Raw genomic sequence first — 108,504 nt, 5'->3', positions numbered from 1 at the left:
TAAGAGCGAAAAGAGAGTGTTCATATATTATAATAATAGCCTATATAGTTTCTTTACTGGCTAATAAAGTTCAGTTCCAGCTACCCGTATAACTTTTCAGAATTCAAATCCGACATCCGGCTCTCTCACTTTTCAATAAAAATGTACCATGCAAGTTTTACGTGTGAATCGAACTACAGTCTGATTGAACGATAAAACTGAATGTTTTTATTTAGGGGGGCAAATCCACTTGCAATTCATGATCTGACTAAATTGTTCTGGGTCTTTAAATACTAAATCAATATAATGCTCGTTTCAATAAATAAATTCTGGAAATTTCATTTATTTTGAACTTATCGACTTTCATTGGCTTATCATTTCTGTGTTTCTGGTCGGTAAGCATAAATAATTACAACTTTTATTGTATTGACAGAAATTCAACAGAAAGCGATTTAAAGGGAAATCATCATGTATGGGTCATCAAGTATGAATGTTATTGATATGTATTTTATTTATTTTTTACGATAATTCAGTTACGATAACTCACCTACTAAAATTAATTCTAACACTTGTTTACTTGTAGTGTCAAGTTTTAAGGCAGTTGTCCTGATGACAACTGAGTATACGTGTATCATTTCGCTGGATCGTTTCAATTCACTAATTAGTCACCTCCGTCACACCGGACTGCGACCATTTGCAATTTTACGGCCAGTTGGAAATGTACTAGAAGAACTCCAAAAAGCGTAGACGACATCGTGTCGTGATTAGGACGCCGTGAATTCGCCGCTGGAAATGAAATCGCTTTTGCAGCGTCTTTGCCACGCGTTTACTGCACTTTTATTGCGTTTAAATGTGAATTTTACGACGCTTGTCTTACAACTTTCTCGTGCGTATTATATAATATTTTAATGGCGTTTCAACAATTATTAATTGTTTTTAATAATCGAATGTCTGTGGTTCATACAATTCCATTAAAACTAAGTGTTTCATAACGTCACCAATTGCAAAATATTATGCTTTATAACAGAAGTTACTTCGCGATAAGGGACGTCATAAAACGCTTAGTATTTGTGGAATTCCAGGAACCACAGTTGTCTGATTGAAATTTGGAATGCTGTAAATGAATGCTATCAGTGTCCCCGATAAATATGAAAATTTAGAAAACCTCTTTACAATACCTTTAATCTCTGATTGAAACACATCAAAATTTTATATTTCTATTTAACTGATTACTTTTATTCCAGATATTATGCTTCTTTTTGTGTATATATTTAACAGTGCTTCTCAATAGGGGAGGAAATTGTAGAGAATGGTGAGGAATTGTTGCCACGGGGGAATTGGGGAAAATTCTACTGCTGCCATTTCCTAACATGTATTTGGTGGAGTACGGGTCATCACAGATGATGAAAAATTAAAAATAACAGAAACGTGGTTCGTTGAAGATAACTGAGCGAGGTGATCTATAACTAAAATTATCGTCATTCACTTTGAATATAAAGAAAATCGTGAACGAACATTCGGCCCAAGGGTCAAATTGAACTATCACAATATATGAAGTATTATTATATATATATTCATGGTTAATCGTTGAATACAGTTTTCGAGTGAAATACGTTTCAAAATGACTGATTTATTTTTGGGAGGAATAAATTTGGAAGAACTTTCCCGGGATGAATGATCTCAATGAAGCTGGGAGGCACTTCATTCAACTGTATTTTGTTCATCGTTAAATTAAAATAAAACAAGGTAGTATTACTATTAACTATATAAGCTCTACATAATCCAAAACTTTTGTTTTCTGCTTATTACTTTTAAACATCACTTCAAGTTATTAAGTAAAATATTGTATATTGTCTTTATCAATGTTAAAAACAAGTAAACATTTAAATAAATGTGTATTTATCGATTAAGCTGCAATACAAAGACATTCCTGTATCGTCTGGGGTCTTGAACAAGCCAAATAAATTATAATTATCTTACCTTTTCAATATGGTAAGTACCATGGGGGATAAAAACTATAGGGTTGAATAAATTCAATACAAATTAAACAATCAAACTGTATACAAAATAAAACCTTCGTCATACACAAAATAGAATAAATTCCACACAAATTAAACAACCAAACTGTATACAAAATAAAACCTTCGTCATACACAAAATAGAATAAATTCCACACAAATTAAACAACCAAACTGTATACAAAATAAAACCTTCGTCATACACAAAATAGAATAAATTCCACACAAATTAAACAACCAAACTGTATACAAAATAAAACCTTCGTCATACACAAAATAGAGAAGAATTTCCTTTAGCATCCAGTAATTAAGATATTAATAATAAATCAACCTTGATGGGTATATTAATTAAGTCGTCATTAAATATCCTGTTGTGTTACCCCTCCAGTTACAAGTAATCGCAATTTTAAGCTATTGCAAAACTTCCTTCAATCGTATGACCAAAAATAAGTGGTCGATCAAATCGTTACCAATATATACAGTCAGAGCATCAAGAAACTCACCACGAATAATTTTGCATCAAATCAAAGCTATTTTTACCAACTGGGATTCCTTCGCCTATATCGCATCTACGGCGCTGTCGCATTTTAATTTAAAATTCATGTTTTTTTTTTTTAAATTCAGGAATTTTTATCTGGCTGAATATCAATTTTCACCCGGATGAAAATTTTAAATTATATTCCAGTTTTTTAATTCAAAATTGAAAAAATAAATGATGTCGTATACGAACCACCGTATATGTATGGACTTAAAATCCATATCTTCTCATTAGAGGACGTCAGCATTTGATATAGGTCTATATTTTATAATGTGAGAAAACTTCAACAGTATCTATCATATGCATGATTATGTAAATTTTAAGTATACTAGTATATAAGTATACTTATCTGGCTAGTTCCGCAAACTGGGGGTTCAAAATCTGGAAGACTCAGTGGAGGTATTTGGTTACATTCTGACATTCTTGGGGACAAAAACGTATAAAATTTATTTGTTTAGAAAGAAGCGTATTGGGTACAATAAGAGGTACAAACCATTGCACAAATATGGCCACTTTGATATGCGGTTTGTAAAACGAAAAACTTCAAAAATTTCATGAAAATTGATTAAAACAGAAAGAATTGAAATGGTTTTTACACTTTCTATAGTAAGATTTGAACGACATATAGAAGCGAAGGGCACATATAACAAAACACAAGACAATATTATGGAATATAACACACTTCGATAATAAGGTTAGGTACATAACGTTTTAACACATCTGATGACGACACGTGTATATTGTGCTGAAACGTTATGTGCCTAACCTTATCAAAGAAGTGTGTTATATTCCATAACTTACATTGACATTGACTTACAACTCGAAATTAGTGGGATATCAGTACAGCTTACTTTTAGATAATGGTGGCTCACGGTTATCGTGTCACAGTCTGCTAAATAACAGTTCTACTTTGTCACGATTGTTTCGTGTTTTTTATTGACAATTATGTACAATTTCAAACATCAATTATTTCATAATTCTGTAAATTCACATTTCAATGTTCAATTCCATTCTTCAAAAAAGGGCAGATCTGTCAGTGTCATGACGTCATAATTTATCCATGGGCCTATAAATTATGTAGTCGGTTAATTTGCTGTTCTGTAAAATTAAGTAGGCCTATGAGTCCAGTTGATTCGACGCAGACATCTCAACCTATACTTTGTAGTTAAATATTAAATATTAATATTAAATGATGTCGTATACGAACCACCGTATTTATGGACTTAAAATCCATATCTTCTCTCTAGAGGACGTCAGCATTTGATATAGGTCTATATTTTATAATTTGAAAAAACTTCAACAGTATCTATCATATGCATGATTATGTAAATTTTAAGTATACTAGTATATAAGTATACTTATCTGGCCAGTTCCGCAAACTGGGGGTTTAAAATCGGGGAAGACTCAGTGGAGGTATTTGGTTACATTCTGACATAATTCTTGGGGACAAAAACGTATAAAATTTATTTGTTTAGAAAGAAGCGTATTGGGTACAATAAGAGGTACAAACCATTGCACAAATATGGCCACTTTGATATGCGGTTTGTAAAACGAAAAACTTCAAAAATTTCATGAAAATTGATTAAAACAGTAAGACTTGTCCTATTTTCAAAGATACAATTAATCAAAATTATTTGAAATGGTTTTTTACACTTTCTGTAGTAAGATTTGAATGACATATAGAAGCGAAGGGCACATATAACAAAACACAAGACAATATTATGGAATATAACACACTTCGATAATAAGGTTAGGTACATAACGTTTCAACACATCTGATGACGACACGTGTATATTGTGTTGAAACGTTATGTGCCTAACCTTATCAAAGAAGTGTGTTATATTCCATAATATCGTCTTGCGTTTTGTTATATACACTTTCTGTAGCCTACTGAAATAATTTTGAGAGTCGATAAAAAGTTCAAATTTGTCAAATTCAAATTTGTTTAAAAAAAAATCGAATGATGCACACCAAAGTGTAACCATTTTACACGAATTTTGAACAAATTCCTTATTACAATAAAGTTTTAACCCGATCTCTTGTTTTAAAACTAAACCTTAAGTAAAAAATAAAAAATACCCACTATGAAAAAGAATTGCAGTATTTGTTCACCTATAATAAAATCTCGCTTCTTGATCGTACCGACGTATTTAATTATATCATTTAGGCTATATAATCATACAAATCAAATAGAATCATAGAAACATTTTACTTCCATAAGGTCGTCATACATGAAAGAGTTTAAACTTTAAAGGGGTATCATGATTTTTCGTAGGTTGTAAAAAACAATTTACCAAAATTTATGAAAACTATACACCAATTTCCTGAAAGTTTTACATACAAAAAATCCTGCCGTTATTTTATAACGACCAAACTGTTTAATAAGTTAGTATAACATTCACAAAAAATATCATTAATATCAAAACTCAAAAGACAAGGTTCGGAATAGCCTACAATTTCCAGAATCATTCACTTAGTGATAGAAGATTTAAATAAATAAAACATTCGACATTGACTTACAACTCGAAATTAGTGGGATATCAGTACAGCCTACTTTTAGATAATGGTGGCTCACGGTTATCGTGTCACAGTCTGCTAAATAACAGTTCTACTTTGTCACGATTGTTTCGTGTTTTTTATTGACAATTATGTACAATTTCAAACATCAATTATTTCATAATTCTGTAAATTCACATTTCAATGTTCAATTCCATTCTTCAAAAAGGGCAGCTCTGTCAGTGGCATGCCGTGATAATTTATCCATGGACCTATAAATTATGTAGTCGGTTGAATTGCTGTTCTGTAAAATGAAGTAGGCCTATGAGTCCAGTTTGTTCGACGCAGACGTCACAACCTATACTTTGTAGTCAAATATTAAATGTTAAACAGGTTGAACACAAGGCTCTAAGTCTTATACGACCCTCGTCTTATACCTTGACTCCAAAAGCCAGCTTCTTGTAACACGTAAGTTTATCAATGCAGTGATTTGGTTAAAACTAAGCTAACAAATACAGCCAATCAGAGGCCTCGACATAAAAGTCTGTAAACTCCAAGTTATAATGTTAAAATAAGGTTGTATTCGCCGGCCTACAATCTAATCAAATCACTGCATTCCTTGAAACAAGAAAGGCGGCTATTGGAGTCAAGGTATAAGCCGAAGGTTCTAAGACTTTGAGCGTTGCGTTCAATCTGCATAACATTTAACGTTTAACCAGGGAGATGATGGCGAAAAGTTGTCTTACCTTCTCAAGAGCTATTCACAGTGTAATGCATTAGTCACCTATCTTTACATGTTGAAGATTTATGGCCTAAACATATCATAAACTAATAATATTGGAAGGTAGGCCTACTATTTTTTCCAAACATTTTAAACGCTATTAAATATAGTAATTGTGGTCATAATAATATCTATATCTTATCAATTATGACCTCTATTTAAAATGGCCCTAAATTGATAAACGACATCTATCTTTTTCTTATGGGATGTAATATGAGCTCAGAGGCGTATTGGGGGTGCCATATCCCCGTCCCATATCCGGGTCATAAAAATGAATAAAAATATTCTATTTTCGTTTCCAAAATTGCATTAGATCTAGGCTATTCTCCGCCTTTCTATATATTCGAAAATGGCAAGATTTCCAATCAATCGGTGCGCTTAACTTGACGAGATCTTGTTGCTCTAATGTCGTTCTTTCTTGTCGTTCTGCAGAAAGAACACTTAACCTCGATTACAGGATATGAATTTAAAAGGACGCCTTGAATAAAAAGCATTCCCTATTCAAACAGTGCCTTTAACTCAAATAATGTGCTATAAGTAGCAATAGTAGGCCTATTGTTTTTGTGTGCTGAGACGTTAACAACCAGCATTGTCTTTGCATTGATTTTTTCTTCTATTGTTTTGCAAAAGTTAAATTGAAACACTAATTCTTCCTTATTAAATGTTAGAGTTCGTGCCATAAAAACTGTTTTCTGATAATGTCATTCTACCCAATATACTCGAAATTGATTTCTATTTCAAATCCAGCACAATTTTTGTCAACCTTATGATTACCGTCAAAGAAATGGTTACCGAATAGTTATAAGAACTTTTCGGATTATCTTCGGTAGTGAAAAGTTTTCCTCTTAAAATCCCGGACATGCGCATTAAACTGTAAACAAACTTGTCTCTTGTTGCGAAGGTACCCATTGTTCTTTCTAAACTATTTCTTTTTTGTGGCGTTGGACGTTTAAAATTACGTTCAAATATACATTGAAATATGGCTGTTCAACCTATGTATGAAAATGAATTTCATCGACTAATAAACATGTTGAATCAGGTAAGTTTAGCAACTTATATATCGTACGTTTCCAAGGTAAACATTCTCTACTTTTGTTTTTGGTCTAGCCCTGCCCATTGAAACCGCTGTTCTGGTGATCTACTCTCTGTCTACATTATTGGTCGAACTTTGAATTTTTTCTCTCATTAGAATATTCAAAAAAAATTTTCAACTGTATGCCATTGCATTAGAATGTCTTCATTTTCATCAACCCAAACACAATAGCCTATCTTACTACATGACTCTTTCAGTAGTATTTTGTAATTGATATTTCAATTCAAACAGAAACGATATCCAATATTCAACTAATAAAACATTGTAGTCAGAGAGTAGTAGGTGCTGCCAGCAGAGATGGCCTGAGAATGAGATTAATTTTGAGGTTTTGGAAGACTTATTTTCACTTCACTGGTTACTGATAAAATGACACTTTTTAAAGGGACAGGTGTGCTATTTTGGAAGGTTGATTTTAGTGTTGAATATAATATGTAGATAGTCTTCAGAAGTACTAGAAATGTACGAAAGTCACATAATCTTTTCAAAAATACTTCAAATAAGGAATTTTACTCACTATTTCTATAATATCTTTTATCATAGAATACAGGGTATCTTAAATTTACGAGTCTTCATTTTAACATTCAAACACAGATAATTCTGGCCACACATGGATGTGAAGGCTCAAATTTTAACAGTGAGCTTTGAACACTATTACTGATTAGCTCAGCTCAAAAATCCCAGTTTCTAAGACTAAAGTATGATTGGGAAAAAAAATTGCTTACATGTCTGGACACTCATAGATTTGAAGGCTCAAATTTCGACGGTGAGCTGTGAACACTAGAACTGAAATTCCAGTTTCTACGACTAAAGTATGGTTGGTCAAAAAAATGGCCTACCTGTCACTTTAAATGCTGACACTAACATATTGAGTTTATACCAGACTGTTTTAATTACAAGTAGGCTACTGTAAAGATAACAATTGATGATTTTTGATATTTTTTTGTAGGAAACTGATTCTTCAAGAAGAAAGTTAGAAATTTTATTTGAATCAAATGGTACAGTATGTGCTGCACAGGTAAAAAGTCATTTAGTTTTTGATATGAAATCCACCACAATCTTAAACTTTATGCCTACTAAAAGTTTTAATTGAGAAGTGTTGTCTTTTAGATAGGAAAACTAGAATCAGAGGTTTAGAGAATTCTAAAATTTTAGTGGGTATTGGAGACACTGGTAACATCAATTTGCACTATTTCAATTTTCAATCAGATATCTGTGGGTTCTGCAATTCCAATTCAACATAATATTTTATGTTGACTCTGTTGCAAAGGGACATTATATAAGCAGACTTTGTGATAGTCATGTCATCAAACGCTTAGATTTAGTGGAATTGCAGGAACTACAGACATCTGACTGAAAATTGAAATGGTAAAAATTGATGCTAACAGTGATTCACATCAAAGGTTTAGAAAATCTCCATTTAAAAATGAAAGGTTTATGCGCAGGATTCAAGTCGTTTTGTAATTTGAGATGTTGATGAAAAGCTGTATGAACACAGGATTTGAATATTTTACGCAACTGAATGAAAAATTATAACATATCTGTTTCTAGGCAGCTGAAATATTAAAATGTATAGGATGTGCTCCACATAAGATTCAAGCTATTAAAATTTTAGAATCTGTAAGTATTATTAAATAACCATTATGAGCCATATTTTATTCTGGAAAGGTTAAAAAACTCATCAGGTGTAAGCACAATATCTTTTAGTGGAAATTCAAATTTAAACTTGAACTCAAAAGCCTTTCGAAAGCTATCAGTTACTATTTTATACGCATATCCCAGAATTCCTAACACATCATTGTTAATTATTTATGTTTCGGAGCATTTGATTGGTTGAATATTTTTAATGGACATTAAAGTTGTATCACCCACAGGAAAAATAATAAAGGAAGCACTTAAACAGATTGTCAGAAGCATTACTTATTAGATGCAGTTCTTTTATGTATATATTTATAGAGATTAGAGTCTATGACATGTAAAGAAGCCAAAGAAGTTATTGGTGCAGTCAGTATCCATAAAGATAAGATAGACATTTTAGAATGTATCAAAAGGTAGGTATTGGTTTTTTTAACACCACAGGTATAAAATATTTTTGCAAAGTTTTGTATTCACAGTTGGAAAAATTAAAGTTAATTTGGAAAGCTCAGAAGGATACAGCCTAGCGTGCACCTCAATTTTATGTTAAATGCAGTAAACTCCTATTTCTATAGATGTCTTTTCTATATATGGTAGTGTCTCACGAAAAAGTTTCAAATGCACATAATTCTGGACGCACATATATCAATTGTCATGTCAACAGTGAACTTTGAACGCTATTACTGATTGGCTTAGAGAAAACATTCCCGTTTCTGAGACAAAGATTTTGATTGTTAAAAGGAATGGCGCACTTGTCCCTTTAAATTAGATAATAAAAAATTCTAACATTTTTTTTTATTTTTTCAGAGTTTTAACTGACAATGAAACTAAATTAGGTGAAGAATATATTTTAAGTGCTTTCCCGTATGAACATGATAAAAATCAAGCTCTGAATGTCTTGAACACTGTAAGTCTTGTTTCATATCATGATATTAATATTTCAAAATACAGCCTGTTCACATATATCTACAGGTTCTGTGTTCATTGAAAATTTATGTATTGCTGTTGTTTTCCAGGTCCGAACTGATAGATCTGTCAAACTAGCAGCTGGTGGTCACCAAGGTTACGCTGCTCTTGGTGGTTTATTTACACAAGCTAGACCATTACATCCACATCTTTATGGTCCAATTGAAATTCAAGCTAGGATGATGGAGGTATGTGAACATGTGAGCTAGAGTTGAAATTTTCAGGAGCAAATACCCCTTTGAACACTGAGTGTCGAAGAATAAGATGTCATACAGGCCTACCCCAAAATTCCACATCATATTACTAGTGCCTGCTGTGGGGGCTTTAAAATCACGGAAAACAGGCTGCTTTTGTATATACCCTGTAAACATGTGGTCAATAGAGTGACTGCTAATGTTAATTGGGTTCAATTGAGTAGCAGTATTCTGTGAAATCTGGGGTGGCGCTCGATTGAAAAGTTCTGAACAGGTTTTGTCATTTCTAATCCTGTCCCCAATTAAACTGTACGGAAGTGGATATGTCACATTCAAAATTTTTCCTTCTATCTCCTCCGCCATTTTGAATTCTGTCTGCACCAACTATTTTTTCGGCACACATGGAACACCGAACTCTGTTCCAACTTGTTTTATTGAAAGTTCTGTTGATTCCATAAATCCCTAACGTGCAGAATTCTCCAGTTGAGCGCCACCTTGCATTTTATGTTTGAAATGTGAGACCATATTTCAGTTACAGAATAGAGGTATCAGGGGAGATAACTGTAAATTATAATTGGTTAATTTTCCAAACCTGCCTGTCAAAATCATATTTGCAGTTCAAGCAAATCCATTTCATTGTAATGCTTTCTGCATGGAAAAATTGAAAATTGAAAAATCCTCAATTTTTTTATTTCTTAAAGATTTTGTGAAATTTAAAGTACAAAGTTTACCTCATAATTAGCTCTCTCTCTCTGTTTGAATTTGTATAAACTTTATTGCCTGTCAAAACTTGCTTTTGAAGAAAAATTGGGTTAAAAATGTAAAATGTTTTAAAAATCGTTTTTCAGGACAAAAGTAAAGGACTGATTCCTGCTAGAGCAAGGTCAGACTACATGAATTCAACCTATGCCACAAGCCATCCACCTATGCCATATATCAGAGATAAAACATACCAAGAGGAGCGTGGTTACCCAGGTAGCTCAGGTTACCCAGCCAACATAAATAATAGTTCTCATAACTACCCTTCTGGTGCACCTCCATTACATATGAGTGGTGGATCACCAGCCCCAACTGGCTATTACACTCTAGAACGATCTGCTTACGTTCAAAACTATAGTTAAGCATACATTCTTACCAGAAGCAGACTCATGCATGTTTGCAAAGAAACCAAGAATGTTGTCTGCAGAATTTTGATAATGATATTCAAGAATTTTTGCCAAATATCAGGAATGACCAAAGTCTTGTCCATCTTGTATCAGCATTAATGACATTGATGTTAATAATTTATTAAAATTTTACTAAAAATTAGGATAACAATTATTTCAGAATAAGTTTTAAGCTGTCTCATGATAAATATATTTCTCAACAAGGAACTATATATACTGTATAATTGGGAATATAATGTGCACCCATTCTAACCAATGAGTAATTAAGTTAATCATATCAATGTCTCATGAATAACTATTTAGTCAATATAAGTTTGTCTCAATTTGATTTGTGTTTGAAATGCACAGTTGATTTTTTAATGTGAGAATTTTGCACCTTTATAGATTTTTAAATCTTATTCAAATAATCTTATAAATAATATTCAAAAAATACTTAAGAATATAATGTTCCTAATCCTGGCATGAAGTGCTTTAATGTTGTGAATCTTTTTAGTTAAAGCTGACATGAAATTTCAAAAAGGTTGATGATATACTGAAACTAGAAAGCTTGAGGCAGTTGAGCGTATTTTTTCGCCTGATCACAACGATTAAAATCGCAGCGAATTTTTCAACGACATAAGCAGCGAATGTTTTGAGCAATTTTAAGATTCGCCACGATCGGGTGATAAAACATGCTTGCAGCCCCAGCAATAGAGTTGAGCATTTTTTTAACATAAATACCATCAGTGACGGTACCTTAGATTCTTATGGTATCCAACGTGTTATAATTTTATTCAAGACACATTTTTGTACGAGCGTGTCAGCTTTCATTATGTAATTGATCTTAATACTGTGATATTTTAGAAATATATATATTAGATATACATGTACCTATTTATTGGTTACCTATTAGAATAAATATATTCAGCTTTATGGCAATCTGATCTTTTTGTGGCCAGAAAGACAGAAACAACTATTTTTTACAAGGATAATAACTTTGGTTCACAGTTAAGGATACTTTCTACCAGCTGGCTCTTGACCAAACCTCTTGGCATTGATCTTTCTGGATTATCCATGCTCATTTACAGCTGGGTTGACTGGAATTATGAGTGGAGATTATCATGCCTTGCGTTATTCAAGGTCATTAGACTTCCACACGCCGATTGAGATAAAAATCCACAGCCATTTGCTCGACATAGCAAATGACGTCATGTAAAGTAAGTACTGTGTTGTCATAATATTCAAATAGAACTATCCTTGGACGTAGATATTTTAACTAATGTAAATGTATATAACTCATATTTCATGTTTTTACAATGGATATTCCACTTGTCATCTATGATCTTACAGAATTCTTCCAGATGTCATGTTCAAGCTAATTTGGACCTCACTTGTTCATAGTAAATCTTGTTTTAACCTCAGTATTTGATTGGTTTAATATATTAAGAACCTAGAACAGATAAACTTAAACAAGACATTCAGATCTACATCAGATCGACTCAAGGGAAGCAATTTCTACACCAATGAGTTTTATCAATAATTAGAAAACTGTATTCCTTGATCACTCATCTCTGCAGTCTTTTATGAGCAAATGGCTTTAAGGGCCCCAGTTTTTCATCATTTAAATATGGATTTCAGGGCAATTGCAAAAAGGCTCTCATTGCACATAAGATTTGAACGACATCTGATGACAAAACGTGTAAATTGTGTTGAAACGTTATGTGCTTTGTTATAAAAGAAGTGAGTTATACCATAATATACCCCTTGTGTTTTTTTATTTTCCACATTAAAAATACATATAATAGTGCCTTGATTTTTTAGTACAGATTGCTTTATGCGCAAATGCCGGTATGACTAATGTTGCAGAAGAAACTAAATAAAAACAAAGTTCTATAATTTATATTTTATTATAAATATTTTACATTCAATATTTACACTGGAAAAAACACAGTAAAAAATAAAATTGATCACAATCAAATTTAAGAATCACTGTAGGCATTTTGATAAAATTCACTGAAGTGGTTGCAAAATTTAAGCAGGTATACACATAAAATTAAAAAACATGATAAAATTACATTTTTTTTCACTTGTCATTCAGCCCTCTTAGAATTGTTTTGAGACGAGTCTCCATGAAAGCACTGGTTCTTTTACAAAAAGATTTCACAGGTCCTTGAAAAATGTCCAGTTGACAAAAAAATAAATGAACAGCCCTGAAGAATATTCATTTAATAATTCAAATAATACAGGTGAACACTCCAAAACCGAGTTTTACAAGGATGCAATCATATGATGCAAAATGTTAAGAGTTGTAAGAGTGGTTTGTCCTACCAATTGTCCTACTCAAGACATAGATATGTTCTATTTTTAGTATATCACGGCTAAGCTGATTTCTCCTATTCCAGAAAAACTTGACCACGATATGACAATGATATCACAAATACCTTTCAATTCATGTAATATTTGTCACAGTAGCATTATGATCTGGTTGAGTTTTATGTTTCTCAATACACAGATGTCTGTATAGAGATAAGAAATCCACTGATAAAAACTTTACCCAAATGAATATAATAGGCTAGAAACCTTAGTTAATGCGCTAAACAATGGTATATATTTTGCTATTCATAAAAACTAAGTCTTTGGTGATAACTTAAAGTAATGCATAAAACTGGAAGACAACTCTTGTGATAGTGTATGTACGTAAATTTAAAAATTTATAATGATAATGTTATAATTATATATAATTTAATTTATGTACATTATAACCACAGATAATGTATCTACGTTGATGGTTTAGAAAATTTATATTTTTAATGTTATAATAATATAATAATGTACATAAATAAACATAATTCACACATGTTATAACTAAACTGATCATTTTCAATAACCCTTCTCATAATGATACAGAAAATTGCACACTCAAGTCCTATAATTTAGAAATAGAGGCATGATGACACGAAATGTAATGTTTGCTAATTCATAGTGTCATTGAATAAATGATCATACTGTGCCCAAATGATGACATATTTCTGTGGGTTTGTTTGGATAAATTTTAAAGGAAACTTGAAGGGATTATAAAGAGGTTTCCTAAATTGTGTATGTGTATTGGGAATTGATATCCATGGTTTCTGTAATTCCACAAATTATTTTTTATAAATGGCAGTGTCTCATAAAAAGACGAACGTGGATAATTCTGGACACACATGGATTTGAAGACTTAAAATGGTGCATCTGTCCCTTTAATGAACTTCCAATATTATTGCATTTGATATAAGTATGAATAACAAGTAATGCTTAATAAATTATAACCATTGATCCAATAAGATAAATAACCTAATCAAAAAAAAATTATTCTGAACAAAATATTTACAAAAATCTTGGTGAATATTCAAAAATATTTGATCTTCAAATTAAAATCACTAAAAATAAATGACGCAATTCATTACATCTGAAATAAAATTCAAGCACTATCATGAAAATTAATGATAATAATGGAAATGATTGTGTGTCATGGATGATATGATTGTATTCAATGACATAAGTTAGCATGATTTCATATCCAAAATATTTGTAATGACCCTGTTTCTAATTTTTTGCTTTAAATCTTTTTTTAAATCAGTACCATAAAAAAGATCACAACCTTGGCTGTCACATAATGTGATATTTCAATTTATTTATATAAAAATGTCATGACTAAAGAAATCATTACAAAATTGACCCTTAACTATCAATCATAAACACACATTTTGTAACTCCAGCAAGACATGATTGGTGAATATAACTGAACAGAAACCCTGTTATTTTAACCTTTGTATGTTTTTTTTACTTTGATTAAACATGATTTGTAATTGATCATGCTATATTAATTGAATACTGTGAATAAGGCACTTTGGTTCAATCTTATGTGAAAATTGTAATGAACCATCACAAACATTGTGTTGAAATATAATGTTCTGCACCCAGCTAACACTTGAACTCTTCAATAAAGAAAACCAAACAAGGTCAAGTCAGCACAATTCAAAATGGCTGCCTGAAATTTCTGTTTCTGTTTCATCATGGATGCTTGTAATTTTCTTTTTTGCCCATTGAACAAAACTATACTTAGATACCTTTTATCATTTTTATTTACAAAGAACTTTGCGCTCTGATTTATTTAGGACCGTCTTTAGCATAATGTCCTAGCTACCGGTAAACATGACTGACAATAGAGGCATATCAAAGGTATACTACCTCTTATGATGACCAAAAATTGAAATTTGGCACTTGGTGTCATAATTATACAACAGAATCTCTCTACAACTCGATAAATCCATAAAATTAAGTAATAATTCATTAAACTAAGTAATTTTGAAACACATTTTGAAATTCGAGACTTTAAGTTTTATGTAGATTCTTAGAGGTAGTATCCTTTTAACAACCCTGTTTCTATAGTAAATCATTCAAAATTCGTTGTAAGAACTAGATATAAACTACACATTCAAATTACGCATTAATAATATTAATACTAATACCAAATGTGGACAGATTTACATGCTCTGTATTCCAATATAGTGGACTAATCCGTTACATTTTGATCAAGGCAAAACTATTGCATAATGCATGAAAATAGCAACATTTCAATAAAAATAGTTGCAAAATACTACTTGCAACAGATATGACTCAGTAAATGAAAATGTTAAAAGCTTCGCAATGCATCAAGGCTGTCATGTAGCCTACTTCAGGTCTAAATATGATTTTTCAGAGACATATTTTGACAAACTTTAAGGGAATGTAAAGATGTACAATCTATATTTGTATGTGTTTCGGGGACACTGATACCATCAATTTGAACAATCAGTTTTAGTGGAATTGCAGGAACCACAGATGTCTGATTGAAAATAAGAATGGTTCAAATTCATGCTATCAGTGTCAGGGATACACATAAAAAAATTAGGAAACCTCTTTACATTGTCTTTAATGTCTGATTTGATTACTGAAATGTCTGAATATAAAACATTTCCTTCACTCACTTGACAAATGTGGCATGAACATTTTGATGACATCATAATAGATAACATAACATTGACTTTGCACAAGATTGATAATTTGTATGTCACATAATATGAATAAATGAACTTTGACCTCCTTGATTATATTATCTCACCTAAATGAACAATGAAAATATTGATGTTAATAAATCTGATCTTTTTATAAGTATTACATAAGTTTAAAATTGCAAAGCAAACTGTAAGCTAAAAAGCTTGCAAAATAAATATAAAAGATGACATGGGTGACTGCTTGAAACCACATGTATGCCATATTTGGTCATTTTGACTTGTGATCAAAACCTCTTATTCTTATCTTGATTGTAAATAACACGCATATAAACAGTCAGATTTAAAACCTCATAAAACATAATATTTTACGAGGTTCAATGTTCCTTTTTCTGCGGATGAAAACGAAAAACCTCGTATACTATACTATTATACAAGTTATTGGTTGAATAGGTCGGAGTACTCAAATTATTTTTTTGCGTTTTTCTTGAAAAGTAATTTCCCGTCATATTTCAACCCGTCACCCATGATATATGGCATAAAACCATGTTTGATAAAAACATAAAATGATACATAGCATTTTGCAACAAGTTTGAGATCAAAGTTAAACAATGATGCTCCTAAAAAAAAGTCAAAGCAATTAGCTAAAACTTAGCCATAGTAAATAGCATTTTTTTGTCTTTTATATTCTTAATGTAACAAATATAAATTCTTGAAAGAATCATTTTTAATAAATTCCTAAATTCTATTAATTTTGATCATAGATGGCTAGTTTCGATATCTGAATCATATTGATCATCATTGTCAATATCATTATCACATGGTTCAACATCCTCCATTTTCTGATCTCCAGGATCAACATCACTGTTGCTATTTTCTAGCCACTTTTGCACTCGTGATGAAACCTCATGTTGAAATGCTATTTCATCCATTAATGCTTCAGCATCCACCATAGAACGCTTCTTAGGCAGTGTCTGCATTTCTATTGGTTGCCAGTGTTTAGGTAGAACGGAATCAGAAGCACTTCCTGGAAGTCCTGAACTTTTGGGCAGTTCATCACCATATTCACTTGGAATGATCACAGAATGAGTTGACGGAATACATTTGTTGTCATGATGACATGATTGCAAATCATTATTAGCTTTATCGGACATTGCATTGGAAACATGGGCTGTGATTGGTTCATTTTCATCATTATTTTGTTTCCAAGGAGGAGGAGGTAATGTGTCGTTTTCCTTCTCATGATTATCACTAATGGAGGATTGAAATACTTCAAACACTGAAGAGTGGTTAGTTGGTGGTGGTGTTGCTATAATGGTGGTTTAGTTTATTCCTTTATCACCCCCAATTTATTCCCATTTCACCACTTTCCTTCCCGTTTCGTCCCATTTCATTTTACCACATGGTGAAACGTGGATTATTTCCTCCATTGAAATTATTGGAAAACAACATTACAAGATCAATTCTCTCTCAAATTTTCATAGAAATCAATAAAATTCATGTTTTTTTAAACTTAGCATAATCCTATCAAGACTATCGAAATAAAGAAATAGATCCAAATCCATTCACAGCTTCCATAAGTAGAACATTCTTGAGGGTCAAAAATTTGACATCAAAAGTGAAACAAGAGAGTCCATTCAAAGGTATCCCTTAATTAATCCATCTCCATTCCAAATAATATCTAGAATCTCAAAAAAGCACAAGCACATGTGAAAATTAGAACTTTACCAAGAATCATCCTGAAATATGTGTCTTATAGCCAGTAGTTGAATATGCATTTGTGTTCACATTCCTCTAATAAAATCTTCATAGACATTAAAATAAAATAATGTCTATTTTATGATATGCTAAACCCAACAACAATAAATTGTCTTGCGTTTTTTATCTTATTCATTTGTCAAATGGATGTAGAAATAAGGCAGTCATCTTATAATTTATTGTCACTGTGGGACATAAAAGTTATTACATTATTTAAATCAAATTACACTATTTAAAGGTAGCCTATAAGACCTCTTAGTATGACCTGGCCAAAATGAGCCTTTGTTCATCAGTAGACTTGGTGTCAACAGAATCCTTCTATAATCCAATAAATCTATAACACTAAGTAATAATTCATTACACTAAGTAATTTTGAAACATGCTTAGAAGCGTGTTTCAATAATTATACAGGTTAATGGATAGATTGTCTTATATAGAGATGCTATTTTTTAATCATGGCACCTGGTAAGTTCAACTGATGAATATATCCACTTGTTGATCAAGTTCAAGATAATAATTTTTATGTCCGTTCTAAGAGGTTCCTTTAAAGCAGTTCTAACTTCTAAGTTCTGTAACTAATGACCCAATTGTCTTTGTTACTTTTACCGATGTGTACTGGAGATCTAAAACATAGCCAGAACTAGTTTGGCTTTATCAGTATCAAAATTGTATGAAATATGATGAACAATCATAATTATCTGAAAAAAAGGCAACTACACCTACAAAGTTTTCAATCCTAAAGGGATTCTAATTTCTTAATTGTATTACAGACACTGATAGCATTGATTTGCAACTTGCTAATATTCAGTTGTCTCTGGTTATTGCAATTCCACTAGATCTAAGCATTTTATGAGGTCACTATGACAGTGGTTATTATATATTATGAGCTGTCTTTTATAAGTACATCATAGAATTTCTATAATTACAGGAACCACACAGACATCTGACAGCAAATTGGAATGGTACAAATTGATGCCCCAAATACACATAAAAAAAGCTAGAAAACCTCTTTACTATTTCTGAAGTAATCCAAATGAAATGAGTCCTACTTTTCTGCACCTTTTTGTGTAGTGTGGTGTACAGGGTGAGCAGGGTAATTATGCCAGGGCAGCAGCATTAGCTTACTCTTTTTCAATTTCCAACTGTTGATTGATCTTGAACGTGCACAGCCTGTAGGACAAGGGGCCTCGATTTATTGTCCCATACAAACGACTATAGGATTTTCCCATGTCAGCCCTAGACCTGCATAACTGACAAGGTGAAACTGGCCAAACTGAGTTGAAAAATCAGATGGTATCATTGCGACCTATGCCAGGATTGAATCCTGGACTATATTAAATCAAGAGATTCTTTCAGTGTATAAGGCTGATCAATAAACTAGATAATGGTAGGCTACACTACAGTAGGCAACACTAAACCAAACCAGTTTATTCTAGAAGACCTCCTAGATTATATGGATTTAAATAGGCCTTAATTTGTGTACATAAAAATATGATTAAATTTAATTTCAAAACAGTAGGCCCATCCTCAATATAACTGTCTTTCGGTCTTTTGCTATTATATAAGTAGCCTACATTTATGAAGTTAAATATCCTCATCATATCAATATATGGGTGTGTCCCCCTAATAAAACTCTGTGTCAGTAAGAATATCACTCACAAGTCAGTTTTTTCATAAAGAACATGTTTGACAATACAACCAATCCTAATACAAAACTGGTTGAATCAATAAAGGTCAATAAACTTTTGTTAAGTGATAAATAAACAGGTTACTCACTTTGAAGTACTTCAGTTGATTTTAATTCAGATGGCCCCAGAGTAAATTTGACTGGTGAATTCTCACAATCTGGTGAATTAGGGGCTGAATTTACACCTTCTTCATCAGTTTCTGAAACAAACATACCCACACTTTTAACAATACTTCCTTCTTTTTCTAAATTAGGAATGATCTTCATTGTGAAACAGTTCAACTATAAGGAAAATCAATTTTCTACCTCCACTCATTCATAAACATAGAAGAGTTTGAGAGAAGAAGGGGAACAACTCTTCATGTAGCTTCCAGTGTTCTATTGAACTTTATAATGTAAAATATGGATTTATTGATTTGTGTGCACTAAACAGAATCATTCAGATGTAATCTACCATTACATGAGTTGCTAAACTCAATCATATTTTGAAATCAAGGCATTTAAAATCATCAAAATATTAATTTACCAAAAATTTGAAGACTAATGGGAGATAACTCATGAAAGCCAAAGATTCATCTGCAACAAAGTGCACCTTTAGACATGCATTCTTAACTTCTTGAAGAAAAACTGGTTTAAGCTATCCTTTCTCACCTTTAATAGGTTCTCCAATGGGAAATTTATTAAAACTGACAGCCTTTGTAGGTTTCTGATCATCAAATGAATTGTGAACTATGACGCCATTTTGATTTGGTTTGGTTCTGCAGGATTGACTGATGAGTCTGCGAAGCTGTAATCTTTCTTTATGTTTAAATGGTGGGTGATTGTTAACTTCTGATACTTGGTACTGACTTTCTTTCACAAACTACAAACAGAAAAATTATAGTAGTCCTACACAGGAAACAATAAAAAATATTGCATTTAAAGGAACAGGTTTGCATTTTTGTAGGTTGATTTGGGTCTTGAATATATGTAAATAGTCTTCAGAAGTACTACAAATGTAAAGAAATCTTATAATTCTTTAAAAAATACCGAAAAGTGGATAATTCTGGATACCCATGGATTTTAGAGCACAAAATATAGACAATGAGCTGTGGAAACTACTATTACTTAGTTTTTCTCGGAATAGCAGGAACCATGTGTCTTCAAAAGCTTGAAAACCTCCTTAGACTTCCTAAATGTTTTAAAACAGCATCAGAATGTAACTTACAGTTTTTCTAGGTTTAAACATAGCATCTTCTAGAATATGATGTATTCGACTATCGTCAGCCATCTTTTTACTATAATATACATCTACAGCCTGCATATCTAACACTGTTTTATGATCTACAATAGTTCCTGCATCACCTTGAGAAGATCTGAAATTAAATCAGAAAAAATGAGAAAAGTCGATTAAAATTGTGACATTTCAAGACAATTAATTAGAAACTTTACAAAGTTCACAGTTTAGGATCCTTTCTTTCTTTTCAACACCAGCTGGCATTGATCTTTCCTGGATTATCCGTACCCATTTATAGCTGGGTTGACTGGAATAATGAAGATGACTTATTTAAGGTCATCAGACTTTCACACACTACTCGAGATCGGAACCCACAGTCGCCATATGCTCGATGTAACCAAGCAAATGACATCTTATAAAGAACCAGGATTCATTTGGACTGAGATCTGCCTGTTATTGTAATATCATTAATTTTCATGATGGCTTCATTCTTGTGGATTTTGTGGTCCAATCAATTCACTATTTTACTAAACACTAATACTAATAAAATGAAATCAAAAACATTATATCTCAGAGTGATATTAATTGATTTAAGAGTAATTAACAATGATATTAATGATTATAATTATATATGAAAATAATTAGTTCAGATAATTTATGTAGAATAATAATACAATAATATCAAAATAAAGATCTGTCGATAAACTTTTGATGAAATGAAATGAAATGAATGGAGTTTTACGTTCTACTTTTAGCTCCTTCTGGGCTAATGAAGTAGGCAACACCAAGTAGTACAATGAGGGATAATTTGCCAGGACAGTGGCATTTGCCTGCTCTTTTTGTCTTTCCAACTATTGAAGGGATCTTTCATGTGCATTGTCTGTAGCACACAGCTCAGCTATTTCCAATAGGTTTTAATTGAGCCCTATATCATTATGAAGTCATGGCAGTCTAGATTTACCACATCACTAAATCACTAACCCTGCTTTTAAAAGTCATAATGACTTGATGATAAACTTAGTGGATGAAAGCATAATATGCTTGATCAAATCAGTATTGGTTAGTTCAAACCCTAGCATAATCAGATGATCAAATCAGATGATCAAATCAGATGATCAAATCACTGGATGAAATTAAGGATCACTACACAGATGACTGAATCAGTGATTCAAATCAGATAATCACATCGGAAACACAAAGAAGACAATCAGATCAGTGGATCAAATCCGATGATCAACTCAGTGGTTAACAAATCAAGGATCACTACCCACATGGTTGAATCAGTGGATCAAATCAGATCATTCAATCAGTAGATTATGTCAGATCATTCAATCATTGGATCAAATCAGATGATTGAATCAGTGGATCACATCAGATATTTCAATCAGTAGATTATGTCAGATCATTCAATCATTGGATCAAATCAGATCATTCAATCAGTGGATCAAATCAGATCATTCAATCAGTTGATCAAGTCAGATGATTGAATCATTGAATCAAATCCGATGATCAAATCAGTGGTTTAATTGAAAAGGATGAACTGATTATCTTTTACTTTTATTGTGAGTCTAAGAATGAATTACACAAACCTTAAACAGTTTACTAACTTAAAATTTACTTACTTAAAATTTACTTACTTACTAAATAATCAAATATTACTAATTGTTCAAAAATAATAATAAAACTTACTTTGGAATCATTGGAAAGCGTTTTTAAATTAAAAATTTGATGTAGACAACAAAAAACCACAATCTGTACTATTTACAATGTCATCATCAGTTAGTTTAACTAATACACGAAAGACTGAGTTGTGAATACGTAATACAATGAAGAATACTGAAGTCACACATGTGTCATAGTTAAGTCAGTTATAGTAGTTATACGTAGTTTAGCCCACTCCTTTAATCCACATTGTATCCAATAATCAATATTAAATACTACACTGAACTGTAGGTGGGAACATCAGGTATTAATGGATATTCTTTCTATTGATATTTTCAACTTATTTGTCTATCTAATACTGGATGTCAAAAATAAAAAGATACTTGACGATCTCACTTATTGTTATTATCCAGTCTTGTTTGAATACTAAATACAAAACCGAACTGTAGGTGGGAACATCAGGTATTAATGGATATTCTATCTATTGGTATTTATGGTAAATTTTAATCAACTTATTTGTCTCTGTAATACTGGATGTCAAAAATAAAAAAATACTTGACAATCTCACTTATTGAATTGTCATTATCCAGTCTTGTTTGAAGGAAGGGGATTAGAAAAGGGGATACAGTTATTGTTGACACCATTTAACTCCATTCTAAATGGACTTTTACGTTTCAATCCATTCATTGTGTCGGCTTTTGGACCATGACGTTTGTATTTTGGATAGGTAGATAGATTTTTACATTGTGATTACTTACTTAGTTCTTATTAATTTAGTACTAAGAAATGCTTATTATCATGGGCACCAAATTTCATGGTTATAAACCCCAGAGTCATAAATTTCATAGATATTGGGTGTCAAAACACCCTATACATGAATCTTGATGATATTAAAATGAGTGGGCATGATATCACAAGTAAGTTGATTGTTTATAGGATTCTTCACCTCTTATACTACATAATTCCAATCATTATCTTATTTATAAGAATACAGTGGGAAAGTTGTCACACATATCTGTGACCTGTGGTCTGAGAAGCTGTTGACTTCTATCAACATCACTTAAAGTATATCTTTACATGCCACTTATACTAATAAGTTAGTTAGGTTTACAAGTGAGTACCTAGTGTTAGTGAGTAGGTGCTATTAGTACTTATTGCCTACTTATTATCATATATACTAATTAATGTATTAGAAATTTCAGGATCAAAATAAAAGTTCTTCTATGAACATATATGAAAAGAGCAATGGAAATTTTCACGAGACAAACAAGTATCTCTTTTCCTTCTTTAACCCTTCAACCCTACTGGACGGTCTACTGGCCACTTAATTATAGACAATATATACCCAAGCCCGTAAAGCCACTGTTACCATACACTTTCAGTGATATTACTTAGATTTTAGAGTATATGATGTTTTATTTCATTTACACTCAGTATTCAAAGAGTCAACTCTATTTAGGTTTAAAAAAGAGTCAACTCTATTTAGGTTTAAAAGAAAATTTTAGAATAGTAATAGTTTAAAAGTGTTTCAAAAGAATAGATGAAAAGAGCAATTGACATTTCCACCATGATGACATAAAAGTACAGTAAATTAAAGTTCGTGAACTCTATCAAACAAATAGGTTTCTAAGTGAATTTAAGAATTATGATGGTTTTTATATGTGTCTTTTTTTCTATTAATATGTTTCAAGAAAATTCCCAATTGCCATTTACGTCATAAACAGTCATCATGATATTCTAGATTAAAAAAAAATATGTGTTAAATATTGATCTTAGTTTTTATACATATAATATCTCTGAAAACTTAAAATATATTTTTGTATATACCAGTAGTAATATATTCAAACATTTAATCCTTACTTATCATTAATAACATCTTATACACTTAAGCTTGGGTTAAATCTAACTCTTTCAAAATCGGGAGCTCATTCATGATGCTTTTTTCAAGTTAAGAGGATCATTTCAAAAGGAAAATCAGATGATCAAATCAGATGATCAAATCAAATGATCAAATCAGATGATCAAAGAGAACGTTGAAATCAGCGGATCAAAGAAACAATGAAATCGGTGGATCAAATCAGACGATCAGTTCTGTGGTTCAAATAAAGTTTCAATATAGTGAATCAGTGGATCAAATTAGATACCGTTAATCAAACGAGTGGATCAAATCAGATGATCAAATCAGATGATCAAATCAAATGATCAAATCAGATGATCAAAGAGAACGTTGAAATCAGTGGATTAAAGAAACAATGAAATCGGTGGATCAAATCAGACGATCAGTTCTGTGGTTCAAATAAAGTTTCAATATTGAGAATCAGTGGATCAAATCAGATACCGTTAATCAAATGAGTGGATCAAATCAGATGATCAAATCAGATGATCCAATCAGATAATCCAATCAGATTATCAAATCAGATGATCAAACAGAATTTCCAGATTTGATAATTTGATTTGAAAAATTAATGTAATTTTTGTGTTATATGATTGCAAACAGTTTCCCTTTAAATCCTTTAATGGCTACATGACATAGAAATTAGTGAAACATGAACTGTGTCTTCTTCCTGACATTAGGCTTAGAGCAGATTAAAATCAAAGTCAATTCTAATCCTTTTGTTTTGTTTGAATGTGATTTATAACATTTACATTATAACAGAATAATGTATCTAAGTGTTCAGTATCCTTTTTTTTAAATTGAGTTTTTAGTACACTAACCATCCATGATCTTATGAAATTTTTCTAAAAATCATGTTCATTATGAACTAGACCCAATATCATTAGTTCTTGTCAATTGTTGCAAATTTCAACTATGGCAAAAATATATGTAAATAAATAACTTACGGACAAAGTGATGTTGTTGAATAAGATCGTATAACTTGAGCTAATGATGGCTCTCTAGACACTGAAGGTGATTTTTTAAAATGGCCGTGCTGAGCAATATGGTCTAAAGCGTCCTGCATGTTAATTTCTGTAAAAACTTTAAATATCTTAGTTTCTCTTGTCATGGGCTTCTCTCTCAATAAAAATGGTTTGATATATTTCGTATTGTAATGCTCAAATCTGAAAAATAAAATAAAAAAAAAAGGTTGACATTTTGTTGAAAAATCAAAATCATAAATAGTCATAAATAACAATGTGTGTGGAATTTTTCAGAAATATTCATTCCTGGCCTGAATTGTGAATTGGAATATCAGCTATCAAAAATATAGTATAACTACAAAAAAATTCTGTAATCTAAAATCACATGAATATACCATAGCATTAGGCTGAAAATTGCTCTCTTATTTTATTAACACCAAGAAAACTATCCATTTTATTTCATTTCAAATTAGAAAAAAATTGACCACTCTTGTTTATGTTTTAAAGTTAAACAATAGTTAAATGCTATCAGGTATTTATACCAACTTCAGTAGGGAAGCAGGCTAAAATAGGCAAGTTGTCTGAAGATCAAATAGTGTGAAACTCTGAGTAACAACAACATGTTTCAGGTTCTGTTTAAATATTTCTATATCACTCTAAAATTGATGTATTGAGCACTATTTTAACAATGGTATTTCTATATCACTCTACAATTGAAGTATTGAGCACTATTTTAACAATGGTATTTCTATATCACTCTACAATTGAAGTATTGAGCACTATTTTAACAATGGTATTTCTATATCACACTGCAATTGAAGAATTGAGCACTATTTTAACAATGATATTTCTATATCACTCTACAATTGAAGTATTGAGCACTATCTTTTTTAACAGTGAAAATATTTTATTATTATATTAGAATTATATCCAGTTAGTTAATAACATAAAAAAATTCCAATCTCTATGGTAAAAATTCTTTACATTTTTGACTCCAATGAAATTTTTAAATAACTCTTGAAGAAAATTCCATAATTCCTGATAGTTCCATCACAATAAAATGTTATCTGTTATCGTAACAGCATGTATTATTGTCAATATCCAATCATATATTTATTCCTTGCCTACTCAAATGTAACTTGAACATTTATCATTTTATCCAAATGAAAAACTGTTAATTGAGAATGTTGCCTAGCAACAGTTTTAATTAATCACAATTGACTAATCCAGGGGTCTTAAGAATCGGAATTAGAGATTTTTACGTAGCAACATTCGTGTTTCAAGATTAAAAGTGAGCAACCAAATTTCAAAAGATAAATTTATGAGAATTCTTTTTATGTCCTAGTAACCAAATTCACAGCCAAACACTTCAGAGTAGCTAATCAGCCATGACTGGTGTCAAACCATGGCAATTATAAGCTTTAAAAAAATATAAAAAATTCAAAATTTCATGACAACATATTACTTCAAACAGCATGAAATGATGAAGAAAAAAAAAATTCAGGTTGGAAATGAAAATATCTGGTCAAAAAATCTCATAGGTATATAATAAGACCTTACTAGAGTCTGCACCCAATTTTCCCACTTGGCCATAACCTCATTCAGGCAAATAAGGCCTGCTTCACAGCGAATTTGACAAAAAAACAAAATCAGTCTAATAAAAATTAGACCAAACTATTGCTACTTTTATTATTAGCTGTTCAGTTAGGGTCTAACGTCGACCCTCTTAATTAATCTTTTCACTAACTTGATGACATCTGCCTTAACCAATCAGATTTCTATTCTCTGGTGCTTTGTGACGCTATGTTTAACAGATTAGGTCAAAAGGTTAATTAGATGAATGTTCAAGAAGGCCGTCGTTAGACCCTAACAGAAATAAAAGCTAAAAAAAATAAAGGAACGAAACTCTGGTTTTTCCTAATTTTAATTAGACTGAAACAAAACAGGCTAAATAAATAAAAAATTATTCTCCTCTCTACGCTTGCCGAAAAGGATTTTGGTCTCATAGAAAAAAAGATCGTATTTACAGCCCTGGCAGCATGTCCAAACAACTTACACTTAGAATGCATGATTTTCTACAAATAGAAGAATAATAAAAAAAAAACTGATATTGAAACTCCACAATGGAGAAAGAATTTTCTTGCTTTTTTTCTACAGAAGAAATCTACTTACTTGTCTCTTAAAGAATTATGTCCAGATCTGCCAACAATATCTTCTATACCAGCCATTAGATGATCAATAAACTAAAATAACACAGAAATTTATTTATATTTATCTTAAAGCCATTCAAAAATGGTTTTCATGTATTTTCATGTATATCATAGTACACTCAGCTTTTATAGGCACCGTTTTCTGTCATAATTGATTCCTGCAAGTGTAATTCCAGAATTGACTAAATCATAACATATCAATTACTGATACCAGTGAAGTCATAATCCTGTCAAGTTTTTCTGGAATTACAGGAACCACAGCTGTCTTGAGACCAGGATGGTGCTGATAAAACTTATGTAAGTGTCTACGCCATACAAGAAATTCTATTACATTAAGCATAACATTTATTCAGTACCTTAGTTTGAAACACTTTCTACTGTTAATCTCTCACATTTCATATAGTATACTATTAATAGACTGATCTATTTTTAACAAAGATGAGTTCTACCAGAATTGATTTAAATAAATAAATAAATAAATAGATTATTGTTATTGTTAAAGTGATACAGTCAATTAATTTTTCATGCTTAAAAATCTCCTTAAATATCTATTTTCAGAAGCAAGTTTGAAAAATTAGCCTAAAAAAAACCCCAGTCATTAGCTGAGTTTATTGCAGTGGCAGTTTAAATTCTTTGAGGGCGTTAACATTCTCATTTACAGTTTTGATAACATGATCTTCATTGGCAATAACTGCATATGAAAATGTTAATAATGCACTGGAAATGACTACATTTTAGACAATCACTGTTTAAAACTATTTAATTGTAAGTGTACCTGATATCAGATTTACTTCTCGAAAGTGATATTTATAGCTGAAATCATTTTCAACATACAATTTTGATAATTACCTCCCTTTTAAAGAGGAGTTGATTTGGGTCTTGAATATATGTAAAAAGTACTAGAACTGCATGTAATTCATTCAAATATATCTCACAATAAAAAGTTCACTTTCTATTTCTATATGTCTTTTCTTTATATGACATAGTTTCAAGAAAAGAAGATTTGTTACTTAAACTCATAATTCTGGACACACATCGAATTAAAGGCTCAAACTTTGACAGTGATCGCTTAACACTATTACTGATAATCTTAGCTAAAAAAAATTCCCATTTCTGAGATTAAGATAGGATTTGTGTAGCAGATAGTGAATATATCCCTTAAGCTTTAGTATGTAACAGAGTCAAGTCAATATCATATATAAACAACAGTGTACAGTACAGTTAAGTAACAGTTCATTTTATTTAGTTTTTACCCAATATTCTCTGAATTACTCAATTTTACTTCATGCCACTATATGAGTGACTTTCAAATAGCAGTTTTGTGAATTTCTCTGGTTTTTGTATCAAAACTGTTTTATTTTTAGCATTTTGAGAGAACAGTTATTCTAAAGATAACTTTGGTGTGACTGCATTAAGATTTATCTATGATCTCCCCAGCAACAAATACCTTCAAAATTGATAGTAGCTATAGCCTTTAGCATGCTATCAAAATTGATAGTAGCTATAGCTTTTAGCATGCTATCAAAATTGATAGTAGCTATAGCCTTTACCATGCTATCAAAATTGATAGTAGCTATAGCCTTTAGCATGCTATCAAAATTGATAGTAGCTATAGCTTTTAGCATGCTATCAAAATTGATAGTAGCTATAGCCTTTACCATGCTATCAAAATTGATAGTAGCTATAGCCTTTAGCATGATATCAAAATTGATAGTAGCTATAGCCTTTACCATGCTATCAAAATTGATAGTTGCTATAGCCTTTATCATGCTATCAAACTTGATATTAACTACAGCATTTACCATGCTATCAAATTCTAAGTCATTTTATCAGCCAGTTATCAGTCTGCGCTCACTTGATAAATGAAAAAGCAGACTTATGTAAAAGAAATCATTAAATTGTGAAATTAAAGTTGAAGTGCTCCTTCCCATAACACTTCAAGGTTTCTCAAAGACAATGACAATTAAGGCAAAAAAAGTCAAAAGTTTTACAGCTTGAAATTAAAACAGATTTGAAACTTACCCTTCTGTGAAATCTTTCGTTCATAGTAGGATTATCATCTATAGAAGCTTTTTCTACCTTTAAAGCATTTACAACTGGCTTTATAGTTATACCCTGAAAGAGAAATAAGTTTATGAGCTAATGATGACAGGCAAAGCCATGCAGGGTACAATGAGGGAATGAAACAGGGTGATTCTCTCTGGAAATACCAAAATTCATGTCACAATATTGACAAAAAACTATAATTTGTTGAACAGTGGGAGACAGGACTTAATCACAATTCCTGCTTTTTTTTTAAAGCTCCCACGCAAACCCCATTTAAATAATAAAATGAATTCTAGTCTAGCAAGAAAACCAGCATTAATTTTCTGTCCAATTATTAATCAAAATATCTGTATTGCACAATAAAGATTGTGATATCATAAAAAAAAAATTTAATTGTAATATCTTTACTAATGATACTTATTTAAACTAGTTATTTTATACTTGACATTTCATTACAATAACAAATCATGAACATTAGTTTCATAATATGTCTGGAAAGCTTATCGGTAAACATAATAAGCTGTTTCAAAGATGTAAACAGATTCCATTTTTAGTAAAAAAAAAAATCAAAGTAGGTCTGAACATGAAAACATGTTATTTATTTGATTGTATTCAAGGGAGTAGATAAGCAATAACGCATAATGTCAAATTAAAGGGACATGTGCGTAATTTTTTTTTTCGAGGGGGGTGGGGTGATTTGAGTCTTGAAAATATGTCCATAGTCCATAAAAATGTACAAAAACTGCATAATTCCCTCAAAAATATCTCAAACTAGTCATTTCTCTCTCTATTTTAATAATATTTCTATATATGGCAGTGTCACTAAAAAGTCGAGTTATCATTGTAACATGAATAATTCTAGACACACATGGATTTGAAGGCTCAAATTTCGAACACAATTATTACTGATTAGCTTAGCTAAAAGATTAAAGTACAATTGGTCAAACGTATGGCAAACCTGTCCCTTTAAAAACTGTGTCTCAAAGTATTCCTTAATTTGTCACGTATCCTAAATTTCAAATTCATTTTCTATCAGTGTTAAATCGTTATAGACCTACATCTTATTCAATGGTACTTTCTTGTTTCTGAGAAATTCCAAGACAAATTCAGCCTTCAGGAATAATGTTAAAGTTAATTGAATCTATCAGTTAGAGTTCTTCAAGAACACAATACTGGAGGGCATGTGTCATAACCTGATGTCTTCCTAGTAAGAAATGACAATGAAGGTTATCTAATATTTGTGAAACAGCCTTGGAAAGTGCTAATTTGACCGATAATACGTATACTGCTTCTATCAAAATATAGTGTTTTGTTTTTTCTACAGCAAATTATGACATTTGACCAAGTACCAATCTGACAGACTCTTATTTTTATCTGTATCAGAAAAAATGTTTTGAAAGGAACATCAAATTTTTGAGGGAAAATATCATTGATGCTTAAAGAAATCTATTCAGTTTAATTTAGGACAATGGTTTTGCATTCCAAAGAATATAGTTTTTAAAGAGTTGCATTCTTATATCTATTGTCTTAACAAAACATTTTCAGTAGAAAAAACCTACATAACATTTTGCCAAGTGAAACAGTGCAGGTCTTCAACTTGATTAACCAAAGGCCAGGGGATCAATTCAGGTATAGATTGAATGGATACCTTAAGATATTTAACTCTGTCTCTCACTTTCAGTGATGCAGGTCAGAAGGGCTTTCATTGAAAAGTATCCAATCGTCAGAATGGAACAATAAACCAAACCCTGTGTACTACAGATGAAAATCACAAAGTGTCATCAGGAATGGTCTTGGTCTGTGTTGTTTTGTCACCGACTCAAATCTTGGGTTAAATCTGGCATTTGCTCGTGCCTCCACGTCTGTGCCAGAAGGATTTATAATATCAAACAAGTTTGATAATCGTCTCCAACAATTTTATCGTCTGCAAGACAGAGCGTCATCATCCAATCAGATTCATTTCAATTTCAATTGCATGCTCCACACGTGATTATCGACATGGTGGAAAACAACTGATCGGCAACAAAAATCGCTGACCAAGACCGTCTGTGTGCCTGCACCTTTTGTCAAATTTTCATTATCTGAAACTAGAAAATATCAGCAGGGTGTATAACTAAATTTCTTTCAAACATAAATAATAATAGTTACCTGTAAAAACACTGTGAAGAAAACAACCACAATGGTCGTAGATACAAACATTCGTTTCTCAGGTATAAACTCTTCATTTAACAACAAAGCCAAGCAGAAAGCAATTCCACCACGTAATCCACCATAGGACATAATAAATTGGTCAAATTTAGATAATTGAATCAATCGAGTTCTGTTAACTATAAATGCTATAGAGACAATACCTGAAAAAAACAAATTGATATTTTCTGATTTAAAGGTCTGGGAAATATATGGTACAAAAATCCAAATCTTTTGTAGCTGCAGTTGTATATTGATAGACACATGATGTAATAGACTGGTTTTTGGTTTTTGGTTTTTTTCGTACCAACGCTTCAATGAATTCAGGGGAATGGAATCTAAAGTTATATTTGTAATCGCTTCCTGCATTAATATGGCTAGCCCAATCTCCAAAATCACAATTCTTACAGATGTTTTTAAAAGGGAACAGTCAATATATTCGGGGATTGATTTGGGTCTGGAATGTGCTTTTTATAGTCTTAAGAAGTACTAAAAGACTTAAAAATTGTATAATCCCTTCAACCTCAAACTAGAAATTTCACTGTCTATTCCTATATATGTGTTTTCTATATATGGCATAGTCTCACTAAAATCCGAGTCAAATATTCAACTTTCAAACGTGAATAATTATGAATACACATGGATTTGAAGGCCGAAATTTCGACGCTGTGAACACTATTACTGATTATGTAAGCTAAAAATATTCCTGTTTCTGAAATTATGATTGGTCGAACGGATGGTGAAGGTGCTGCTTTAAACTGTGGAATGTTTAGAACACAACAAAATAATCAATAAATATGAATGGTTTTGCAAGACAGACTTAATGATTGAGCTCTACTGATTGATATAACTGAGGCAGGGCATGCTCATGCTTTTAGACCATCAGATGTTTCTCTATTAATGGTATTGGCATCTCAATTGGAGAGTCCACAAAGACAATAAGTAATCAGTCACTAGTTCCAAGAAGTAATCAGTCACTAGTTAGTTACAAGAAAAAATCAGACATTAGTTACAAGAAATAATCAGTCACTAGTAACAAGAAGTAATTAGTCACTAGAAACAAGAAGTAATCAGTCACTAGTTAGTTACAAGAAATAATCAGTCACTAGTTACAAGAAATAATCAGTCACTAGTAACAAGAAGTAAACAGTCACTAGTTACAAGAAATAATCAGTCACTAGTAACAAGAAGTAATCAGTCACTAGTAACAAGAAATAATCAGTCACTAGTAACAAGAAATAATCAGTCACTAGTAACAAGAAGAGAAGTAATCAGTCACTAGTAACAAGAAGAGAAGTAATCAGTCATTAACAAGAAGTAATCAGTCACTAGTAACAAGAAATAACCAGTTTAATGGCTTTGAAGATTAGAAGATCCATTTTTTTCAGCCATTACAAAGAATCAAATATCAGGTCCATAAAAATGGATTCTAAAGACCAATATCATAATTGAATATTATGGAGTTAAATCTACAGAACAAAAGCAACCAAGGTTCCTTCTGTAAGTAAAATAGAAAATACTATATGATGGAATCTAATATTTACCTAAAGTTAGCCTACTTTGTGTGGGCATTTTGTTTTGCATATTTGTTTACTCCATTCTAATTTAAGCAGAAACAGAAATCATATACAGATTACATATTACAAAACCATGTATTTTTCAACAAACATCTTTTTTGAGCAATAGTATTTAAATATATAGATCATTTTATTGCATGTATCTGAACAACAAGTATAGTAAATAACATGACAAGTTTAAAAACTTTTCTTTATTTATTTCAACTTAATTCTTTTTTGATTTTAAAGGAATACTAACTTTTAGAATGGTCATTCATCGGTTTGACTTTCAGGTGCAGTAACTAAAGAATAGAATCCTTATAAATGACGATATATCCATTAAAATAAGAAATTATTGAAATAAGCTTCAAGCGTGTTTAATGAATCACTTAATTTAATGACTTATTACTTAGTTTTGTAAGTTAGTTTACCTGCTTAAGGGAAACACGGTAGAAATTTTTAACTTTCATTATCATTTTCTGTTATGGTTTTTATCATCATTATTATTCAGAATAAATCAGTATTTCCAGTTGGTTTTTAGTTTTTAGTTTCGTTTCGTTTCGTTTCGTTTCGTTTCGTTTCGTTTCGTTTCATTTCATTTCATTTCATTTCCTGTTGGTTTATTTCTAGAGAGATTTTGGTATATCCAATCTATTGTTTATTTTAAATAAAAGGAATTGCAAACTCAATATGGAATGGTTTTCACATAAATTAATTAACTTTCTAATTAATCAGTCACTGTAGAATCCAGACTTTAAGATTTATAGAATTTTGTCACAAGATATCTGAGAAGATTTATTTCAGAGTGTTTATTTCTATAATGTGGTTGTGGTTATACTCGGATACAAACTGAGAATGAGTTTTACTAAGTTTAGATAGCTAGGGTTTCACAATCTCCAAATACTTTTTCTTCAAGAAGTCTTAAAGTAAGAGCTAAAGGAAAACAATTGAAAAGGTGCAGAATACCCAAAGGCTTTCTTTCACAATGGGCTTTTAAAGGGGTATTCTGATTTTTTTTCAAAAAATTTTCACGATCAAAAACGTTAAAATGTTTCTAAAGTATGCTATTTATATCTACGTATCTACTTGATCAAACTGTTTTAAAAACAGAAGAGTATTAAATGATAATTAAGCAGTTCAACATAGTTTTGGGGTTTGGCTTTATAATGGCTTGGAATTATTATTTGAAATCTTAAGAATATATACATATAGCATACATATTTCTCTACAATTTGGCTTTTCAGATACGTTAAAGGGCACATTTCTCTAGATTTTGGTGTATAGTTTTCGCAAATTTGAGCACAAAAATTATTTTGACCAACAAAACAAAGTGGAATGCCCCTTTAAAAAGATTACAGCAGGGAAAATTTGCCAGTAACAGAATAATAAATTTCTTTGACGCCTTATCAACATTGAAATAAGATACGAAGTATTTGAAGTCTGAAGTCAATATTTTTCAATAGGTGTTATTACATTGTCTGTTTAAAGTGACAACCTTAAATGTCAAAGACACACTTTACTTTGTTAAAACTTGTGAAGGAAATTCCTTTGAGACTCACTGATGAAAATTCATCAAGTTAAAGTAAAATCTTAAATAAAATATTAAAAACTGCACAGACAGTTGTATTCTGAAAATGAGTCACTTGACATTCAAGACTACAAATCTGATCTGAAATATGAACAGATATCAAACAGATTTGAACTATTTTGCATGGTAAAAATGTATTACACATGTACCCATCTCTGTTAGAGCAGCAATCAGCAAAGTCGATCAAAAATATTAATGTCCATCAGGAAATGAAATAAAAAACTAACACAACCAGTCCATTTTATTTATAGATCTTTTATGATAAGCCAGATATTGTCAAATAAGTGAAGCCAAGGCTCAAAACGACCATGAGTCTGTCAGAATCTACGAGCAACAGGATTTTCAAAGACTGTTGACAAACAGCTGCATCTTATCAGCTGCTGCCACAGTTGCCACTGATGGCTTATGTTCTACCAGTAGCAACTAATTCTGCTTGTCCACCTGAGCAGGATGACTTTCAGACTGGGAACCTCAGCCATCTTGCAAAGCTTTAAGCTGACTCTGTTGAATATAGGTCATTATCGTCAACAATGTTGCAAAAGAGACACAGCAGCAAAAGTACATGAAATGTAACAAAACAAATTGAGAATGATGCTTACCTATAACTCTGAAGACTATACAGAAGAGTAGAGTGAAAAATACAAAATCTAGCTGCCAATCATGTGTTTCAATAATAGTAGATAACCCCAGGAACATAAATATAACAGTTTCACTAATATTGGCTAATAATTTCATAAAATATCGGCAAGTAGTCACAGAGGTTTTAGACATATTTAATTCCACGTAATGTCTCATTGTAATACCACCAAATGTCAACCTGAAATCAGAACAAAAATTCAAGACAATGATGATGTGTAAAAAATCAGACAAAAGAAATTTGTGTAACAGTGCGGGCACACGAACAGTCTTGGTGACAAAAATTCTGATCTATGTAAAATAATGAGTGTATTATTATCATTATTATTATTATTTTTAGTATTAGTATAATTATTATAAATATTATTATCATTAATATCATTATTACAAATGTACTTACGCTAATATACTGGACATGTGCACCATTTCAGCAGTAAGATAGGCTAAATATCCCAACACAAATACAAATAATGGTTCAATAACTTTTATAGACTCAGTATATTTAGTAATAAATCCACCAATTAAACCATATATTATACCAATCAGGGTACCACCAAGAGCAATAATAAAGAAAGAGAAGAAACCAGTTGCAATGTCGATGGGTAGAATGTTCATTTCACCAATTTCAGAATAAGATTCCAACATATGATACAGCACCTGAAATAGCAACAGAATTATTTTAGTTGTATGATTTTATCATTGCTTTTGACATAGAGTATCATCAAATTGTAAAAAATAGTATATATGTCTTTACTGAACTCTGGTCACTCAGCAAATATAAAAATATAAAAATATAAAAATATCTAAGAACATGTTTTTCAACTAAAAGCGACATTGAAGCTACAATTGCAAAGGTTGACTTTGATAGGAGTTAACATTTTCTACAGTTAAGACTCTGTGACACAAATTTTGACCCATTTAGAAGCTCGAATCTGACCTTGCTATTTAGAGAGATGGAATACAAGGAAACATGGCTAATCCTAACATTGTGGATGGTTAGAAGTGCTGCCATATAGCCTAAACTTGATCAAAATCGACAATGACCTTGAGCTGACATGCACTCTGATGATAAAATGTTATTTCACTATTAACTCTAGCTCAACCAAAGAGGTTCTATCAAAGTCAACAAAAAGATATTAATGCTTCCAAATTTGGTACCAAACAGAACTTCCTTTTGTCTTAAACTGTTGGTATTTCTAAATAATTAACACATACAAATATTTCAAGAAGGATTACTTCATTAAGAAGCAATAAGTTTGTTTAAAGATCTCCAATTTTGACGTCATATTTATGAAAATAAACAGGAGTATATGAATGATTCTCTAACAGTTTTAATATGTATATGTCAATTTCTATGATTAATTGTGGTTTATTTGTGTATTTAGCATCATTATATACAAATTTAGCATCTTTTATCTATTTTAGACCTAACTGATTATTTCATTGAAATGATGTTGGCATTAATTTAACAAAAGACTGGTAAACAATGATACATAGAGTAGTAAAAAACGACAATTAGAAAAGCAGAAGTGAACCACCCACATTAAAGTCTCTGTACCCTACAGATATTACTTTTATTAAAGGAACATTACCTCTTAGAATGGTCATAAAATTTAAAGTTTCACACTTGGTCAACAAGTGTATATATTCATCAATTGGACTTAACAGGTGTCAAGACTAAATAATAGAATCTCTATATAAGACGATATATCCATTATGCTTCTATGCATGTTTGAAAATTACTTAATTTAATGAATTATTACTTAGTTGTATAGATATATTGGATTATAGAGAGATTCTGTTGTATAGTTATGACTTCAGGTTAGTCTACTGATAAACAAGATTTATTTTAAGTTTCATATTCTGGTCATACTAAGAGGTAGCATACCTTTAATAACTACTAATATATACATTTTCTAATGCTTCTTATCTACACCAATGTTATCATTGTATTGAAGGCTTTAACAGCTATGACTGAACCAAATTTAAAAAAATATTATCTTCCAAAGGAAAGTTATCGCCATTGTCCAAAATATTTACATTTATCAAGATATTAAAATTTTCATAATAAAAAACATTGTAAATTATACCTGAAAATAATTCTTAAGTACAGTAATCTATTCATTATCAAACTGCATTTATTTTAAAAGCACCTTCAACTAGTTCTGGTGTTGGGCCTCATAAAGATTTCATAATATTAGTTGAAACCTTTAGAATACGTAGGAGACATATTTCTCTATAATTAGGCATTGTTTAAATCCATACAGTATAAAAAGCATAACAAACTTTAAAAGTTTATGTAAACCTTGCAAATAGTTTTGCCGTAAAAAAATTAATGAGAGGAGTTTTTTATTGACAAAAAGTCGTATAAAGTCCTGTTTGGAATTTTGAAATGGAAATTCATTAATTCTATTAGAGAAATCATAGCTTCCAGTAACTCATCTTCACAATGTCAAGCTGTTACAAACTTTACTGAAGACCTTTCATTACATCATTATAGACACTTAAATTCTCTTGTATCATGGAATAATCCAAATATAGTGATTTCAATGGATCGTATGCTAGCGAATACAGCCAATCAGAGCTCTGGACAGAAAATCTGTAAACATTTAAGGTATTTGAGAGATCTGACAAATGTCTTACAACTTTAAACAAGGAAAGTGTCAAATGATGTCAAGGTATGCTACATAGAGTATAATAGGTTGCCAGAGGATAAAGTTTCTCTACACAGGTTCTCAAACATAATTTCCCTCAGGCTAACGAGCTCTTGATAATTATTGTTTCAATTAAGTTCAAATTTCATTTTATTTTTAATGATGATTCTATTTTAGTTTCTGAACAAATTAATAATAGATCAAGTATGAACTAAGAAATTTGAAATGAAGTTGATTTCCAATTGAAATTAAGGACACAAATCAGTAACATTATATTTTTCCTTTCTCCTTTTATTGGATTTTCAACACGCTATAAAGATTCAATGATAAGACATGATCTAATACAATATCAAAATTAATCTAAGTTTATACTCAGAGCTATGTTATATTGAGTTTTATTGTTCGGCAGTAATCCTCTAATCTGTGAATCAATTGATTCCTCACTTCAGTTCAGAGAATGTAGAAATGAGAAAAAGATTTTTAACAATGCATATAGAGGCCATATTCAAATCTTATGATTTTTTCTTTAAAGAGATTGTAAAAAGGATTTTTAAATTTAGCATCAATTTGCACCATTCCAATTTTCAATCAGACGTCTGTGGTTCCTGCAATTCCACACAAACTAAGTGTTTGATGATGTCTCAATGTGATTAAAGCATATTTTGCGATTAATGATGTTATCATGTCATCATCAAACACTCAGTTGCAGACAACAAATTGATGTTATCAGTATCCCCAATACACATACAAAATTTAGAAAACTTCTTTACCATTCCTTTAAGGTACAAATATCAATCTAAACTATGATAATTTAAGGGCTCTGATTGGTCAAATTATTATCTGAAATCATCTATACAAGGGTCTTATAAAGTTCGTTGGTATATCAAATTTCCTCGATTATTTCCATATAAATTAGAACAAATTGGGGTGTGTGTTACTATTCAATAACAACAAAATTTATATTTTTATCAACAAAGCCATTTCAAGACTATTAATACCAGATTATTTTTAAGCTTATAAAAACACAAGTTATATTGATAATCCACTTCTAGTTTTATTATTAGATTATTACTAGTAGATTATCCATATAACTTGTGTTCTTAATGTTTACCTTCCTGTTTCTATATGTCTTACAAAGATTATATATTAAAGCTTATATTCCAATTTCAATAGGTAAAATTTGAAATATACTAAAGAACTTGCCAAAACAGGCATAATTTAATGATTTAAATTCCAATGTCATCTATCAACTTATATCCAAAGGGAGATAACTGTCATTTTTTTATGATCTGCAGTGATGAATTACATTGAAAACTGTGGTTTTGTGACATTTTTTTACCATTTCAAAAATCAAATTGCAGAAATATTTACAATAACCATCAAGATTGTTTTAATATGGCAAGCAAAAAACAGTAAACAGAATGTTGACTTCTTTTTTAATGCATATATCTGTTGTTTAACACTGATAAATCAGAGCCAAGATGGATCAGTGAGTTATAGCTTGCTAACTAACAGGTTTGTGCCAAATTAGTATGTTCGCGAGGATTTGCCACTCAGTTTCATATCTGATGCATGTTAACTGTTAACATGGAAAAAGCCTCTTATCATTTATTAAGGACAAAATGAAGAGTCCCAGAAACAGGAATTTTTTCAAACTAAGTGAAACCATAATAGTGTTCACAGCTCACTGTTGAAATTTGAGCCTTTAAATCAATGTGTGTCCAGAATTATCCGCATTTGAAAGATAAAAATACAACTTGTCATTTCTTCAGACACTGTCAAATATAGAAAAGACATATAGAATTAGGAAAAGAAATTCTTAGTTTGAGATATTTTTGAAGGAATTATGCGGTTTTCATATATTTCTAGTACTTCTAGAGACTATTTACATATATTCAAGACTCAAATCAACCCTCCAAAATTGGTGCATCTGTCCCTTTAAGATCCTTGACCAGAAAAGAATAAGAAGGCTAATGTCGTTATCCTTGCATAATGTTCCTCAATAAATTTTCATTAGCCTATGCAACCAAGAACAGAAAAGTAGGAACCAAACTTTATTTCAATCCCAAGTGATTATTCCAGTGATCCTGGAAATACAATCAAAACAAGGCATCTGAACTATTATCATGACTGTCTGGTACCGAGTAATGGTTGATGTTAGATTCCTCATTTGAAAAGTGAAAGACAAATGACTTAATAAGCGAATTCTACAGATATCATAAAATGGCGTTTGATAATTATTTAATTGGATTTCTATTGATTTCTTTTAGACAAGACCTAATAAGTATTTTTTCAAATCAACGTAAAAGGAAATGAAATAAAGTTACGATTGAAAGGATTGTCTGATCAATTGTCTGGAAAGGCAATGTATCACTACACTGGATATTTTTACCTCCAATATTGAAAATCTTTCTTCAATAACATAGTTCCTTCTCAAATAGTTGCTTATTATAAACCAGTGGCCAAGACAAACTTATATTTATTGAGTTATTTTCTTCAAAGAAATGAAATGGAGTTTTACATCCTACTGTTTGTTAACCTGTTGTGTCGATGATTACTGTCAACACCATACAATTTACATCAAGCAAATTTTGCCAAGAAAAATTTATGTCATAAGTTTATAATTATTTCATCAGGAAAATAAAAGACTTTTATTTCAAGGCTATGTTTTAGTTGTGCTAAGAGGATCAGTAAATTCTGATTTCAAAGCAATAAAAAGCTAACTTCAAAATTAAGTAAGAAATTAGAATTTTCTTAACAAAGAGAAAAAACAAATCTCAAAGCGAAATACATCTATCATTCAAAAAATGAAATACATCTACCAATCAAAAAATGAAATACATCTATACATCTACCATTCAAAAAATGAAATACATTTTCCATTCAAAAAGTGAAATACATCTACTATTCAAAAAGTGAAATTCATCTGTCATTCAAAAAGTGAAATACATCTACCATTCAAAAAGTGAAATGAATCTACCATTTAAAAAGTGAAATGAATCTATCTTTCAAAATGTAAAATGAATGTACCTTTCAAAAAGTGAAATGAATGTACCTTTCAAAAAATGAAATGAATGTACCATTCAACAAGTGAAATGAATCTACCATTCATAAAATGAAATGAATATACCATTTAAAAAGTGAAATGAAATACTTACCACTGTGACACCATCATTTAACAAAGATTCTCCAAACACAATAATATATAACATCTCATTGACGTGGATTTCTTCAAATATAGCCAACACAGCTACTGGATCAACAGCAGATATTAGAGCACTAAAGAGTAGGCAATGGAGTAAGCTGATGCTTCTGTTGATGGCTCCAACCAGTGTCATTGCCCATAGCCCTAAGCCAATAGCTATGGTATTAAATAATGTGTTCACTACGGCCAATAGCAGAATGGTTCCTAAGTTATTGAAGAAGGCTCTATTGGGCATGTGGTAGCCTGCATCAAAGATAATAGGCGGCAGGAGAAAGAGGAAGAAGGTATTTGCATCCAGGACATATTGGTCTGTTGAAGCAGCTTTACTATAATGCAGGACGGCACCAGTACACACTCCCAATGCTATTAGAAGACAACTTTCTGGAACATTGGCTGATAATGTCTTGAATAAATGGAATGCTGAAAGAGTAAACAAAATTACATAAAGGTGGAGCTTAATTTCTTCTCAAATTCAAAAGTGACATCTGCAAATTTTTTTATCTTTTTGTGGAAGAATCTACTTGACTCCCACAAAAAAAGGGCTGTAGAATGAAAAATTTAATGTGTTTCAACTGCAGGCTAACAGAACCTAGTTGTCTAGCAGATGCCAAAATCACTTTGATAGCAAAAAAATATCCTAATACAGACACCTAGCGCTGCCATTTTCAGTTCATTAAAGATCCAGGATAGCTTTCGTTATTTTGTGTGTGGATAAACAGCTTCCAAAATCAGATAACAATTCAGAAACAAGTATGTTCAACTTGATTCAATCTTTCATATCTTCAAGCATCTTAGCCAAGAGATGAATCGCATAAACAAACCCATTAATAGATATTCTTTGACCATTTCATTAGGAAAATTTGATAACAAGGAGGAAGTTTCTCATAACTAATGTTTATGTTTCTGTACTTGATTTAACTGATGTAATGAAGTTATCTGAGAAGACGTGAATTGAATCGAGATGTTTAATGTAAATGTGAATGTTGATATTAATTGAATTACTTCCAAACTGTTACCAGAAAACAAGTTTGCTTGCAGTTCAACTTGATTAGAAGTGGGTGGTTCTGATTTTTAAATATCTGAGATTGATAATGTTATCTTCCCTTTTTCTAATCAAATTTATTTGTTAAGCTTGATATAAAAAAACGAACATTGGATTTTTCATTAACTCTTTGAATACTGAGTGTAAATGAAATAAAACATCATTTACCCTGGACTCTAAGTAATATAAGGCCCTGTGTGCTACAGGCTGTGCACGTTAAAGATCCCTCAACAGTTGGAAATAAAAAAAAAGCAGGCTAATGCCGCTGTCCTGGCAAATATTCCCTCATTGCACCCTGCATGGCGTAGCCTGTCTTCATTATCCCACATGGTGCAGAAAAGTAGGACGTAAAACTCCATTCATTTCATTTTATTTTCTAAGTTATATAACTTAGAGTAGAGCATTTGATGCTAATGTCATGTGACATCAGTTGGATACGGTCACGGTTACGGTTAATGTTGTATAATCATTTAACCAGTAAACCTGTCACTAGAGTAGATGTCAATAGAGATAGCAATTCTTTTTTAATGCACTTCCTTCGCTGTTCATGCACTGTTTTCCTTTCAAATAAATTAACACAGCAGTTAGGTTAACAGAGCAAACAGCTCCTTTGGCATCCCAAGTCTGAAAGCTTTATTTTATTTGAACTTGCAAACATTTTGATAAAATAAGTAATAAGGGCGTTGCTTGATCTTGACCCCCCACTTCTTGTCATGTTCACAATGTTGCTTAGCTTTCAGAAAATCAACTAAGTTGATAATTGATTTTACAATCATGTTGACAAAAACAGAAAATTCTGCGTACAAAAGGAAAATAATTTTAATATCATTCATGTAAAAAGTCACACACACTCTCTCTTTATTAAAGGTTTTTCATTTTTTACTATCTAAAGATCATCTCTTTTTGTATGTATCAAAAGAAAATCCTTGGAATCCATAGAGAGTTCACAGTTTTAAACATATCTAGTGTATCTATTCACGTTTCCCTGGCGTACTACAAACCAGACTAAGTTGGTATAATACATCAAACATAGAGTGAGATATGATCAACAACATATTAAGGAAGTTTTAGAAGTTCATTGACTGGTGAAGTAGTTTGCACTCACAGAACTTTCAGTTAACAAATAACAACAAGTCAAGTTTCAAAAATAATTAATAGAGTTTTACATCTGCACATACTTGGACTAATGTAGAAGGGCAATGCCATACAGTGTGCAATGAGGGAAATTTTGCCAGGACAGCAGCATTAGCCTACTCTTTTTCGATTTCCAACTGTCTAACATGCACAGTCTGTAGCACACAGGGAGTATGTTTCACAAAATTTTATTTAAGATGAACCCCAAAGTTAAAGAAATACAGCCAACTGATAGCTTATGAGTAAAATTGGCCCTGATTGGTCTACTACAGCTACTTAGTCTCCTATATCAGCTTCTGCTTTGACCCAACAGCCACTCTGAGTTTTTCTTTTTATATAAGTATAAATTATAGATGGAGAGATGAGTGGTAGACAGAGATAATATAAAATACATTAAACATAAACTCCATTCTTTTTGTCTGTATGATAAAAATACATTCAAAGTCACCATCAAAAACTGTCATTACCAAACACTTTGTCATAAAAGTAAATTTTGTTTACTTTCAATTTATCCTTTTATTACACAAGTGGCCATGTGATCACCAGTGAGCACTATACTGTCCACATGATTACCTAATAAATATTCGACTGGTCTGAAAGTGGCTGTTATTAAGTGGACGTCACACAATATGAATGTCATACACTTTAAATTATATTACTTGACAGTTGGAAATTGAAAAAGAGCAGACTAATGCTGCTGTGCTGTCCTGGCAAAAGTTCCCTCTTTGTACACTGCATTGCATTACCCATAGGACGTAACACTCCATTCCTTTCATTTCATTTTTGAAATCACATTACTTGGAGTTCAGGGTATATGAGGTTTTATTTGAATTCATACTCAGTGTTCAATCGGTTTAGGTATTTCAGTACAGTGAACCTAATTAATACATATTTTTTAAATACAGTAGCGTTTAGAAAATGTTCATAAAAAATCAATGCACTTAATTGATCAAGGTTTTTTAAGCGTTTTACCAATGCCATGACAATAAGAAACACACCAAGGAAAGTCAGGTTGAAATTGCAAAGTGCAATTCTAATGATTTAAAGGTATACTACCTCTTAGCAAGACAAAAAAAATTTAAATTTTCAAACTTGGTTAAAATGAGTCTGTGTTCATCAGTTGTTTAGTTAAATGGATATATTGTCTTATTTAAAGATTCTATTCTTTCGTCATGGCACCTGGTAAGTCCAACTAATGAATATATATACTTGCTGACCAAGTTTGAGATTTTAAATTTTATGTCCATTTTAAGAGGTAGTATAGCTTTAAGTAGGCCAATCTGTTGCCAAAAGGTTGCCATTATAATTATTTGAAAAGTTATTACCAGAAAATTATTTTATATCAATGTTATTGAGCTTAGGTTAATTCAAATACACAATAGTTCAAATTCTAGCAGATGCTGACAAAAGTTGAAATATATCCCTGCTTGTTCAGGTTAAGCAAAGTATGTCCAATAGATCAATGATTTGGATTATAACGGATAAAATTTGCTCCTGAAGATCTCCACTAGGCTTGGAATAAAATCTCATAATCAAATTACGTGGAATAAAATCAATTTTCAGCCCAGCTAAATTATTAATTCCAAAGTAACAGACTAGTGGTAAAAAAAACCCTTCAAGTTGACTTGTAGAAATTAATCATGTTAAATACGAGTTAGACATGTAGTCTTGATTGATGAGTTAGAATATAGACTTGATCGATGAGTAATGTAATGATAAGCAATACTTTACTCAAGGCAATGCATGCTAATTAACAGGATATATTTTCAAATCTTTATATGATGATAATTAAGTGAAAATTTGGGGAAAATTCGTAGTGTTTTAAATAGTTTATCAGCAAAAATGAAAAATGAGATTTTTTTCCCTTTATGGACATGAATAGATAATCCAAAATTAAGTTTACTTTTTTGAGAAAAATTGATAATACTGTGTACATAACGAAAAAAGACATATGATAGTCACTGATAAAAGTAACAGTATTATGATAGTCAGTCACTGACAAAAGTAACTACATTATGATAGTCACCGACAAAAGTAACAACATTATGATAGTCACCGACAAAAGTAACAACATTATGATAGTCACTGACAAAAGTAACAACATAAAGATAGTCATTCACAAAAATAACAACATTATGATAGTCACTGACAAAAGTAACAACATAAAGATAGTCATTCACAAAAGTAACAATATTATGGTAGTCACTGACAAAAGTAACAAAATAACAACATTATGATAGTCACTGACAAAAGTAACAAAATAACAACATTATGATAGTCACTGACAAAAGTAACAACATTATGATAGTCACTGACAAAAGTAACAACATTATGATAGTCACCGACAAAAGTAACAACATTATGATAGTCACTGACAAAAGTAACAACATAAAGATAGTCATTCACAAAAATAACAACATTATGATAGTCACCAACAAAAGTAACAACATAAAGATAGTCATTCACAAAAGTAACAATATTATGGTAGTCACTGACAAAAGTAACAAAATAACAACATTATGATAGTCACTGACAAAAGTAACAAAATAACAACATTATGATAGTCACTGACAAAAGTAACAACATTATGATAGTCACTGACAAAAGTAACAACATTATGGTAGTCACTGCATGTAGCGAAAGGAAATTTTGCCAGGACAGCAGCATTAGCCTACTCTTTTTAGATTTCCAACTGTCGTGGGATCTTTAACATATACAGTCTGTAGCACGCAGGGCCTCAGTTTATTGTCCAAGCAACTATAATAGACACTTTTTTTTTTGTGAAATTCCTAGATTGCGGTATATTCGAAGAAATAATGTGATTTTCGTACATTTCGGGTACTTCTGAAGACTATTTACATATATTCAAGACTCAAACCAATCCTCCAAAATGGCTAGTCCGTCCCTTTTACCTGAACAGGACATTGACTGTAAAATATAACAGGAAGTATATTGGCCTTGTATACTGTGGGTAATCATTATAAATGTATAATGTTAGACTCATTAACACAAATCCCTTATTGAATTTAAATGCAAATTGCCCTATATGCATATTATGTATCAAATCTAAATAGAGATGTGTAACACATCTAAGTAGAGATGTGTAACAAATCTAAATAGAGATGTGTAACAAATCTAACAAATCTAAATAGAGATGTGTAGTAAATCTGAATCAGATGTGTAATAAATCTAAATAAAGATGTGTTGTAAATCTGAATCAGATGTGAAATAAATCTAAATAGAGATGTGTAATAAATCTAAATAAAGATGTGTTGTAAATCTGAATCAGATGTGTAATAAATCGAAATAGAGATGTGTAATAAATCTAAATAAAGATGTTTTGTAAATCTGAATCAGATGTGTAATAAATCTGATTCAGATGTGTAATAAATCTAAATAAAGATGTTTTGTAAATCTGAATCAGGTGTGTAATAAATCTAAATAAAGATGTTTTGTAAATCTGAATCAGATGTGTAATAAATCTAAATAAAGATGTTTTGTAAATCTGAATCAGATGTGTAGTAAATCTGAATCAGATGTGTAATAAATCTAAATAGAGATGTGTAGTAAATCTGAATCAGATGTGTAATAAATCTAAATAAAGATGTGTAGTAAATCTGAATCAGATGTGTAATAAATCTAAATATTGATGTGTTAAGTAGTAAATCTGAATCAGATGTGTAATAAATCTAAATAGAGATGTGCAACAAATCCAATTTTTAAAGGATGGCCTCAAACTATGTGACTCAACAAAATATTCAAGTCATCTAAATTTATCAGGTCCTGGCACCACCCAGAGCTACAATAATGCATCACCGGCATATTCACTCAATTCACCCTTTTATAATGAATAATAATATACTCTTCATAATGCAAGTCAAAACATGTTATGCCTGGTTTAAATATGGTTATTCAATTTGATGTAATAATAAGCATTGAAATTGAAATATCATGGTGCATTAAGTCTTATATACTAAATCCTTGTGCATTCAGAGCCTACAATTACCTATTTTATAAATTTACATAATGAGTTTCAAATATATTTGCACTAGATGTATTGCTGAAAAAACTTCAAATGTGAGATTTAAAAAGGCATTCTATTTGCTGTAAGTCAAATTCATGAAAAATAAACACCAAAATCTTGAGATTATTTTTCAAAACACAAAGAAAACTTTGACAGGATTTTGTTAAACATTATATATATCATTTTTCAAATAATTATGGTAGTCATTTCAGCAAAGTATCTTTGAGTTCTTTCTCTACATGGGACAACACCTTTTACCCTATGACTCGTCTTTCCTCAGACCGCCATGTTGAAGAGTAGTTCATAAATGGAACTAGCCGCTAAAGCATGCACACACTGTATGAGACAAGACTTACAATATTAAGGCAACAGAGAAATCAGTAAAGATAGAAACAAAAAATGAGTGTAAATGAAATATATATATATATATATATGACGTTAACGTTGTATGACGTCACTTAGTAACGGCCGATATACCGGTATATATTGCGTTAGTGTGTGGCCGGTATACCGGCTGCTTGGGTATATATAGCGTTAGTGTGTGGCCGGTATACCGGCTGCTTGGGTATATATAGCGTTAGTGTGTGGCCGGTATACCGGCTGCTTGGGTATATATTGCGTTAGTGCGTAGCCGGTAAACTGGCCAGTAGGGTTGAAAGGGTTAAATTGCAATGATAATAGACAAGATATATAAGTTTATTTTACAGAAAGTTACTTGAAGTTATTTGATAGAGTTCTACTTGATATAACAAAATAAGGTTCAATCTGCCCCGGTCTCCCCTATATCAGAACAAATCATACAATTTTTCATGCATTTCTAGTACTTCTGAAGTCTATTAACATATTCACGACTCAAATCAACCCCCTAAAAGATGAACCATGGACTTTACAATATATGGGAAAACTAAGTAACAGCTGATGATGTCAGAGAGTTCACTTGTGTTAAAAGGGTTAAGGTAGTATTTTGGCACTAGATTGAAAAAAATGATTTTCTGAAATCTATAAGAGGAATCTGTTAATTTAGGTCTAGTTAAGTTTTAAAGTATCAGTGGTTAATAGTGACTAAGGTTACTGAGGTAGTAGGTCACTATTAAATAAAACAGTCATTATTATCTACGGTAGTCTTTATTTGTAGTTAACACAGTAGATAAATACTAATAGATAACATTATTTTAACAATTAGAATAGGGTAAAGGTCTGTAGACTCATCTTCTTTTTTAAAGATTTTTTTTTAGTCTGGGTTCATATCATTGTGTGACTGCTCAAATTGAAAGTTGAAATTTTTTCAAAGTTAAAAATATAGGGAATCTACAGTTCCAGAATTTGAACAAAAAATACAAAAAATTCAACTGAAACTAACCTGTATATTAAAATAATTAAGAATTGCTTTCATTTATATCATACATACACTCTATCATTTATTAAGAATTCAATCATATTGAACATTTCAGAAATTCAGTCAGACATGACTGGTAAATACAGCAACATAATCCAAAAATATCAAAATTCCATAGATACCAACAGTCTAAAAAATTAAAAGAATTCAATCATATTGAACATTTCAGAAATTCAGTCAGACATGACTGGTAAATACAGCAAAATAATCCAAAAATATCAAAATTCCATAGATACCAACAGTCTAAAAAAAACTAAAAGAGCTTGAATTGTAAATCAATTGAATTATCTAAAGTAGACACATAACCTTTCAAGTGATGGGGATTAAATTTCTATTAAATAAAAATAGAAAACTCAGACAGGTGAGAAAAAGTTAGTATCAAAGTTCCTGACATTGCTTGTAAAAATATTCCTGATAATACTAAAATAACTTTATTTATAGTAACAACCTGACACAATTACTTACTCTCAGGCTTTTTACATTCACTGTTTAAGTGGTAGTAACTTTTAGTAATTAAAACTTACTTACTATAAATACCAAAATACTCAGACATCAGATTTACAATAAAACTTTCCAGACCTCAAATCTATACTACAACATAGATTTTTAAGACACAAAATCAAATATTTAGACATCAGACACAAAATCAAATTCTTCCTGACATCAGATATAAAATCAAATACTTCCAGACACCAGATACAAAATCAAATAGTTACAAACATCAGACACAAAATCAAATACTTTCAGACATTATACACAAAATCAAATACTTTCAGACAATAGATATAAAATCAAATACTTCAAGTAAGTGATAATAGTGTCTAAGTTTGGCAATAATTGGAGAAACCAGGCACAAGAAGAAAAATACAAAGCTAATCTAAGCTGCACATATTATAGCTAGAAAAGTCCCGTTTGAATCCCTTATTAAAACTTCAAATAATCCCATACAAGTTTAAAAATACTTTATAAGTAGGATGGGACAAATAATTCATAACATGCAAGAGGCATGAAAAAACAAAACATATAGAATCCCTTTTAAAAACTATTTCAAGTTTGAATGAGGTAGATATCAATTTAATCAAAAAAAATAGCATTTAAAGTTTTAAAAAATACTTGACTCGAGGTAAGAAAAAAATGTATTTTAAAAACAAATCAGGAAGCACAAAAATTGTAAATGGTTTCTCTATTTTTACTAAGTAGAGTGTTAACTTTCTATCCACTATAATGTTAGCTATGTAAATCTATTGACTTTAAGGGATAAACCACTTCACTAGCCTCTCTTATTCAAATTACATCACTTGATCAACACTTATCTTTATTGCTCATTTAAAGAGAAGGTAGCCCAAAATTTTGTTCATTTAAAGAAAAGGCACCCTAAAATCTATGTCATTTAAAGAGAATGAAGCTCAAAATTTTGTTCATTTAAAGAGAGATCAAAATTTTGTTCATTTAAAGAGAGCTCAAAATTTTGTTCATTTAAAGAGAGCTCAAAATTGTGTTCATTTAAAGAGAGCTCAAAATTTTGTTCATTTAAAGAAAAAGCAGCTCAAAATTTTGTTCAAAAATTAAGATCCATGAAATAGTAACGATTAATATTAAAGATTTATTGGGGGAGGGGTAATGCAATTGATGATGGATCCTGAAAGCGGTAAAAGAAAGGAAAAAGACTGAAACCTCTATATTAAAAAATATTTATTTCTATAATATACGTAAATTAAAAATGCTCATTTAAAACAAAAGCGAACTATTTCTATCAATAATTCAACACTTTTAAAGGGACAGCAATTTGGGAGGGGGGGTGCGGGGGGGGGGGGTTTAGTAAATAGTCATCATTTTAACATTCAAACGCAGATAATTCTTTACACACATGGATTTGAAGGCTCAAATTTGGACGGTGAGCTGTAAACACTAATACTGATAAATTCTGATTTCTGAGATTAAAGTATTATTGGTAAAAAAATATTGTGCACCTGTACCTTTAAGACAAATTTGTAAAAATCAATGCACACAAAAAATTGATTTACAAAATGAAATGAAATGAATGGCGTTTTACGTCCTACTTTTCTGCACCATGTGGGCTAATGAAGACGGATGTGATTTACAAAAAAGAAACAAAAAATCATAACAAGTGATGACATATAACACTTACATAACTTAAAGCTCAGTGTATACCATGTTTTATGTCATTTCAAATTAGTGAGAAAAGTTTAAAGATGGGTTCCCTTATTTTCATTTACTTTTGTCTCACATGTGCACTATCAATTCATGATAAGCTAAATTAGAAGAGAATTTCCAGCAGAATTTCAATGAATGAACGATCAAGATAGGTCAAAAAGTCTTTTTTGTTTATCCAGACTGTACATACATGGACATTTATGATTGGTTAAAACTCTTAATTATATCCAATAAGAACATAATGATATGATTAAGAATTAATAATAATTCATTAGAAACACCAATTCATCAACTAGTTTATTTGACACCCATCTTTAAAATATGCATTGTTTCAAACACAAAGCATCTGGGCAGTAATATACTCTCTAGGAATCATTTTATAATTACAATTTTTTAATTAACAGATATCATCCTGATTACAGGCTTGAGTAAAACTGAAGAATTGATATACTATAGGATATTTTAAACCTTGTAAACCTCATTGATACTAAGTTGGGAATTGTGTTCATTAAAATATATCTCAGATTATCGACCATAAACCAGAATAACAAAAAATTCATCACTAAACTGCTTGACATGCTAGAATACAATTAAAACAGATTCTCAAGATTATTTAAAGAGACTTAGTTGTCCAATTTATTTTGCTTTAGCCATTGATAGAGGTTAATCTGAGCTGTCCATATCCCTTTTCAGAATTGAAATCTTACATATGGTTTCCATGTGAAAATATTGCCGTATTGCAAAATATTTCATTAATGTTCTTTCATGGCATGTTTTTTATTCAATGCATGGGAATAGGAAGCCAGAATTCACTTCTGAAAAGTGATACAGATGGTTGAAATTAAGCTATAGGCCTATTAGTTGGTAAAGTACATATTAAATGATATCATCTCTTTAATAAATTGTAATTGTAAAAGAAAAGGTTTGAAAAATCAATATTAAATGGTTTTTAAAGTATAATCTCAAGTTGTAAGAACATTTTCACTTCACTCCATTATCACAGGAGAAATAAATTCTACCAGTAGCGAACAGACGGCAAAGTTTTCTCAGTTAAACCATTCAAATAAACAACTTCAAACCTTTCATTACGCCTCTCAGATTATTGGCAATTTCAAGAAGAACTGTCAATTGTATTTTAAATATATAAAACACTGAGAAACATTTCACACTTTCAATAGGTGCTTAGAAATTTATTCTTGATGTTTTATCTTTAGGTCAATTCTATAATCTATTTTGATATTATTAAATATCGGTCTCCACTGAATAACTAAGAGTGCAATATTATTTTTCAATCTTTAATGAGCCTTTAGGCAAGATAATTAATACAAACAACAATGTAAAAATCTGTTCATCTAATACAGAAAATGTATACTTTTAAGAATGGTAGTTGTAACAAATGATTAAAGCCTGGCAGAACATGACAATTAATGAGAAATAACGGTCTTGTTGGATTTACACATACTCAACTATAACTGAATCTTTAATTTGCACCATTCTAATTCACGATTTGTGACGTCATTAAACTCTTTGTTTTAGTGTAATTCCAGGAACCACAGACATCTGATTGAAAATTGGAATGGTGCAAATTGATGCTTGAAAAATTTAGAAAACCTCTTTACAATCCCTTTAAATTGAAACATATTGAAAATATCAGCCTTGATAAATATCCAGACAATTTTGTAAATCAAATTTATCTTAAATATGTTAAGATTTAAAAATGTAAGAAAACGACAGTCATCTTGAACATCTTTAAATTTTCTTCGAAACTTCATATTAACTTTCTTTCTTTTGACTCAAAACTTAATATTATTTAAAACCACTCCTCAATTTATTCAGACTATATTATATCAACCCGGACATTGTGGACAAAAGCAATAATAAGATCCTGTATTCAGGTAAGTGTGATGTTGCATTCTGATGTCCTTGACCTTCATATGATAAAGAATAAATTTAAGTGCATACCTTTCAGAACAAGGAACAAAATTCTTTGTATATTTTGTGGTAATATTTGCTATAACTAGAAAAGAAACCTTTGTTTTTCACAAATTTCAACAATGACTAATGTCTTTCTGGATATGAAAATTTGTTACTTAAGACATCGCTTCTTTCAGATGTCCTTGACCTTATTATCCCTTATATCAGGGTACAAAGATGTTATCTATAGAAAACCATTAGGGCCTCTGCAAGTTTTGAACTAATGTCAATAATGTTTATGGGTGTCACTCTTTTTCCGAAACAAAAATGTTGACTTTAGATTTTTGTGTCACGTTCAAATCTGAAGTCCTTGACCTTAATATCAGAACAAAAAAAATTAAAATTCAAACCCTAACAGTGAACAAATAGAAACAGGACACAGCGTCATTTTTTCCACCTATTTCAACCACGAATATGATCCATCACGTTCATTAATATTCAAAACTTTCAAACATCATCGTATATTAAATATATACAAACAACATTATTTACCTCATTGTCAAAACTCTCATTCAGTTCATGTTTACAGGGATTTATTTTATTGTTTTAATGATGAGTGACTTCTACCACAAAATAGTTTATAATTATTCTCTCTCATGATCATTTTGAATCATTTCAAACATTACAATCTATTATTTTTAAATAAAAGTATCTAAGCGTGATTAGACTTCATGATTAATATATATAGCATCCTATGAAAGATCATCTCATGTTTATATCAAGTAATTATAGAATTAAAATTACTAAAAGATTCGGACAAACGACTTGACTTGAACTAATTGTGTCACCACCGTTCATTCGTGTTTTGACTTGATCTTCCAGACCTTGCATGTTTTCTCTAGGTGCTAGTAATTTGGAATCATCTAGACCATGTTATTGTCTTTACAAACTTCTTTGCTTTCCAAGGCGAGAAATGTCACACAACTTTTTTGACGTCTATTGACAATATTAACGGTCAGAATCGCGATAATTCACAATCTTTTCAACAAGAAGGACAATATTTTTCATATATTTGGTATTGGACAAAAATGTCCGGCTCAAATGAGATTGTACCAGACATTTGCCAAAATTGTACCGAACAATGTCCGTGTCCAGACGCTTATTTCAAGCCTTGTCCCCCCACATATAACACTTATATTAATAAACTCCACGGCAACTAGCTTTATTAAACTCAAATTTCAAAGAGTTCCATTACAATTTGTTAATAATAACTATACAAAGATTCAGACCGACAAATATTTCTTTCAACTTTTCATGCCATGTTGAATACCACAGGAATCTGAGTAAAAAATGATCAGACATTTTCATTATTTGTACTTCATGTGGAATTCAATGTCAAAATTTATGAGTTAAAAATCAATAGGATCAGCTTGTGTTCGGAATTTAGCAATATTCTAGAGCTTCTCTTAAAATATCAACTGTAAGTCGATTACTGACTGTTATTATTACCAGTTCCAAGCTATTAAACATGTACCGTACAAGGGAATATCATTATTCAGAGCAATACAACACTATCGCTAGTATATTTAAAGGGACAGACTCAATATCTCTTTGACCAATTGTACAGTGGCTCAACTTAATAAGTGGGGATGCGTAGACTATCAAGTTGCAGCCCCTCCACAAGGAATTTATTTTACACATATATTTTTCTGGTTGTGGGGCCCATGGACTTGGTTCCACCTATCCCTATGGTAGACTAGCTACTGCAATCGTATCCTAGTTGTCTAACTTAATCAGTGATAGTGCAATTTGAGTCATCAAATCCATGTGTGTACGGAATTATCAGCGTTTGAATGTTAAAGAGACAACTCAGCTTTTCTTGAGACTCATACATCAAAATACATATATGGAAATAGAAAGTGAAATTTCAAGTAAGAGGTATATTCAAAGGTATTATGAGATTTTGGAACATTCGAGTACATAAATTCAAAAACCAAATCAACCCCAAAATTAGCAAACCATGGCCTAAAACTGTCATAGGGAAACTGGACAAAGATAAACCCTTAAAACACTTCAAAGTGGTGGTGGGGAATATACTTTTTTTTTTATACTGTTTCATTGACAGAGAGAATCTGAGTTGAAAATCCAATGTTATCATATCATCCGCAGAAAATATTCCAAGCATGAAAAAATACAAAAATTTAAAAACAAGTATCATTATTGTGAAGAGTTTTTGATAAAGATAAGAAAAGTATTGTTTATGTTGTAATATTGTCTCAAATGTGTTTTGTTACTATCTCTTTTGGCATTTAATAACAATGAAATCCTTTTTTGCTCTTTTATCACATCTAAAAAATATATTCATTATCCAAATCTCCAGATGAGTCTTCAAGCCCATAAAATTACATCTTCAAAATGTCAAGCTAATATGAACTTCGTCTCTATATCTCGACTGCAATAGCCACTATTTTTGTATCACAGAATGCAGCGATTTGATTGTACACCAGCCAATCAGAGCTCTAGACAGAAAGACTATTAACATTGTTTTTTTACATACTTTCTGCTAAGGCCTCTGATTGGCTGTATTGGCTAGCATACAATCCAATCAATTCGCTGCACTTACACAAGAAAGGTGACTATTGCAGCCAAGGAATAAGCATTAGCTTGACATTGTGAAGATGATAAAAGTAATTGCATGAAATTAAGGCTGGGTAATATACAAACATTTAACAACAATTTGTTTCAAAAACCAGCATCAATGTAACAATACCCATTGTGATATATTAATAATAAATATTCACTTGAACCAGTATCACCCATCCAACATGAATTGAATTTATTAGCCATCCTGGATCATTAAATGATTGTTAAAAACGCACTTTAAATCCTGAGCACTGCACCTGCGTAGATAGCATCTCTAACTTCAGATACCAAGACTCATGTAAGTAAAAAAAAAAAAAATTCTGGAACAGAAAGCTTACCAGTCAACAATGTTTTCACTGTGATGACCTTGAGTTCAGACTGATATAAACTAATTCCCATTCTGTTCCAGGAACCACAAATTTCTAGCAGACACAATATTCAATTGCATAGGAACCATTTAATTATTAGAATTGTTTTAAGGAAGCATTGAGTAAAATTCAAATCCTTTTGTACCAGAAACACAACCTTCAAATTTCAAAGGCAAAGAGATAAGACAGAATTTTCTAGCCACAAACACTACCAGTTGTAAAGACGTTGCTTGTATTGTGTGCTTAAAGAAAAGTGAATACCTTTGTGTTCTAAGAAGCCATATGCATGGTCATTTGTTTGCAGAACTCATTAGCTGTGTTGATTTTTTTGCTAGAATATTGAGGTCACTAGAACATCAATTGTTTTACTGACACAGTTTTTTTTATACGTCTGTTTGGTTTGAGGTCGAGTTCGGGAACGTCTCAGCCAGACGGCATTTACCACACTTGGTATTGACATTTTACATGTAGTAATCTATTTGTAAATATCTTGAAAGGTTTTGTTTGAAATTGGTTTAAGTCTTGTGTAATTATGCGTAACCCTTTAACTGACTCCAGGCATCTCATTTAATTTGTATGGACAGCATAATTCACCAAAATCCCATTTTAATCCAATAGCAGCTATTGAGACGGTTACTGGGTCAGTAGTAATTTTCCTTCATGTCTAGGGTGATCAGCTGATTTTAAAGAGAACATTTTAACATTATTAAAGAGATTGTATAGATGTTTTTATAAACTTTTTATGTGCATCAGGGATATTGATAGTAACAATTTGAACCATGAGTCAGAAGTCTATGGTTCCAGCAATTCCAATAAATCTTGACACCACTATTACAAAAACCTCATTGGCTTCAATGGTATTTCAGATAGTGATGTCATAACCAAGCCGCAGAAATCCACAGATCAGTGCAAATGGAAGCTAGATGTTTTTCATACACATGTACATACACTAGAACACCTTTTTACAATCTCTTTAAGGTGAGCTACGTTTTTAAAAGGCTACAATGGCAACTGACCATCCATTCAGACCCGATGACCTTGATGAAGGTCATTTGGCTTGAAAGAAGAAATGATTCTTCTAATGGTTTCTAGAAATCAAAGTATTATCTTTACATGTTTGGACAACCTGGTCTAAGTTTTTGCATTTGCCAGACATGAAAGACTATAGCTCAAAAGCGCATGCACTAAGTTTCATTGAAAGATTAAACTAAAAATTAAGGAACTTTAAGAGTAAATAAGATGTGGGCTTCATGGAATCTTAATTTCAATTTTCCTGCAATTCATACAAAAAATTGACAATGGAATGCTTGGAATGGAATTTGACAGAATGTGAAGTAGCACAAGATAAGTTCCATCTGTATGATATACAATATAATAAACACCAAGTCTTTCATTAACATCACTCTAATAATCAAATATTTTTATAATGTGTTAGTAACTTTATTACATAACCATCTTCACTATGTCAAACTATTACTAACTTAGTCTTATACCTTGACTACAATAGCAACCTTCTTCATTAACCCACATGGTGCAGAAAGTAGGACGTAAAAATCCATTCATGACTGCCATAACAATCTTTCTTGTATCATTGAATGAAGAGATTTTATTGGATTTTAGGCTAAAAAAAACAGTCAATCAGAGCCATCGACAGAAGGACTGTAAACATTATTGGATGTATTCACTGGCATACCATCCAATCAAATCGTTTCATCTACAAACATCTGTGACACAAGAATGATGGCTATTGCAGTCAAGGTACAAGACTAAGTCAGTAATATCTTGACATAGTGAAGATGGGTATATACCAGAATTGTTACAGATACTTATCAGCTATACATATCAACCTAAATGTATCTCTGATGCTATAGCAAGATAAGATAGAATCTAGTAGTGATTGATTAACAATGGCTTCATTCTAGGTTACTTGGTTACAGGAATTTTGGTCACAATGAATCAGTCACATGGATGACTATGACCAATACCTGTGACCAATTTCTGTGACCAATTACTGTGACCAATCATTGTGATTATGTTTTCTGTGACCAATTTCCCCTTTGACCAACTTCTGAGACTACAGGTTATATTTTGTCGAAATTTCCAATAGCAATTAACTCTGATTACATTTTCTGTAACCAATTCACTGAAGTGTAAATTTCAGAAAAAATGTCCATGCTCGCACAACCATCTTCACAATATCAACTAGGTCTAATTCCTTGACTTCATTAGGCTTTTTTGTTGTATCATGGAAGTTTGTAATTAAAGTGATTTGACTGGTTTGTAGGCTAGCAAATACAGCCAATCAAAAACCTTGACAGAAAATCTCTAACCCATAAGGCATAATGTGTGAAATCTTTATGTCAAAGTCTCTGAGTGACAGTATTTGCTAGTGTACAATCCAATTAAAATGGCTGCATTCCATGATACAAGAAAAGAGCCAACTGAAGTCAAGGTATTAGACCCAGTTTGTAATAGCTTGCTATTGTGAATATGCAGCACCCTAAAAAGTGTTAATTTCATTTTATGATAATTCATATTATAAATATCTGCATGGGAAGTCAACCTTAAAAAACAATGAAATGCAAAGTTTGTTGATCCATGACATAATTTTGCATCCAACTGAAGTGTTTCTTAATTTCTTTATATACAAACAAGTTACATAGAGTGCTGTTTCATTTCTAACACAATGCTCTCATTAAATGATTTATTAAACAGCTCTTTAAGACTGCATAATAAATAGGATAAATAGGCTAGAAATATTAAACAGAACCTGAAACATGTTAATTTTGTTACCAGTTTCATGCTATGAGAATTCTAAATAACAACATGTTTCAGGTTCCATTTTAATATTCTATATTGCTGTACAATTAATGTATTGGGCACTATTTTAACAGTGAAAATATTTTATTATTGTAATAAATAGGTTTTATCAATGAAACATTGTTAGCCATGGAACCTCTCTAAAATGAAGCAGAATTGACAAAACAAGTGGCAAAATGTTATCAGGTGTTTTATTACATTTCTTTGCACTTGTATGAAATTTCTAAATCCATTTATCAATTGAAACGATAAACCAAGTTGAACTATAAAAGATTATGAGTAAGATATGACAGGAAATCAGTTATATATTCAAAAAGTAAACAAATATTGATCACAGCATCCTGTACTGCATTTTGTTTACCAGGGAGTTATTCATGTTTACATTGTAGGTAATTAGTACATTAATAACAACTATACAGTACTTGATCAATAACTTTCAATAACTAGCTAATAGAAATAAAGATTTCAGGACATGATGTAGTACAATGTATAAGAGAGTTGAAATCTGTACATGATAGAATTTGCACAAGTAGAGGTGCGGGTTATAATCTCAGTCAGTGATTGAAAGTATGGTGACATCAAATAAGATGTTATCCTTGTTAAAAATTTGTTTGGCTCAAATGATACTTATAATGATGTCATAAAAATTTGGCCAAATTTTCAAGGAATCATAGATATCTGATTGATAATCCCCTTGATGCAATTCATATCAATTAGAAGTGGCTTTTATAGGAGGGGAGGTATGTCTGTCGAGAATATCGACTCAATTCAATACGTCACATTTTTCCACTTTGCTTCCTCTTCCCACAATTTTTTTTATCATTTTAAATAGTGAGAGAATGGTCTGTGGCCCTCTGGAAAATTTTGTGGCCCCTGATCGCCTACCTCACCTGATGTTTACTAGAAACACCACTATCAATAAGTGATCCTGATACATGCACTGGAAAACCTCTTAAGCTTGAATCTCTCTATAAGCTGTATTGTTAATCCTTAAGGGTTATGATCACCAATCTAGTTGGCAGATTTAAAACCCCAACCGTTAAATCCTGCTTAAATCTCTATCAATAATGAAATCAGGTGTAAAAGTAAGGGGTATTATGATAATCTGTGGTTGATATTAAATAACAGTTCAATAGTTAATCCCTCAATAATCTTTATAGGTTAAAGGAAGCAGTAGGCCTAGGTCTAAAGTTGCGAAAAGACAATGTAATAATAATAATTATAATATTGATAATATCCTTTTTACAAAAGAGTAACTGATTGGGTCATACATTACCCATCAGTATCAAAATCCTGAGTACCCACATATAGACCTGTATTCCATACAGAAACATAATATAATAATACAATAATTTTCTCAAGACACTCTATGAGAGATTTACAGCTATAGTACTTCCACAGAGCATTTTGAATCTCAACTTTGACAGTTGTCCCCCCTTTAAGATAGTCTGTCCCCCTATATATTATGTACCCCAGTCTCAGGAGGTTGTCTGCCATTGGTGGAACCATTCTTATTACTAGAAAGCCTGTCCAATTGACAAACTAATCATACAGTAGCAAACTGCAGCAAATAACACTTGGGTGATGCCCTAAGCTTCCTTGTTAATGCTATCATTCCCAAACAACGCAAAATTCGGCAAAATATTATGAAAATTACATAAATATTACCTCGAGAAGACACTACAGTTTTCCTGAATGACTGCATTCTGTATCCCAAACATAACTCAAGTGTTACGGGATTGTATGAATATAATTTGAATTTATTAAGTCTGATATCGTTCCAGCAGTAATAAGATATCTCTCATATAATAACAGGAATTAATTCATAGAAATAGTGCCAGCTATTTTCTGCTTTAGTACCAATTCCAATAATTCCATACACCACTACTAATCTAGATATGTTTCACAATTATTACAAGGGCATGTCAAAAGGTCAATAAGTTCATTCCACTGACAATTGTAGTGTGGGTAGAACAAATGACTGATAGGAAACGGTCAATCATAAGGAGATATCATTAGAATATAGTTCATTAGTCACATGATTGTCACAGATTTATTTATAGCAGCCATAGTTCAAACCAAATAACAAGCTACAGTGTTGAGAGTCCCTTTAAAGACCCATAATTCCATTTATGGACAATCACCCAGAGATCATTACAAGACAATCTCCAATAAAGACATTGCAAGACAATCGCCTCCAATACATAATTAGACAATCACCCATATAACAGCATAAGACAATTACTGACACTAAATTACAAGACAATCACCCAAAGAACATGAAATTATGAGACAATCACCCAAAGAACATGACATTATGATGCATTCACCTAAAGAACATGACATTATGAGACATTCACCTAAAGAACATGACATTATGGGACATTCACCCAAAGAACACGACAAGACAATCACCTGAAGAACATGGCATTATGAGACAATCACCCAAAGAACATGACATTATGAGACAATCACCCAAAGAACATGTCATTATGGGACATTCACCTAAAGAACATGGCATTATGAGACATTAATCCAAAGAACATGACATTATGAGACATTCACCTGAAGAACATGACATTATGAGACATTCACCCAAAGAACATGATATTATGAGACATTCACCTGAAGAACATGACATTATGAGTCATTCACCGAAAGAATATGACAATCACCCAGAGATCATTGTCTGCCATCTCAAGATCATCATGTCATAATTATCTACTAAACTTTACAAGAAAACTCTGAAATTCAAACCATCATGTGAGGGATGATGGTTATAAAATCTTTGATATAATGTAAGTATTATGATAGGATAAGAGTATAGAAACTAAGATATGTCTGCTAGTGACTATTCTAATCTTTTATTAACTTAATAATAACTATATAATATAGATATAATCTCTATAGAATACCTTATTAAAGATAGCATATCTTTGAATTTCACACCTTTTTGAGGCACAGGTTCACCATACGTTTAACCAATCGCACTTTAGAAACTTGCAAATTTTTTTTTAGCTAAGCTAGCCAATGATAGTGTTCATAGCTCATCATTGAAATCCGAGCCATCAAATGAATGTGTGTCCAGAATTATCTGCGTTAGAAAGTTAAAATGACGACCCATCTTTTCTTGAGACTTTGCCATATATAGAAAGGGTATAGAGAAATAGAAAGTGAAATTTCTTTTTGGGGTTTATTTGAAAGGATTATGTGATTTTCGTACATTTTTGGTACTCTGAAGACTATTAATAAAAATCAAAAATCCACATATTGTTGAACACTAGGAGTAAGACTTTATCACTTTTTATTGAACAAGTACGCAAATCTCCCTTTGAAGACTTCATGACTTGAATTTGATATGTTGTTTTAAGTAAATATTTATATTACAAACTTCATGTGTATTGAGTCAATATTGAATCTAACACCTTTTAATGCATCCTCAATGTTATATTGTCTTAAAAGGACAGTGGCACCTTTTTGGGGAATTTAATATTTATGTCGATAGTCTTCAGAATTACTAGAAATGTATGAAAATCGCATAATTTCTTCAAAAATATCTTTTCCCATTTCAAAAGATGTCTTTTCTATAATTGGCAGTGTCTCAAGAAAAGATGACTCGTCTTTTTAACTTTCAAACACAGATAATTCTGGACACCCTTGGATTTGAAGGCTCAAATTCTGACGTTAAAAAATTAGTTAAAAATTTCTGTATGATTGGTCAAAAAATGTTGCATCCGTCCCTTTAACCAGCATAATTAGCCCACTCTTTTTCTATTTCCAACTGTTGAAAATCTTTTTCATTTATGGTTCTATTTAAGCATTTTCCATGTCGCCTTGTTCATCCTGAATCATTGGCAGGAACCATATTGGGTTCAATTCCAGCATAGGTCGAGATAATACAATCTGGTTTCCCCCTGTCAGTGATGTTGGCTAGAGAGGCTGACATGGAAAAAGTGTCCAGTCATTCGGATGGGACAACATACCAACCCCCAGTGTGTTACAGACTGTGCATGTTAATGATCCCTTGGCAGTTGGAGATCCAAAAAGAGTAGGCTAATGCCACTGTTAAAGATGGGTTCCCTTACTTTTATTTATGAAAATCAAAATGCTAAAATAAAGGGAACCCATCTTTAAGTTCTAAGATATAAGGTAGAGGACATGGGAGTAAAAACACCTTATGTAAGGGTGACATCATTAAAAAACCTATCAATCAGTTCTTATTAATATCCCATAATTAAATTAGAGATTAATTAGAGGATGAGCTCTCCCTCAGGATGTTTGGATCTTAAACGCCTTTTGGTTATTATTGATAGCAATTGACTCTTGCCTAAGTTATACTTAGTAGTAATTGATAGGTAGCCTTAAGCCATAAGTCACACTTAAGAGTGTGACACCATAGGCAAATTAAGGCACATTACTCTTAATACCTAAAAGGTTTATTTTTTATGAGATCAACTTGATTTCACACCTTGAAGTTTTAATGTGCCATAAACGGTAATCATTTAAAAGCAATAAAGGATTTAAATACTGTTTTGTGTTCAAATGAAATATTTTTATCAAGCTACAGGCAACAGTCATAAAGTTTTAATAACCCAAGATACACAGAATTTTTTTTATTTTCTATACTTAAAAAGTTTTATGATCAAATTAAAATAGCATGAAGCCAATTCTGGAATGTTGTATTTCCATCTTAACCACTGATTTTTGAAAATATAAACTTTTTTAGTGCAGCTTTTCACCATCTGGCCATTAACAGCAGCCATTGTTTGCTGGTACTATGTCCTGATTGTCTCGTAATCACATCTGGTAGTTCAAAAATCCTAGGCTGACCATTCAGAAATACTAGCATTTATATACAAAGAGAGTAAAAACAAAAACTTTGTAAGATTTGAATCAGAAATGATGATAAAATGAATCATTGTAAACCAATAGTCATAATATGAGATTACATGCATTAAGTCAGCTATGGACTCTATTCTGGTCGATATATTACTAAGACAAATCATTGTTAATCATCGAAGGCCTGTTGGGGAGCGCAGGCTGGTTGGCCAAAATTTTCCCACAAATTTCATCTGTATTTTTCTTTGGTTTCGAGTTGTTGCCTGATATTTTTCGTCAGATTTTCTTTCAGAACTTCATTATTTTTAGAGCATCACATGAAATCAGTACTATGATTACCAATTGACGATAAATACAAAGGATTACTGAATGGCTTTTAAATCTATTGGAGAGCACATTGAACTGGTTATTTCATTTTCTTCAACAGATCAAGACTACTTTGGACTGTGAATTCAGAAAATAATTTGATTAACTCAATGCATATATTGATATAACCTGTTAAACATTTATACAATATATTGAGATTGCAGACTAAATGCTTTCAAACAAACTGTGATAAGACTAAAATAGAAGTTCTGTTTGGTCACAAGAGAATCAAATCCAATATGGCCGAACCATACAACAGGCTATAAAACAAGTCTGTTTGGTTGACTGGTAAGATTATCTAATTCTCTAGAGTTCACTCTCTGAATTAATTCATTCACTAAACATATTATTTACTAATTTAGACACAGTCCTTTAATAATTGATTTTCTTGTGATCTCAATAGAATTTGGGCAGTGGAATAGCTTCATTTTGGATGGTGGCTCAGATTGTCATCTAAGTCAGGGGTTTCAACCTATTTCTTTCTATTACAATGTCAATCACCTATAATTACACATTACAATTACCTATAAGACATTACAAGACAATTACCCAGAAGACAATATAAGACAATCACTCATAAGACAATATCAGACAAATACCAATAAGACATTACAAGAAAATCATCCAGAAGACAATACAAGACAATCACCCAGAAGACATTACAAGACAATTACCTATAAGATATAAGACATTACAAGACTATCACTCACAAGACATTACAAGACAATCACCTATAAGATATAAGACATTACATGACAATCACCCAATAAGACATTACAAGACAATCACCTATAAGATATAAGACATTACAAGACTATCACTCACAAGACATTACAAGACAAGACAATCACCTATAAGATATAAGACATTACATGACAATCACCCAATAAGACATAACAAGACAATCACCCAATAAGACATTACAAGACAACCACCCTAAAAGACATTACAAGAAAATCATTGATTAAGACATTATAAAACAATCACTAAGAAGACTTCAAAAGGTCTACTACATCTCTTTGAAGGTAACTATTAAACAAGTTAAACACCAAAATGTAAAAGAAGGTCTAAGTTTATTTAAAACATTGATTGATAATGAATCATGTCTAGTTGCCGTCTGGTCTTACTGAAACAAATGAACTATCTAAGGAGTGTTTAAACTGATGATTAAAAGTCAATTAAGTTCAAATTATTTCGTAGAGATTAAATAAGGCCAGTGAAGTTTAGCAACACCCTGCACTGTACAATGAGGGAAATTTTACATACAGGCCTTGTATTGATTTGTTTTCCCATGCCAACAGCTACAGACCCTTGCTTCTATATCAGACCCTTTGATCTGCATCACTGAAAAGGGGACACCAGTTTGGAAGGTCTTTTATGGACCTATAAAGGGATCAATCCCTAGATCTATAGGTTTGCCAGGAAAAGTGTTAGCCAGCTAAGATAGCACATCTCCTAATCCTTTTGGTCAGAACATGACATCATTAAAGGGATTGTTAAAAGATATTCTAAAATTAGTATGTGAATCAGGGACACTGATAGCATCAATTTGCATCATTCCAATTTTCAGAAGTCTTGCAATGAAGCTCTTACATGATACAGCATATTTTGTGATGTGACTTCATCGAACACTTACAGGAATTGCAAGAACCACAGACATCTGTTTGAAAAATTGGAATGGTGCAAATTGATGCTATCAGTGTCCCTGATACACATACAAAATTTAGAAAACATCTTTACAATCCCTTTAACCTAAAAATCAAACTCGACTTATTTCTGAATTAAATGGGTTAAAATTTGATAATATTTTGTTAATCTAATAAACTTCACTGATTAAAGATAAGATATCTAAAATAATAGATGTTATAAGGATTGTCTATCTTTAAAAATGATATCATATCACTATACACATTTGAAAATAAATTTCCAATTGTTTTCGACAATTTTCCTAATCAATTCAAGTACAGTTAATAAACGGACTGAAATGATGTTATGTTCTGTTGTTTCTGTATCTTCTTAAAGGGACAGGTTCGCCATATCCATGAGATGATTTTATTCTTGAATATATGTAAACAGTCTTCAGAAGTACTAGATACATACGAAAATCGCAAAATTTATTCAAAAATATCTCAAACTAGGAATTTCACTTTCTATGTCTTTCCTATATATGATAGAGGAAGTTAAAAAGTTGATTTGTCATTACTTCAACACAAAGTAATGATAAGATCATCAAATTTTTTCAAGCTCATGGTAATTGGTAAAATTTGCATGAGTATATTATCAACAGTATTATTATTCAGTAAAATTCAGTAAAATGATCAAGGATATCTGGATTACAATGTTTTCAATAAATACAAGTTGACGCCTGCGCCTATTTAAATATATATTTATTACATTATTCTTCAATAATAAAAGAAACATGTGCAAGGTGTGTGTCATGTGTACATAGTTCACCTTTTATTAAGCAAATAATTTACTTCCCCTAATAAAAACCTTACTTTTATACACTATTTTAAATGATAAATCTCACACTATTTTACATAGGTTATCTCACACTATTTTACAAGAGTAAATCTCACACTATTTTACATAGGTGATCTCACATTATTTTACATAGGTGATCTCACATTATTTTAAATAGGTCAATCTCACATTATGTTACATAGGTAAATCTCACACTATTTTACATAGATGAATCTCACACTATTTTACATAGGTGATCTCACATTATTTTACATATAAAATGTATCATGTGTTTGCCAATGTGTTCAAGTCCAAATTTAATAAAAATCATAATGGCAATTCTCTCAAAGGGATAAAGTTGACAAATGATTGCATAGTGACATCAGGTGTTATTAATTCAGTAGTAAAAAGTGATGTAATGCATGTAAGTGTAAACATAGTTAAATATATAATAAATATTTGTGATAACAAGTATTACACAGTAACATATTTAACATGAATAAGAAGTTAGACCTGCTCTTATATTGATGTACATGTACATCAGTATATGTGCTGTATTTTGTTGTCAGGTTTTGTTAAACGGAGAGAAAAATATCTGTGCAGCCTGTAGCCAACCTGTAAAAACTTCATCAACATCAATACTGCATTGCCTTAATCTTTGACTCATCTTTTCAAAATTAATTTAAAGAAATGTCTGTGGAATCATAGAAATGGTCAAACTTTGCTGCATAAACTCTAGATTTGGTGATTTTATCACAGAAAGAGTAATTCATCTTACAAGTAAAACAGCTTCATGTAGTCTCAAAATGTTTTTTGTTGTTAAAACCTGTCACCAAGATTTACATGGTACAAAATATTTCGAATGGGGCTTAGAAATACATGGCATTGAAAGCCATGGGATTCGTGAAAAAGTAATTAAAACTTACCTAATTTCGTGACACTGGCTAATAAAATCCATAAACAGACGACATACGGAATCTCTACATGATGGAAATCCCAAATAGCTAGCTGATAACGTTCAGTGTGGTTACCTTCCTTTTTCCGACTGCCACTCTCAGCTGATTCCACCGGTTGACAGATGACAAAACAAAACAAAGCGAGTAAAATCCAATTCAAATGATGAATGAAAACTATTTTCTTGACTTCCATAATTACAATTAATTGATGCTGAACATCACAGTAACCAAAAATATGAAAAATAAATCAAGCAAGAAAAGCGATATTATGGTTTAAATGGTGTTAAAACTGGTCCGAATTCTGTCTTCTCAAAGCATTGTATCTCTTACTGTACACGATTGAGGAATATCGGTTATACTGCTACAGTTGACACTTAATAAACAGTTCATCGAGTCTGCGCAGTGGGAATATAACGGTATATTAAGTTAATTTGCATAATCGTGTGTATATTGGCCCACCCTTGGTTGACAAACCCGCCGCTGGGGAGTTTAATATGAGATTTAATTGGCTTCAATTGAAATTTTATTACCGGTAACGATGTACAGCAGTTATAAATACGTGGCATTTTTTTTCTCACACAACGAGCAAAATTTTTAATTTTCGATTTAATATATTGAAACACATTCATGAAAGCCAAGTATTAACATTTCACGGACATACCGATCTCCTACGCCGCAAACATGCTGTGTATTATCCAAACATAAGCATTTTTTTCGATTGTTGAGATATAAACATATTAATTGATCATTTAATATAACAGTAAAATATTGTTCAATACATCAATTGTAGAGCGATATAGAAATATCATTGTTAAAATAGTGTTCAATACATCAATTGTAGAGCAATATAGAAATACCACAGTTAAAATAGTACTCAATACATCAATTGTAAAGCAATATAGAAATACCATTGTTAAAATACTGTCCAATGCATCAATTGTAGAGTGATATAGAAATACCACTGTTGTTATAAAATATTGTTCAATACATCAATTGTAGAGCGATATAGAAATACCATTGTTAAAATAGTGTTCAATACATCAATATTGTAGAGCGATTTAAAAATACCACTGTTTTTATAAAATATTGTTCAATACATCAATTGTAGAGTGATATAGAAATACCATTGTTAAAATAGTGTTCAATACATCAATTGTAGATCTGTATGGAAATACCATTGCTAAAATAGTACTCAATACATCAATTTCAGAGCGAAGTAATGATAAGATCATCAAATTTTTTCAAGCTCATGGTAATTGGTAAAATTTGCATGAGTATATTTTCAACAGTATTATTATTCAGTAAAATTCAGTAAAATGATCAAGGATATCTGGATTACAATGTTTTCAATAAATACAAGTTGACGCCTGCGCCTATTTAAATATATATTTATCAAATTATTCTTCAATAATAAAAGAAACATGTGCAAGGTGTGTGTCATGTGTACATAGTTCACCTTTTATTAAGCAAATAATTTACTTCCCCTAATAAAAACCTTACTTTTATACACTATTTTATATGATAAATCTCACATTATTTTACAAGAGTAAATCTCACACTATTTTACATAGGTAAATCTCACTATATTTTACATAGGTAAATCTCACATTATTTTACATAGGTAAATCTCACACTATTTTACAAGGGTAAATCTCACACTATTTTACATAGGTAAAACTCACACTATTAAGTAACAACATGCTCTTCGATGCCAGCGTATCACTTTTCAGAACGATAAAAATGTATGACGTCCAGTTCATCTACAATTTCGACAGACAAATTGAAGGAATATACATTATAGGCCACACATATACATTTTATACGATATGGATGGACAGATAATGTTACTACTGTGATCAAGTACATGATCGCGAGATGTACAGTTACCAATTCAATAATGGGTAGATTATAAATGACATTCACCAGAAAGTGTCGTGACATTCATTGGAAAGCGTCATGACATTCACCAGACAGAAAGTATCATGGCTTTCACCAGTAAGTGTTATGTAATTCACCAGAAAGTGTCACGACATTCACCAGAAAGTGTCATGACATTCATAGGAAAGCGTCATGACATTCACCAGACAGAAAAAGTCATGACTGTCGCCAGAAATCGTCATATACGTTACCAAAAACTGTCAAGACATTCGCCAGAATGTTTTTATTCCTTTCTACAAATCTAAACGACCCTAAAAACAATTCTCTTAATTACAAAAAGCAAATATTTAGAAGGACAAGGCGAACTTTTCACCGATGACGTCAGTTTCAAGTAGACTAAAGTGGGCCTGAGGGTTATACCCGGATCTTGACGGATGCCCTATGTAAATACCTGTGATAGTTGATTCAACATCCTTAAAATATAATATACGTCTAGGAGGAAATACAATAGACCTAAGATTAATTATATAAGCATCTCGAGTCCTTATATCACGCGCCTTCTCCTGAGTTATTTTACCGGTTGTCAAATATCTATTTTAACGATTATAAAAAACAGAACACGTTTAAGTCTAGCATCGACTTTCAGCTACGATTATCCTTGTACCCTCCTCTGGTAGAGATTGAATGGACAAAACATGTTGATTTTACATTGTTGGTCAAAAAAAAAAAACACAATGTCTATGAAATGTAGTGAAATCAAGCTTTTTTCGCGCATTATAGCCTTTGTATTTAAAAAAAATCACTTCTTTGATATTTCATTGAATTTTTGTTTGTTTATGTTTTATATGTCTTGATCGGAACCATCGCCCTTTGACGTAGCCTGTACTTCCAGGTTGGAGGTAAAGTCGAAATGAGCAGATCTCCTAATGTGAATATTCGTGCCTAATGATTATGCCCACGATATTTTGATAACCAAAACATATATGAAGCTTTTAAGAGTCAGCAAGTTTCGGACTAACCACATTATCGTACTTTTAAACTGATATCGGAATATCCACACAGTAAAACTATTGGAGGACATTTTCACTATCCAATCAGCTTTGGAATCATATTACCTGAGCAAAATTTCATCCTTATTGATACTGATTAGTATAATCATGCGGCACAATCTAAACCAGAGAGTCACGGTTTGCTCAGAATTACACGTATCCAACTGGGGAAAAGCATCAATTTTGTTCAAAATAATAATGATTTCGGTTCCGAATATTTTATGGCTTATCAAAAATGATTTTTTTGGTCAGACCCCAGAAATTTGGAGATCTCAGAAGATCAGTTCCTGATAAATTGATGGAAATGCTGGATCTTGTCTGTCAGATATTCTTGATGTCACGATTGAAAGATCCGTAGCTTGGGTTTTATGGGCCTATAGTCTCAATCAGTCAGACTGAAATCGTCAGACCTATTAATTCGAAACGCATATTCCATTAAAAAATGACAGGCTTACACGTACAGCTCTAGATATTTCGTTTCTTTTAAAAGAAAGGCCTAATTGTAGAGAAATATGTCTCCTACGTATTCTTAATGTTTCAACTAAAAATATAGAGTCTTTATGAGACACCAAACTAGTTTTTAGGCTTATCTAATCAGTTTTTAATTAAATCTTTTAAAACAAATTCAGTTTGATCAAGAAGAGGTCAATTGCATATTTTTAGAATTATTTTCATATATAGGCCTAGGCACGGCTAGACAGCATTATTCTTTCTATTATTACCCCTTTTCAGGTTCCTTGATCGATTGCATTACCGGTACCCTCTTCTCCCTAGATAAATTCTTACGATTGCACCCCATCTCCAATAAATCCTTACTATTACCCGTCTTCCCCTATAAATCCTTACTTTTACCCAGTGGCGGAGTCAGGTTTACGTCCGAGGGGGGTCGAAATACCTGAGATTGCCCGAATTTCTAACCTAGTTATGAGATTTTTGTCCGAAACTTGCTTTCGGGGCTGCGAGGGGGGGGGGGGGGGGGCCTAATAGTCTTAAATTAATTCAAGGTAGGCCTGTCAGCTAGCGCCTATGATATTTCTCCTTACACAAAAATATACATTAAATCAATGAAATCTATTCACCCAATGCAATTGCATGGAATTAGGGCTGTGATCTTTGGTAATAAAAATCTGTCATCGCTAAGTTTCAAAGGCCAACACCTGTCATTGGGCTACGGGCTCAAATTAAAGTATGAAGGGAGGTAACTCTTTTTTAGTTAAAGCGAATCGACGTGTTTTAACTTTTTCTTGGAAGAAAAATCGTGCAAGAATCGCCTGACACTCTCCCCATTTTTGTTTCATTTATTTTTCATTTATCTCTGTTTTTCTTAATGACTTATTCTGTCAATGTTTCTTTTACAATATCTATTTTCACTGCATATTTACATGTGACATCAGATGGATGAATCATTCTCGCATGAATTAGGTCGTACTTGATTGATACTTCTCGTCCCTGCAAAATTTGTTCTCGATTAAACCAGACGAAAATAACAGAACATAGTTTTGTAATAAATGATGTCTGGTAATTCAAGTCTGTGAGGTTTTTATTGTGAAATCCAGTTCGGCCATAGACACCTGGCAAACGCGCATGCGTGACTGGCTTCAACCATTAGGAGCAATATGGCGCCCATCGGTGAAGGGAATGACAGGATGGGCTCACTAAATGTAGATGATAAAGGCTCTGAAGAAACTCAAAATTTATGGTAAATAGCCACCGCCTTCTGGACGAGCGTATTTAAATAATAGCATTGTTAAAAAAGCCCTCGTACCTTGATGAATTCCTATATTGTTTATGTTTTCATTGGAATGTCTGCAGGAATTTTTCTCTGTTGTGATGATTATGCAGTAAGACTAAAATGGAAATCTTGACTCATTTTTAAAGCTCATCTGGCCAAATTTTTCATGTGTCAATATCAGAGTGCACCAGGGTATGGAATGCATTTTCCATTGGCCTGCCCCTCCCTTGACATACTTTCTATTCTAAGTGACTTTGACATGATGAATTCCACTGATTTCCTTTGCCTACATCCACAGTTTCAAGCCCGAAATTTGTCTTAAACAAATTGCATAAATTGTATTACTTGACATATTTTCTTGGTCTAACTGTAATATGCCACTGAAATGATTGTAAATTGTACATATAGTATTTGATTATCTCAGTATACATAAGCTTAGGTCTACATGATGTCAATGACATTTTGGCTAGGCTAGTCAAAGAGGCCTACTTGATAAGCCTTACTTCTTTGCCTTTAGGTCCTCAATAACCTGGCTAAAAGGTTGTGCAGCTCTTTAGTGCTTTTGTCTTTAAATTATTTTTTGGTAATTATTTATCTATAAGCTTATAACTTACAGTCAATCTGACAATGGGTTAATAACTTAACTTTTTGACATCTCTGAGCATTGCTGAAAGAAAACCCCAAAATTATCCTATAGAAGCGTATTCCATTTAAACTGGGTACCGTAATCAATTCCTATATCGCCTGTGCAACCTTGGAAGATATGTTAAATTGATGATAATTAACCATTTATGGTGTTTATTTTTAAGGGCAAGTATTTTAAGTGAAGTCCAGTCAAGTTCTGCATCAAAATTATCCAATTCAAGGACAGTATTAGTTTTGGGTAAGTCAGCTTAGAATATATAAAGCTATGTGGAACACAAAGATAATTTTTTATGATGCCTGAATATAAGCCTACTGTGTACTGATTTTCTTAAGTTTTCAGAAATGATCAAAATGTCAATGATGGAAGTAATTATCTTACTTTAGCCTTAAACTGATAATGAAAGAGAACTGGTAGGACTTGTAACAGCTTCTTTATTAGTTAGTTAGAATTGTTTCTTCAGTTCATACACTTTGTCTATGTAATAATTAACAGATAGGACAAATAACAAGTGCAATGTCTCTTTGTTTTTCAACACAGTGTACCCTTGTCAAGGGTGAAAAATAGTCTTCTTAATTGCAGGTCATATAAGCTTACTATTTGAAATAGACTAAGATTGGGTAAATTGACACTGCTGCAAAATGTGTTCATTGCACACTATATGTAGGTAATTTATGATATTTTTTCTTTTTGATTTTTAGGTGATAATGATTCTGGTAAAACAACATTAATAGCTAAACTACAGGGTATAGAAGAACCCAAGAAAGGTTCTGGATTAGAATATTATTATATTGATGTTAAAGATGAATATAGAGATGGTATGTACGCAGAGTTTATTTCTGATAGTTGGTGTTTATTTAGGACCTAGACATCACAAGATATCTGAGTTTTTACAAAAAAATATTTGGTAGTTTTGCTTTCACATCATGATTTGCAGACTTATCATCTCCCTTCCCTATATTTATATCTCGAGATATGAGTAATTGGTGTTTGCAACATGAGTAATTGATGTTGGCAACATGAGTAATTGGTGTTTGAAATAAGAGTAATTGGTGTTTGAAATAAGAGTAATTGGTGTTTGAAATAAGAGTAATTGGTGTTTGCAACATGAGTAATTGGTGTTTGCAACATGAGTAATTGAGTGTTTGAGATATGTAGTGATAAATGTAACGGTAGTGATGTTTGAGACATAAGTTATTAGTGTTTGCATCATGAGTAATTGGTGTTCGAAATATAAGTTATTGGTGTTTGCAACATGAGTAATTGGTGTTCGAAATATAAGTAATTGGTGTTCGAAATATAAGTTATTGGTGTTTGCAACATGGGTAATTGTTGTTTGCAGTATAAGTAATGGGTGTTTGAGACATTAGTAATTGGCATTTGAGACATGAGAAATTGGTGATTGAGACATCAATAATTAATTTGTGCTTGAGATATCAGTAATTGGCCATTTTGACATGAGTACTTGGTATTTGAGACACGAGTAATTGGTGTTTGAGGCATGTATTCATGTTTGCAACATGGGTAATTGGCGTTTGCAACATGAGTAATTGGTTTTTGAGACATGAGTACCGGTAATTGATGTTTGAGACATGATTAATTGTTGTTTGAGACATAAATTGTTGATTTTTGCAACATAGTAATTGGTGTTAGAGACATGAGTAGTTCATGTTTGCAACAAAAGTAATTTATGTTTGAGACATTAGTAATTGGCATTTAAGACATATTTAATTAGCATTTGAGACAATACTTTGTTATACCATGAACAGCGATAGTTGCAACATGAACAGTAGCTTGTTCTTTGATTAACTGTTTGACGCAGAGCAGTAAAAGTTTTTAATCATAGCAACAAATTTTCAGTATTTTTGATTTATCTTCTGGTATATTTCAGAGCAAGCCAGACTAAATGTGTGGGTATTAGATGGTGACCCTGAACATACAGGCTTGTTGCGGTTTGCCTTGACTCAAGAAAGTTTTTCTGATACTTTAGTGTTACTAGTAGCTTCAATGAATCAACCGTGGTCTATAATGGAATCCTTAAATAAGTGGGCTGGTATATTACGTGAACATATAGACAGATTAAAAATTCCTCCTGAAACAATGCAGGAATATGAACAAAGTTGTAAGTATTAATGTAGAATATAATTAGTATAAGCTTCAAATTCATTTGTATACATATACTAATAATGTCATCTGTTTTTGTTATAAAAACTTGTCAGCCAATTAAAACGTATAAAATATGTAAAAAAAAAAAAATGGACAGTGTATGCAAATTATGACCAAACATCATCAATTAGTAGAAAAAAGTATGGTAAAATCAGTAATGTTTACTCGGTTATTCAAATTTTATTAAAAATCTGTTTAAGCAAGACAATTCCGTTAATCGAAATCTTATGAAGACATAACAATCGAGAGTAAAAGTTGTAAAGTAGTGGACTCCTCTAAAAAGAAGTACTACCATGAGGTGTTTCAAAAAGAGTTAGCTTTGTGTGACACCCACCAAAACCACCCAAACTGTTCTAAAAAGTGATAATGGAGTACTGGTATAAGGAGGAAGTATAAATATATCATTAGTTGAATATGGCCCAAAATCTTGTCCAAAGCATAGCAGGTTGTAAAAGTAAAAGTTGTTATGTATTGGATTCCCCCAAAGAGAAGTACCATCAGGTGTTAAAAGTACTGTATACAATGCTGATCAATAATGGTAACTGTTGTAAAAACTATTCTAGTAATAATGAAGTATAAGGAAGAAGTATATATATATATATTATTGGTTGAATATTGGCCAGTGTTGAATCAAGCTGACAAAAATCAATATATAATGACTAATCTATTGAATGAAACATTCATATTAAATATCAATCTCAGAGGGTTTATTTCTATAATATTACTGATAACCAATAGTTCAACTCATAGTCGGTCTAATAGTTTAACTAATTTAACTAATAGAATGATATTTTAACTAATAAGCTTACTATGCAAATAGTTTAACTGATAGTTCATCAAAATTTTAAGCTTATATCATCTGACTTGTAGTTCATCTTACTTATAGTTCAACTAAATTATGATTCAACTTGTAGTTCTACGTATATTTTTTAACCAATAAAACAAATATTTTGATGAATAAAATAGCTAATATTATAAATAGCTTGCCGGTAACTAATAGTTCATCTAACTTAGTTCAACTTATATTTTAACTAATAAAACTAATATTTTGATTAATAAAATGATATTAACTAAAAGCTAATATTATAAATAGCTTGCCGGTAACTAATAGTTCATCTAACTTAATTCAACTTATATTTTAACTAATAAAACTAATATTTTGATTAATAAAATAATATTAACTAATAGCTAATATTATAAATAGCTTGCTGGTGACTAATAGTTCATATAACTTATATTCAACTTGTAGTTCTACTTATATTTTAACTAATAAAACTAATAGTGTAACCTTTAGTTCTATTAATAATTCTCTAATAGTTTAACTAATTTAGTTTAACTAATAAATAACTAATAGTTTAACTTATAGAATTATTGTGTATCTAATACTTTCAGTCAATATTTTAACTAATTGTTCAAGGAATAGTTTAACTAATAGTCCATCTAATAGATTTAAGATAATTTTAGTAAAATGCCAATAAGATATACTTGTTTACTTGTTACTAAATTTGAATAGTTTGAACAGGTTTTTCAAGTTCTAATATTTGTATACCTGCTCTGACCTGTATTATTGTTGATTACCTCCCTTTAATATTGATTATAATGAGGTGGAGTAAAGAATGAGTAAGATTAGAAATAGCTTTGTTATGGTAACAGGTGTATTGAACAAATTGCATATTTTATATTCTCTCATGTTACATAATTTCAATTAAAGTTTCGCAAGGCGTCATAAGAACATAAAATTCATAATTTGATACATATCAATATAAAAATTTTTTGAAATTGCAATATACTCCGTAAATATCTTTAAGTGAAAGTATGCACTGTTTTACTCAGTGTATTTTGAAAAATCTATATGATAGATTCCTTCATTTTGTTTGGTATTGCTGGAAAAAAACTAAGAATGATTTAAATGGGTTGTCGTAAAGTATGCGTAATAACATAAGGCCCTACTCAATTAGTGACGTCATCAAACACTTAGTTTTCATGGAATTGAAAGAACCACAGACGTCTGATTAAAAATTGGAATGGTGCAAATTAATGCTTTCAGTGTCCCCGATACACATAAAAAAAATAAGAAAAACCTCTTTACAATCCCTTTGACAATTTTGACAGAAATTGATGAAAGTGGTGACAAATTTGTAACAATTCTTATAATTTTGAAGCTGGAGCTTCTTGAGTTGCAATGTAATACATATATCCAGTTCGCCAAAGTATTCTGACATTGCAGTAATGTATGGATAAGGTGGCAGATTAAATATTAGATTTTAACCCTGTTAAATGATTTTAACAGAGACATCTTGATGTAGTGTGTTGTTAATTTTAATGAAAATATTGTCAAATTACCCATGTGTCATTACCCACCCTTTAAACTGTTAGTCATTATTTGTCACAGAAAAAGTAATAATTTTGCTGTATAAATGGAGGGGTACAAAGTCCATCTACCCTATTACCGATATATAAGAATATTTCTCTAGGCAATCTATTTCAATTTTCATTGATGTTTATTTCAGTAATTAGGTTCTTCCAGGAATATACTGAGCCTGAAGAAGGTCAGTCCTCCAACCATGCCCCCCCTCGAGGAGATTCAAACCCCCTCCATCCTACTGCACCAACGACGGAAGGGGAAGGAGACAAAGTTTTATTACCATTAGGAGAAAAAACCTTATCACAGAATTTAGGAATTCCAGTAGTACTAGTTATAACAAAGGTAAGATTGGATATTAAAATAGATGTATTACCCTAATTTGTGTTACAGGGACAGTTTCACCATTCGTTTGACCCATCATAGTAAAAATCAATAATAGGTACAATGACAAGTCAGCTTTTTTTGAGACTGCCATTAATAGAAAAGATATATATATGGCATGTCAGCACATTACAATCTGTTTTGATACACATTTGGAAATCAGAACAATTCCAATTATTCCGTTTTATTGAATTGTAGATGAAACAATTCTCTAATTTCATTCTAAAAAGTGATACAGAAAGTTAAATAAGTATTTACATTCAAGTACAGGTATAGCAGTTGCTTCACAACCTCAATGATATCATTTCTCCATGGAAGAGTTTTTCGAAAATCAGTCTTTTTGAAACATATTTCACTTGAAAAATGTATTCAACAGTTAACCATGAATATTATGCAATTATAATTTACATATCGATATCAATGTAATACTTGGGCGGATTTTGGTATTTTCGGGGTGAATTACATCAATTGCAGTCTCAGATCACCTTGCCTCTCATTTCCTCCCGGGTCCAATGATTCCTCCCGGGTCCGATCATTCCTCCCTATTTGCCCCCCCTAGGCAATAATTCCTCCCCATGGTCTTCTGATTCCTCCCTTGAAGATTAATTCCTCTCCTGTTGAGAAGCACTGAGCTGCAGTGCTAGTAGTATTTAAATATTGATTAATAAAACTTCATTTCTACACTTGAATAAGAGTCAAATATGATTATGACATTTAATCAATAATTATATGGCATTTGTTATTTATAAATTTACACTAAGTTTTCGTGTTGCAAGGAATTGCATTTTATTTAATCAATTTCTGAAGCATATAATGCACAGAATTTAAATTTGAATTCCAATTTTGATTTGCTGCAAAATACTGCAAAAAGTTAATGTTATATCAGTGAAATTTGAAACTAGCGATATTGGATAGGAATATGTAAAACCTTATTCAAATGATAAATTAGCCAATATTGCTAAACCTCTCAAATATTTGATGTGCTTTCTTAAACTTCCAATCATGAAGTTGGAAAATGCATGGATTAACTTGGTTCATTTGAAATATTATTTTCTATAAACTTATTGATTTATTTTGCCCCTCCTCTATAACAAACCTTTTCCGTCTACATGTTTATGAAAATTACCTACATATACCGCCAGCATAGGAACTATTACTAGAAATCTTCAAAATGACGGCCGTTTTATGCCACAGACTTGACAGTGTACTCATTAGTTAAGGACATTAAAAATGTAACGATTCAATCATTTATTATGTTAAAAAATACAAATACTATATAAATGTAAAATGAGCACATATATATATAAGAAATACAAACATTTTAGAATTCAAAAAGAAAGTTTTGAGTTGTTGTCTGGATAGTTGTCGAAACTTCACTTATGACCAAATTAAAGGGATTGTAAGAAGGTTTTCTAAATTTTCTATGTGCATAGGGGGCACTGATAGCATTAATTTACAGAATTCCAATTATCAATCAAACGTCTGTGGTTCCAGTAATTTATTAAAACTGAGTATTGATGACGCCACTAATCGCATGGGCTGTATGTGAGAATATTATGTGATTAGTGACATCATCAAACACATAAGCTTAGTTTTAGTGGAATTGCAGGAACCACAGACATCTGATTCAAATTGATGCTATCGGTGTCTTCGATACACATAGAAAATCTAGAAAACCTCTTTACAATCCCTTTAACTCTTTTCAAAACAGTTGCTTGTGAATAAGTATCGGTGATGCTATGTCATGTAATATGATCACCTATGGATTAGATTACATTAGATTAAATTCAAACTGATAGTTAATGATATAGAAATAAAATATCAGATATTGGTGAAGATACGTGCTATATCAACAAACATCTGTAGTGTTGGTTTATCATTATCTTCATTTACTACCACTCTCTAAATACCACCATAATACTGATTGCCCTAAACTGGCGGTATATTGAAGAATTACTGTATAGTCTAAAAGCATAGTTAAATCTGAATGTTATGGTGGTAATATTTTATACTATCTATTTATGAGAATGTGAACAAATGAAGATTACTCCCTCATTTAACATCTATAGGAACAGTTATGAAATTTTGGGAGGTTGATTTTAGTCTTGAATATATGTAAATAGTCTTAAAAAGTACTAGAAATGTACGAAAAACGCATTATTCTTGTGAAAATATCTCAAACTAGGACTTTTACTCACTATTACTTTTCTATCACACCGTATCTTAAAATGAGGTCATTTTTACATTCAATCGCAGATAATAGATTTGAAAGCTCAAGTTTCGATGGTGAGATGTGAACACTTTTACTGATTGGCTTAGCTAAAAAAATTCCAGTTTCTGAGACTAAAGTATGGTTGGTAAAAAAAATTCGCATCTGTCTCTTTAAGTAAAAACCAATATTCACATAACAATATTGATAAAACATTACACATGATTGACCATTGAGAGACTGGACTTCGATTATTTTCTTTTATATTAATCTTGCACATATATGTCCCATCTTCATAATGTCAACTTTGTCCTATACCTTGACCACAATAGCCACCTTTCTTGTATCCCAGAAGTTTGTAAATATAGCAATTTGATTGTATTGTATAACGGATATAGTCTTTACTATCTTTCTGTCAAGGGCCATGATTGGTTGTATTCGCTTGTGTACAATCCAATCAAATCGATGCATTCAGTGATACAAGACTAGTAAGAGTAAGAGGAAGCTCATAATGGCTTGACATTGTGAATTTGACACTTCCCCCTCATAAAAAGCATAGTTTCAGCAAAATTGTTTTCAGTTGTTGTGATATTTATTTGAATCTATATATAGTAGTTTGATTTATATTGTTTCTATTGTTTTTACAGAGTGACGCAATCTCAACATTAGAAAAAGAACATGACTATAAAGATGAACATTTTGATTTTATTCAACAATATATTAGAAAGTTTTGTATAAATTGTATCCTTTAAGCATTTACAGTTGTTTTTACATTTTGCCTAACAGTTCATGTGTACATGTGTTTATGTCACTGATGCAGGTTGGAGCTGCTGGCTGGCTGGCTGGCATGGATGAATCATCTAGTCATGTTGGATGTTACATTAGATTGTTGCCATCGTTTGAAAATTTAAAACTAGCAAGCTTAATAAACTCCTGGCCATGTAGGGCCTTAACTTCTAACACTGTTTATATAGCTATTTAGATATCCTAGCACTAAGATTGTTTGGAAAATGCATGGCTCGGCATTTTCCTTATTGCACACTTCACCAAATTTTCTGGAAAATGCTCAAAGAAACGGATAGTCACAGTTGGTTTTAACATCAACTTTTTCAAAGGATTGATTCAAAGGTAGAAAAAATCTGATAAATTTTTGTTGAGTACCCATTAGAATTTGCAAGAAGTATTGATCCATTATATTAAGGGTTAGATGTTAAATATCTACAAGTAAACAGCCGTTGAAGATTGAATATGGGTTTACTATTTAAAATTATAAGATAAACATACACATACCTCCTTAACCAATATATAGATGGTGCTGCTTTAATATATACATCAGTAAAAGAAGATAGAAATTGTGAATTATTATATAAATATTTAACACATAGAATTTATGGTTTTCCCTTCACTAAACCACCCTATGTTGTAGAAAGAGATGCTGTCTTTGTGTAAGTTTTGTATCCTAGACTTTGACTGGGGTTCTGTTGTCAGATAAAATAGCAATCTCATATCATAATTCAGTTGTGACACCAATTTTTGGGGCACATTGGGAAAGGGGCAAATTAGAAAGGGGGCTTTATGGGAAAGGGGCAAAATAGCAAGGATATGGGAAAGGGGCGAAAAGGGAATAGTTTAGTGGTGAATTGGGTAGGGACGATATGGGAAAACATCCTCCAGAGGGGGTTGCAGGAGTGGGGTGTGTGCATTTGTTTCTAGTAAAATAGTTTGTACCCCAAAATGTACCCCCTTGCTGCATTTTGAACTCTGCGTGGTACAGTTGTTTCCCCTTTAAGTCTGTCTAACCCAGGAGGTTTACACAGCCTTTGTACTGATTTGTTTCATGTCACCAAATGCTTTGTTTTCAACTGCCACTCTAAAAAAAAAATGGTCAAAAAAGTTGTGAAATGTAACCATGTTAAGATATTCTTTCAGACCATGTGGATGGGATAATGAAAAAAAGATAAGTATATTATATGAAACCATGAATACAGTTAAACCAGAAGATTCCTTTGAAGATGTTATAGTTAAACCCCTTACTAGAAAGGTAGGCTGACCATTTCATTTTCAGTAACTTCTTGCATTATGCCATGATGGTATAATGCTGTTATAATTGATTGATTGTTTGTTTGCGCTTTTGGCTTTGAAATTAATTTTATGATTATCTCTGTTGATTTACATTTTACATTGTTGACATGATGACTAAGACTACATGACAAGTGGTTTTCATAGAGTTCCTCTTTGGCCCTTTTCATACTTGCATATAGATAGGAATCATCCAATCCATTTGCTTACAAATTGAACTCTAAATTCTCTCATGTACTGTCACAACAATTGCACCAAATTCTTGGCTTATTTAAATCTAACCAATGAAGTGTCTACTGGCCAAGGTACAATCGTCCAATGAGACATGAACAAAGCCAACACTTAAAGTAAGCAATATTTGTTTAAAGTGAATTTATTTTTCCAGCCAATCCAAAGAGATGCTGAAGTTATTGCAGAAGATGAACAAGTTTTCTTAATGAGACAGCAATCACAGCTTAGTAAACAGCCTGTACCGGGACCAGTAGCCGTAAGTTACAGGAGCAGGGTTATTCCATAAAGTAGAAATAACAAGTTTCCCCTTTTCTTTGCGAATTTGGTTTAAGGGGGTAGAGAGAAGAAACCCTGCCAATGAAAACACTTGCACAAGCATCAGAATATTTCTTGCCTTGAAGGCATTAAATCATTAATAAAGAAATGTTGGTGGATCCAATGAATAGGATTATGTTTACAAGAATTGGATGAGTTAAATTTCATCTAACCTTGTAGTGGGTCATTTAACATAAAAAAAATTTCTTGCAGGAAAGTACCCCTATTAGAACACAGCGACCACAAGCCCAGAGAACTCCTGAAAGACCTGGTGGAACACCAAATACTCCATTACGTGGAAAGGTAGGTTCAAAATTTACTTGTGACTTTAAATTTCTAAAAATTTTATCCTGATTATGACTTCAGTGGACTTAAGATTGCATTTGATGGACTAAATCATGATTTCAAAAGACCTACAAGGATATTTCTTGGTATTTCTAGTCTCAAGATGGTAAAGGAGCACCACCTGGTAACAGTGAAGGGATGTTGGCTAATTTCTTTAACAGTTTACTCAGCAAGAAGACAGGAGCTGCTGCAGCCGGTAAAGGTAGATGTAGTTTTAGAGTAGTCTCCCTTGCTCAAATTACTAATTCGTTTTTAAAATCTAGAGCTTGTGTCCATGCCATAACACAAATCTTTGGGGTTGCTTGATTGGTGGGTTCTGCATGATCAGGTTCTGCACGATCAGGATCTAAGGCATCAACTAGACGTTCATTAATTAAAGTTGGAACAGAGTCCAGAACACATTCCACGTGCGCTGTACAAATAGTAGGTGTAAACAGAATTCAAAATGGTGGAGAAGGAAATAGATAGGAAAATTTTTATGTCACATATCATCTTTCATACCATTAGTTATCGGAATTGAAGAAATGGAACCTGATCAGAATTCTCCAATCGAACGCCTCCTTAATTTTCTATTGGCAATCTTGGCACAGCCAGTATCGAATCACAAAGTGGTAGTCCTGGATGAATCAAAGGGCTAGCATACGCATCATCTAATGCTTTTTACTAACAAACTAACATGTACATTGCAAAACTAAAATGCAACAACATTTTCTGTAAAATTTATAAGTTGCTATGCTTACAAGCATTGAATTTGAGCTGTAGGGAATCGCTGTAGTCTTATTGTGACAGTATTTTAATTGTTTTGGTGTTGTGTCAAGGTAAAGGCCTGTCCATAACCTCCCTTCCTTTTTCAGTTCTCAACATGAAACGGTACATTTTTGGTTTTGTTGATCTTTCGTTATCCCCCGTTGATTAGATTTTTTTTTTTGATTTTTTTTTTATTTATTATTTTTCATGTGATTTTTTTGTTTGTATTAAATAGTATTAATGGAGATGCCAAACTTTGGTGATTTTGTTTTTTTGGCTTTTATTTTCAATTTAACCACTTCAATAGGTGTCTTATGACAGCCCTCTTGAAAGTTCGTCATATTAATCTTTGGCCCTTTGACCTTACTCGATGACATCTGCTTAACCAATCAAATTTTTACCTTCTCCTACGCTGGCATTTTATGACTTAATGTTTATCAGGTTAATTCAGAAGGTCAATTTGACAACCTTTAAGAGGGCTGTAGTTAGATCCTAACTGAAGTGACTATATTAAAAACATAGGCTAATAAAAAAAAGAATCTACAAGTATGATATCAATCTGGAAATTTACCCAAAATTTGGCATGAAATTGTCATTCAATTTTTTTCTCTTCTAAAATTGAATTTAGACTTGACATTTCCTTCAAAATTTTTTTATAAAATGAATGAGAAAAATTCTTTCTGAAAGGTGGAAATTAAGTTGAGATATGAAAGAACTCGGATCAATAAAAGTTTCAGTAAAATCATTACTCAAAATCAAGATGAAATTAATATAGTAGTTACTTTATTCCTTCCTTACTTATTTTCAGACAAGGCATCAGTAGCACGAGATGCGGCGGCGGAGTTGGAACGCATGACAAGGGGCAAGAAACAGGCTACAAGTACACCCGAGATGAATATGAATAATGATGCCAGTGCTTCAAGTTCCTGATAACTTCCACTAGGCCGGTATTCATGTTGAAATTCTAGTGAGGCAAACTGTACAATGTTTCGTTGTTAATTTATGATTATTTACCTTATAATTTCGCTTTGATATTTCAATTTATAACTGCTGTGTATGTACCATCATGTTCCGAGGAAATATTATCGCACTTTTAAATTTATTATCAGGAGTTGGAAAAAATTTGATGAAGAATTCTGCCAGAATCTCCTTTTCTCTGGAAAATTGTATTTTTACCATTCTAGTCCAATGTATAAAGCCTCAACGCTTCTGCTATGAACATTCCCTTTAGTGAGTAATTTGCAAATTTAGGCTTTAGGAATGAGATCATAAGCTTTTCCTGTGCTGAAATCTAACCGGAATTAACTTGAAATAGTTCAGATGAAATTTGCCACCCTCAATGTGGCTTCAAGCTTTTATATTTTTGGAAAGCAATGGGTTTGAATGCTTGATAATGTAGTTACCCATATATAAGAACAAAAAAGAAAAAATAACAACACAGTTGCCTCTACAGAATACGAACAAGAAATTAATTTATTATTTGTTCATAATGAAAATATTGCATAGTTTATTCTAATTTGTATATTGCATTAATGAAATAACTTTCATTCTGTACATATTCTAATTTCTACACAGTGTTTCTCATGGGGGTAGGGTTTCCTTATTACTATACATTTTGACTCAACACATGAGCTGGAGACAGTCTACAAAAGATAGTTGAAAATGTAGCCGAATTGAGTGAAATTGTTCAGTACAACATTTTGACTCAACACATGAGCACGGCACAGTCTATGAGTCAATTTGTTGAGTACATCATTGAGTCAAAGTGTTGAGTATGACAAACATAATTGTGTCAAATTGTTGTACAACAAAGATGATTGAGTCAAATTGTTGAGTACAAAAAACATAATTGAGTCAAATTGTTGAGTACAACAAACATAATTGCGTCTAATTGTTGAGTACAAGAAACATAATTGAGGAAAATTGCTGTACAACAAACATAAATGGGGAAAATTGCTGTACATCAAACATAATTGAGTCTAATTGTTGAGTACAACAAACATAATTGAGTCAAATTGTTAAGTACAACAACCTTAATTGAGTCAAATTGTTGAGTACAACAACCATGTTATTTGAATTGTATGTGATAATATATACTGAAAGTGCTTTTTAGATTAGTTTAGCTTGCTAGTAGAAGAAACTAGTTTTATAAAGGAACTGTTTGGAGATTTACGTGGTCTTGGATCTATGGCAATAATCTTCTCTTTCTAATTTGGTGGTAGAATTTTTCGATATTTATTGATAACTAATAAGGTTTGATTGGAACAAATTAAATGTTAAAGATTTTGTCCTTTAATTGACGAAGTAAACTTTCGAAGCCTTGAAGATTTTTCAAATTCTAAAATTCTTAAACAATGAATGGTTATGTAAATTCATGCATGCTTTCAATTGTCATTGCAGAAAAATCTTTTGTTCATACACAAAAATAAGTGTTCATAGTCAAATCAAGGCATAGAATTGTACATATTTGAATTCTCTTGATCAATCAGGCAAAAGCACACAGTGAGAACCCGTACATGGGATTATTTATTTAGCTTATATTATTGCTTATAATTATAAGTTATGTGCTTACTTATATATGATTAAAATCAATGTGTCATGTGGATCTACTTTATAAGTAGTAATATCTTTCTCCAAGTTGTTGAAGTACCTGCACATTATTTTTTGATCATCTAGATATTTATTTTCGTTGAAGCAATTTGTTTGCTAGATGATCAAAAAAATCTGAAAAGTCTCTGGAAGTCCTTAAAGATTCCGTTATTTTCTGATGCTATCCACAAACAATGACTTTTCAATGCCATTGGGGCTATAGTCAATTGATGTAGTACTGTCAATTCTATGTTGTAAAGCACAATATGCTATATATATGCTATATGCAGAACTGTATGCAAAATTATATATATTTTCATATCATACTTGTGGATGTTAACATTTATTAGGGTATAGTTAGTTTGTTGCTACTTCAAACTTTCGCAATATAAAAACCATAATTGATTGATCCTTCAGATGCTTGATTGAATTTGATTGATATTAAGAAACATTTGGACAATTCTGAATTTGATTTAGTCATATTCGACATGTTACATTCTTATATTTCATTGTGTAGAACCTTGTGGGATTACAAATTAATATTTGGATACAGGGTTCATTCTTTCATGCAACTTTAGATTGAAAATTTGAGTAGCAATTTATCACCTCAAAATTTACTTTTGGCTTATCAAATTAAATTTTGATCGGTAGCAATTTAAACTTTTCCAGTAGTAAACCTTCAAATAAAGAATTTAATTAGATTTGCAGATCGTCCTGATAAATTTTCATTTTGGCTAATGACATGAAATATTGGAATGCTATGGTCATTTTGAATCGCAAACTGCTATGCGATAGCGTTTAAGTTTCACCCTGGAAGATAACTCCTGCTTGTCGCAGTTGCTGATTATTGGATTGTAACAAGTCTTTTTCAAACTGTATATGTTGTATATAAATATTATGTCATATTCTGCCTTGTTCTTATAATCTCTGTGATTTTGCTGTGTTGATGATAAAATGAAAGATTAGGTTTGAGTAGGTAAAGTTCTATAGGACTTGTGTATGCTTCAGTTTTGCTTGTTATGTGATGTTTCTTCTCATATACTCTTATATTATCCGTTATTTCCTTTGAAATTATGAACCCTTCCAGAGCTGTATGATTCAAGATTGTTTTAGTTTCAAGATGCTGCAGTTGAAAAAAATACTCACTATATTAAACTTCACTATTAGAGAGTTATATCAAATATCACCTAAAGCCCTGTTTATATCTATTAGCAACAATTTTGAAAATCCCATATAAGAGTATAGGGTGCATAGACATGTATGTATATGTATATGCATTTTGGTTGTGGTGGTGTTTCTAGGCTAATATCTACAGTTTGATTAGCTATCTCGATTTTTAAGTCTTGATTCTGAATTTTGTGTGTAAATTATCTTACTTATGGTCAAATGCTAAAGAGGCATACTAATGTTCCAGTTTTGTCACATTGGCTAAGCATATGAAACTACATATTGTTTTTACATGAAAATAACACACACGAACTTAGTTCACAATCATTTTGAATCTCTTCCTTGACTTAATAAGTCGCAGTTTAAAATAATATTATAACATTTCAAAAAATCTTTCATGCCGTTTATAAACCTTTAAATGTTATTTGAACGCTTTGTTGAAATATTGTAATCCTTTTTAAGATTTCACTTGAAGTCCAGGAAGAGATTCAAAATGGTTGTAAACTATGTCCGTGTGTGTTATTTCCAAGTAAGAACCATAGGTAGTTGCGTATGATTGGTTTAGCTCTGATGGTTTTACAATTCAAAAAATATAATTTGAAAAGAGGCAAGAAATCTGAATTAAAACACTTTTTTTGTAAACATTGTACAGAAGACTGGCTTCATTTATTAAAGATTCCTCAAACTCAGTTTAATTTATTCTAGTTTGGTATTATAGCTGTTTGTTTCTGTTTTCATTTTAGCTCAGTATAGAATTCCTTTGCTCAAGATTTGTTTTGGAATATATTTCTGTTTTGATTGGCTCCGTGCAAAGAAAATATTAGACCCCTAAATATATAGTGATATCACATTAACATATCTAGGGATAATGCTGAATAGAATTGGATTAATTTGGTTATATTTGTAATCATAACGCCATTTGCAAATAGGATCTGATTCTATTTGGTTATATAGACCATCGTATGTTATATTGAATAGTATTTTAGGTTATATTTATTATTATTTAGTGCTATATAACATCTATTAGTTTTGTTAGTTATTTAAGAATTTGGTTCAGTGGTTCTAAATAAATGCTCGTTTCTAAATCAAATTTAGACTTATACTACCTCTTAGGATGACCAAAAAATTGAAAATTTTAAACTTGGCCAAGAGTCTTTGTTTATCAGTGGACTTACCTGGTGTCAAAACTATACAACAGAATCCCTCTATAGTCTAATAAATCAATAAAACTAAGTAATAATTCATTAAACTTGGTAATTTTCAATAATTATTTAGTTTAATGAATGTATCATGTTATATAGAAATTCTATTCTTTAGTCATGAAACCTGTTAAGTCCAACTGATGATTATATACACTTGTTGACCAAGTTTGAGACTGTAAATTCCATGTCCTTTCTAAGAGGTAGTGTTCCTTTAATTAGAATTTTAAGATGCATGTTATGATCAGGTCATTTTTTAGAATCCATTCCCTCTGATATTTGCATGTACCAATATTGATTTTCAATTCAATAGATACCTGGATACTGTTTTGCTTTGCATTTTACTCTTAAATTGTCATGTTCGCCATTTCTCTTTACCAATTTGATCCTTCAAATTCTGTTCCTTTAATCCAAAAAATGAGCCACACAGAGCTCTTTTTGCCGGAGAAAGTGAAGAACAAATTTTTTTCAATAAATATTTCCCATTTCTGTGTAGACTTTTTAAGAAAATTTCAGAAATTACAATGACATTATGAAACCTAGTCAAAGAATTTTTACTTTTGTAAATAGATAAGTGTCAATTTTCATTTTCAATGTTTATCATCAAGCTACTGCCATGCTTCAAGTTTTTCACTGCTTTCATATTTTATAGATTTTTATTATAAATTAATTTAATATAAACCTCTAGTGTGTAAAAGGTCAAAGGTTATAGTAGAAATTCATTAGTATCATTATAATCAATGTTATAGTTGTTTTTCTCTAAAGTATGCTATTAAATGGGAATTAAAAGGGATTGTTAAGAATTTTTTGAAATTTTTTATACATACCGGGGACACTGATAGCACCATTCTGATTTTCAATTAGACGTCTATGGTTCATGCAATTCCACTAAAACTAAGTGTCTGATGACGTCATATGCTATGACATAAGGCCCTTGATGTCAACAAGCACATAGTTTTACAGGAATTGCAGGAACCACAGACGTCTGATGGAAAATTGGAATGGTGCAAATTGATGCTATCAGTGTCCCGAATACACATCGAAAATTGAGAAAACCTCTTTACAATCCCTTTAAGCTTTTTTGTCATTTTCATGTGGTTTGTATCCATTTATGAAAGCTTTTGTTTCTTAGTCTTGCTTCATGGTTTTTTTTGTTGTTTTCTTTTCATTATTAACAGCCATGGAAGATCAAGATTGTAGAAGTGACCAATAAATAGAATTTATTTTGATTATAGGAACAGAAGTCAAGTTAACTTCTTGGCATATACCATGTTTTCAAAACTTAAAATAAGACAGACTGAAATTGTTTTTTTTTTTCACAGAAAATAAACATGATCGATTTGTCTATGACATCTCATTTAAGTAAAATATTAAAAATTACATTATTTGTGATGTTTGTTTATTTTTTGTTGAATTGTATATAGATAAATGTATTTAGTGTAAACAAATAAATAATGTTATATAATATCTGGAGGTAATGTGTATCTTATATAATTGTATAGATGTTCTCTCTCTGCCTTATGTCTAATGATAAACTGTCTATTTGCATCCTAATACACATCCCGTAGACACCTTATATTGTCTGAATTTGATGCAAGAGTATTTGCAATTATTAGTTAATAACACAAGTAAAATGATTCATGGAGTACCTAGTTGTTCCTTCTATACAGTGCTTCGTTTGCAAATAGACATTTTATTATATATCCTGTCTGTGTCTGTAGTTCCAATGGCATCAGGAAATCTGTGTTTACTTGAAATAAAACATACAAACATACCCTGACTCTTATTACTAGTATGATCGTACATGTCACTTAATGGAGATCGCGGTCGCACTTATGTGGACCCTTTGATGTTTTTGCATCCTCTTTTGACCCATTCCATTCTGAAATTCTGTTTTTTATCAAAATACATTCTGCCATTAAGGTAAGACGTGGGTCAAGAAAGCTATTTTCAAAAGTTATTGATGGATTTTGATGAAATTTGCACTGGTAATAACCATGTCAAATTGTATTAAGATAGGTTAAATAGTTTATGAGTTATGTCAGGTAGAACATGACCACCCACCTCCTTAACATTACGTGTTTTAGGAAAAGGAATTTTTGTAAATTTTACGTTATAAGTTTGAGTTTTAGATTCTTATGATAACATTATAATATTACTGTACAGGATTATCTATGCTGCAAGACCATATGACCATATTTAACTAAAGGAGACAACATAATACCAGCTGTAAAATTTTTTCACAAATATTTCTAACTTTAAACTTTTGTAATTTTTTTTATATTGAACATATATTGATGAAACTTAGATAATCCTCTCTGGTATTATAAGGAGAATAACCATGCCAAATTTCAAAGCTCTAGCTTGAATAGTTTTTGTGTGGCACCTTTCCTAAGATGGAAAACACATTTTTTTTGTAAATTCGCGTCAAAGATCAAAGACATGAAAATTAAGAATTAAGATCTGTATATTGGATATTAATTGATAGATAAGTACCAGTTAGTATTCAGAAAGGAAAATCACTTTAGAGTACTGATGTTGTTGCTATTCCTGCCCCATATGATTGTCTACCCTCTACGATCACACGCCCATCTTCATCGGAAATAAGAGATAGGGTATGCTCCTTACCGCGATTTTTTTACAATGTTTTCAGATGCTCTGTTCGCTTTTTTAATACGGAGAGTGTCAGATTGAACACAGTTTGCAATGAGAGTGTGATTTGGGCTTAGTATATGTGAAAAATTTCACATATAGAGGAGCGCCCTTTGTTCCAATTGGCAACAGCCAGAATTAACGCAGATTCAAGTGTCTCCTTTCCCACAAATACAGTATTGTTAGCATATCGCCACACTGAAGAATGCAAACCCTCATTTGCATTTTGGGTTAGTTTTCTTTTGCATCTTTCCAGCAAATCAGTGTTGGTCAAATGCTTGAACAAGGGCACAAAGTACTCTGAAACATCTTTGGTTAAAGGGGGGTCATGGGGTTTGCTTTGGCGGTGTACACTAGGGTCGATATTCAGTTCATTGGCTTCTATATAATAACACCAACTTTTGTCGCACCAATGATGTCTAGGTTCATCCTCTGTTGATAGGCTGTGGAAAAAGATGGCCCAAATTGCATTTTTCATGCTGATGACATTGTCACTATGATTCTAAATTTTCCATTAGCTTTGGCTTCTGCCATTGCATTTTTTGATATAGTTTCCAAGCCTTTGTACATGCGCTTTGATACGTGGTTAATGCACTCTTCTTTTTCAATTTGCACATTATTCCCATATGGTTTGAGTTTGCACAGGGTATCAAATGTGGATGAATCTCCATCGCTTAGCATTGTAGTGTATTGAAATCCGTGATCTTTTGATCTTGACCAGAGTTTTTTAGCAATTTCTGTTTCCATGGATCCAGAAGATCCATCATAATTTTTTTTGCAGTTTGGTTCATGTTTTTGAATCCATAGATCCTTATCTGGCCCGGTTAGTTTGCTTCCATGCACACTGCAGGCGTGACAATACTTTGATAATATGTCGTAATCTATGATGAGACCTGACATCACGTGGATAACAAATCCAATCCCATAATTTGAAGTATATCCAAGATCCATCATAGCTGACTAAAAGATTTATTATATCTCCATCATTTCCACAATCTCTCTCAATGTCTCGCATAATTGAATGTGCATCAGACAAATTTTTTGAATCAACCTCTTTCAATTGCGTATTAAGTTTATGGGAAATATCATTATAAGTTTTGTGATGCAGACTACCCAATATTCCAACATCTGCAGTAAATTTAGATAATGGGAGACATCCAATTCCAATGTCTTTGGATCCTAAAACTAATCTATGATTTATTTCAAATGGTTTCTTTGATTTAGGGCTTTGTGCTTGACCAGCAACATCATTAATGTGAGGACTTGACCAATATTTTTTTTCGTAAGGACAGTGAGAACATTCCAGATAAATTTCAGTTGAGTAGAGTAGTATATGAGCTTATAGATTGGTCGCATAGGGGGATTCCCCATTCCATTTCATTTCATGGGGAAAATGCAACCAATATATAAGCTCCCAAAAAGACCTAAAATCCCTACATTTCATAAATTCTTTCACCTAAATTCCCTTCATTTCATAAATTCTTACAGACCTAAACTCCCTATAAATTATTACATCCTAAATTCCCTACATTTCATACACTAAAAACACCTTCAATCAATTTCCTACATTCCATCAAAAAAGAGAGTATATGAGCTTATAGATTGGTCGCATAGGGAATTCCCCATTCCATTTCATGTCATGGCTATAAGCTCCCAAAAAAGACCTAAATTCCCTACATTTCATAAATTCTTACACCAAAAAACACCTTCAATCAATTTCCTACATTCCATCAAAAAAAGGCATATTAAAATAATGTAGAAGGGAGAAAAAACAATTTTCTACTCAAATTTTAAACCTTAAAAATGGCAAATAAAATACTAGATCCAATCTTTAGATTATACGATCCGATTCGCTATTCATTTAACAAGAAAAAAGAGGATTATATTATCATCTCCCCCACTGTTGGTTCTAAATCCCAATTGAATGATGGTGGTAGAATTACCTTCGAAATAAATTCATTATCGAATTGGTTGCTTCTTTCCGATGCGATTTCAAAATTAAAGATGGAACTCCCAATGAAAATCGTGTTCCACAAACAAATACAACGTTAGAAAACGTTTTCTTTCCATCTTTATTTAGCGAGATGGTTTTGGAAGCTGGTTCAGATCCGATAGAAACAATCAAACATCCTGGGGAATTCGACACAATGTTGAAAACAGTTTTATATCCTAAAGATTTCGATTCAGTCTCAGGTTGGATACCCGATGTTGGTGATTGGAGTATTTTAAAGGAACCGGTAAGAAATCTTGCAAATGATGCTGATTTAGCTAGAGTGAGAGTTGTTGCTCGAAACACGATAGAAAGGGTAGGACGAGCAGCTAATTATGGATTCGAAAAACGAGTACTTCAGTATAATAATGTTGTTGAGAATAATAGGTGGGGTAATTACGTAAATTGGAAATTATATCCTTTATTCTGTCTGTTGGAACACAGAAAAGTTTCCATAGGATTACCATATAAAATTCATCTACAAAGAGAAATCAATGATGATAAGATATTCTTTGGAGAGAATGGTTCAGATACAAAATTAGAAATAACGAATCTCCAACTTTTCATACCCGTAATAACACCATTAATTGAAGTAGAAACGAGAATATTCAACTCGTTAACTAAAGATATTGAAATAGCTTTTCTTCATTGTAATACGGTAGGTAGCACGACTTTAAGTGGTGAATCCACCACATGGCCAATCACCAACACTATTAAACCAGCAAGATATTTAATGGTTGGTTTCAAGAACTTACCAGATTTTCAAACGAATAACAATAATGTCTTTAGATTGGCAATGAACCAAACTCAAGATCCTTTAATCCATAAAGTTCAAGTAAGATTAAATAACGATAATTATCCTAACCAACCTTTAACAATTAATCCAACCACAAAGGATTATAATGAATTGTATAGAAACTATAAAAATATGTGTGAATTATTTGGAAATCTACCTCAGTTAGAATATGTATATTTTGCAATTAATCACCCAATCTTCTGTTTTGATCTATCAGCTCACCAAGGAGATCTTTTCAAAACAGGAGTGAACATAAATATTCATATTGAAAAAACACAAGGAGATGTAACAGGTTATTGTTTATTATTGGAAGAAGCAAAACATTTAATTAAAATAGCAGATAGAAGAATGATAAGAATTGAGTAAAAAATATACCCTTAAAAATGAAGGTAGAAACTTTAGTTATGTAAATAATAGAAGCTGTTGAAACAGATTGCCCTACGGTAATAACTTTCAACGGTAAAAAAATCAACATAACTAAAAAACTCATTGATAAATACAAATATTGTAAAGTCAGAGACGATATAGATTTAGAAAGAATTGATACAAATGTAAAAAAAGGTGGATTTATATTTTCCCTACCTTTAATATTTGCTGGTATTACCGCGGCGGCTACAGTGGCTGGTGCTACAGCTGGTGGAGTAAGCGTTGCCAACGAAAAGAAAGCAGCTGCAGTAACAGCAGCTGAAGAACATAGACATAATTTAAAAATGGAAAAGTTGGCCAAAGGTTCAGGAGTGGGAGAAATGATAGGCACAGTGAAAGAATTTGGAAAAAGATTTAGTGAAGAAACCAAGAAAACTGTTAAACAAGGATTAAATAAATTAGTAGATGGTACTGACACAGGAGAAATCAAAGTCAAACATAAGGGTAATGGAATATTTTTAAAAAACATACGCACTGGAGAAGGAATATATCTTTCAAAGTATAAAGGAGAAGGAGTGATTTTTGGAACAAATTAAAATAATAAAAAATGGGTAAAAAATTTAATCATTCAGAAATATTTCCTAATAACCCAATGCTCATGTGTATATGCGGTAGTTCCGGTTCTGGGAAAAACTCATCTCACTTTTAACATGTTGACAACACTAAACCTTTTAGATTTCGATTCTTTGTATATCTACACAACAACACCAGAGCAATCGTATTATCAATTCCTCAAAGCTTTAGAATATCTACCAAAGAAAGATGTTCAAGACCTATTTCAATATTACGAAGAAAACGAAGAAGAAGTGGAAATAAAAGATTTCATAGTTAACTACATCGAAGGAAAGAAACCAACGGATATAAAAGTTTTTCTTACGAAAAATGTTAATGATCTAGATTTGTCTAAAATTGATAGCGAGCGAAAGAACTTACTAGTGTTTGACGACTGCGTAGCGCAAAGAAATCAAGCCGTTCAACAAGAATTCTTCACGAAAGGAAGACATCACAACTGTCACTGCATATACCAATCCCAATCTTTTTACGGGATGGATTCTATGTTCATTAGAAAAAATGCAAATTGGTTTTTATTATTTGAATTAAACGACAAAGATTTATCTCAAATCGTTGAATCGATAAATCACGGAATGGACAGAGATACATTCAAAAAAGTTTGTAAAGCTCAATGGAGAAATCCAGATGATTATGGATATGTATTTGTAAATACTAGAAAACCTGCGGGTGAAAGAGTTATGATCGACATTTTATTTTTTTAAAAATGAGTAACGATTGGAATAATATTTTAAAAAGAAATAGAGAATATATCAAAGCTAAGAATAAAATAAAAACCCAAGTTGAAAATAACAGATTACAACAACTCGGATTAACGGAAAATCTACAAACTCTATTTCAACCCATATTAAAATCTCAAGAGGATATTAAAAAGAGACTTATCCCTCCTATAGAACCCTTAGCTCCTATAGAACCTCCCAAAGCGATTGAATATCATGGTATTATAATTAGGACAGTAGATGATGTAAAACATGATTTTTCAAACCCTGACCCAGATTAACCAAAGAGCATTTCACCAATCATTGATGAAGCAGGGTTACGGTTTAATGGATTTAGAATAAGATTTAGGGCAAATACCCCCGAATTTATAATCGATACAAAAGATTATATATACACATTAACGAAAGGATTAATAGATTTAATGAATGGCGAGGATGTTGGTATTGCCGATTATAAGGATTTAGTAGCATACTCGAAATTTGTAGATGCAATAAGAAAGTCGGGACCCGAAACAAGAAGATCGATAGAAGTTAAAATATATAAAAGAGTAATTTAACGTGATGAAGAGGAGTTAGGTGATTATGCTGAAGAGCATCCTCCTATCACACAAGAAATAGACGAATTCGAAGATATGGTATCTGGAGAAGGTATAACGTTTTTATCCGACAACAACGAGGAACTACTTAATAGATTACGAGTAATATTAGCGGCAATGAAGGAAGGACATCGATCGCACAGACAATATAATGAAGTAAGTTGTATATTAAAAAGACTCCTAGAGAAAGGTATCATAGATAAAAATGATTATAAAAGCGTGATTAAAAATGTCAAATAAAGAACAACTATTCGTCATCACCTCGAATAAATCAGACATTAAATTGTCTCTAGACTATGAGTACGAACTCGATCGCAATCAAGACTATGAATTGGGATTAAAGTATTTCTCTGTTTACAATTCCATTAGAAATATCAACGAAAAAAATAATCAAATAAAAATATCAACAGATAATGGAGTTACGTTCAAAACCATAAGTTTACTACCAGGAAGCTACGAATACATAGCCATTAACGAATACCTATCTGAATATGGTCAATATAGTGTCAATGGTAAAAAGGTAATTTGAATCTGAACAAAATAAAATTGATATTAAGAAATAATAGTCAAGTTGATTTCAACGTAGAAAATCCATTAAATACGTTACCAGGATTTGATAAACGAGTATACACCCAATCCACTTTAGCACCACACAAAGCTAATATCGAGAATGATATTGATGTGATAAATATACATTGCAATTTGATAAACGGTGGATTTTTCAATAAATACAAACGTCAGATTATTTACAGTCTTCCAACATTCACTGTACCGATAGGATATAGAATTATAGAGAAACCATTTCAAACGACGTATTTACCACTTAATTCCTTTATGATTAAAGATATAAATCTGGAAATCAAAGATGGTAAAAATAGGTTTATAGATTTTGGTAACGAGGAAATTGTTATTCAACTTCATTTAAAACAGAATCTTCATTCTCTTCTTTAATAGTTAGATAATCGTAATCATCAAATTCATAGTTTTCATCTATGTTTAATTCTTTTCCGTCGTTGTAAGGATGCATAATTCCTTCACTGCTTGGTGCTTTTCTCTTAACGAGATTCAGATAACTTCTGAAAACTTTCTTTTGTTTTTCATTAGGAATAACGTTTTCTTTTCTTTTAGAATACCGTCGGAAGTTAGAATGATATTGTATTTTACTTTTGGCGCTAAATATAAACCAAATATGATTCCACCATCACCATAATCCTTCTTCCCTTTGCTATATTCGTTTTCAGACACCAACCCAGCTTCATTTAATTTATCCCAATTGCTAGACGAAATGTATAAACTATCAGTATCTGTATAGTATATTTCCGGCTTATAAAATCCATCTATTACGTGAATGAAATTGTTCATTATTTTTTTACTGTGAGATAATATAAATGCACCTGAATGAGCGGGTGTTAATCTAGTAAAATCCTTTGGAGGAACAAACTCTTTTTCTCCTTCATTCATCTCAACTATATATTGACTATCATTTACTTTTTCATAGCTTTTGACGTGTGAATCGAAGTTGGCTTTAAAAGTCGCTTCACTCCATAGATGTCTCGATGTATTTATATCATTCTGAATAGATTTACCGTATAAGGAATTACCTAATAATTTCATGCAATTACTAGCAACCATATCTCCTTCTTTTTTGTATTTATTCCTTAATTCCTTCAAAATTAAAATATAAACTCTGTATGGTGGAGTTTTAAAATTTTCTTCGTATACTATTCCATCTAATATTTTAATAATTTTACCACCGGATTTCACTATTTCTTGAATATCAACCGATGTTAAAAACGTCGTGGCAGAAACCATTTCTGAATCTGATTTTAGTGCCAGTTTCCTTCTTACCTATTCTATTCGTAAAATTTATTTTATCTTTAGCTGGTATGGGTTGAAAGAACATGTTGGTAGGATATTCAAACCAGACTTTAAAAATAGCAGTTCTAGGTCTGAATTTTTGTTTATTGAAGAGTTTTACAAATTCTTTTTCTTCTTCTGGTAGAAAAGGTCTGGCACTTTCCGCTTTAGGATATTCACCTTCTGTCATGGCGGAAGCGTACAACCCATTAGCGTCAAATGCCATCAGTTTAGAATAGTCCAGTTCTTTGAGTTTAGCGTGAACTTCCGTTTTATCTTTTGAGTTAACACTGTATTCTTTGAATAAATCTATTATTCCTTCAGTGTCACTTTCATTGTATACTTATAATATGGCGCAGATCTCATTCATTTTATCCGTTTCAAATGATTTTCGATTTGCCGAAACTCTTCCTAATTTAATACTTTGTCTGATAAAATATCTTATAAAAGGGTGAGTATGTGAGTAAACTTTTTTCTACGTTTTGTTTTTCCGTATGTTTCGGAACCATTCTAGTAGTTTCATACCATTCTTCTTCAACCATTTCTTTATCGTAATGATACAAATAATACCAACCCTTTAAAGATAAAGAAGGAGCCGTTAGATTATTGGAAACGTTTTGGAAGACAGTTTTTTTCATTGCTTGATTGTATTTTATCAAACAAGCTCCGAGACATAACGTATCTCTTTTAGCGTAAGGTTCCCATTCGTGTCTTAAAGATTCCCAATTATCTTTAGTGTATTTTGCAATATTAACATCCTCGATCTTTCTCAAATTCATTGGTAGATTAGATGAATTTCCCCATGCCGCTAAACTAGATTTTTCATGTTGATAGGAACATGTGAAATTAATATTTTGCAAATAATAAGATTTCGGGGAAGGGAGGGTTTGATTCTCCCAAATGTACAGGCCTAGGGTGGAGCGGACACTTTATTTAGAAATTAGGATTAAGGGTCTTGATATTGGGTTTTCTTCTGTTCTTATTCTGATCTGAAATTAGAAAAAATAACTCGCCCGAGGCAAGAAGTATAGTATCTGTATAGTATCTGTTATGTACTGATTGTTTTTAGTTTACTATGAACAATATTATCATTTAAGTTCTTATTTTTTGAATATGCAACTATCATTTTCTGCTTATAGACATGGGGGAATTTCTCTTGAAGGCTCTTATAGTGGGCATGAACTATCTTGCTTGCTCGATTGCTGGTTGTATTAAATGGGACAACAAAGGGTGCTATGCCTACATTATGATGAATATTTAGTCCTATAGGTCTTGCTGTATTCAATGTCTTAATCCAATGGGCCTCCCTAGATTGACGGAATTTGGTAGTTTCATCTTCGGGCAAGTCAATTTCTATACGCTCAATTGGGATTAGGGTGAGATCGTCTATTATATGGTCGTCGAGGTTGAAATGATTAGAAACAGGCTTGTCTTTCTTTAATTTGATGTCTGACCTATGAGCATTAAAGCGAGTTCGTAAATTATTCTTAGTTTCTCCTACATATTGTTTGGGGCATTTCTTGCATGAAATTAAATATATTACATTCGAATGTTCACATGTTAGATGTTCCTGGATCGGGTACCTTTTATTCGTAGAGTTGCTTACAAAATAATGAGTTTCTGATATAAAGGGACATGTTTTGCATCTACTGGACAAACATGGAGCACTTCTTAAACCTGGAGGTACTTCGGCATAAAGTCTGTTTTTAGCTGCTATCTGTGCTAAGGTGGAATTTTTTATGTTTCGTAAAAATCGTTTAGAGTACCCACGCTCTTTCAGTTTTGAGAAAACAATCGTACAGGCTTGGTTGAAATCAGAAGATCTTGTACAAATTCGATGAAATCGTAAAACTTGTGACTTAATTATACCAGAAAAGGTATGTTTTGGGTGAAAGGAGCTCTTGTGCAAGAGTTGATGAGTATCAGTTTCTTTGAAATACACTTTAATATCCAGTTTATTTGTTTCTGCTATGGAATCTTCCTTAAAGACTGTGGTATCGAGGAAGTCTATGATTTTGTCACTCACGTTTGCGGTTAGTTTGATAGAAGGATGGTGGTTGTTGAGAATTTCAAAGAATTCCCAAAACTGTTCGATAGAATAAGTCCAAACCATAAAAATGTCATCCAAAAAGCGTCCGTAAAAAAGTGGGTCAAATGGACAGAGGGGCAACACCTCACGTTCCCACTCTGCCATGAAAAGGTTTGCGTACGAAGGGGCGAATCGTTTGCCCATTGCTGTCCCTGAAGTTTGTAAATATGTTTTACCATTAAATGTGAAATCGTTTCGACTAAGACAAATCTCTAAAAGCTGTAGAATTGCATCGTCAGGTCTGTTTGGATCTGGGTTTCTATTAAAAGCTTTACGAACTGCCGTTAAACCAGTAGTGTTATCGATATTGGTATACATAGAAGAAACGTCGATAGAAATTAAAATAGCATTAGAGGGAACTCGAAGATTTTTTATTTTATTGACAAAATCGGTTGTGTCTTTAAGGTAGGCGCGATGTTGGCATGCTAGAGGTAGTAAGAAATGATCAATGTATTCTGACACTGCATATGACTCACTACCACAGTCAGATATAATCGGGCGGCCTTTATGGATTTTATTCGAGATAAACCACTCCTTGGTTGGATTCTTATGGATTTTAGGCAAAGTGTACAAATGTCTCTCGCGACAATCAGGTTTGGCAGACAGATAGTCATATTGTTTCTGTTTGAGATAACTGGTTTTGACTAAATCGGCAAGAATATTATTAATCATGTTAGCAGTTTCTTTGAAAATTGGTTTCGGTAAAATGGCATAATGTTTAGGATTATTCAGTTGATTCTCTGCTTCTGAAACGTAATCCTCCCTATTCAGAATGACACAACATGAACCTTTGTCACTCTTTTTAATAACAATGCTATCGTCTTTCTTAAGTAAGTTTAACGCTTCACGTTCCACTCGTGTGAGATTAGGCTTTTCGTGTGTTATGGAAAGGTTCACTGTTTGGCTATTCATACTCGCAAATGCTTTCAATATTTCAGAATGGATGGCGGCCTGAGGGGGTGTCCACGTGGATTTAGGAATAAATATTGTTCTAGCACCACGTGGGGGGTGGTTTCGAAAAAAATATGTGCAGCTAAGATTTCGTTGAAATCGTTCAATGGATGGTCGGAGATAATTCAAGTTAGCTATCTTTGGTGTGGGAATAAACTTAAGTCCACGGTCTAAGATTGAATGCTGAAGGGGTGTGAGAATTTTGCGGCTCAAGTTAACTACAGTTTGGCCTAGCGGTGGCCTCTCAGTATTTTTATCCCCAGTAATTAGTTTAAAGACTTACTCGATGCTTGAAGCTGGTTTATCCAAAACAAATAGATGCTGTTTGCTGTTTCTGGAGACCAATGAAGATTATCAACTGTTTCGAATTCTTCTTTGTAGGGTGGTACGATTGTTGCGCTGTTGATACTGGACTCCATCATCATGTTGTTGAGAGTGCTGAGGTTCTGTTGTGCTTTCTTCGAGATTTTATTTGAAATGGGTATACATGTGAAGAGGATCTTGGAGTTTGGGAAGGTTTTGTTGGCTGTGGCGATTAATTTCTGGGCTTGGTTAAAGGAGGTCTTTGGTATCTGATCACGGTTGTTGAGGCCTACATGAAGAATTCCTCTAGCTGTTTTTAAAGGGCATTGTGTTAGTTTTTTTACGTTTTTGATCATGATCCAGTTATTAAGGTTAGTCTTTTCTGATCTACTTTTCCTAAACGTTGTAACATTTGATCTATACAATCTGTACCTACAAATATTTCTACTATATTAGTCATGAGTATGTTGTAATGGGATCTGACGGCTTAAAATCTAGAGTCTAATAAAAATCACTTAAATAATTATTATAATCATCTAGCCTTTTCCTCAGTTTTTCCAAATTGACTAAAGTACAACAATAAGGAATGGCTTTATTCGTTTCTTTTTCGCAATAGGTTTCGCAATCCCTTGCGTATAAGCAATAATCGGGAATGGTTGGAAAAACGTTTAGTTTTAGAGGTGAAACTTGCGTTACCGCATTATCATCTTCACAAGTTCTCCATACGTTTTCATCGTAATTATCTTCTATTTCTTTAATGCCCAAAGCTTTGTTATTTCTTCTTATCAAACAGAAATGTTCTTTGTGTAAATAAAAAACCCAATCTAATTCTTCGGTTACTTTCTTTGGTTGAAAATGTCTATGTTTGGGCATATATATTTGAAAATTAGTATTAAATTTCTTATTGAATTCGCAGATTCTAGCAGTTGTCATGACTCCTTTTCTGTTTGATTTTGAAAAAAATTGATGAAATCTTGAAATTCTCTCGTGTGTAGTCTTCGTTTAAAACACGATTAACGCACTTTACAAAGCAGTATCCATCGCTCGGTATATAACAATTTATACCGATATATTCTTTTATCTTTTTGAGTAGGGTAACACCACTACCCTTTTTTGATCTTTTTATTTCTTTGAAATTGTTTTTATGGAAAATCATTTTTCCTGTGAAATACCAATCGGAGGCATCCGATTTATTATCCACTGCAGCGAAGAAATTGACAAAAGTTTTGGTATTAAAACCTACAAATTTCATGTCTTGTTTGTATTTTCCATCTTGAGTTATCTCTCCAACTATTTCAATTTGCCCTTTAAATGTTATAAATTCATCAGAGATAAGGTCAATCACATCGGAAAAAAGTTCATTTGATATGAATTTATCATTTTTTTTCATATTTTTTAATTCATCAGAGATAATCTTGTCAATAATATCGTCTAAAATTTTCATTGATATGAATTTTTTATCGTCTACAATTTCAATTTTATTCATATTTTTAAAGCAACTATTTTTAACTAGGAATTTTTAACTTTTATTGATGATATTTCTACATCAAATTTATCTAAAAATTTCATTGAATTCTTCTAATTCTTCAATAGTTATGTTCTTATCTTCTCTAGATCTTTCGAAAAATATAAACAATTTATTAAGATATGTATTTAAAATTTTTGTTTTCCTTTTATAATGAGCTTTCTGTTTTGATGTAAAACCTAAAGTAATCAAACCACAAGATGAAGTTTGAACGGCAGTGAACGCGGCTAATACAGTTGGGACAATTATTGGAAGCATTAATCCACCGGTTACGGCTGTTGCCACCGTTATCCCTATTGTTAAAACTGTACTTAATGTTTTGAAAACAGAATCGACTCTACTCCATGTTTTTCTGCATTTGTTGAATTGTTTTAGTTTTTCTTTTAGTTCATTTTGTTTTTCTATCATGTAGTTTTGTCTACTTTCGAGTTCCATTTTTAGGTAATTAAATTAAGTGAACTTCTGATAAAGCTGCTAGGTGTTTATTAATAACAACTCGTATAATTACTAACGATATTTGTTCTTTCGAATCATTAATCTTATTCAGATGAACTGAAAAATACGGTTTTTCAATATAGATTGATATATTAACATATGCATCATCTCTTATTAAAAATTTTTGACTTTGTTGACTTAATATATGAATATCGATTGAGGTAAATACATCATTAATAACAAAATATAGTTTTACGTATTCAAAGTCTGTTGCTCGTAAAAACTCATAATGGCTTATATCTTTTTTTTCTGGTTCTGGATTTCTAATAATATTCATTGATGGTGGAGTCTCCGTCTCCAATAACATATCAAAATCATTCAATATAAATTGATCTTCATTATCTGGTATGATTAACATTCTAAACCTATCTATATATTTTCCACTCGTTTTAATTTCATATAAGTGATTAACCTTGGTGTTTTCGTCGTTAATTTCTAATTCTTTAGTTTCTACATTTTTTGTACCATTGATAAACTGAAGAACTTTACGAGCGTTGAATTTTTTATTAGATAATGATGTATCTTGTCTGAAGAATAATGAATCAACTTTTACCTGAAAAGAAAAAGTAATTTCAATTATAAGTTTTCCATTGAAATAAAAATATGTTGGAAAATTACTATCAAACATTCCATTGGGAAATTTAATATTAGAAGGTTTATATATTCTAATATTTGCTGTAAATCCATATTTTTTAATTTCATAGTCTTTTGATTTATCAATATTATCAGTAATAGAAGGATCAACACGACTCTCATCTAAACCTCCAAATGGAAGATTGAAGTAATATGATTCTTTCTTGAGAAACTTTTTTTCTAATGCGACTATTTTTTTGTTTTAAAACTAGGTTATTAATAGTGCTTATCTGTTGTTGAATAACACTATCATCAATGTTCTGTATTTGTTGATGAATATAGGTTTTGATTTCGCTATCATCAATATTTTGTATTTGTTGTTGAATAACAATATCAATATTTTGTATTTGTTTTTTAATATTTGTTAGTTCTTTTTGTAATTCACTGTTAAGTTTAGTTTCCAGAGCATTTAATTCCTGTTGAAACTTATCTTCATTTTCATCAGGAATGTTATCTATCAATTGTTGAATGTCTAATTTTTGTTTTGCAATCTTATCCTCTAATTTAGATATTAATGAAATTAAATTTTGTAACTCAGTTTTGTTCACTACGTTGACCAATTCTTTTTGAATAAAACTTATTAATCTTTGTACCTCTTGTTGCAGTTTAGTATCATTTTTATTATTTAGTTGACGCATAAAGTCTGTTTTTAGCTGCTATCTGTGCTAAGGTGGAATTTTTTATGTTTCGTAAAAATCGTTTTAGTATCATTAACAAAATTTTTATTATTTAGTTGACGTTTGAAGAATCTTTTCACATTATTTATTTTATTTTCTAAATGGTTTTTATTTACTTCAATTGAATTTATTTGTTCCCGTAAATATTTCTTGTGAATGGCATCATTATCGTTTTCCGGAGACTTTAAATTAGTTATGCTAAAGTTGTTCATATCTAAATCACCTTGAAGAGTGTCTCCGATTTGATCCAGGAAGTAAGGTTTTGCTTTACTTATCCACGCTGTAGTGTTAGGTTTTTTGGTTTCTAAAGATAAAGAACCTAATCCAAACTTATTCGCCATTTTTATTGAGTTAAATTTATTATAATTTCTTCAAACTGTTTTCCTAAACTCAACTGATATAAAACCCAAAGTGAAAGTTGACCACAAAACTTTTGTCCCGGTAATTGAATTTGAAATGTTGAACATTTGATTGGTTTATTAGTCAATTGGATTATCTCTTCAGTGGGTTCTAATCCATAAGAATCGAAGAAATAAAAGTCAGAGTCTTTATACAAAGCAGAATGATGAACTCCTTTTTGATCGGAAGTGTGTATATTTGTTATAGCGTAAAATTTACCTTTCTTATATTTCAGATCATTTATTTCATCTCTCATACAATAATAAAACGGTGATATATTTAACTCATTCGCCCATCTCATAAGTTGAAAGTTTGTGGTTGTATCGGTTCCATATTTATCGAGAAATTCATTCATTTTTAAAAGTCGTTTTTTTGAAGTTCGTTTTGATAAAACCTACCTATGATTTGTTCTTTGTCTTGATCGATTAATTCATATGTCGGAGGTGATGTAGTGTTTACTTTATCAACGATAAATATTTCGTTCGTCCAGTATCCAACGTAACCTTTTTCGAATTTACTTTTATATTTGAAAATACGAACTCGATCTCCGACTTTAAATTTGGGTTTGATATTTAAATTCTTTATTTCATTTTCGTACTTTGGTTGCGCGTTAATTGACTTTATAATATTTGGATTACTCGAGGCTTGTGTTGGTGTGACACCTATAGATGAATGAATTTTGTTATTGTATTCATCTACAACCTCTGGTAATATTTTAAGCCATTTTTGAGATTTCAATTCCGTGAACTTTTTTAAATAATTTATTTTTTAGAGTCCTGTTAAATCTTTCAATAACTACAGCTTTAACTTCGTTATGCGTACTGTAAATTTCAAATCCAAGAGATTTCATATTTTTGTTATAAAATTCACTTCCTTTATCTACCCACAGTTTTTCTGGATGTCGGTTAGATTGTTTCATAATCGTTTCAAATGAGTGTTTGACTGATAATCCCGTTTTGTTTTTGAGAGGAATAACCCATACATATCTCGTATATAAATCTATAACTGTTAAGCAATATTTAAATCCTCTTTCGACTGGCATATGAATTAAATCGGCTGACCATATTTCATCTTTTTCAAACACTTTGACTTTTAAAAAGTTTTTAGTTTTTCTAAATTCTTTGTGAATTTCATCCGCTAATCCCATACCTAATTTCATCTTTGCTTTCAAGAGTTTAATGATTAATGCTCTTTGCATTCTCTTTTTGAAAGTTGGATTTGGAATATTTTCAAGTTCGATTATCATTTGTTTGTCTGCTTCGTGTCTGAAGTTTATGTCTTTGTTTCTGTATAAAATATCATGTTTAAACGCAGCGGCGTCAACTCTATTGACTGGTTCTTCCCCTGGTTTGGGTTTATCGTTTTCGTCTAATCGTAGATCTAACCTAGTACCTGGACCGGTGTAATTATGACCGGGAAGATGTTTTTCTCCGGGATATTTCGCCCATGGAAATCCAGGAAGAGAACCCAATGATTTTTGTATATCTCCTGAACCGAAATAAGTTTTTGGAGCGTGAGCGACAATCATTTTTTATCCTATAACTTTAAAACCTTTTCCTTTCCTTTCTTCTAATCTTCTGCTTCGAAGTTCTCTTATTAGTTTCAACTAATTCTTTCAACTCATTAGATTGTTTCACTGTGTCGCTTATACTCTTTCCCGCTTCCGCGATTGAGCCGATGACTTTCGCTCCGGTTGAAATGAGTGATTTGTTTTTTGAAACAAAGCTAGCTACTTTTGGAATTATTGTTTTACCTAGAGAAAATAATGAAGAAAAGATATCGTCGTTCGAATAATCTTCGAATCTGTGCTGTTCGTGTTTTAGAATTAAACTCATCCTATTTCTAAATGAGTTAATTTAGTCTGTTTTTACCCAAAAAAAGGTTATCTCCCTTCTACATTACTTAAAACGAGGTTATTTAAAAACCGGATGATATGTTATTTTATATAAGTGTATCTTTAATATGCTTTTTTTGATGGAATGTAGGAAATTGATTGAAGGTTTTTAGTGTATAGGTCTTTTTTAATGTAAGAATTTATGAAATGTAAGAATTCATGAAATGTAGGGAATTTATGAAATGTAGGGAATTTAGGTCTTTTTTGGGAGCTTATAGATTGAGCCCATGAAATAAAATGGAATGGGGAATTCCCTATGCGACCAATCTATAAGTTCATATACTCTCTTTTTTGATGGAATGTAGGAAATTGATTGAAGATGTTTTTAGTGTATGAAATGTAGGGAATTTAGGATGTAATAATTTATAGGGAGTTTAGGTCTTTAAGTGTAAGAATTTATGAAATGAAGGGAATTTAGGTCTTTTTGGGAGCTTATATATTTGTTGCATTTTCCCCATGAAATGAAATGGAATGGGGAATCCCCCTATGCGACCAATCTATAAGCTCATATACTACTGAGTAGCCTTTATGACAGTTCACTCTGGATTTTACACCATAAGAGCAACATTCTGGGCACAGAAGATTTGAAATTATATTTTGTAAAATGTCTGAATGAAATAAGATGAATCCAGAATTTAATTGTTCATTCAATGAATCATTGTTCTCTAAATTTATTTTATTGTCATGAAATATTGTATGACTGTTAATTTTTCTTGCAATAGAAGAAGTAAAACTTTTAATATTTGTTGCATTTTCCTGGTTAAAAATAGCATTTTCAGTCTTATCATTTTTACCATTTTGAGGTCTCAAGCTAATATCATCATTTTTATCATTGTCACCAGAGCTAGATCTATCAAAATTATTGTCATCAGATAATACACTATCATCAATGTCACTGAAAAATTCGTCTGCTTCAGGTGTCAAGTCAGGGTCATCATTTGTTTTGAGTTTTTTATTGATAACTTTCCGCGAAACTTTTCGCCTTTTTGTTCCTTTAAGTTTCTTTTTGGTTGAAGATTTCTGTGGTGGCATATTTCAATAGATAATAATAAATCGATTACAAGATAAATTGATAAATGTGAAGAAATTAATAAGAAAAATTCATTAATTCGCGGTCTTGCGGTAAATTTAGTAGTCGGGATTATCATATTTTATATTTTTTAATTGCAATTTATGACTAGTATAATCGCGTCAAATATATGAATATTAATGAGTCCAGTTACTAAGTGACAGGATGCGCAAGTTCTGTATTAACGCTATGCGCATGCGCCGTGACCGGTCATGCATAATTAACCTCATCATAACACCAAATAAGGCATTTTCCGTACATTCGACGGTCATCTTCTACCGGCCATTGACGGAAAGGGTTTAGAAATATTCAAGAGATTTTACAACCATCATGCACAGCGTTTCAGCAGCTTTCCGGCGATATGTCAAACATGGCCACTGATCGAATGTCCAAGACCATGGACACGGTCGTAAATAACGATTTTTTTTATTTTAATACAATTAATTTCATAGCAGGTTACGTTCGAAAAACGGTATAAAAACATATTT

The 108,504-nt window shown here is 31.6% G+C and overlaps 10 protein-coding genes across 10 annotated transcripts; 4 read left to right on the top strand and 6 right to left on the bottom strand.

The window, feature by feature from the left end:
• Positions 1-6,936: 6,936 nt before the first annotated feature.
• LOTGIDRAFT_237224 (hypothetical protein) lies at positions 6,937-10,833 on the top strand. The gene is made up of 8 exons (XM_009069121.1): positions 6,937-7,003; positions 7,604-7,669; positions 7,853-7,921; positions 8,455-8,523; positions 8,860-8,954; positions 9,346-9,445; positions 9,555-9,692; positions 10,547-10,833. The coding sequence occupies exons 2-8, from the start codon at positions 7,604-7,606 to the stop codon at positions 10,817-10,819; spliced, it is 810 nt and encodes a 269-aa protein (XP_009067369.1). The 5' UTR covers positions 6,937-7,003; the 3' UTR covers positions 10,820-10,833.
• A 5,437-nt stretch (positions 10,834-16,270) lies between these two features.
• On the bottom strand, positions 16,271-27,286 carry LOTGIDRAFT_237223 (hypothetical protein; the record flags this gene model as incomplete). Its single annotated transcript, XM_009069120.1, has 6 exons — positions 16,271-17,185; positions 19,411-19,521; positions 19,973-20,183; positions 20,529-20,676; positions 25,041-25,259; positions 27,231-27,286. 6 exons carry the CDS (start codon positions 27,284-27,286, stop codon positions 16,635-16,637), a joined length of 1,296 nt encoding a protein of 431 aa, XP_009067368.1. The 3' UTR covers positions 16,271-16,634.
• A 1,400-nt stretch (positions 27,287-28,686) lies between these two features.
• Positions 28,687-41,803, bottom strand: LOTGIDRAFT_170465 (hypothetical protein; the record flags this gene model as incomplete). Its single annotated transcript, XM_009069119.1, has 7 exons — positions 28,687-28,956; positions 29,291-29,383; positions 31,463-31,665; positions 35,245-35,462; positions 35,682-35,938; positions 41,094-41,560; positions 41,791-41,803. The coding sequence occupies 7 exons, from the start codon at positions 41,801-41,803 to the stop codon at positions 28,687-28,689; spliced, it is 1,521 nt and encodes a 506-aa protein (XP_009067367.1).
• Positions 41,804-45,581: 3,778 nt separating this feature from the next.
• LOTGIDRAFT_99169 (hypothetical protein) lies at positions 45,582-45,951 on the bottom strand (the record flags this gene model as incomplete). Its single annotated transcript, XM_009069118.1, has 2 exons — positions 45,582-45,807; positions 45,851-45,951. Coding segments are annotated over 2 exons (327 nt in total), but the record flags the coding sequence as incomplete, so codon positions are not given.
• Positions 45,952-60,906: 14,955 nt separating this feature from the next.
• On the bottom strand, positions 60,907-61,086 carry LOTGIDRAFT_135565 (hypothetical protein; the record flags this gene model as incomplete). The annotated part of the gene is made up of 1 exon (XM_009069117.1): positions 60,907-61,086. A coding segment is annotated over one exon (180 nt), but the record flags the coding sequence as incomplete, so codon positions are not given.
• Positions 61,087-71,825: 10,739 nt separating this feature from the next.
• On the top strand, positions 71,826-85,282 carry LOTGIDRAFT_223679 (hypothetical protein). The gene is made up of 12 exons (XM_009069116.1): positions 71,826-71,906; positions 72,749-72,822; positions 73,284-73,400; positions 74,474-74,704; positions 77,259-77,455; positions 80,351-80,444; positions 81,013-81,148; positions 81,633-81,744; positions 82,168-82,269; positions 82,542-82,631; positions 82,770-82,875; positions 84,229-85,282. Exons 1-12 carry the CDS (start codon positions 71,854-71,856, stop codon positions 84,348-84,350), a joined length of 1,434 nt encoding a protein of 477 aa, XP_009067364.1. The 5' UTR covers positions 71,826-71,853; the 3' UTR covers positions 84,351-85,282.
• A 7,829-nt stretch (positions 85,283-93,111) lies between these two features.
• Positions 93,112-94,775, top strand: LOTGIDRAFT_170463 (hypothetical protein; the record flags this gene model as incomplete). Its single annotated transcript, XM_009069115.1, has 2 exons — positions 93,112-94,105; positions 94,231-94,775. The coding sequence occupies 2 exons, from the start codon at positions 93,112-93,114 to the stop codon at positions 94,773-94,775; spliced, it is 1,539 nt and encodes a 512-aa protein (XP_009067363.1).
• Positions 94,776-94,889: 114 nt separating this feature from the next.
• Positions 94,890-95,513, top strand: LOTGIDRAFT_170462 (hypothetical protein; the record flags this gene model as incomplete). Its single annotated transcript, XM_009069114.1, has 1 exon — positions 94,890-95,513. The coding sequence occupies one exon, from the start codon at positions 94,890-94,892 to the stop codon at positions 95,511-95,513; it is 624 nt and encodes a 207-aa protein (XP_009067362.1).
• Positions 95,514-97,189: 1,676 nt separating this feature from the next.
• On the bottom strand, positions 97,190-98,171 carry LOTGIDRAFT_170461 (hypothetical protein; the record flags this gene model as incomplete). The annotated part of the gene is made up of 2 exons (XM_009069113.1): positions 97,190-97,893; positions 97,973-98,171. 2 exons carry the CDS (start codon positions 98,169-98,171, stop codon positions 97,190-97,192), a joined length of 903 nt encoding a protein of 300 aa, XP_009067361.1.
• Positions 98,172-103,294: 5,123 nt separating this feature from the next.
• LOTGIDRAFT_170460 (hypothetical protein) lies at positions 103,295-106,581 on the bottom strand (the record flags this gene model as incomplete). Its single annotated transcript, XM_009069112.1, has 4 exons — positions 103,295-103,897; positions 104,771-104,958; positions 105,452-105,604; positions 106,203-106,581. 4 exons carry the CDS (start codon positions 106,579-106,581, stop codon positions 103,295-103,297), a joined length of 1,323 nt encoding a protein of 440 aa, XP_009067360.1.
• Positions 106,582-108,504: the final 1,923 nt, after the last annotated feature.

Source organism: Lottia gigantea (genome assembly GCF_000327385.1).
Source record: "Lottia gigantea unplaced genomic scaffold LOTGIsca_99, whole genome shotgun sequence".
NCBI classification, from domain to species: domain Eukaryota; kingdom Metazoa; phylum Mollusca; class Gastropoda; family Lottiidae; genus Lottia; species Lottia gigantea.
The sequence above is the reverse complement of the archived record's forward strand: the minus strand, read 5'-3'. Positions and strand labels throughout refer to the sequence as shown.

Bases quoted from the DNA above. Each gene is read 5' to 3' on its own strand.
- LOTGIDRAFT_237224 (XM_009069121.1), top strand. From the start codon at position 7,604: ATGATTGGGAAAAAAAATTGCTTACATGTCTGGACACTCATAGATTTG. The intron at 7,670-7,852 runs GTGAGCTGTGAA...ATTTTTTTGTAG, and splicing joins TGAAGGCTCAAATTTCGACG to GAAACTGATTCTTCAAGAAG. The intron at 8,524-8,859 runs GTAAGTATTATT...ATATATTTATAG, and splicing joins CTATTAAAATTTTAGAATCT to AGATTAGAGTCTATGACATG.
- LOTGIDRAFT_223679 (XM_009069116.1), top strand. From the start codon at position 71,854: ATGGGCTCACTAAATGTAGATGATAAAGGCTCTGAAGAAACTCAAAAT. The intron at 71,907-72,748 runs GTAAATAGCCAC...TTTATTTTTAAG, and splicing joins GAAGAAACTCAAAATTTATG to GGCAAGTATTTTAAGTGAAG. The intron at 82,876-84,228 runs GTAGATGTAGTT...ACTTATTTTCAG, and splicing joins AGCTGCTGCAGCCGGTAAAG to ACAAGGCATCAGTAGCACGA.